Raw genomic sequence first — 128,813 nt, 5'->3', positions numbered from 1 at the left:
CACGTTTACGGTGACTTTCAGACCGCAGTCCACTCACTGGCATTAACTGTGTATCTTGTGTTCTCCACAGGGAATGCATTATTTGCTCCGCTGCTGGTCTCCTGTCACCGCTCTCCCATTGACATGTTTCATTGCTTGTACATACTATTAACATTCCCTCCCTTTGTTAATGCTACCCCCTGCCCCCTCCCTTTGGTGCTGCTGATCCTGCATAATGCATGGGCATAATATGACTTTGAAACCCCCCGCCCACCTCCTACGCATTTCCCATGAATATGCTAAATTCCTCTTGATATGCACATTATTTTAAGGCGCTCTTCTTCCACCTCCAACCCAGCTTATATATAAGCTCCAAGCTTGGCAGTGTCTCATTCTTCACCTGAAGACGGCTGCTTGCGTTGTAGCCGAAACGTCGTGAGAATTATTTTATTATGTTTTATTTTTATTATTGTATTACTTCCCTTCTACGTGACTTTACCGACTATTCTTTGGTTCTTTCGGTTAAGTCACGTCTAAAGATAAAATAATGAATTAAAATAATAGCAACGTTTCGATTGCAACACAAGCAATCATCATCAGGCATAAGAGAAATAGCAACAAAAATCTAACTAGAAAAACTATAGACAGACATACAAGCAGACAGACATCACAAGGACACACAGCGAGAGGACACATATCGGCACAGAGAGAGGGGTCGTTTCTGTGACGGTCCCTTAAATATAGGGAGGGGGGGGGGGCGGGGACGGAGAGAGGGAGAGGGCAGAGAAAATTAGCATATCAATGAGTGGACGGCAACGTGTTGCTGCTGCGCAAGTAAGATGACGACGTGGCACGGCACGCAAGCTTCAAAATTAGGAGAAAGACACACTAAAATTAAATAACCTCGCAAAATATCGAAATGTGATGTAATGCAACACAGAGAGTCGGTCAACACACAATTAACGCATAGCCTGGTTGATTACGTATTTCAAAGATTGCTAAGTTAGAATTTAAGTGTGAAAATTCCAAAGAGAGGACACAGGCAGAGAGAACAAATAGCCAGAGAGAGAAAAAAGATAAGCTTTTAACTTCCCCGTAGAAGTGGTTCAATCTTAATTTTTGGAGCTTTCGTGACTGCAGGAATTATTCTTTGGATCTTTCGGTTAAGTCACGTCTAAAGATAAAATAATGAATTAAAATAATAGCGACGTTTCGATTGTAACACAAGCAATCATCATCAGGCATAAGAGAAATAGCAACAAAAATCTAACTAGAAAAACTATAGACAGACATACAAGCAGACAGACATCACAAGGACACACAGCGAGAGGACACATATCGGCACAGAGAGAGGGGTCGTTTCTGTGACGGTCCCTTAAATATAGGGAGGGGGGGGGCGGGGACGGAGAGAGGGAGGGGGCAGAGAAAATTAGCATATCAATGAGTGGACGGCAACGTGTTGCTGCTGCGCAAGTAAGATGACGACGTGGCATGGCACGCAAGCTTGAAAATTAGGAGAAAGACACACTAAAATTAAATAACCTCGCAAAATATCGAAATGTGATGTAATGCAACACAGAGAGTCGGTCAACACACAATTAACGCATAGCCTGGTTGATTACGTATTTCAAAGATTGCTAAGTTAGAATTTAAGTGTGAAAATTCCAAAGAGAGGACACAGGCAGAGAGAACAAATAGCCAGAGAGAGAAAAAAGATAAGCTTAAAACTTCCCCGTAGAAGTGGTTCAATCTTAATTTTTGGAGCTTTCGTGACTGCAGGAATTATTCTTTGGATCTTTCGGTTAAGTCACGTCTAAAGATAAAATAATGAATTAAAATAATAGCGACGTTTCGATTGCAACACAAGCAATCAGCAATCATCATCAGGCATAAGAGAAATAGCAACAAAAATCTAACTAGAAAAACTATAGACAGACATACAAGCAGACAGACATCACAAGGACACACAGCGAGAGGACACATATCGGCACAGAGAGAGGGGTCGTTTCTGTGACGGTCCCTTAAATATAGGGAGGGGGGGCGGGGACGGAGAGAGGGAGGGGGCAGAGAAAATTAGCATATCAATGAGTGGACGGCAACGTGTTGCTGCTGCGCAAGTAAGATGACGACGTGGCATGGCACGCAAGCTTGAAAATTAGGAGAAAGACACACTAAAATTAAATAACCTCGCAAAATATCGAAATGTGATGTAATGCAACACAGAGAGTCGGTCAACACACAATTAACGCATAGCCTGGTTGATTACGTATTTCAAAGATTGCTAAGTTAGAATTTAAGTGTGAAAATTCCAAAGAGAGGACACAGGCAGAGAGAACAAATAGCCAGAGAGAGAAAAAATATAAGCTTAAAACTTCCCCGTTAAAGTGGTTCAATCTGTCTATAGTTTTTCTAGTTAGATTTTTGTTGCTATTTCTCTTATGCCTGATGATGATTGCTTGTGTTGCAATCGAAACGTCGCTATTATTTTAATTCATTATTTTATCTTTAGACGTGACTTAACCGAAAGAACCAAAGAATAATTCCTGCAGTCACGAAAGCTCCAAAAATTAAGATTCAACCACTTTAACGGGGAAGTTTTAAGCTTATATTTTTTCTCTCTCTGGCTATTTGTTCTCGCTGCCTGTGTCCTCTCTTTGGAATTTTCACACTTAAATTCTAACTTAGCAATCTTTGAAATACGTAATCAACCAGGCTATGCGTTAATTGTGTGTTGACCGACTCTCTGTGTTGCATTACATCACATTTCGATATTTTGCGAGGTTATTTAATTTTAGTGTGTCTTTCTCCTAATTTTCAAGCTTGCGTGCCATGCCACGTCGTCATCTTACTTGCGCAGCAGCAACACGTTGCCGTCCACTCATTGATATGCTAATTTTCTCTGCCCCCTCCCTCTCTCCGTCCCCGCCCCCCCCCTCCCTATATTTAAGGGACCGTCACAGAAACGACCCCTCTCTCTGTGCCGATATGTGTCCTCTCGCTGTGTGTCCTTGTGATGTCTGTCTGCTTGTATGTCTGTCTATAGTTTTTCTAGTTAGATTTTTGTTGCTATTTCTCTTATGCCTGATGATGATTGCTTGTGTTGCAATCGAAACGTCGCTATTATTTTAATTCATTATTTTATCTTTAGACGTGACTTAACCGAAAGATCCAAAGAATAATTCCTGCAGTCACGAAAGCTCCAAAAATTAAGATTGAACCACTTCTACGGGGAAGTTTTAAGCTTATCTTTTTTCTCTCTCTGGCTATTTGTTCTCTCTGCCTGTGTCCTCTCTTTGGAATTTTCACACTTAAATTCTAACTTAGCAATCTTTGAAATACGTAATCAACCAGGCTATGCGTTAATTGTGTGTTGACCGACTCTCTGTGTTGCATTACATCACATTTCGATATTTTGCGAGGTTATTTAATTTTAGTGTGTCTTTCTCCTAATTTTCAAGCTTGCGTGCCATGCCACGTCGTCATCTTACTTGCGCAGCAGCAACACGTTGCCGTCCACTCATTGATATGCTAATTTTCTCTGCCCCCTCCCTCTCTCCGTCCCCGCCCCCCCTCCCTATATTTAAGGGACCGTCACAGAAACGACCCCTCTCTCTGTGCCGATATGTGTCCTCTCGCTGTGTGTCCTTGTGATGTCTGTCTGCTTGTATGTCTGTCTATAGTTTTTCTAGTTAGATTTTTGTTGCTATTTCTCTTATGCATGATGATGATTGCTTGTGTTGCAATCGAAACGTCGCTATTATTTTAATTCATTATTTTATCTTTAGACGTGACTTAACCGAAAGATCCAAAGAATAATTCCTGCAGTCACGAAAGCTCCAAAAATTAAGATTGAACCACTTCTACGGGGAAGTTTTAAGCTTATCTTTTTTCTCTCTCTGGCTATTTGTTCTCTCTGCCTGTGTCCTCTCTTTGGAATTTTCACACTTAAATTCTAACTTAGCAATCTTTGAAATACGTAATCAACCAGGCTATGCGTTAATTGTGTGTTGACCGACTCTCTGTGTTGCATTACATCACATTTCGATATTTTGCGAGGTTATTTAATTTTAGTGTGTCTTTCTCCTAATTTTCAAGCTTGCGTGCCGTGCCACGTCGTCATCTTACTTGCGCAGCAGCAACACGTTGCCGTCCACTCATTGATATGCTAATTTTCTCTGCCCCCTCCCTCTCTCCGTCCCCGCCCCCTCTCTATATTTAAGGGATCGTCACAGAAACGAACCCTCTCTCTGTGCCGATATGTGTCCTCTCGCTGTGTGTCCTTGTGATGTCTGTCTGCTTGTATGTCTGTCTATAGTTTTTCTAGTTAGATTTTTGTTGCTATTTCTCTTATGCCTGATGATGATTGCTTGTGTTGCAATCGAAACGTCGCTATTATTTTAATTCATTATTTTATCTTTAGACGTGACTTAACCGAAAGAACCAAAGAATAATTCCTGCAGTCACGAAAGCTCCAAAAATTAAGATTGAACTACTTCTACGGGGAAGTTAAAAGCTTATTTTTTTCTCTCTCTGGCTATTTGTTCTCTCTGCCTGTGTCCTCTCTTTGGAATTTTCACACTTAAATTCTAACTTAGCAATCTTTGATATACGTAATCAACCAGGCTATGCGTTAATTGTGTGTTGACCGACTCTCTGTGTTGCATTACATCACATTTCGATATTTTGCGAGGTTATTTAATTTTAGTGTGTCTTTCTCCTAATTTTCAAGCTTGCGTGCCGTGCCACGTCGTCATCTTACTTGCGCAGCAGCAACACGTTGCCGTCCACTCATTGATATGCTAATTTTCTATGCCCCCTCCCTCTCTCCGTCCCCGCCCCCCCTCCCTATATTTAAGGGACCGTCACAGAAACGACCCCTCTCTCTGTGCCGATATGTGTCCTCTCGCTGTGTGTCCTTGTGATGTCTGTCTGCTTGTATGTCTGTCTATAGTTTTTCTAGTTAGATTTTTGTTGCTATTTCTCTTATGCCTGATGATGATTGCTTGTGTTGCAATCGAAACGTCGCTATTATTTTAATTCATTATTTTATCTTTAGACGTGACTTAACCGAAAGAACCAAAGAATAATTCCTGCAGTCACGAAAGCTCCAAAAATTAAGATTGAACCACTTCTACTGGGAAGTTTTAAGCTTATCTTTTTTCTCTCTCTGGCTATTTGTTCTCTCTGCCTGTGTCCTCTCTTTGGAATTTTCACACTTAAATTCTAACTTAGCAATCTTTGATATACGTAATCAACCAGGCTATGCGTTAATTGTGTGTTGACCGACTCTCTGTGTTGCATTACATCACATTTCGATATTCTGCGAGGTTATTTAATTTTAGTGTGTCTTTCTCCTAATTTTCAAGCTTGCGTGCCGTGCCACGTCGTCATCTTACTTGCGCAGCAGCAACACGTTGCCGTCCACTCATAGATATGCTAATTTTCTCTGCCCCCTCCCTCTCTCCGTCCCCGCCCCCCCTCCCTATATTTAAGGGACCGTCACAGAAACGACCCCTCTCTCTGTGCCGATATGTGTCCTCTCGCTGTGTGTCCTTGTGATGTCTGTCTGCTTGTATGTCTGTCTATAGTTTTTCTAGTTAGATTTTTGTTGCTATTTCTTTTATGCCTGATGATGCTTGCTTGTGTTGCAATCGAAACGTCGCTATTATTTTAATTCATTATTTTATCTTTAGACGTGACTTAACCGAAAGAACCAAAGAATAATTCCTGCAGTCACGAAAGCTCCAAAAATTAAGATTTACCGACTATTCTTTAGAACTGCTTTTTGTGTTTAGTTTTGTCGTTCCCTCGCACCTCCCATTAAGCACGGTTGGCATCGTATGGTGCGAAAGAAGTCAAACATACATTCATACCCCTTTAGACGTTTTTTTCTTTCCACTTATATCCCGAATATGCTTCTGACGTCATAGCATGAGTTTAAAAAAAAACTTTGTCAGAGAATGGCTCATGGAAGCAGATCCATTTCAGATCCCTTCAAGTGACCTCTGGTCCGCAACAGTCATGGGTGGCTCTCTCCCACCCGTGCTGCCATTAACAGCAATGTTCTTCACATGATAGTAAAACCAACATTTTTCATTCTCAAGGCTGGAATTTTTCCGCATTCACTGTATAACCAAATTTAAGGGAGCATTTTACTAGTAGGAACCTCCTGCTTACACCAGCCCACAGGGGATTATTGTGTCCGTCCGTCGTGCATCCAAAAATGGGAGGGGTGGGGCTGGGTGGAGAGGGGAGGGTGGGGAGGGAGGGGCTGGGTGGTGAGGGAGGGGCTGGTGGAGAGGGGTGGGGCTGGGTGGGGTGGGGCTGGTCACCCCGTGGTGCCCTTATAAAACTCAACGTTTAACCTACTCACGCCGGCTTGTGCCCGCCCTCACAGTCGGGTATATTTGCGGAATACACCACGCCGCCGTTGACTCTGGCCATTGACCGAGCAACCCAACGTTCCTACCAGCTCCCTCCGCAGGAATGTGTTTAAGTGCAATAATTGCTTACCAGGCTGACGCCATCAACTCACTACGCTCGACAATTCGGGTTAATCACGGGCAGCCGTTAAGATTTCAATCCCAGGGATCTGTGGGACCAGCTGTGTGCATTGACCTGGCCACCAGGTGGCTCACTCAAAGGTTGCCTGAACTCTCGTACATGTAAGGGAATAGTTTTGGACGACATGTTGCCAAGTCTATTCACCGAAATCAGTTGCACGAGTACGTACTCTCAAGCAGTTTACCTAGATAATGTAAATGTTCTGCAGTGTTTGATCGAATGGATAACCTACGCGCAATTCTGTAAAATATTTGCGTCATCTCCGGGTACTCAGTGCTTTATTTCAGCTTTAAGCCGTAGAGGTGCAGCCCTCCAATGGTTTTCTCGAGCCATTGCTGGTGGAAGGACCTTGACTCAAAGCAAGCTTAAGAGCGGTGTTCATGTGTGGCGTCCCTCACACGGATGATGTCCTATCGGCAAAAGTGCCACCCCCCTCTGCAAATGAGTGAAGAACACTGCCTCTAGAGCCTCTCTGGAGGGTATTTGGCCTATTCTTCCACACCAGCCAGACATATTGGAAGAGCTGGGAGTACCCGCACTTTATCCCACCACAATTGACCTGCCGATCGACTTAGGGATACTCATTTATGCTGTTGGGTAGACAGAGGCAAGTAGAATTAAGAAACTTGCACCATTGTTTCAAATCTGCACCGGGAGATCCAACTGGAAAGCATTGTCGAGTGTGCTAACCGTATACCCCATGACAGCATCCTCAGCTGTTTACCCTGTGATAAATTAATTTGAGTTAACAGCAGCTATTCTGCCTCCTAAAAAGCTCAGCTTTTACCGCTGAAGCAACGTTGCAAGCTGGATGGACACTATCTGGCAGACACACAGGAAACTGCTCTGTTTACTTTATTCTTGGCGTTTGTTGAAGCTGGAAAGGGGAAAAAAATGGGTTGTGCACACAGGCACATGAAGGAAGATGCTGTCTACAGGCAATATTGGAGCAAAACAAATCTGAACGATGCGATAAAACGGGAGGATATTTTGTGAAAACAAATTTGAAATGGTTTCCCAATTGGCAACGCTGTTTGGTAATGAAATTTCCCCCAGCTTCAACCAGTGTTGAAATGACAAGGCTAAACATGCCAAAATAAATGTAAACATATCGTGTACCAGCAAAACGTCCCTCTTAAAAAATATCTTTCAGCTAAACGTATGAAATTATTTTTGAGATGATTGAAAAACACTTAAATCTAATAACATATTTATCAAAATATGGAGGTGGCAAGCCACCATTTTCTATAACCACCGTGTTATGTAATGTATTGTTTACATTCATGCACAGCATATTTGTTAATTCACTTCTGGATGAGGGCCTCCCCATGCTACAAAGGTCGTGGTACATGTGATTGAACAGAACTCTTATCCACAGATATGGGGGACCATTATCGCGGATCCAATTCCTGATTTTACGCTTATCCACGGGGTCATTTTCTTCACGGATAACCCCACGAATAGGAAGAACTTGCTACGCAACTCCTTTTATCATGGAAAGAAATCGAGTATTTGGAAGCCGCTTCGCAATGTATTCAGGAAAATGGGTAACAGGAATAGGGCTGCATATGACGCAAGTTTTTTGCGGATGAGAGTTCTCATGTACTGTATAACATGAACCATTGGTCTGGAGGTTTCCAAGAATAGGAATATATACATTTCATAACATATCACAGCAATTCATATTTAATAATTGTATCCATTTAAGTGGCAATACTTTGCTTACAATATACCTCTCTCAAGATGATATATTTTTAATGTAACAATTAAAATTCATACTCTTAAGTTTTTTATTTCTATTTTTTTTTTACCTACGTGACTTTACCAAAAAAACCTAAGAGTATGAATCCTTGCTGTCACGAAAGCTTCAAATCTAGAATTAAAATTCAGTTTAACATGAAGGCAGAAACGAATTACACGGACAAGGTAAAGTGCAGCCCTGAAATGTATTTCTCATGCCACTGCTGATTGAACTTCCACTAGCAGGAGCTTCAGAGAACCCCTCAATAGGGTATTTGACCTTCTCTTTCACGCTGGCCATGCATCTTTGAAGAGTTGTGAGTACCCACACTTTACTCCACCAACACAACTTACTGCTCAACAGCAGTGTCTCCATTTATACTGGTAGGAACCTCCTTATACTAATAGGGGTTTCCCCTTTTTTTCTGGCAACAAAACTGACACCTTTTGCAAGGAATCATGCTTACATTAACCACAATACTTGCAGTCAAATGCAAACAAAAACAATACTCTGATAATTTATGTATTGTCTTTGAAACTGATTGGTCCACACCAGAGACAGCTTTCTTTGGAGCCTAGTCTCATATGGTGTTCGACCAGATGACGCCTTTTGGCCAATCAGTTTCAAAGACAATGCATAAATTATCAGAGTATTGTTTTTTGTTTGCATTTGACTGCAAGTAAGCATGATTCCTTGCAAAAGGTGTCAGTTTTGTTGCCAGAAAAAAGGGGAAAACCCCTATTAGTATATTTTGGTACTGGCAAAGGAGGTCCCATGATGATGAAGGAACCTCCTTGTTACACCAGCCCACAGGGGATTGTGTCCGTTCGTAAGTCGTGGAGGGGCTGGGTGGGGAGGGAGGGGCTGGGTGGGGAGGGAGGGGCTGGGTGGGGAGGGAAGGGTGGGGCTGGGTGGGGAGGGGAGGGTGGAGAGGGGCTGAGTGGGGAGGGTGGGGCTGGGTGGGGAGGGGCTGGTCATCCCGTGGTGCCCATAAAACTCAACGTTTAACCTACTCACGCCGGCTTGTGCCCGCCCACAGTCGGGCATATTTGCGGAATACACCACGCCGCCGTTGACCCTGGCCATTGACCGAGCAACCCAACGTTCCTACCAGCTCCCTCCGCAGGAATGTGTTACAGCAGTGTGCAGTCTCCAACTCGTATTCACGATCTCTCTGCACTCAGTGCCATGAAGAATGGTCATTGCCCAAAGCGTCACTTTTTTCTATATTTTTCTCATTTTAAGACCGTGTCATTGAAGAATGTTGCGTTTTTGTTTTATATATATGCGTGGATTTTGGGGGATTTCATAAACTTGCACCATTGTTTCAAACTTTAGTGCCCAGAGATCAAACATGCCGACCTCTACATTGCAAGTCCAGTGTGCCAACCGTGCCGTCAAAGCAGCCTCGCTGACGCCACAAGCACGTGCGGTAGCGTATTTCTGCTTTAAGTTGGCGTGCCATCAGTGTGGTGTTTAAGAAGACACCTGTAGACACTTCCTCATCGCTTCTTATCAAGTCAATCGTCAAACACAAGCATCTGCTGTTCTGAAAGGCATGCCTACCCATGCAGGGATATGGGCACACAGTATTGTCCATTACATTATTTACAGACCGAGTGATTTCAACAGTACTTGGAAAAAACATGTACAACCACAGTAAAAACGCACTACAGTAACAATCTTGAAACCACAATATTTATTTAGGAAAAAGCTCTAAAATTACAAAACCACAACCCAACAATTTACAGTACTGCTGGACAAAATACAACTCCTTACATCTTTATAAAAAATAATTTTAACATGTACGATACAAACCTGTTTGACCGCCACCTTTAACATTCTATACATACAGTATTGTACAGATACAAATGCAATCAGATGTGTAATACATAGACAAGTGGATTAATTCAGTCGTCAGATTGTAATCGAATCCTTGTGAAGAACAAATAGTGTTTTTTTGTTCTTCTGTGCCCCAATGCATTCACAAGGCCAACAACCAAACGCGTGTGCAATTTTAAAGTGTTGATGCTTACAAACAATGATACAGAGCTCATCTTATACGTGGCGATGAGGGGGGGCAATATCATGGATCCTATTATCTGCACAGGTGCAATTTGTACCCACTAATCCGTGGGATTTTTTTGGGATAATAGCAAGAATAGGTCCACGGATAATATGTGTTTCAGAAACATGTTCGGCTCCAGCGGATAATAGTAGTCGATGGTAATATTGTCACGGTTAAGAGTTCTGTAACTACGTAATCATGATCCAATTGACACTTCAATCAGTGTCAATTCTAGACACTGTAAACTACTGGTTTAAGATCATTCATATGCAAACATAGTATTTCATTATTAAAACTGCTTTATTTGTATTTTGTATTACCTCCCTGAAGTGATACAATTAGCTATTACAAAGGCAACAATTGATCTGCATATTGGCGAAATATTCACGGGCACTATTTCTTGCAAATAGATTGACAACCAATTTTGTGAAAATTGTTCACCGATCGATGCATTGCAGTATTAGGTCAGTGTGCTTGATTTCAGACTGGCTTATTAGACATGTGATGTGCCCAACCATATTAGCGCAGTTAAGGCTGATGTATTTTAGCTGTAAATCAACACCGAGCAAATGCCATTTTAATGCTCAACAGCCCAGGTAACAATTAATTCTGTGCATATTTACACGACAGTATTTACACGCGAGCTTAAATAACTGCACATGTGCTAAACAATGCGTAATTTTAAAAGGCTAATTACAATAAGCTAGTTCACAGATAGAATTTATTGAGGTGACTGCTTCACTTACTTTACATCAAATATATACAGCCATGTAAAATTTATATTTTAAAAGCTAGAATGAGTTATACAACTTGTCGGGCAGGTGGGTTAATGAAAAGACCATTATAAAATATACATTTCAATAAAATGTGGCATAGATACTTTCGTGTCATGCTGGAATTCTGTGCCTCGTTCAGGTGAAAGTGACTCAATATGAGTCGAAAATGACAAGTTCACTACAGTGCTGCGAATCAAAGATGCACCGTGTTTGAGACATCAGTTACAACAGGATTCCACTTAACTGCGGAGGGTTTACCCCACTTATCCACAGGGAGAATGCAATCACGTATAATCGCAGATAGGATGAATTTCCTGATGAACGCTTATCCGTGAAAAATCTTGCAGATAATTGGAGTTATGCCACAGAAAAATGTAAGGGTAATACCGACAGCTATTCCGTGGGTAATAGCTACATGACTCCAATTAACAGCAATAATAGAAAATAGCTTAAAACAGGAATCCATTTCACAATGCAAGACGGGAAAGGCTAAGGCTGTGGAAAAAAATGAATGGGGAGAATAAGAGCATGAATACTAGTTCTCAAATCCCTACAGCTCCCATGGGTAATGGTTTCGAGGATTTTTACAGTTTTGTTTTACAAGGTTTTCATTATCAAAGGCGACTATAATAATTGTGGGACACTTTTTTTACCTTTGAACAAAATTTTATCGCATTCAGATTTTTTATACTAAATAAAGCCTAGATAACCGGCACATATTTATCACTGAATAATTTGGCATCTAAATTAATGTATTACGTTTGCACCCATGTTACAGCATAAAAAATTGTGATCAGGAAAATGTACATCCCCTTTAAAAACCAACCTCTACCAGTGTATGCAATCAAATGTTCCCATAAGTAACCAGGTAAAGTACATGAATACACAAAGGATCATTGGTCCTGAGAATGTGCAAAATGGGAAAGACACAAAACCGCGTATGGAACAGTTTTCATTCAAAGCACAGACAGTTCAGTCTGTCGACAACAAAAATTACCGACAAACAACCTGGTCACAAAAGACAATATTATCCAGCAGAATGTTTAATCAAGCAAACTTTAGGCCAGTTTCAACCTTGTGGAACATCTTCCATAATGTTGAATCGGTCCAGAGGTTTCCTGCTTAAATAAATGCTGCTGGATAACATGTGAATGGAAAGGCAATAGGCCAATGATTAAAATATATTTGCATGTGAAGACTGTCGATATCTGTTATGCATGATACTCCACAACAAAGCAAAATTATGTCGGCCTCAGCGAACAAATGCCCTCCCCCATCAAGATTTGGCTTGCAAGACGGCATCTGCTTTGTGGGGCCCAGCGACACATTATCCCGGTGTGGGAAACTTCCACATCTGCCGGGGCCCCATGGGGGCGGTCATTGCAGTAGAAGCTCAGCGCTTCTCCATGTTTCCGCTCTACCCCCGACCCCTGTGCGTCCTTTCACACCACAGGGTTCTGGCCCCAAGGCACATCTGAGCAAAGATAAACCACTTCACAATGTTGCAATGTTTACTGTGGGCCCAAGTTCGAAACTAAAAACATGCCAACAGCGCAGATATGGAGCTCTTGGTTATAGCTTTCACGTGACGTCTCTGTTTGTGGATGCAGTTATACTTGAGCTTTTATTCCGCCTCTAAATATTAATGTCATTACAGAAAAGAGCAACAATACTCTGCAAGGCCACACATCGTTCCCCCCTCAGGCTGCTTTCGACTTCATATGTGCAGTGTTCTAAATGACAAACTGTCAAGGCCACATTGTGTCTCGAAGCAGACGTTAACTTTTACAGGAAATCTGAATGGAATATAAATGCCTTCGGTGATTATAGCTTGCTGTTCTAGAAATTAACGGAACACATTTCATAAAGAGAACGAATGCACAGGTTGTTTCAGTGATTGAATCATTATTTGATTCACAGCTCTGTATTCAAGCATTCTGACTTGGCAATCAGTGCCTGATCAGGTTCGTATGCTTCAGCCATTCATAATTCCAAGCCAACATTTAAAAGTTCCAATGTGTTTCATTACAGCCGTCCATATATCTTCAAATGCAGATGAAAGTCTCGGTTTGCTTTGGGATATTTTACTGCCTTCACGTAGATAGGCATTCAACTCATTTGTCAACCACACCTGATCCAATGTGCATACTCCCCCCGCCAGCTCTTGCTCCCATCAGACACCTGAGACTTTGCGAGGAAACTGCAAGCGTTTGCCAGTGACCACGTGGCTTGTGTTCCGGTCAACCAATGACCACTCCAAAAGTACAGGTGGAGAAGAATATGATCTTAAGAAATGGACATTGCCTCAAGGCAGAGTGGCTTGTAAACACTGTCGCCCAATATCACCAATGGGTCCGAGGTCTTGGAACAAGCACAAGTGGGAATAAAAAGACAAACTTTCATATTGAGGTCTCAGCTGTTGGCCCAGATGTGTCCGCGATGATAATAAATGGCTTTGACTCTGGACCTTTAGGTATCGCATTTTGCTCCAAGTCTTTGGCCAAGTTTTTGGTTGGTGTTCCAGGACCTTTCAGCTTGTCCAGGATGCTTTCCCGACTGCTGTAGAACACGGGAGCATTATGGTGGTGTCCGTTCGGTCCACGTTTGGGCGTTGAACAGCAGTCCAGGATGCCGCCGTTGGGTGACTTTGAGGCTCCGCAGCCCACCGTTGAAAGGTTGCAATTTTGCCGGTTTCTGAGCAGCATGTAGCAGAGGAAAATGATGACGAGGATCGCAGTGGCGAGAAACAGGGACAGAACCACCACCACCGTGCTCGTATGCTTTTCGTTGCGAGGTTCGGGCGTGAGCGGATTGTAACTACCGCCGTCGATTGTGATGTTCACGAGGTACCGTGCGGCCAGCTGAGAAGTATCACTTTCCACTGAAAAGCACTCGTACGTCCCATAGTTGTCGTACTGGGATGAAACCACAATAAGACCGTCCGGCCGCAACTCTGAGCCCTGCGCTGGGGCCAGCGCCTTGCCGTTGTGGAGCCATGTCGCCTTCGCCAATTTGGATCGCAGCTCGCAGTTCAATTTAAAGCCGCCCCCAATAGGAACGGCGACAAACACGGTGTCCATTTTTTCTGCTAAAATAAAGAATATATGCATTACACATACATATAAAATGCAGGAAACACGCTGTCGCAAAAAGATGCAGCCCTGTGGTGACTTGCTCACACTATTGGTCGCGCAAGGGCCTCCACTAGACAGAGTTCAAGAGAGTCTCTCTGGAGGGCACGAGAGTAGATCTCTCTCTCTAGCTAATGTGTTTAATGGAAAAATCTAATTACGTTTAACTGGACAAATCTAATTATGTTCAACTTATGGAGAATGCAGCAAAACAAAGGTAAACAGAAACACGTAAGAAGTAAAGGTGTAGCCCTGCAAATTCTTGCTCACACAACTAGCGGGAGTTCTATATAGACCCCCTCTAGACGGTATTTTGAATACTCTTCCATCCTGGACAGATTTCTCAAAACAAGTAGGAGTATATCATCATGGGACCTCCTTTGCCAGTACCAAAATATGAGAATAGGTTTTCCCCTTTTTTTCTGGCAACAAAACAGATGTTACGATGTTAAAACACCAAAGTGAATCCTTTTACAAGGAATCATGTCTGCATTAACCACAATACTTGTGGTCAGAATGCAAACAAAGAACACACTCTGATAATATATGCATTGTCTTGGAAACTGATTGGTCCACATCTTTTGGCGTCCTCTGGTCTAACACCGTTTGAGACGAGGCTCAAAAGAAATCTGTCTCTGGTGTGGACCAATCAGTTTTAACATCTTAACACAGCTGTTTTGTTGTCGAAGTAGGAGTACCCAAACTTTACCTCGCCACACGCAACCTGCCGATCGATTGTGGTGTTCCCATTTATACTGTTGAGTGGAAAGAGTTGGGGGGATTTAAGAAACCTGAACATTGATTCAACTGCCACACCTGGAAATTGAACCGTGACCTCTGGATTGCAAGACCAGTGTACCAACCATTATACAACGGCAGCCTCCATATATACAAATATTCATTTGAAATGCACATGGCATATATTGCCACGAAACGAAGGATTCATTTAGAGGCTGGCAATGTTTCATGCACCTTACTCTCCCCATAGCCAAGCCCAAGCCTGCGTCATTACACACATGCTTTCATTTAAGATAAAATAGGGCAGGTTTTTCATCTTTTCATTACTAAAATAAACTTCAAACATTCGTGTAGTTAAAATTGCAAATTATCATAATTAAAGAACTTCCCAAATGACTGTAAAAGTGTAACCACGGCATGATTTTGCATCTTTCCCCAAAAAATAAATACAGGTCTGTCCACATACATATTTAAGACCAGATAAAAACGTAGTTTAAATATAGTGGTGTGTTTTTCGGCACGTACCATTTTGAGCAGAGCAACGTGCAGCAATATTGTTGACATTAAACTCTTGCAGAAAACCGCTTCTGTAAAAATGCAAAAGCAAAAAAGAATCAACATTACGCCTGTCTGGCCACCTTTTCATACTAAACAAGACATTTACGGAGACCTCCTGGGGAAACAAAATGACATCACAAGAAATTAATTTAACCACAACTTACAGTAAAACAATATGACCTTCTTACATTACCATACGAATGACAATGCAGACTTTTAATATTATACAGTATCTACTTGCGCATGCAACCCTTTGCAATAGTTACGTTATTTGCTTTATTCTGCAGTAGTAGCACAACCAGTGAACAATTTTGTAAAACAACACCTCTCTATCAGATACAAGCCCAACTATCAACAACTAGTCATTTTGCAGTCTTATCTAGTTGGCAAGATAAATGATAACATGGCATAAGCAAACTCTCTAAATATTTATAGAAGTGCCCGTCTTTTTTCATGTTAACAATACAAACAAACAATTTCTGCTCATTTGGAGGGACCTTTACTGAAGTAAACATACAGTAAAGCAATTTCAAGCCCTTGCCTGGGGTCCCCATGTCAAAATCAAGAGGGGCAGGATATACAAATGAACTCATTTTTCCTGCAATTTAAACAAAGGCTGGAAATGCGCATTTGACATTACCTTTACTAACCGCCCCCTTCTCCCTTCTTGCCCCCACACCCTACAACCCTGCCCCTTCCATGGATGGCAGGAAGTGACCTGGACAATGCCATGTGGGCCCATGTGCGTGTGCGTGAGGAAGCTGCAGGCCGTTATCTGCCGTCGTTACATTTTGCGTGTGCTCGTGTGCGCTTCCGGAGTGTCCAGAATTTTTCTGTTAGCACAAACAGTTGGCACTAGGGAAATGCAAGGGAACGCCTTATCTCAAAGGCAATTTCATCATCAAGTTCACGAGAACAAAAAAAAGGTACCGATAAAGTATATTTTCAGAATGTATCGCGTTTCGTCAATCTACTGCTGGATGAAGGCCTCTCTCACACCCTGTATCCATCATAGGAATTGTTTGACCATACGTCAGTTCGTGTGAGTTGAGATGAACGATCCTGGAATGGTTCAGACATCAATTAGCCGTGGAAGATAATCAAACTCGAGTCGCCAGGTTCACAGTGCAGTGTGCAAAATACTACGTATTGTCCATATTTTTCGAAATATCCCCTAGAAATGAAATATCTGTTGTAGACATTAAGCAGTTTGTAAAAATTGTCTCATTATAATGTGTATGTTTGTAGGTTTTTATGTTATGCCTGTTCTTTATAATTATAATTGAAAACAACTTGTGCTTATGCTTTAAATACTGTTTTTTTCCGGTAAAGTCACGTAGATAAAAAAATAAAATAAAATAAATGAAAACTAAATTAAATCACGACATTTCGGGCGCAACACAAGCGTCCTTCAGGTGGGGACAACGTAGCGAAAGCACAACCGCTTGGAAGAAAAAAAACAAAGAGTATGAATCCTTGCAGTCACGAAAGCTTCAAATCTAGAACTTATGCTTTAACTTCAATTAAATTGCATGTAATGAGTCAGCAATTAAAAATAATTACTTCAACCATGATACATCTAACAAACGATGGATGTATGAATCTAGTATTAGGATTAATGCAGAATACATGTAAAATGTCCTATAGGCTAATTAACCAAACAAATGGGGGGGGGGGAAATTATTGATTCTTCAAATATAGTGACAGCCTATTGATACAACATACATTTATTTATTTTACAAGGCATATTCGGCAGTATTACTAGTAACACTACCAAAGGGCCATTCTTAAAATTATTATTTACGAAGCATCTAAGTATGTTTTACGATGAGATTGTGGATATTTATACTCAAGTTGAAATAAGGTGTATTGTTTTGATATAACAAAGAGTCAATGCAATTGTTTTAATTGGAAATAGCAATTTCAACTTTAATTCATGCAAAATTGCTTAAATATTCTTAAATCTCTGTAATAATAGTAATAATGAGTTGGGATAAAGCTTGCAGAATCTTAAAATACAAATCTTACATATCTGCTAAATTTAATGGCCATTAGCTTATTGCCTAAAATCAAGAAAGTTATCATCAACATTTAATACTTCCTTTTCCCGTTGCAGGGTCTCTGTGTGCATTGACGTCATTACACACACTCTGGCCAAATTGTGAAAAATAAGAGAGAAAAAAACCGAACAAGGCCATGGGAATAGGGAAAACGGGTGGGAGGGGTGGGAGGCCAGTAGCGAGGTCAGCCGAGAGATTTTCCAGAAGTCCCAGGGCGGCTGTTTATACACACTGGCAGGGGAAGGGGAAGGGAGATGGAGGGGAAAGGGCGGAGGAAGAGGAGGGCTGGACCGCGTTCGAGTTTTTGTTGTTGTGCTGAAGGAGGAGATGGGAGGAGCTGGCTATTGCAATCATTCAGTGCAAACGCACGCGACGCTCAAATCCGTTCCCACACTGGACATCCCAGCAGCTGAGGTGTTTGAACCCCAAATGTGTTTTTCTCTCTCAAGATGCGCTTTTCCCCCTTTGCCCCCAACCCCCCCCCCTTGCGTGTGGGTACGGTTCAGCTTATTGGCTGTCAGTAGTGAATCTAAGTCTGGGGAAAGCAAGCCCCTGAACCACACATGGGCCCCATTTTTTCCTCTGAGATGAAGCACGCCACATAACCTCACAGGCGAATACTTTCATGCACCTGCCTTGATTTATTGCCATGCCTATGAACACCAACTTACGCCTTACTGTCATTGTGTGCTATGAACGAAGCAGTTCATTAAAAATACCACTTTTGCACTGACGTGTCTACAATAATATTTAATAAATGTACAGACCAGAAATTATCTTGCAATGTTGCACAGATTGGGAAAATGTGCATTTCCCAGCTACATTTCACATGAAATAGTAAGGAAGTGAAAACTCCTTGGATGCATAAATGTATCTTAAAATGTATTTCATTATTCATGCCACTTGCTATTATATTTACATACAGCTAAGGGGTTAGGGTGAGACCCATCGAGCACCTATTAAGGCTGGCAAAGCACACTCCCCTCAAGTGCCGAAACGCCTCTCCAGTTCTGATGTTTACACACCGCACGAGGAACTACTCATTTAAGGATATCACTTGCCACTATGCTATCCGTGGCTGTGAATTGAAGCAAGCAAATCAGGATTGCAGGCTCAATGCGTGAACCACTGCACCCCTGGCTGCCATGCATGTATGTTACGTACAAAGATGCACCCACAGTTTTAAAAAAAATTGAAAAATCGCCCAATGGCTACTAGTATGCGACAGAAAGATACTAAAACTCGACTAAAAGAGCGGCCAAATAACTTGGAACATTTATAAATGTGCACCAGAGGTCGCAAACTGGTTTTGATTCCTTACCCGTACCCGGCCGCACCAGGGTCGCAAACGGGTACCCGTACCCCGCCGGGTACGGGTAGCCGGGTATTGGGTAGGGTACGGGTATTGGGTACCCGATTGCGACCTTTGATGTGCACCGATAATGAGCACAATAAGTTTCTCACAAAAATAACATATGACCAAAGACCAATGTTCCATACATCTTTCTGCTCAACAAAACAATGCTTCTCAAAGCACTTATCATCACGAACATGCGGCACCAAAGGCGACTGCACTGCACCTGGCCACTAATTAATCGATGGAAAAGCTTTTAATGAGGGTTTAATGAATCTTTAATGTTAGTAACCAGCAAAGCTGACCTCATTCCATACTAAGCCGTGTGACTGCTGTGCAGGGGTCCGCAGTTGCGTTCATAGCTCTCCGATGTGTTTTTAGATTGTATCGCATGCATCGTTCAGCACGATGTTTCTCTCTTTGTGCTGGGAGCCTCTAGTCAGTTCCTCAAGAAGCTCCCAACCTTGTAAGGTGAAATGTTGGGCACCATGCCGAATAACATGCGGCACAACTCGAAAACACATTGCAAAGTTATGCCTGTGTTGACCCGCACATAGCCTCACAATGGTGTTACTGTTATTTTTAATAATGGCAGTGTCGAGTCAGACCGACGTCCACTGTGACGCAGCATGCTAGCTGTGGTGCTGTACGTAAAAATAGCGGATCGTCTCCGAACGTCAACAACTTTAAAAACCATTAGCCTCGTGACATGAAAAATTCTGAACCCACGGATGCAGAAATGCTATCATAACGAGGCACTGCGATTCTACGAGCACAGGAAACAGCACACACACCCACATTAAATTACATCTACATTGGCGTATTGCGTAGATTCTCTGAATAATGGACCTGACCTTCCTCTTTGTACAAAAAACATTTTTTTTCAAAAGTTTAAAACAATATAGCATCAGTGCATGCTAACATTGAACAAGCAATTGTGAACACAATGTGTTATAAAAATACATATTTCTTAAAAAATGGTGATAAAAAAGCAGTTTCATACATGTCAAAAATGCTGAATGAAATTTTTTTTCCTGCTTACTCATCAACATTGAGACAATAGAATGCAAGGGAACATTATATATGAACTGGCGGTCATTATGTGTGGTATTTACACGTCACTTGACACCTGGAACAAGATTACAAATGAGGTATTTAATAGCAGGTGATATTCCAGGTAATAGATTTTCATTAATAAATGTAAATAAATTGCAGTACTTTGGACAGAGACTGATAAATGGTAACCGGTGAACTAGTAACCGTTTTGAGATTGATAACAGACTCCGAATGGCAGGAACCGGTAACATTTCAGTGGAATTTTAGTGATACGTTGTGGGAAATATTCACACTTTAGTCCACCACGTGTGACCTACTGTTAGAAACTTGCCCTGTTGTTTCAACTGCTACGCCGCAAGATGGAATGAACCGGCATCTTATAGATTGCGAGCCCAGTGTGAAACCATTACACTTCGGCAACAGTTTCTCTGTTACAAAGGTAGAAATTTAGTATTTTTAACGCCAGGCATGTCTATGAGGGTGCAACCTAGGAATGGGTTATTTTCACCATACAATTTACGTGGTTACCAGCAATGCCAAAAAAGCTAACGATTTTAACGACTCTACGCTTGACCCAACAGCAGTGTATATGAGACCAGGTGGCACATGTCAGCTGTATGTTAATGTGCCCTTACTGGTGCTGACTGGCTTGAGGCACTTTGGAGCAGGCACCAGCTGCTTTGTTCCAGCCACAGAAGGGGTCTCGGGCGAGCAAGCAGTCCAGGCAGGACCGGTAACGGCTACAGTTTGCGAGCGGCAATTGTAGCACGGAGCTAATGGAGCCCACATACAATAGATTCTGGAAGGAAAAAGAGAATAGTGAATACACAGACAATAATACACTATATATAACAGAAATTTATATTAATACAAAATTACTCTTTGGTTCTTTCGGTCAAGTCACGTAGGTGGATTCCTGCAGTCACGAAAGCTTCAAATCAATACAAAATTACATACAAATTACAGCTCTGTAGATCCACTGTTGAATAAGTGCCTCCCCCACACCATGCTGGTCGTGCGCAGTTTCTGGATGATAGTTCACCACGCGGAGTAGTGCGGGTTGGTGAAGGGGAGCCAAGGACCGGTTCGGATATCCCTCACAACTAATGTTTGCCATGGTCATTGTTATGCCAGCACTCCAATAGTACATTACAGCAAATCAAAGACTCCCTATACATAGCCTACACAGGCTGTTGGGGCAAGGGCTCTTCGTGAGCACCTATGAATGCTGGTAAGATATTGCTGTTTACTCACAACACCAGGTCCTCCATTAAGGCGGAGTTGACCTAGAAAAGGCCAAGGACAGATTCACATATAATACGCCCGGAATGTTAGCCATTGCAGGAAATTGAGCCCAGGGTTCATAGTGCAGTGCACTAACCACTACGGCACTGCTCGACCCAAAAACAATAATATATTAAAGCTAACACAATTACACAGACATACTGTGTACGCACACTCAACAACACACTTTACTGTACCCACATACACACACATGGTGGTAAACCATGAACAAGTAATGCCGTTAACATTTTGTTATAAACAAAATTACAATCTGGCTCTCTGTAGAGGCAGGTGAAATTTGTTATCATAACTCAAACAAACGATCAAACAGATGCAAGCAGAGCTATGTCAAGTCAACCACGTGGATGATGACTGAACTTGGAAACTCAAAGGCATACACGTTTCAAATTACAGTGTGGGCAATGCCTCTGACCAACGTAGAATTTGGCTTCAGTTTTTGTCCACACACATGCACGCAACACACACACCACAAAAAGGCCATTAATGTGTTTGGCAACAAGTTTCTACCTTCTCCTTGGACAGCAGCAGGTTCTGCACTGGCTCGGCCCTCGGGAAAATCTGCAGCTCCTCGATTATGTGCGTGTCCATCTTTCCGAAGCTGACAGCCTTGTGCAGCCTGCCATTGCCTACAAACATCGCACAATACCGACTCACTCCGCTGTAGCCAACACCGACCGTAAGGCTTACAGACAAGAATAAAAAATCAACACGGTTCGGAAGAAAGTCCTGCATTGAAGGCCGGCACACAGGAGGACCTTGTTTGCAGACTCGAGTGCACATGTATGTTTGGTTTTAGAAGATGCACTTTCATAGGAGCCATGGCAAAAAAAGCAATGTTTATCTAGTCTACATCACAGCCACCCTTGTTCCAGGTGAAGGTAACTTTCTTTAAATTGATGCTCTACAACATTGGTGCCTCAACACGAAAAATAAACTAAAGCTTGTTTTGATTGTTGCATTTTGTGAACATGTTGAAAGGCTTTCAACACGTACAAAGAGCTACTGTGCTCTATGTAGTTCACCATCCGCTTTGAAGAAATGGACATTGAAAACATGTTGAGAACAGCTCACTTGAAAACCTCCGTTGGACTTATACAACTGCGTTGATATTTTGTAGTTCTGCCTTCATAGCTCTCCGATGTAGTTTTTGGTTGTATTGTGGGTGCATGTTTTGTGCGATGTTCGACGTTTTGCTCCACATCCTGGGAGCCATTTCTAGAAGAAGCTCCCAGGACTTGGAGCAACAGGTCAGATGCCATGTGGAATAACATGTGACGGAACTCCAAAAAAACTAAACGGAGCACTTTATAATTAGACTTTAAACATCATATTATTGCAGGATACGTATCCAGCAGTAAATTGCCAAGACGGCTGTACGTGTACATAGACACTTTAAATTTACAATGCGCGTAATATCTTCTCACTTTTATTATCTTAATTTTTACACATCATCGGCTGCCCATTACAACAACATTTATATATCGTTTTTGGAATGGACAAAAGCAAACGATTTATTTGCAAATTACAAAAAAAAACAATTCACTCGAAAAGCAGTTAACAGTGGCTCACACTGGGTGGCCCGAAATATTCAACAGTCGAAAGTTGGATACAATTTAACGCGCAGACAGTTAGAGCGGACAAGCGAGTGAATAAGCGAGTGAGCGAATGCGTGTGTGGCCCAGCAGCTCGTCCTTACCAGTGCCGAGGAAGAAGACGTCATGGTCCCCGGAGGCGGTGCTCACGCGCACCACTGCCAGCTGCGTGTAGTTGATGCCACGCTTGAAGAAGAGAGGACGGACGCCCAGGGGCTGCAGCAGCTCGTCCATGAGGTGATGCTCGCGAGCAAATGTCAGTGTCTGGTCGGGCAGATCCAGCGTGCTGTTGTAGCCAGCTTGCCGGTGCTGCGCCGTGATGCACTGAGACAAACAGCAAGAAACAAACCAACTTCAGTTTACATAGCGGCTGCATGCAACCACATCTCAAAAAGCTATACATGAGGGCTTTATTGGAAGATTAAATGGGATGGGGGGGGGGGACAAACAATATGGTTTTATATGATCACATATCCCCTTATTCTTTTGTATGGCGAGCAGATCAGAAAAGTATGTATTTATGCATTAGCCTGATTAATCACCGAGATGCTGCCAGCAAATGACCAAACCAGGCAGTGGTGGTACCATGTGATCCATGGTTTGAGAATGGCAACTGCAGTTGCATTGGAAAAGTCTCACATGCAAGCATGAGAAATGGTACAGTGATCACTAAACAAATTTTCTCATTTAATGATCAAGCAATCATCATCCACAATCAATCCCCTGCTGCAAGAAGGTTTCCCCGAGATGTCACCATCTCTCACCCGTCCTGCAATGCAACAATCCATGTACAAACTGCTAAATGAACTGATTTCATCGCTCCATCTCTGCAACAGGCATCCTCTCAGGCATGATCCATCCTTTGGCTGCCTTTTCTGTTCATAGTCTCAATCACTGGCCATCATCACTTCCAGTGTGACACGTTCTGCCCAAGCCCACTTACTTTTCTTCATAGTCAACTATTAATCCACTGGTGTCTATCCACTTGGTGATGATACACTGTCAAACATGTGCAAGACATGCCAACAGGCAGAGCGAGGTGAACGTGCATGGAGAATGTTAGTAATTTCACATCTTGCCTATGCCTATATGAACAACGACGTACAGTATAATTCTATGCCCACATTAGTTAGCTAGTGAATGGCTTCAGTTGATGTGGTGCATTGCTTAAATGCCGGAGTTCATTTTCAGCGCTTAGTGGTTCACCACTATGTGGTCTCTAATCTGGTAGATTGTTTTACAATGGCAAAAAGGCAGTGGGCGGAAGTGCCACAAGATGTGAACATTTATAAAACATGACAGTTACACCATGCAAAAATAGGTTACTGGACATAGATAAAACACAAACTGCTTTAAACGAAGGAAAATACTACCATACTTTAGCAGTCAGTGAATGTACGTGAGATTAATAACATATTACTGCATGTGACAAGCTCTGATTTGTGAACGTCTGCAGAAGACTTCAATAACTCCTCGCACAAATCCTGCACTGGCTGTTGGCAGTTAATTGGTCAGGGTGGATGTGCTGGTCAGAGATTCCGCATTGCGCCACATTATATACGTGAACATCCCCTCTGCAGTACCTCTCCGGGGCGGGGGGAGGGTAGGGACCCGGTGTGAGTGCCCCACTTCTGCGTGGCCTCGTTGAACTCCTTGAAGGGGCCCATGAAGACCTTCTGGGCATCTTTAATGCTGTAGCTGCAAACGGCTGATCCAGCAGACTCGCTCCTAAAGGATCCAGACAACAACACAGGAAAGCACACAGTCACACAACCTGGTTCCTTAAAATGAAACGAGGTTTTATTTTACCAGGTAAGGCCCACTGAGCTATATATTTTTCAGAAGCGACCTGGCCACAAATGATAACTCAACTTAGTGGTGTATCATGTGGAAATGTATTGCAGCCAAATACTCTAAACACGTTTCTAAATGTGGAGGGAAAAACAGGAGGACCCAGAGAAAAATCTATGCGACCACGGGGAGAACATGCAAACTCCAAATATACAGCAGGCGTCAGGGTCGGGATAAAACCCACAACCTCCTCCATACCAGACGAGGCACTTAACATCTCGTCACCGCCGCATCCCTAAGTGTGCACAGTCACAGCTAAACATTACGGAGGGCATCTGAGAAAGCCGGGGTGGGTGGGTCGGTGTGCCAGCCAAAGAACCAGTGGACAAAAGGATGAAGGTCATATGTACTTTGAGCTTAACGTCATTGTTTAAAAAGTATTTTGACAATATTAAGTGCGTAAATAAGAGTTGCAGGATATGGACGAGAGGGCGAGGCGACTCAAATTGGAGGACAGTCATGAACAGCAGCGACGAAGGAAAGGAATGAATGGAAGAAAATGGGGGGGGTCGGTTAGGCCTTTGCCCATCATTGTGACGTTAATGGCTGGCAGTAACAGCATTCACACACGCACCACTGTGAGGTGAACACCCCAAAGAACACGGTGTCCTCCCAAGAGTCTGCTGGCTGCAGAACGAATATGTCCCGGATGACATTGAAGTGGAACTGTATCTCCGGCTGGGCACAGACGATCTGCGCTTTCAGGTAAGTGGTCCAGCGCTTCTGCAGAATTCGCTTCCCACCAGCATCGTCCTGAAAGTTCACAGAACGATGAATCACCCCGTCCCAAAAAACAACAGTGTTCGGTGCATTCGCAGTCATTGTATACATGTAAGCAGAATCACATTTCCGTGTCTCCAAATGTATATGAAATTACATTTGAAAAATCCAAGTGGGATAATGGCTTTGCAGACCAATGTTGTCAAACAACAATTTTTCAGCAAGCACACATTGGACCGGTTTTTGATTTTCTAATTCTCATCAGCCAACAGGCCGACAAATAAAAAAATGTATCAAAATATTTGTATGTATGTGGAGATACAGAATGGAGTTCTACTTATGTACCATATGGTGTTACCCACAATGCTCTACAACAATGCATGAGTTTGTAGAAATATATATTCAGGTCCAAGATTGTAATATTCTTATGCAAGGCAGCTATCGAGAGACCAGAAAGTGAAATAGCCTCATCAAAACTGTGGACTGATCTACAATCACCAATCATAATTCCACATGTCATAACAGTTTATGGATCAGGTTTTTGAAGGAGCAAAATTATTCAGTGCAAGTTAATTTGCAGTACATACTAAGAATGACATTTTGACACCCAACAGGTTTAAAGCGGCTCATGTGGCATTTGCTGAGGGCCGAACCTTGCAGACTCGAGCAATCCTAGACACGATGGGCTTGCTGTAGAATTCATATTCCTTTGCCGTCTCGGTGAAAAAAAAGTATATCTTGTCATCGTCACCAAATGTACTGTTCACACTCTCTTGGATGAATGAGGATCCCACAAAAATGGGTTCTGGTGTTTGGAAATAAAGGAACAGCAGCACAAGACCGTTAACCGTTGAAGAAAATGATATTCATCTCAATGCAAGGGAAAATAAGAGTACAAGCTTTTAATTTAATTATTGCAGGCAATGTGCAGTAAATCGCAAGCGATTTCAAATTACTTCTTTCGAGGGCAAATCTTTACCTGAGGGTTTCCACAAAATGCATCTGGTAGTCACCAACCATGGGGGGGTCATGTAGATTTGTAACAAAAGGACTTCATGCAAATGCTTACCGTTGAGCCAGGTGGAAACATAATCTGACTTAAGAGCTTGCCGAGAACCCAGGTTCCGAGAAATCACCATTTCTGTTCCCAAGAAGTTATTTGTGGTTGCAGCATAAAAGTCCCCATCTGTAAAATAAGAGAAATTATTAGCTATATATGTATACACATGCACACACAAGTTAGACATTTGGTCTCATCATTAAGCAATAATCTCACTTTTACAGAGGTTATAGGAGCCTACAAAAGTGCACTCCCAGCATTTGCCATGTATAAAAAGTTGGAGATTTTATCTGTAGTTCTTAATCATTAATGTTATACGATTTAAAACTGTCACTGTAACGCAATGCCAGTTTATAAATCAGTGCCATGAAGAGTATATTTATTAAAGTTTATTTATTGAACACAAAAAATTCCACATATAAAAATCTCATAAACGCTTAAATGTGTATAGAAAGTGCTATAAAAATAAGCCCAAGCACATCATGGGGCCGTTTTTCAGAAGCCAAACTCAGTTCCAAAATCTGGTTATCCTTGCTGTGCACAGTATAAGCGCAATTGCACGCAGCTCTGTTTGGATTAGCACTAAGAGGCTTACCAAGTGCAGTCAGGAGGCTGCCTTAACAGCAACTCATTGTATGCAATGACCGCTTTTAGAGGCTGCTCGAACAGAGCCCTCGATGAAAACACAAGTGAAGCACATTGCATATGGAATTATCCGTGTGTGTGCTTTCAAATTCAGGTGCTCAGCCGGCAGAGCAGAACACCTGATTGTGTGCGTGTGTGTGGTGGGAAATTTTCAACCGTTATAAATGCAATACTCATTCATGATTGGCATGTTATTGTGTTTGCCTTAAACAGCAAACACAAAGTACCGTGGATGTTGCAGCATTTTAACACATTTTCTTCTGTTCATCGGTGCGCGATAGATTATTGAGCAGAGGGCTCTAACGTCTGTGATTGTCACCGCATGGCTGATCACATCAAAATACAGCTGCTAGGAGAATTGGAGAGCCCTTATATGAATCTTTTTTGAATTGTGATAAACAACAAGTATGACCCCCCCCCCACGCCTGTACTGTGGATTTTTGTTTTTATAGTTTTGGCTCATTGCCTATCACCTTTGCCTCACTCTGCCTTGGCGTTATTTCACTCCCATCTAGACCCACGCAGTGCACGTGTACGCGCACGCCCAAGTCCACAGACACACCCAGGCAGTGTTTAAACATGTGCCACATAGCAATCTTCAACCCGCATACAGTACAAGTGGTTTTGGATGAACAGGCAAGCCAAAGCAGGAACACACGAAGAGTTATTTCAGTGTGAACTTTAAGGTGTTTTTTTTTGCGACAGATATTTACATTAGACCAAATGGAAATACGTTCCGAGTGTAAACTGCTCGGGCTGTTTTATTTCTGTTTCAAGTCAATATGCACGTAAAACAATGCATCGCTTGGTTGATTAAAATCGTCTCTCACGCTCACAATAATCACATCAAATCGTGTGTGTAAGCCATGAGGTTAAAATTGACTAATTACGCAAACTTACGAAAGTGAACATGCAGCTCTGCCAAGCCGTTGCTGGCATAAGGGCCTCCATGAGAGGAAACTCAAGAAAACCTCTCGAGAGGGCATTTTCACGATGACCAAAAGAAGTGGGAGTATGCACAGTTTACCCCGCACGCGCAACCTTCCGATCAACTATGTCATAACCATTTATACTGCCGCGTGGACAGAGGGAAGAATGTAATACACTTGCCCATTATTTTAACAGCCACAATGTTTCCAGATTTAAAAAGTCCAGCATTTGCCAACCATCCCACCGTGGCAACATCCTTATGTAAATTATACTGTCACATTTAGGCGAATGGAACGAATAACAGAAGAAATTAAATAAGAAAAAATGTAAACGAGACTGTGAAAAAGAGACAAAGAATAGTATCCTGAATCTACCCATGACCCCAAATTGTGAAAAATGATCTAATTGCTCGGTAGAGAGTGTATTGTGATATGCGCAGTGAATATCATTCAATCACACTGGAAGCCACCTTGTCTCAAATTGTAGTGTTAATGTTAATCACATACATGTATTAGTGGAACCTGGTTATCATCTCAGGCTGCAAACTACCGTGACACCGTTATTCAAATGTAACAATCTTTATGCACGGCAATGGGGCAGTGTTGGAGTGGCTAGCTCATTGCACTGAGCCCCTTGCGACGATAATTCAATTCCCAGCTGCAGTTTAAGTTAGTTGAGTAATAGACATTGGAGCATAAAGTTTTCTGCACTGCTCGCTGCTGACAACGTAGCCCCGCAAGAGCCGACAGCACCTGTCTTATATGCATGGTGGTCGCCCATCCAATCACTCGCCAGGCTTAAATCAGCTTAGCTTCCAATATCGGGTGCATTCAGGGTAATTTGGTCGTCGGCCATTACAGTAGTAATGTATTGCAAATGCAAATGGGACCATTTTGTGCTCCACAAGTGTCTGGCTTCACATGTGCATCTGCTCATATAGCGCTCATACCTGTCTTAACTTTCCAAACATCAGTGCTGTCGACACGAGCCAGATCCCATAATTCAAGGGCACATGCATTCCCGCTTTGTTCAGATGATTCCCACATGCAAGAGCTAAATAAAATTGCTTCTTTGTGGAGGAGCAGCCCTAAAATACCGACATGAACCCCAATGCTTGTAGCTTTTTACAAACCCGCAGCCTTGAAGTATTCTTTTCGTAGCCTGCAGCCATGGGATATTTCTGTCTCACAGAGAGAGCACTAAAGTTGTGAATATTTCAGATGTCAGTTTATCACATTAGTGGATAATTAGCCATTTCAATTTGGCTGTACGAAATAGCACTTCACAGGTCCAAATATAAATGACTGTTGTGCGACTCCCAATTGTGTGATGACAAGCCCGCTGTGCAATGTGTGCAGTCTCTTCTTCCCACTTAGAAAATTAACACAAACACACATTAGCTGCAGCTGAGACTGCTTTGAAAAACTGCAATCCACCGCGATGCTTACAAACAGGTATTATATCACAGATATTAATTATCTGGAATGTGTTAGGAACATTACCCACAACGCCAATACTGAGCACAGCTGTGTGTGGTTGATGAGATTTCAGGTCGGTCTTGTGCACTGTGCCCTTTAGGGCAAAGACACATTATGATGATACTTAAGTCTGTGAAACCAATTACTTCTGCAATGAACTGGAATCGACGACAAGGGAAAGAACAATAACTGTATATGCACACCAACGCATCCTGCCACTGACACGAACTACAGTATTTTATAGCTTTACCTCAAAAACAGAACAATGTTATTGCCATGTCCATCCTTTAGAAATGCAAGGGATACAGAGCCCAGAATGCAAAACCCTTCACCGTGATCTTGAATGATTATGGACGCCTATAAAAACAACTTACTCGAGGTTTTTCTCCAATCTCCATACGTAAAAATAGCAATGCATGGATTATTACACAGCAGAATCGTGAGAAGTGACGGCAGGGCTTAGAGGCCTTCATCCAGCAGTGGATTAACCATGGGACATGATGACGAAGGCATGAATATTAATCGTGGGATTTTTATGTATATAATTTAACCTGACTTTTCCCTTTCACATAGAAAAAACTCAACTTCACTAAATAATGAAATAGCATCATTTTAAATATCCCTTAACTACCATATTTTATACTGTATTTTAATTGTTTTAAGTGTTGCAGACATTTTTAGTCTTCAGAAAATATGAACAAAAAATTCACACTTTGATATGTCACGTCATAATAATACAGTAACACAACGACGCTCAACTAGGAAAAATAGAAAATGCGCGCTATGAAGTGAAAAACACACAATCAGCGTTGCCCATGCACATAAGATGAGGCAGGGCTTTGGACATGAGAATGTAATTATCATTTTCAAGCGCCGAGGAGACCATGAGCCTTGAGGGTGAGCACGAGAATAAGCTGAGCATCAAACCCATCATGCTTCATCATTGTAATTGCGACCGAAAAAGCGTATACAAAAACTGCACACAACACGAAATCTACTGTGCGGAACACCAATGATTTTCAGTCGGAGTGTCTGCTGTAGCTTGACAATTATTTGCAAGGTTTACGAGTCCACACCTGTGCATATGGCACTGCCGCTCACCTACTTCTGCTCAATTTTCTATGATAAAATGCACTGCTGTATCCTCGTTAGGGCTCATAACATATAGTATCTGCATTCTTTATTGCTTTGCTTTCCCACCCTATATGCTGTGTATAGTACAATGTACTTTTGAGACAATAATAGGGGTTTTCACTTCAAAGCACTCAAAAGTTCACAGGCTAGTTATCGCATGTAACACTAATAAGCACAACCCTTCCCTCCGCAGGCATTATTCAACAAACACCATTAGCATTGAAGGAGAAATGATGTCACCTATAAACAATAACCAAGCATAGCACAAAGGGTCCCGTAACGGTATACTGTACACACATTCCGCACAGCACAAGGTCTCGTGGTGATCTCACAACTCGCGATCAGTTTTTGATGACCAATGCAAAATGACAATGAACTTACAGTTCTATGTTAATTAATGATCGTCAAGCGTTTTTGTTAAAGTATAGTACTATACTTTGTATTTCTACCACACAAATGTTGGGTCATCATAAAAGTGGTGAAAACGTGTTGCAGATAAAACCAGATTTTTCTCCCCCATCACAAAAGTGGGCATTTCGCATGATCCGAATATAAACCAGAGGGTTTATTTTATAAACTTGCAAAAAAGATATAATCTACTGGGGCTTGCTAATGTACCCAGTGTCTAAAGCAGAGCAGTTTCAGGAGATCAGAACTGATATGACTGTCCAGACCCATTACTTAGGACTTATTATTCAACCAAAATCTGGGCCACACTTGGAGAGAGAAAAAATCCGCATATACAGTTGCATATTAACACATGCAATATGGACATCGCACGCATGATTGAACCCAACTAAACCATGGGCCCCAGACCCAAGCAGCTTTGGTTCCACCAGTCGTGGCGCCGGCTGGGTAAGTGAAGGTGCTGTTAAGAATTACCGGGTACAAACAGGAGACCTTTTAGATTTAACCATGGTTACGCACGACACACGGTGAAAGTGCCAGAATCTGGTCCACTTTTGGAGGAAAATGAAATCCTCGAATAGTTTTGTGTCGATGTATGCAATATATCACAACGCATGCTGAGTTTGAATACAGTTATTCTCACATCACACCAGCCAAGGATTAATCACGTCTATTAAAGTGATCTGCCAAGAGACGTATCCCTGATGCTCTAAGAACGGTGAAATATAATGCCCTGCCAAAAGGTACGTTTTCATACTGCACGTTTCCCTCTCGCAGCTGCTGCGGAAAATGTACCAGCGCCATCTCAGGATATTAACTTTGCAGCCGATTAGGTGACAATTCAGAATAAAGGCGTATGCTCTTCATGTGTCTAGAAATGGGACAGTTGACTATTTCATCCTGCAGTGGAATGACAGAGCTGTACATTTACATAGGGGAGCGGTGGAACAATGATTGTCCTACTACACTGTGATCTCAATTGCCTAGGTTTGATTCCTAGCTATGAATAGCATCAGTGCAAAGTCGTGCTTAAATTCGTACTGGATCTCAACTTAGTGGGTTGCTACCATGGTGTATGGTTAACATAATGGATTTGCAATCCAGAAGTAACCAATTGGATTTGATGTGGAAGTTAGCAATATAAATGAATACACCAGTTAGTTGACCGGCAGGTCGTGTGTGGTGGGGTCAAGTGTGGGTACTCCGACCTCTTCCAAGATGTCTGGGCCTGTGTGTAGGATTAAGCCAAAGAGTGTGCCCTCCTGCCAGCAGTGGCGTGAGCAAGTTCTGGACTGCACATTAACTCTAAATGAGCAATGGAGGCGACGCATGCTGCTGACCAGACCACACAACCCCTTAATGCGCCATTCCAACCTCAAGAGGTACTCACATATAATCTCATTTGGGGATGGTTTTGGGGGTGTTTTTCTCCTTATACTGTGTTCATTTCTCTCAAAATTCAAATTGTATTGCTCTTAAATTTCATGTAGAACCACATACTACCGAATTATCATCATGTAACATGCATAGAAATGCACTGTCCTATAGCTCACCAAATTAAATAGATAAAGTGTTTATAAAACCTCTCCAAAAATAATTTAAACTCAGCCATAGGAAATAACATGATTGCATTTTTGAATTTGGAACCTAAAAGGTTGGTGAATGTATTTATAACAGTGTTTCATCTTAGTGAAGACTTTTTTTCAAGCCCAAATTCCAAAATCCACATGAATGCACAACTGGCCTTTTATAATGATTCGCATTTGACAGAGCAGAAGGCATCCCTTCTCATTTAAAACATGCGAAAGGGCACCCCCAGTGGCAGCTGTCCCTGTGTGGCACACACCGACTCAGCACCTAGCCTGAAAGCAGGCATCAGTCTGCCAGTAGAGGGCAATGATTGCCGTGTGTGTAATATAAAATGAGTAGTTTGTGGGTAATTTTTCAAGTTTGGCAAATTCGAACCAAGAAGCCGACACAGTGGCCCTTGTCATTTCGAATAATGCCAGGGGATCTTTAACATCCACTGTGATACAGATGGAATATATTTCACGGAAAATACACTTGCGGTAATAACCAGGGTGGCCTATGAGATTTATACCACAAACCTCAATCAGTGGAAAACGCGTCACCGCTTGGCCAGTAACGACCCCAAACAGACTGGGAAAACTACACCACCATCACACTCTTTCATTACCGTCATGTGCCACGATCCAACCACTGCATATACTGTAGTTACCATTTCCTAATCATTAACTTTTATTCTAAACTATAAAATGTGAACAAAATACATTGAGCAAAAAAATCAGCGCGATATGGTAATTGATCAAAACATTAACCTTTACATTTAAGTTTCATTTTTGAGGTAGTGTTAATGACAGGGCTCCATTATTTGTGTGTACTCGCACACAAATGGTGTTGCGGTCCTTTGAGATATGCTTAACTTTACCCTTTAAACTGTGTCAGCAGATGTCATTGGTCATTAACACCATTCTGAAACTCTCACGAGCACCTCAAAGCCACAAAATCCACTGGATGTGCTTAAAAAAGTTGTAGGATGTGATTTTTACATACATCATTCGCTTGTTTGCATGCACGTGAGGCAAGTACAAATTAGGCACTATAGCAAAGAAAAAATGTAAGCCATCCATATATAGACACAGACACAATTTCAACCGAGAGGATGGTTATAAACTCAACAATCATTGGAAAGATGTCATCAACCACTCTGGGTCATGACTTGACTTGTGTGTTCTTGTGAATCAACCTCCACTGTCAGCAGTGTGGTGTGTGGAGCGGCGTGCAGTGATTTCCTGGCGTCCCTTTGCTGCATTGCCATTGCTGCTGCATTGCCATTGCTGCTGCATTGCCATTGCTGCTGCATTGCCATTGCTGCTGCATTGCCATTGCTGCTGCATTGCCATTGCTGCTGCATTGCCATTGCTGCTGCATTGCCATTGCTGCTGCATTGCCATTGCTGCTGCATTGCCATTGCTGCCGCATTGCCATTGCTGCTGCATTGCCATTGCTGCCCCGCCCATGCTGCTGGTGATGTTGATACACTTGGGCTGCACCCATCTCCAAACCTTTAAAAACAGTGTGCCTTTAGAGGTTAACCCCTTTTCCTGATAACGACCGCTTGTGTTGCGATCGAAACGTCGTGGTATTTTTATTCACTTTATTTTTATTATTATTTTTTCTATCTACGTGACTTTGCCGAAAGAACCAAAGAATACAAACTGTAATGTGAGCAAAAAACTATGTTAACAGAGGTGGTGGCTCTTTACATTCGTATGCTTCAAAATGTAACACTGGGATAACAAGTTATTTAGTAAATCTCATAATGTAGGGCATTTATTTTCGAGTGATGGCATCTCCCGTGACAGCAGAAAAGCGTTTCTGTGTTTTAGAAATGGGTCAGTGCCTCACTTCATTTACTGCCTCTGCCTATACTTGAATGTTCTGCTTTTTTTTACAATTAGCAAGCTTTAATCAGCTAAGCTTCCAGGGGTGTGGTAGCATGATGGCCACAAAAATACAAAACACTGTCTAAAAAGATGATACTGGTAGCTCAGAATACAGAGACGACTCAGTACAACATTTATATATGTCTAGCAACATCACGTGACAGATGAGTTGGTGCTACATTAAGCATATGCCACTCAGTTGTAAAAAGAGCAAATTACTTTGCTTATTACGAATCCCTTAATGGCTCAGCCAACCGCGGCTATTCAGGAAACCATGTGAAGAAATGTAAGTTCACAGTGAGATGTATTTGTGAATAATGCAACAAAAACAAGTGAAGAGAAATGCAAACAAGTGCACATTTAATACTGTGTGTTGCCATATGCAAACCTACTGATTGATATATCCATGAATGCCATCAACAAGGTATTTAACGTCCACTCAGTTGCACACAGAATGCTTTAAAAATTGCCTGAAAAAACTTCCCGGTGGCTCGCAGCTTGCCAGGTATTGCCAGCTGTAAATGTTTTTTCATATTAAAAAAGGCAAAAAATTAGAAAAGTGCTAGGGAATTATGATTTTTTTTGGTTGCAGAGAAGGGCAATAATCGTCCCTTTAGTGAAGAACAACCAAAGCTCTTTGTTCCACTGATTTACAGGGCCCAAATTGAAGCAGCAAAATACTTATAATTACGCAGAGGAAGTTATCAGCAGGTGTTTCCGTTTTTAAATTTTCTTAACCTGAACCTTTTCAGAATTCAATTACAAAGTGCAGAAAGGTTGTACTTTGCTTTTTTTGAGCCACGAAACATCACATTGAGAATTTTTTTGCAGAATTAAAGTTTATAACACATGTAATATATAAATATATCTTATATCAATTGCACATGTTGTTTTTCTCCATACTAAATTATGTTATTTAAAATATATATTGTAATGGGAAATACACTTCTCATTATAAATGCTGCACTGTAGTTATTTTGCAGTGAACAGAATTAGGGAAACACAGGCACCACTTACTGTTAATAAGTGCATACACGTAACATACCCTAATGTTTAGGCCAGAAAATAAATGTGAATGATTCACAAGAATAGTCTCTTTTCAGTAACTGGCAAAGCTCGAACAAGCAAAATATATATTTATTTTAATATTTGATGATCTTTGCAAACATGACCTCAGTCTCTCTGTAGCAGAAGGAGTGTTGGACAAAGTATGAAATGTCTCCAATGTGCCCTTTTTGGCAAAACCACAAGCGTCATAACAGGACAAATCAAGATGAGACCGGCCCATATAGTCGCACGATTATGTATAATGAACAAAGATGCTGTAATCCATTGTCCACTTACTACAAAAAAAAACAGGAATTACAAAGCACAGCTTCTCCAGCAGCAAAGTAATTTCCCACTGACGTGAGCACGGGACAGTGCCCATCGCCCACTCGACCTGCCATATGACTAACTGTGCTATAACTGTTTATACTGTTGGGTGGACAAAGGTGGTGGTGGTGGCGATATGTAAGAAAGTTGCCAATTGTTTTAACTTCGCGCCTGAAGAGTGAACTTAAGTGAGGACCTCTGGATTGCAAATCCAGTGTGCTTACCATAACACCATGGTACAATCCGCACAGAAAAAGTGCACTGCTACGTTTCTGTTTCGGAGCTTACACCATGAACGTAACAGCTAAGTTCACATCTTGATATTCTGGAGTACGTGTGAATTGACGTAACAAAATGAAATTCCTTACCAGCTATTAGTGCCGTGTAGCCTTGCTCAGGGTCGAATGGACACTTGCCCTTGCCATTCTCCAAGATATCCACGTTATTTCCATCTTTCATTCGTACAAACTCATTTGAATTCTGTTGAGCACCATGATAATAAATTTAACGTAATATGTAAGTTAAGTAAAATTGTACATAAACGTGTAGTGCATAATACATGAGAGTGAATTTCACATTGAACTGTGCAAAGAAAAATTGTGATGAGCGAAGTACTCACGACGTATGTGCACGTGGGCTGGAAGGCATATGTTCCACAAGCATAAATGTGCGTTTCGTTCAAAAACTGAAGGAACTTAACAAAGTTGGAACATTGTGTCTGAAGAACAAATGGTCACAAAACATTATCTCTGGATGTTACTTAATGTAATCATGTGGCATGGTAGGCAGATTGATTTCACATACTAAAAACAATCTAGTTATATAATATTGCACCTGCCTTATTATTATTTGAAATATAATACAATTACTTTACCTCCTACCAGGTAGGAGCCCATTGAGAAAATAAGTCTCTTTTTCAAGGGAGACCTGGGTAAAACTAAATATAGTACATGATAACAGTACAGAGCTTCTGTTACACGAAATACAAATTTGCAATAAAACATAAGGTTTTAAAACATCGTAACAGCAAAAGGTCCTAGATCGCAAAAAATAAAAAAACAAATATAAACATAATTTTTGTAATAATTGTAACAAGAGTTTCTAAAGTTCTAGAAATTAAAACTCACAATTAAACATCATAACAGCAAACATTATACCAGTAACAAGTTCTAATGCGTAAATAATATAAATTCCGTGAGACAAATAAAGCCATATATTCATCACTGGTGATTCATAATTGAATCTTTATTTTTATCTTACATATTGCTTCCACATTTTATCGTATTGCATTATTAAATTTGAAATATATATTTCCTCTTCCCCAAATTAATCTATTACAATAATAATCCAGTACACAGTTCCATAGCCGTAGGGGCAGTTCCACAATTGCAGACGTACATCTAAGACGCTATAGAGATGTGGGTAATTGTATAATAATGAAATCCATTTTACTTGGATGTAGTATGTCGAACCAATTATGACTAATTCAGGTAAGTATTCCACGTGTCAGACATTCAGATAATCTGACTCTTTCATCCACATAGGGAGGGTGATGGTGCATTCATTTTAATGTATGTGTCAAACTAATGACTTTTTCTACAAATAAGCCATATTTTCTAAGACTATAGATAATTACCTGAAAATTGTACATGCTTATTACTATTGTAAATTAAATACATTCCACTGTGAGTTTGTTTAATTTACAGAACTGCCGAACAATGTTATACAAAATACCACGCTATAGAATGTACTGTACAAAAAGACACAAACCTCGTTCTTCCGGCCTTTTTGCTCACACTCTGAACGGCTTTCCTTAGATGCCTGCCAGCTGATCTGGAAGAAAATGTAGCAGCCAGGAAATTAAGCGACCTCGATTGCAATGCAAGGTTTCATACACAGTTCAGTGTGCTGTAAAGTTTGGCATTTTGGTTTTTATTGATATTTAAATTAAAATTTTGAACCATAGATAAAATGTGATAAAAAAACTGTTACTATATTAAAAACATTGTAAAAACACACACATGACCCTATGCTGGTACACTGGTATAATCTCCTCATATTTTATTTGGTTTCCAGCCATTGTTGTTGCTGGTTTCTGGCCATCATTGCTGATAGAATTAATATTATGAACATTGAAACATTGTTATGAATGTATTTTATTCAACAAAGCCTCACCGAGTCTGAAAAGTAATTTTCCGGAGTGTTGTGCATTAGGATATTTGGACAATTCTAACAGTGCTTTTAAGTCTCAGAGCTGGAATAAGCCAAAGTAAGTGAAAAAAATATGCCATCAAGTCACTACACTTTCAAACCCAGTTTAATCACAGATGGTTGCCTGCATCTCAAACCCAGATTTTAAGCAGTGTTCAGACCTCTGAGCCATCTGCATAACTTTTCAGTTTTCTCACACTGGGCTCGAGTTGGACTGCAGATTTCATGTATTTTGGTGTGTGTAGAGTCAGTCACTGGTGACCGGGCTGAGATGATTAACTCACGACACTTGAGAACCTGGTTTTATGAAGGGCGCCTGCTTGGATTCAAACCCAGGATTCTCAGAGGTATCAGCTCATTGCTTCGAACCTCTGAGCACCCCAGCCACAACCAACTCTTTGCTAACCTTGGGCTTCAGTTGCACGGCAACCTCGTCGGCATTGAGGGCGAAGATGGCATCTCGCGCACCCACGAAGAGCTCCTTGCCTCCCTTGTGTAGCAGCAGGGTTGACAGATTGTGCGTGTTCGACTCAGAAAAGCGTGACACACCTTTGCCACGTACATCTGTCAGGTGAGACAAGGGGTATATAGCGTGAGACACATGCGACATGATTCCCTGATGCCTTGAGCCATATTTCACCTTTAAACTGCGCTGTAAATCTATAACATTTCGAGGTATGATGGTTCCCAAAAAGCAATTCTGAAAAATAAGGTGCGTTTTAATCTACTCTGTTGTGAAAACGTGTTAAGGCGCATGTGGTGGAACATTGTCAACTAACAATGCTACCACACAATTTATGTCAATTATATTAACAAAGAATTGGCTCATCAAACACCAATGCGTTTTTATGTTTTGGATGTTAAAGACACTCGTGGTACGGGTCACTGCACATTGTCACGGGCAGGTGTCAAATAACTCATAGTTTTCCATGTCATAACAATATATCTTCCATTTTCTACTTTTGCAGATGTAACATTCCATGAGACCTCACTGTGCTCTGTGAAATGCTTTAGTCCTCAGCTCAATTTCATCTCAAGACATATACAGTGTTTAAATTTACATTCTCAAACAGTATGGGTGAATCTCTGCGGGAACATTTTCACAGAAATAATGGCAGGATGTGAAACCGTATCTATTATTTTTCAAGGTTATTATAACTATATTTAATTTATACAAGGAAGCTAAAATTCTGAAAACAGAAACATGTCTGGCAAGTCAAGAAATATTGTTAGGTTTTTTCGGTAAAGTCACGTAGGTAAACAATTAAAAATTAATACAACTAAAATAAAAATAAAATAAAAATCACGACGTTTCGGAGGCAACACAAGCTTCCGTCTTCAGTTGGAACCGTCACAGCACGATTGCTTGAAACAGCACGATTGCTTGAAACAGCAATCGTGCTGTGACGGTTACACCTGAAGACGGAAGCGTGTGTTGCCTCCGAAACGTGGTGATTTTTATTTTTATTTTATTTTACTTTTATTAATTTAAATTTTTTACCTACGTGACTTTACCGAAAAAAACTAAGAATGTGAATCCTTGCAGTCACGAAAGCTTCAAATCTAAGTCAAGAAATATCAAATAAATATATTGTTAAGAAACTAGCACTAACTGTATGACATGTCTTGCTCTTTCAAAATGTTGTTTTAATTATGAATTTTGAGGACTTCACTGTTAATAATATAGGAAAACTCATTTTATACAGAATTGTGAGGGGGGGGGGGAGCAAATATTGTGGATAGTATTATCCGTGAATTTACCCCACCGATCCACAGAGAAAATCCATGGATAATTGCAGGTAATAGCAAAAATATACCCACACATGGGTTTTCAAGAACTACAGAATCTGCAGATAGCACAGATAAGATGAGTACTTCTGTAGTACAGATCATATAGAATGAATGGAACCGTTGAACCTTCCACCCTATAATCTTCATTTAGAGTAATCCACTCTTTACTCCAACCACCAAGCCAAGTCCGGATGTGCATGTCTGACTTTTGGACACCTTCACAGATGGTCAATCACCAAAATACCGTCCTGGGCAATCTGGCTAAGTTAGGCAAAGATCATATTTACAATTTCTGAAACAGTGTTTTAAAAACGTTGTTAATTAATTTGCGGATCTTAAACTAATAAGTATTAATCCAACGGCTATAATTTGCAAAAGGGTATCATAACTTTTGTGCTCCACCAACGTACGTTCCAGGGTCAAATCCCACCGATTGCTAACGACCCTTTTACTTTCCTCTCTACATTGAACTGAATATTGTGAAAGCGGTGGTTCCATATCTCACAGAGGAACAGAGAAGCAAGGCGATATCACGTATAAGGAGACTGTTAATATACTTAATATTGTTGGTGTTTGGATATTGGTGGAAAACATGTAGAGGCTTTTATATAGTATAATAAAATGTTGATTTCTCAATAATTTGCACGTAATATTTTAGTGGGCCATCCCTAAACGGTTCAGCCTGTTTACCCACCGGCCACTGCTGTGTACAGGAATTATTTTCTTTAGCACAAAGCAAGACAGACAGTAGCTGCCTTTGGAGAACAATGGTTATACATTCAAACAGAAAGCGAGCTTTGCCCTGGACACAATGTTTGCAGAATGACAACGGCAGAGTATGCCACGTGTCCTGAGTCAGGCAAAGGTACTGGCCAGCAATGGAAACAGGGGGTAGCAGTCAAGCAGCATAAACTATCGCACTTAAGGCACAATCATCAGCATCATTATTGAAACTGGAGGAATCCGAGAAGCTATGAAGCTCTTTTTCACAGATGTCCAGTATGGATCATCATGATGAATAAAAACACACTGCGTCTACTCTTTTCCTAAACACACTGCAGGGGATTTTTTTTGTGTGCACATTTCATATATATGTACTGGCATCTAACCAATGCAAACACCCTTCCAATGCTCTCCCTGGTCGTTATTTAAGTTATGAGAATATTCAGCTTCATTGTGTGTTTTCTCATCCCATTAGAATTGTCTCACCGGTGGCCATTAATTACTTTGGAAGTCCTTTGTGTTCTTCAGTCAGCAGCACAATGCATTTCCCACTTTAGCCACAGGTAGACAGACTGCTTTGTGAGCGTTCTGTGTATTCTCACTGTTATACCACGCCCCTTAGCTCTCTGCTGAACGTTAGAGGAAAGGCAAAGGTCCCTTTGAGAGACACTGGGTAAACATGAACTGCTCTGAGCACACACCTGAGCTCGGGCGTGTACTGCAATACGGCACGTATCAGGAGGCTAACAAACAGTGTGTTTGAGCGCCACAGGACCCAAGAACCTAATTTAACTAAATATAAGCGCAGCTCTGTTGTTTTCACATATACATACTTTTTTTGGTACCTCGAACTTAACGGTATTGGTTTTCGAGACCGATATGATTCTGCAGAATTTGTTTAAGCAAGAAAACTTGATAATGTCTGGAAATCCATTAGACAGATGTAGACTGTTTACATATGCTTTTACCCACAATGCTCCACAACAACGCCCAACGAGTTACTATAAAATAGCGTACACAGTAAACATCAGGTTTCCTATTGCGACTGAGATTAATCATTTTGATATTCTTAAAGTTGGGAAAACGACCTTTTTTGCAAAAAAAAAACCGAAGAGGTTTTATAAATAGATACTACATGATTACCGTGGAACTTAAGCAAACTGTTGTACATAGCTTGAACAGAAACGTGAACTTAACAAGTTTCAAACGTGCGTGAGATGCATTGTTCGCATTTCCGTGCGGCACCTTTAACAACAACAAACACCACAACTGGGATTTTTTCACACAGCAACGATATACGGTGCTTTGTCTGGAAGACTTTCCTGGACTTTTCTGTTGCGCGTCACTTTAAGATGTTTCTTGCTCATGTTTTTGTTTGTTGCGGTTGCACCCGATTCAAGAGCCGAATGGCTCACAGGGCTATACCTAATAAATGAACTGAACGAGGTGACAATAAACATGCAGCGCTGTTGGGTGTTCAAAAGAATTCTCGAGCACAAACATAGGGTGCGCGACAGCCAAAAAGCGACGAACATCCATCGTGAGAAATACAACACAAGCATGCTTATACAACCTCTCGCGCTCACAACAATACATTGTTACGTATGCTTATTATGCTCGTGCTTCAGTTGATTTGTAAATACGACAACAAATGTGTCTCATTCGTAATATTATGGTACAATGTACCTGAAAAGCACTTCATACAGTATTACATTTCATAAACTATGCTTATGGCCGTACAGTACTGTATAAGCTTAGGAATTAATATTATTTCGGTCTTTCGGTAAAGTCACATAGATAAGTTCAAAGAAAATAACCAAAAACTACGACGTTTCGATCGCAACACAAGCGGTCGTCCCGATGACGGCCGCTTGTGTTGCGATCGAAACGTCGTAGTTTTTGGTTATTTTCTTTGAACTTATCTATGTGACTTTACCGAACGATCCAAAGAATATGAATTCCTGCAGTTACGAAAGCTTTAAGTCAAGATTTAAGCTTAGGAATGGTAAGACTATACTGTGCGTCACATCAAGGTACTGATTCATCTACTGCTGGATGAAGTTCTCCCAAGCCATCACCATCACCCATGCTCCTACGGCATAATAATGTGGATATTTTCTGAAAATATGAGGGTTGGCCAATTGTGAAGAGAGCACAGCTGAAAGTGTAACAGTAACCTCAAAAGCAATTTTTCATGAAATACTGCGGTAACAGACTATCCCTTGATGATTTCATTCAAGGCTGATGAAACTATTTTGAGGAAATTGCGGGAACAGCAATTCACACAGAGGGGTGATTATTTGTCAGTCCCTGCCTTTTCACTGCAATTCTTTTATTTAAAATGAACAAAATAAAAGTTACCAGTCAGTCAGCATTGTAAAATACTGTACCAATAAATGATATGCTGTGGTTTGGTCAAGACAATTTTTTGTTTATTTTCTTACCGCTGCATATATGCCAAGTTTTATATATATACAGTGTACATAAAAGCAAGGTTTTGAGCCTAAGCAAAAACAAGAAAAAGCTATCAGATTAACCACAGCGTTACATGACTGGCACATCCAAAACCCACAAATATTCTACATTAGCCCCAAGGTAATATCACTTATGGTGCCGAGATGTGATTTGTGGACCAGTTCCAAGGACAGTTTTGGAGATGTATGATATTTAACCCAACAAGTTCGAGAGGGGGGAACAAAAAAAACCCATACTTGTTCAAGGACACCTCGAATGGAACACACAAGTGGCCCTCCTTGATGATAACAGGAAGAAGGGAAAGCTGAAGGTCAGGCCAGCTGTGGCACGTGTTCAGTTTGAGCCGTTGTGCGTGGCGATGACCCCAGGCACCATCATCTTTTACAGCAGACATTGCCCCCCTCAAATCCCAAGATGGGCAACATCTCCACAACATCTGCCCCATTACTCTTTACTCATTTCCCACAGAGTACTTTGTCAAGCGACTTCCCAAAACACCACGTGTACAAAAAGGAATCGTGGGCAGGAAGAATGAGATAGAACAACAACAAAAATACACACACACACTGTAAAGTATTCCCTGCTGGCTCGTATTCACTGTGAAACTTCGCTTGCGTGACATCCAGCACTGCAGTGTGCTCGGGGCGGGGGGTGTACACACTAAAAGCCACCACCAGTAAACATGAATATCGCTCTGAGCTACAGCAGCAAGTTAATATACTGCACAAGTACTCCACCCACACCTATCCTACACAAGAGACGATTTACTGTACATGTCGGATCAAGTCAAGACCAGAAACTGTACTAACAAAGCAAAGCTTCAAGGCGGATCAGAATACGTGCAATGTATTATGACATTCATTTTGGAGACAGAACTGAGAAAACCTCCGTCGTCTGCGCACAATTAAAGCTGGATATTTTCCAAAGCACATATGTAGTGAATACTGTACAGTCAGAAAAAAAACCGCCTGGCATGTGTACAGACACATCGATGTGAAGGTTCACAGCCTGCCCACAGTAAGTTGGACGCAGGAACTACCACAGTGTTTACTTACCTGCTCTCTTCAGTGGGCTTGCAGTTCAAAGCTACAGTATTATACTATTTACTACTAAAGTATAGTTTTTTATGGGCTATATCTTTTTTTAGAAACGACCTGGCCACCAATGATGGCTCAATGAAGTGGCTTAACACGTGGAAATGTATAGCATGTTTCTAAACGTGGAGAGAAAAACCGAAGGACCTGGAGAAAAAGCCACGCGACCATGGGGAGGACATCATTACAGCTGGCCGATTCCTACAAGAATTGTATTTTATTGCTATGTTTACAAGGTTTAATGGTTAGCACACTGGACTCGCAGTCCAGGAGATCGTCGGTTCTCGCCCTGGCGTGGCAGTTAAAACAATGGGAAAGTTTCTTAAATGACCACCCCCGCGCACGTTTACCCAGCAAGATTTTATTGAATGGATACACCACAGTTAGTCAATGAGCAGGTTGTATGCGCTTAAAGTGTAGGTACTTCCACCTCTTCCAAGATGTCTGGACAGCATGGAAGAGTAGGTCAAATAGCCTCAAGAGAGACTCTCTAAAGCTCCCTCTAGTGGAGGCTATTTTGCCAGCTGTGGAATGAGAAAGACATTGTAGGGATGTGCCTACGATTCCAACCTGGATTATTATTTTCAGGAATTTAGATTATTTTATGGGTGAATTCCATGTTGAAATATCCATTCATTTGATAGGACGAGGAGTTGTTCGGTGGCGCCTATGGCACCCCTCACAACCATTTACGGCCTTCGGCCAGGAAAGTCATAAAAAAATGTCACACAAAAGACGCATTCACACAAGCACCCGATGCTCTGTTTTGAAGTTTTAAAATGAAATATATTTGAATTGTATTGTTTTGAATTAGATAATTGTATTTCTTCATTAAAAGCTTATATAATTTTCCATCTGGAAGACGTAATTGAAAAGGACATTTCCCGTGAATTTTCTCTCGTCCTTAAGTAGATGGCCTTGCTGGGGATTCGGTTCGATGCAGACTTTCACCTGTTTGGGATTGCAGGATCGAGATAAGGCAACATAGAGCTGGCCGTGCGAGAAGACCACCATCTGCAGATCGATTCCAACGTAATCGAACGTCTGTCCCTGCGCCTCCGTCGTTCATGCAGGGGGCGCGAAGGTTTGCAGCGCCCCCTGCATGAAAACGATGGAAAATGCAGCGTTCATCACAGATAGATAAAGTTGTGCGCTGATATAAGAGTATTCCTGGCAGAAAGAATTGCCACTAAAATGCACAGCTGACGCCGATTGCACAGACTTGGCCAGATTCTACCCCAGATGGGGAGCCTGTGGGGCCTGGACGACCTAGTGGAGGCCAGCCTGGGCATAGTCCTTTGCTCTGCCAATGCGCAACTGGTATGCACTGAGCAGCTAAGTCTATATATTTTGTCTTGCCTGAATGCCACTCTTGAATCAGGGTGAAATTAAGCCAGTCCTATGCACTAGACATCGGATCGGCCATACATTTCAATGGGGATTTTATTTGGCTGGCCAAGACCCGTTAAGAATCATATTCGATTCTAAGAATGTAGCTGCAAATTTTAGGCTATGAATCGTGAGACTAACAGCTCTACTGTACACAAAACAATTACTCCTTTAAGATACATGCTTCTTTAAAGGTCCTTTTTTAAAATGTATGAATGAGCCACTACCGTGCTCTTGTTACAATTTGAAAGTTTCTGTATTCTGATAAAATCCCTGCAATTAAACCACGATCCAAAAATGTGAGCAACAAAACAACTTTCCGCTTACTGCTCGTGGCTCAGTGTGTCAAACAAAGCTTGCACAGTTGCAGCTCAGCAGGAAAAACATTCATAGTCAATGGCACATTGTTTGGCTCAGGCTTACCCCTATAGAGCAGTTCAATGGTGCTGCACGCTTCTTGGCCAACCCAGCTAATCAGGCCATTTTGACCACTCATTCCACGTCTCTGCTCAAGAGCACGGAAGGCACACGCCCTGGCTCTCCCATCCACAAACAATGCACATTGTAATTTGTGTGTACACACGTGCCAGCTGTTAAATATGGGGACTATGTCAATGCATTGTTGCGTGATGTATTGTCTTTTTTAAAAATACGATAGAAGTAGAGCCCTGCAATTGCTTACTCACACCACTGCTTGCAGAAGAGCCTTCACTAGATGGGGCTTTAAAGAGCCCCTCTAAGATTCTATTTTGGCCTACTCTTCCACACTGGCCAGGCATCTTGGAGTTACCCAAACTTTACCCCGCCACATATGACCTGCATATAGATTGAATGTGGTGTTCCTTTAGATACTGCTGGGTGAACAGAGGTGGGGTGGGGGGGAGAGATTTAAGAAACTTGCTCATTGTTTCAACTGCCAAGTTAGGAGATATAATCTAACTGGCTTTCTCTGGATCCAGGGTAATAACCATTGCACAAAGGCAGCAATCTCTGTGTACTGTATTGTCTATTGTTTTAAAAACAAGAAACTAAGAAAAATGAACTGTGTATAAGTTAACAGATGGGCAATGTGCTTCATTGCCCTCACACTTGGTGTTTAAAAAGAAATCCAGCAGTCTCATATAAAAAAAGAGCAGCACAGAAACAACCATTCATTATGGTTATTAGACCCCCTATGGCTTTTTTAAAGCAATGTCCATCTGTGCTGCGAGACAATGAAACAAGACAAGTGACAGGTCTTTATTACTCAGAGATGGCGTGCAACATAGGTGTGGTATAGGTACAGTCTCTTCCAAAACAACTTTAAAAAGTGCATTCTACTCACGTTCTGTGGTTTTACAGTGATTCAGCTATGCCCTTCCAGAGGGTTGCATGGCTTAGCAAAATATTAAACACAACTTTCTTTTCCGCCCCCCCCAAAAAAAACACCCACACATCTCCCTACTGGAGGTAAATCCACTCGAGCATTCTTAAAACCAGTTTGACAAGCAATGGCAAATCTGAAAAACACACATCTACCAGATTTTGTATTTGTTTAAAGCATGTTTTATCAAACATATCTCTCCAACTTGAAAATATTGTTGAAATTGTAGGCCTATTTATCATCAATAAAAATGTGCTTATACAAAAACATGATTCGAAATAAACATATCTGTCTTAAAGTAAAAAAAGGTCTAAGCCACTCTTAATTAAAGCACACCTACCCCAAACAAAGCAGAGCCATACATGTAAACAGAGTGTGTTAATCCTGTAAACAATCATAAACAAAACTTATTTACCAATTAGTTTTTTATATTTATCTTTTTACTTGTGTTGTAATACCCATATACATCAGTCCGGTATGTACTTCAAATAATACGTTGTAGTAGAGTACCGATCAGTATTGCATTCGAGCCTAAATCGCCCCGAATGCGCCATATCCTGTCAATTCTCAGAAAGATAAGCAGGATGGAGAGCCTGGAGAGTTGCTTGGTCATAGGGCTATGTTGTGGGCAGCAGAGGGCACACTGTAGCAAAATTATACACTCACACGTTTCATCCTCCCCGCCTTCACCAACCCACACAGACCAGTTTGTAAAAGTACGGTCAAACAACCCACACGACCCGCATGGTGTTTGGGAGGCCCTCATTCAGCAGTGGATCGTACTGTATTTGCAAACTCTTAGATATGGTTGGTATGGAGATTGTATGCTTTAGTCTGTCACCTGTTCCAGTGGACTGGCTGTATAGTATTCGATGGTTGTGCCACGTTTTCACAACCACTGGGAGCCATGCAGTGCTGCCCAGGAATGGTCGAGTTACTGACTCAGTAACCTCCCGATGGGCCCAGGCCCACGTGTCTCCATACTTGGTACGACGTAAAAGTTTTTTTCATCTCACGTAGCAAAAATAACTGTACAAACTATTGATTAAAAAAACAAATATTCTTCATATATTATACAGCTGTAACTGAGACTGTGAATTATGACATTTCATCGAATCCCAAGACAGGGGATGATAAGGGTAGTTCACATACCTGCATGTGATTACAGTACATGCACTTACTCGACACCTTCCACTCCATCTCCTCCCACTGCCTCTTCCCTCGAGCTAACCTCTACAGCCAAGGGGTGGGGGTTGGTAAGTAATCTTGAAAGAAAGTTTGAAACAAAGATTGACACGAGTTAAGTTAGCATATAATACAATGTCCACCCCTTTATAAATTCCACTGCGGAGGGACTTTTGGTCATAGGGGTTTGTTTGACCATACTTCACCATGCTGGTGAGCATTGGTGTTAGCCGTGCCCGGGAATTAAACTCAGGTAGCCGAATTAATTTCACAATGTCCTGAGCACTGGACGGACCACTCTACTCTCGAGTTAGAACAGTCATTGCAATCTATTGTGAACTTTAAAACGAACACAACACGGAAACTAAACCAAGCGAGAGATATCACGGTGCACGTATTTTGTTACTTCGCTGACCTAATAACACCACGACTGGTTCTGAGCTCTGCCTGGCTGTACAGTACAGCATCAGATATTCATACTCACAGGGGACTGAGATACGGGCAGATTGGAACGTCTACACAAAATGACAGTCTCGTCATTCACAAACGCTGCCACTGGGGTGTGGGTGTTTAATTGGTCATGGCGGAGGATATGCGACAATTTTGTCTGTCGTTCAATGCGAGAATGGACTATGGCGACCCGGTTCTGGGATTAAGTGGGAATCCGGCTGCCTGCTGGGTGGGCTGTCATGGAAACGCAGGCTCTTGGGATCGGGCCGGTGCAAGCATCGTGCCAGCGTGGTTCCCACTGGTCATGGAAACAAGGCAAACAGGCCTTTATGGTGTTCTGTCCACAAAGCATTCATTTCTGTGGTTATTAAAACTGCCACTTGGGTGTCGGCTGTATTGTGGACTATAGGGGACGGGTGGCGCAGCAGTAGGGCAAGCGGCTCGCAATGGGAAAGATGCGAATTAAAATCCTGGTTGGGAATTTGCTAAGCCCATCATCCCTCAGAGGGCCCGTTAAATGAGTACCTACTGTGGGGGAAGTCAAACTGTTGTCGCCCCCATCACTGCAATGTGGAATTTACACAACTGGCTCAAGGCTGCAAGCAGAGGAATACCACCTCTATGCTCATTTGAACAAGAATCACTAACCTTTTGTTAAATCTTTGGACGACTGTATACGAATAACACACTAAGTTATAGGAATGCAAAAAAACATACGAAAAATAAGACTTTATTACTGTACAGTGAAAGGAGAGTTGGAGAGTGTTTACACATTCTAGACATATCCTGATAAACACCCATGTGTCTGCCTGCGATGAAACTAAATTTTAAGCTGTATAAATGATTTGACCTTTAGAAATACCAAATGTACGCCACAGCTCGGAACATGCACATACACAGCATCTGCCAGCAGTTACCATGGTTTTCGACCTTTTAGCGGTCCCAGTCGGAGCCACGGAAAATGGAAGCCCTCTTCAAGCAACATATTACCAACATATATATACACGGGGCATGCCTTGACGTTTTTAATTGGACGTCAACAATACAGTCGCATATATTATACACGACTCTTTGCACATCATTGATAAATAGTGCAGTGCTGAAAATATATGTGCACAGACCGCTCATAAAGGGCCTAAGGGAAGAACAAAAAAAATCTGACGTATCTTTTCGTTTCAACATTTATGGCCCTTTACGGAATAAGGAAGCACGTGTATATCCAAAAAAATACGTTCTGTTACGTATCTTAACACACACTACATTAAGAAGCACACAATATATTGTGTAGCAAATATTGTAATCCTGTACAGTGGAATCAAGTCGGGATTAAGGTAGAAACAGACCGCCCTTTATCAATGGAGCCTATTACTCTTGACTTCTCTTTTCCATTGGAACTCGTATTATCTGTGGTGCTATTCTAATTCTTCGTTCTTTCGGTAAAGTCACGTAGAATGGAAATAATAAAATAAAAATAAAACAATATAATTCTCACGACGTTTCGATTGCAACACAAGCAATCATCATCAGGTGTTCAAACTATTCTTTCTTATTTTCCGTGTTTTCCCCCATCGAGTTTTGTTTGCATTTTTCGTGGTTAAGGAGAGTCGTGCCGCAAATGTATCCTGTTATTTCTTGATATTGGTATGTTTTCATGCGGATAAGTGGAGTAAAAATTGCGGATAATAGGATCCACAATATTGGTCTCCCACGTGAGAATAATTCTCCCATGTGGAATGTTTTGGTAGTGGACTTAAAACGTTCTTAAATGCCATGTTATTGTAATTGGAAACATTGCTCAACATAGGCCTCGGCAAGGTAAGGTAACAGGTAAAAACAACGAGCCTATCTTTACCCTACCTTTTACCTTACCACAATACAATCACTCTACCCTTACCTTTTACCCTTTAGCAAGGTAAGGTAAAAGGTCAAAAGCAACGAGCCTACCTTTACCCTACCTTTTACCCTTACCCCATACAAATTACTCGATTACAGGGTAATTGCTGGGGTACTACACATGAAAAAGGTTTATAACAGGTAAATGCTAGGTAGAGCGCTTTATTCATCTATATATATATAAAAAAGGGAAATATGTGAATATGTGTGCCTGTTCGAAATGTTTAGCATACTTCCCAACATGCAACAAACTTGAAATTTGGCATGTGGGCAGCTTCCAGACTGTACACAATGCAAAAAGTATACAAATAGACTTTTGCATTTTGGGGGGGGGGGGGGGGGATTCGCGCAATAATGGATATATTTTGCACGGCAAGTGAGCGTTGACGTCACATCTGTGATGTCACCCGCATGCGGCAGCGTCACGCAGTGTGCCTGCTGACGTCACGCATCTCACCCTCCGCGTAGGCCGTGTATTAATCCAAGACAATAATCGAAGTCTTGGGCGAAGCCGGGTAGTAAAGCTAGTACTGTATAGAATACTCTCGATGATTCCAATTTGAAATGGAGGCCACGGACTGCGTCACGGAGCTTTTAGCGAGCGGTAAACAAGGTATTTACCAGGTAAAACTTCGCGCTATCTTTACCCTACCGGGTAATTCTTCCGCACTTCCTTTACCCTATCCTTTACCTTACCCCTTGGCATGTCGACACCTTTACCCTTTACCCTTTTACCCAGTAAAAAGGGTAAATTACCTTACCGAGGCCTAGCTCAACAGTGGAAATTCTGCTTTTAATATACTGCCGTGGGAATCGAATAGCAGATCTTATAAAACTTAAGCAAGAAATTGACCTTTGCTCTTATCGAACTCCTTCCACCACTTCTAGAAAGTAGCGTCAATGTGAATCACCGCAGGGCACATTCCATGTTTTAAAAGTGACAAGGGGGGGGGGAACTGTAAAGATTCTTTATAAAGGAATGATGATTAGGAACTTTAAGGTCACTTCAGGATTCATTGTAAAACATATTCTCTTCAAAATGTAATAACAACAATAAAAATGTATAGCCCTCTGCGAATCCACTTCTGGATGAAGACCTCCACATGACCCGTCAGTCCTGAGGGTGTTTATTTAACCATACTTCACCATTCTGGTTAGTGCAGTTTGGCGAAGGCAGTGCAATAATCACGAAGCCAGAACTCCCCCCTTCAAAAAAATTGGTAACCTACCATCATATACTGTATAGCATGACCAGCGACACGTTTATCTCATTTGAATTGGCTCTGTAGTAGGTGGAGTTACTTTCAGTAGACAGGCGTAGGAACAAAGACCGCAATGGCAGAGGGTGCAAAGGTGTGTGTGTGTGGGGGATGGGGCAGGGTGGAAGCAATGCGTGGCAGCTGGAAAACATCTTTTGGGGACGCTGAAAAATCCCGTGCCAGGAGCATGAATTAAACCTCACTCAACTCTTGTAATTTGAAACCAGCATCCAACCAAATTGGTGTAGCTGCATTACTTAGATTAGTCACCTTGCATACATACACAAACCATGCCTGGTGGAAAGTACTAATCTTGCAGGCGAGGCACCATCCTGTTTAGCATGCCAGCTACTTGTCGCTATAAATGTGGGTTTGAAAGGGCATTTCTCTCCATATCTTTTTGAAGTTAATAAAAAGCTAGATGATTTTATTTTAATGAATAACGGCCTAGTAATTATTACTACAATTCCTGTGTTGTAGTCAAAATGAATTGCAGTGTTTGGCATTTACATAAGTTGAGCCACCTGGCTTGGTTTTATACTATTCTTCATTGGTGGACAGTTAATCGCCCCTACTGGACGTCTGTAAAAAAATATCTTCCTAGCTCATCGGATTTCTCCAGGATGAATAAAGATTCTGCTTGTGAATTACCAAGGGTGCTGCAGTAGAAATGGCACAGCTCTGCAATTGATTTCCCATGCCACTGTTCATGTGAGGGCTCCGCTAGAGGCAGCTTAAGAGAACCCCTTTATCAACAATTTAACCAACCACACACAACTTGCCGATCTACTAACTTTGGCGTACAAATTCATACTGCTGGGTGGATAGAGACGAGAACATTTAAGAAACTTGTACCATTGTTTCACCTGCCATTCTGGGAGATCTAACCAAACCGGCAACTTCTAAATTGCCGGTCCTGTGTGCTGACCATTAAACCATGGCACCAATCCCATGCTGTGTAATAAGGAAACGTAATTCTGAATGCATTTGTAGCTCAGTCTTTTGTAATGAGGATTTAACTGTGCAGCACTGCAGTGTGCATCATTCACAATAAGGCACCACCCCCTCCTTGATATGTCTGCATAGAGACTAGAAGGGAGGATGTGGTTTAGTTTAAAAGCCTCGTCTAAGTCATCAAGTTTGGTCATTAAAAAAACAAACCCTGTGAAATGCAATTAACTTTTATGTGGCCTGCTTCTTAAAAGTAAACAAATCTTTTAACTTGAATGGCAGTTAGGCAAGTATATTAGGTAGTTCAGTCGTTACATTTTTTATTTATGGTATAAATCACTGTATTGTATAACGTGGTGATATTTATAACAAAACTGTGGCAGATAAAATGCTTTAATACGATTGAACAATTTACGTTTTTTAGTTTAGGATTACTAATGGGGTTTATAGTACGTCAACATTCCAATGGCACGACTGACACAATCCAATTTCCAACATCCAACTTTTCAAATCTTATGTTATAGCAATGAAAGGATTACCACTTTCAAGTTAAAAGTGATGTTCCCCAGTAAAAGGTGCAGCCCTGCAATTGCTCATGCCACCACTGCCGGAAAGGCCTCCTCTAAACGGAGCCCAAGCGAGCCCCTCTCGAGGATGTTTTGGCTTACTCTTCCACACTGGCCAGACGTCTTGAAGTCATTGGCAGCATCTACACTTTACCCCACTACACGCGACCTGTGGATCCACAAATTGTGGCGTACCCAGAATTGAAGCTTCCGTGATTGCAAGGATTCACTCTTTGGTTTTTTCGGTAAAGTCACGTAGGTAAAAAATAAAATAAATGAAAACAACTAAACTAAACTTAGGCGGATGTGCTTTCGCTACGTTGTCCCCACCTGCAGAAGGATGCTTGTTTCGATTTAAAGCTTTCGTGACTGCAGGGATTCATCTTCTTGGTTCTTTCGGCAAAGTCACGTAGAAGGGAAGTAATAAAATAATAAAAATAAAACATAATAAAACAATTCTCACGACGTTTCGGCCACAACGCAAGCAGCCGTCCTCAGGCGAAGAATGAGAACATTATCAAGCTAGGAGCTTATATAGGTGTAGCGAGGAGGAGCGCCTTAACAAAAGAATGTGCATATGAAGAGGAATTTAGCATACCAATGGACAATGCGTAGGGGGTGGGCGGAGGGGTTTCAAAGTCCCATTATGCCCATGCATTATGCAGGATCAACAGCACCACGGGGGGGCGCAAGGAACAGCGTTAATAAAGGACAGGAATGTTAGTGATATGTAGCTGCATTTACCAAACAACCACGTAGAAAACCGAAGTGAAAACTACATAAAAAAAAACTAAAAAACTAAAATATAAACTGATACTTACTATACTCTACAATAAGCTGAGTTACTAACAACAAATAATAAAATTACAATTCTACGTCGTAAGAAGTATATAATATACTTCCATCTAAACTTTATTCTCTTAGCATATACAGTACTATATACTGCCATAGATAAACCCAACATTAAATTATATACTGTATTGCTGTAAACCACCCTATACTTTATACATTTTAATATAACACTATGTATTATTCAACTCACCCTAATGTGTATCGAAATGGTTTATTACGTCCTTCCAATGATTGCTAAGCCTGAATCCATCTTCTCGGTTAAAATTGTCTCTGTGTATGTATATGTGGATCGCCTCATGAACGAATCTCTCATGATAGCCAGATGGCTTGCAGAGAACCTCCGTCTTGGAGAAGTCAATGTCATGTGAGCCCACTGAGTTGTAACAGTGGTCTGCCACGGCTGAGGTGTTTGTCCTACCGTGTTTTAGATCAGCTTTATGTTCACGAATGCGGTCTGAGACGTGTCGTTTGGTTTCCCCAATGTAACTGCTACCACAGAGGCAACTTAGTTTGTAGACGCCAGGGTACTGTATGTCTGGAATCACATCTTTTACAGATGGTACCAGATCACGGATTTTATGTACTGTGTTGAATCGGACCTGGATCTTGTGTTTAATCAGGATTTTGGAGATCTTTTTTGTGACCCCAGCAATGTAGGGTAAGGTGATGGTCTTGAAAGGCTCCTCAACAGGATCTTTCTTGATGGTTGGAGTGATGGCTTTGCGGATTGTGTAGTCGGAGTAACCATTAGCCTTAAGAGCTTGGCGTACGTGTTTGAGTTCACTGGAAATGTGTTCATGGTCGGAGATGCATTGGGCTCTATGATATAGAGTCTTGATGAGGGAATTCTTCTGGCATGGATGGTGGTGGGAATCCGGTTTTAGATAAGCATCCGTGTGGGTGGCTTTCCTGTAGACAGAGTGGCTCATTGAACCATCAGGTCTCCTTTTGATTAGGACATCCAAAAAGGGTAGCTTGCCATCATTTTCGACTTCCATAGTGAATCTGATGGCTGGGTGTATAGAATTGATGTGGTCGAGAAATTGGTCTAGAGCAGGCCGGCCATGTGGCCAGATGACAAAAGTGTCGTCTACGTACCTCTTCCATAAGGTCGGGCGTAGAGTGGCAGTCTGGATGGCGTCCGTCTCAAATTTTTCCATGAAGATGTTGGCTACAACCGGAGATAGGGGGGAGCCCATTGGGGTGCCCTCAATTTGCTTGTAGAAGGTTCCATTCCAGGTGAAGTATGTATTGGTTAAGCAGTGTCTCACCAGGGGGGGTACCCCAGCATTTAATCCTTGATGAACCAAGTCTTCAATGATTGCGATGGTGTCAGGCACAGGCACCTTGGTGAACAAGGAAACCACATCAAAACTGACAAGCAGGTCCTCTGGGGACAGGGCAATCCCCTTGATTGTCGATACCAGGTCAGTAGAGTTTAGTACTGCAGAGGTGGTTTTTCCAGTGAAAGGCCGTAGGATTTCGGACAAAAAACGAGCCAGTTTGTAAGTGGGGGAGTTGATAGTAGAGACAATGGGACGAAGAGGTGTATCTTCTTTATGTATCTTTGGCAAGCCGTACAATCTTGGTGGCCTGGCTGCAGAAGGTTTCAACGAGAACTGTTTGGTCTGATCAATTAATGCGGTTGAAGCAGAAATGATGTTGTTGGTTTTGGAGACGAGGCTGTTGGTGGGGTCTCTTTTTATTTTTGTGTAGCTGCCATCGTTGAGTAGTTCTTGAATTTTGTTGTTGTATTCTATTTTGTCCATGATGACAGTGGCATTGCCTTTGTCGGCTGAGAGGATGACAATGTCATCCCTCTTTTTTAATTGAGCTAATTCAAAACGCTCATCTTTGCTGATGTTGCTAGCTGGCATCTTAGCGTTTTTGAGGGTTACAGAGATTTCAGATCTTGCTACGTCTGCAGCGATGTGACTCAAGCCCTTGAGAGCTACATCTACTCGAGCAATTATATCATTAACTGGTATGTGTCTAGGTGTGACTGCAAAGTTTAGTCCTTTAGCTAAGACGGATTTCAAACCTTCAGAAATAGGACTGTTACTGCGATTAATTACGACTTTGTTAACATCTAGCTTTTCAATGTGTGGGTCCGGTTTCTTGTTTGAGAGGCGGTTGAATTTGGAAATCAAGTTGTCCTTACATTTAGTCGACATAGCGGCAGCTGAAGAGGCAGTCATTTTTTCCACGTGTTCCCAATCCGATGTGGACATTGTTGCACTCAAAGATAAGTGTGATTTGTAGAGTGTCTTGTCTAACTGATCTAGTTCGGTGCGCGTAAGTCTGATTTTCTCTGAGATAAGAGCTAAGCTAGTTCTAGACAGAATTCGTTTCGCATTAGAAGAAGTTACAGCAGCAGATGTTAGTGTAAATGCGTTTGGTATTACCTTAGAGTCGCGGCATCTCTTCAGAAAGGTGAGAGACTCGATTAGCTGAGCCTTCTTATCCCGGAGCTTGTTGAAGGATCTCAAAGTTATGTGGAAACCCTCCCCGTAGAGGCGGTTAAATTTCGATTTAAAGCTTTCGTGACTGCAGGGATTCATCTTCTTGGTTCTTTCGGTAAAGTCACGTAGAAGGGAAGTAATAAAATAATAAAAATAAAACATAATAAAACAATTCTCACGACGTTTCGGCCACAACGCAAGCAGCCGTCCTCAGGCGAAGAATGAGAACATTATCAAGCTAGGAGCTTATATAGGTGTAGCGAGGAGGAGCGCCTTAACAAAAGAATGTGCATATGAAGAGGAATTTAGCATACCAATGGACAATGCGTAGGGGGTGGGCGGAGGGGTTTCAAAGTCCCATTATGCCCATGCATTATGCAGGATCAACAGCACCACGGGGGGGCGCAAGGAACAGCGTTAATAAAGGACAGGAATGTTAGTGATATGTAGCTGCATTTACCAAACAACCACGTAGAAAACCGAAGTGAAAACTACATAAAAAAAAAAACTAAAAAACTAAAATATAAACTGATACTTACTATACTCTACAATAAGCTGAGTTACTAACAACAAATAATAAAATTACAATTCTACGTCGTAAGAAGTATATAATATACTTCCATCTAAACTTTATTCTCTTAGCATATACTTCTAATGCGAAACGAATTCTGTCTAGAACTAGCTTAGCTCTTATCTCAGAGAAAATCAGACTTACGCGCACCGAACTAGATCAGTTAGACAAGACACTCTACAAATCACACTTATCTTTGAGTGCAACAATGTCCACATCGGATTGGGAACACGTGGAAAAAATGACTGCCTCTTCAGCTGCCGCTATGTCGACTAAATGTAAGGACAACTTGATTTCCAAATTCAACCGCCTCTCAAACAAGAAACCGGACCCACACATTGAAAAGCTAGATGTTAACAAAGTCGTAATTAATCGCAGTAACAGTCCTATTTCTGAAGGTTTGAAATCCGTCTTAGCTAAAGGACTAAACTTTGCAGTCACACCTAGACACATACCAGTTAATGATATAATTGCTCGAGTAGATGTAGCTCTCAAGGGCTTGAGTCACATCGCTGCAGACGTAGCAAGATCTGAAATCTCTGTAACCCTCAAAAACGCTAAGATGCCAGCTAGCAACATCAGCAAAGATGAGCGTTTTGAATTAGCTCAATTAAAAAAGAGGGATGACATTGTCATCCTCTCAGCCGACAAAGGCAATGCCACTGTCATCATGGACAAAATAGAATACAACAACAAAATTCAAGAACTACTCAACGATGGCAGCTACACAAAAATAAAAAGAGACCCCACCAACAGCCTCGTCTCCAAAACCAACAACATCATTTCTGCTTCAACCGCATTAATTGATCAGACCAAACAGTTCTCGTTGAAACCTTCTGCAGCCAGGCCACCAAGATTGTACGGCTTGCCAAAGATACATAAAGAAGATACACCTCTTCGTCCCATTGTCTCTACTATCAACTCCCCCACTTACAAACTGGCTCGTTTTTTGTCCGAAATCCTACGGCCTTTCACTGGAAAAACCACCTCTGCAGTACTAAACTCTACTGACCTGGTATCGACAATCAAGGGGATTGCCCTGTCCCAAGAGGACCTGCTTGTCAGTTTTGATGTGGTTTCCTTGTTCACCAAGGTGCCTGTGCCTGACACCATCGCAATCATTGAAGACTTGGTTCATCAAGGATTAAATGCTGGGGTACCCCCCCTGGTGAGACACTGCTTAACCAATACATACTTCACCTGGAATGGAACCTTCTACAAGCAAATTGAGGGCACCCCAATGGGCTCCCCCCTATCTCCGGTTGTAGCCAACATCTTCATGGAAAAATTTGAGACGGACGCCATCCAGACTGCCACTCTACGCCCGACCTTATGGAAGAGGTACGTAGACGACACTTTTGTCATCTGGCCACATGGCCGGCCTGCTCTAGACCAATTTCTCGACCACATCAATTCTATACACCCAGCCATCAGATTCACTATGGAAGTCGAAAATGATGGCAAGCTACCCTTTTTGGATGTCCTAATCAAAAGGAGACCTGATGGTTCAATGAGCCACTCTGTCTACAGGAAAGCCACCCACACGGATGCTTATCTAAAACCGGATTCCCACCACCATCCATCCCAGAAGAATTCCCTCATCAAGACTCTATATCATAGAGCCCAATGCATCTCCGACCATGAACACATTTCCAGTGAACTCAAACACGTACGCCAAGCTCTTAAGGCTAATGGTTACTCCGACTACACAATCCGCAAAGCCATCACTCCAACCATCAAGAAAGATCCTGTTGAGGAGCCTTTCAAGACCATCACCTTACCCTACATTGCTGGGGTCACAAAAAAGATCTCCAAAATCCTGATTAAACACAAGATCCAGGTCCGATTCAACACAGTACATAAAATCCGTGATCTGGTACCATCTGTAAAAGATGTGATTCCAGACATACAGTACCCTGGCGTCTACAAACTAAGTTGCCTCTGTGGTAGCAGTTACATTGGGGAAACCAAACGACACGTCTCAGACCGCATTCGTGAACATAAAGCTGATCTAAAACACGGTAGGACAAACACCTCAGCCGTGGCAGACCACTGTTACAACTCAGTGGGCTCACATGACATTGACTTCTCCAAGACGGAGGTTCTCTGCAAGCCATCTGGCTATCATGAGAGATTCGTTCATGAGGCGATCCACATATACATACACAGAGACAATTTTAACCGAGAAGATGGATTCAGGCTTAGCAATCATTGGAAGGACGTAATAAACCATTTCGATACACATTAGGGTGAGTTAAATAATACATAGTGTTATATTAAAATGTATAAAGTATAGGGTGGTTTACAGCAATACAGTATATAATTTAATGTTGGGTTTATCTATGGCAGTATATAGTACTGTATATGCTAAGAGAATAAAGTTTAGATGGAAGTATATTATATACTTCTTACGACGTAGAATTGTAATTTTATTATTTGTTGTTAGTAACTCAGCTTATTGTAGAGTATAGTAAGTATCAGTTTATATTTTAGTTTTTTAGTTTTTTTTTTATGTAGTTTTCACTTCGGTTTTCTACGTGGTTGTTTGGTAAATGCAGCTACATATCACTAACATTCCTGTCCTTTATTAACGCTGTTCCTTGCGCCCCCCCGTGGTGCTGTTGATCCTGCATAATGCATGGGCATAATGGGACTTTGAAACCCCTCCGCCCACCCCCTACGCATTGTCCATTGGTATGCTAAATTCCTCTTCATATGCACATTCTTTTGTTAAGGCGCTCCTCCTCGCTACACCTATATAAGCTCCTAGCTTGATAATGTTCTCATTCTTCGCCTGAGGACGGCTGCTTGCGTTGTGGCCGAAACGTCGTGAGAATTGTTTTATTATGTTTTATTTTTATTATTTTATTACTTCCCTTCTACGTGACTTTACCGAAAGAACCAAGAAGAAGGATGCTTGTGTTGCGCCCAAAACGTCGTGATTTAATTGAGTTGTTTTCATTTATTTTATTTTTTTTCCTACGTGACTTTACCGAAAACACCAAAGAGTATGTGGTGTACCCATTTGTACTGCTGGGTGATAGGCGGGGGTACTTTAGAAACCTGCCCCACTGTTTCAACTGCCGCACTGGGAGGCCGAACCAGTGACCTCTGGATTACCAGACTAGTGTGCAAACCATTACACCATGGCAGCATCCCTCACTTGATCTATGATCACACCAACTTCAAGTACATAACTGTCAACCCGTTTACATTGCAGGAACAGTAGATAGAAAAAAATCTAAACTGTGCCTTTAACATTATACATTCGAGTAGCATTTACTATACACAATGGATGCACTCACCCGAAGGACTTTTATGGTAATAATTCGAATAACAATGCTCGAAAAACCACATTCACGGCAGTAATTTGCAGAACATGATCAACGGAAGACGAAAATCAACCTGCAAAGCTACCAGAAGGGTAGCTGTTCAATGTGTACCCAAGTGTGTTTATTGGTCAACAGACGTTGACTTCTGAACTTCAAAAGCTTGCACGGTTTCATAACCAATATGCGTCACCATTAAACCTTTTTCCCAGGCCTTTTTCAATGATTTTACATCTGGGTTTAAAATACCGGGCAAGATGCTGTGAACGGATGTGAAAAGTTGGGTATATTTCTGAAACACTATGAACCTCACTGCTTCCTGCTGAGCTCCTGGAGTGTATTGCTTCTCCCCATGGCACACATCAATATCCTTTGTCAAGGAGTCAAGACATAAACATGCCAGTGAGGATAAATCACTCAACACAATCACTGTGTGGGTAAAGCTTCAGTGGGGGTGATCAGGTTCCCTCAAATTAACTTAAAACACAGCTTAATTTTCAAGGTTTCTTCGAATTACAACAGCGCAGCATTTTCATTCTCTATACATGATTCCATTACATATTGAACAAATTTTCCTAATCTTACAAAGGTTGAAGTTTTAACGAACATAACTTATGAGTGGGGCAGTGGTTTTACAGTGATTAGTGTCCTGCACTACAGTACTTTGGCCAGGAATCCAACTCGAATTGCCTGGATCAGTTATATTAGTGCAAAGTGATAGATTAACCTGTCCTGGGCTCCCCCACCCCCCTCCAGTATTAACCTGCACTTACCAGTGTAAAGTATGGTCGAACAAACCACCCTAACATACAACAGGTGGAAAGGCCTTCATCTGCAAATAATAGCACACATTTAAAGTGAAGAGATATACTGTTATATTCTTGGTTATTTCGGTAAAGTCATGTAGAAGGGAAATAATAAAATATAAAAAATATAAAACAATAAAATTGTATTGTTTCATATTTTTTATATTTTATTATTTCCCTTCTACGTGCCTTTACCGAAATAACCAAGAATATGAATCCCTGCAGTCACGAAAGCTTTAAATCAACAGATATACTGTTCTCTAAAAGCCTAAAATTCACATCTAACTTCTACATACCTTTATAAAGTTGAAATATTTGTTATGATAAAATATGCGATTTAAATGTATAATAATGTATCTACAGCCCATTTTACATTATAACTCACCATTGATGTTAGCCGTGCCTCGAAATCGAACTCAAGTCGGCGGTTTTTGTAGCACACTCTGCTCATCACTCGCACCACCATTTCACCCCGCAATTTTATTTAATTTTCCTTACAACCTCAACTACAAACAGATGAAAATGAAACGTATGCATACAGATGGTTTTAAACGGCTGACCTCGGTGAAGTGACATCATCCGGTCTTGGCAGTTTGCAGAGAGACTACAACTGCAGTGCTCACATTTGGCACATACGTTGACGATGCACATTACATCACGCAGTCCCCTCTACGAGCATTCCGACATGCAAATGCTATCACAGAGTGGTACCATGTGGAAAAACAATTACATGCATGTGCATCCACTATTAGTGCTGTTGCCTTTGTGAAAATGAAACATGTGTAATTGATTCTATATTGTACACAAAGACGTATGCCTTGTTATGCAGGGAACTTTATTCCCACACTCGACTTATATATGTTTTTTTTAAATACATACTGTATGCAGGCCGGTTAAAATGTGGTAATTTGAACGAATTATTTTAATCCAATGGGTGTGCTTTTCCTGTGTTTCCATCTGGGTGTCCTCTATTATGAGTTATACTTCAAATTGCCTCTGCGCACTTCTCCAATGCAAAATTACTGTATTAACGTTAACTGGAAAATATAGCACTCGACATAGCTGCCAAAGAACATGAAATAAAACAAAGCCACAGATCACTTGCAATGTTTTCCCTTTTCAATGCAATTAGAAACAATACCACGAAGTCAATTGACAAATACCCAGCAAAGGATGCAATCTTTTTTTGGAGCAGCCAATAGCAAAACGTGACGCTTACCTTTAGACATTTTTTTTAAACACATCGGTCAATAACTCAGCACTAAAGCAATAAACAAATAATGCCATAACAGGCGAAATCTTCGTCCAATGGCCCTTAATAACATAGTGACCACTTCTGCAATGAACCGTCACCTGGTGCAGTACAATATAATAATTTCCCCCTCTTATTGATGGTGTTGAGCTTTTTTTTGTTATGTGTGGCACTGCTGCCAAAGCAGTATCACATCTGTTGTTTTAAAAAATAATCACAAAGTTATACCCATCGTTTTTAATATCACAAATACATGTGTACACCGGAGCATGTAAACACTTGAGAACCCCATGGGAAAATCTTTGCCCTGGAATACATCCGGAGGATCTCGCCGTCGAGTGAGAGCAACTCAAACATTGACACAATCGGCTCTCCAGCCAGCTGTGCCTACAGTATTAACATGTTAATGAAAGCTCGAACCAAACTGTCAGGACTGGAGCCCAATCACCACTTGCTATTGACATTCAAATGAGACCGGGAAAGACCAATCACTACTGTCTGATGGCACATAAGCCAAGCCTCTAATTTCATCATTGTTTAGGAAGCAAATTGAATTTCTCAATGCCCAAGATCTAACCACAATACTCAGAGCCAAATAAAGCGCGACTTTAAACGAATATGCAAAAGTAGCCTTGGATGCTATCCTATAACGGTGGAACGTCAGCAAGCCATCTGAGAACGTGTGGCCATGGCTTGTACGTTGATGACTTCATTAAATACAGCACTGTATACACGATACACATTACATCACCCAAGGCCAAACAGGCACCTCAAACCTCCCCCCCCTGGCATATACTGTACGACAGCAAATATAATTTACTTGCTTAAACAGATACGTTCTGTACTTTCCACCACAGGCTTTGTATAGCTGCGCATATTAGTCTAATAATAATTTACAATCCTTTGTTAATAAACTGATGGATAAAGACCTCTCCACGATGTGTCTGTCGGTCGTGGGGGTTACTTAACTATACTTCACCCCGCTGGACTGTGTGGGTTTGTGAAGACAGGAGGGCACCCAGGTCCATTTTCAAAATATCACTTTCAATTGATGCTTGCTTGTGGCCGGGAATCTAACCCTGTAAGCTTGGTTCATTGCGCAGTGTGCTAAGCACCGAGCTCACCGCTTGCATCCCCTTGGTCTAATTAGCAGGCACTATTCACATGAATGTATTATTTTTTAAACAAAGGCTCTGTAACCAAAGCACAAATATGCAATCCTAATTTCATCATGATTTGGCCCAACAGACGCCCTCATTTGGCCTTCTTACTACAATGTGTACACACTTTATAAGCGAAACCCATTTTTCATTAACAGTATACACGTGTGCAGGATCTTAAGTGTTGTTTATACTGTATATACAAGCATATTTCACTGTCCAAATGTAATTACCCTACTGTACACCTTAACCATTATTGTCAAGTTAACTCCACGTTCCATCAACTGATAAAATGCAGTACAAATCAGTCACATGACTAGCTTTAAGCCAAGTCCAGCTCTAATGCGATTTAACCTGATGGTGGTTGTGTGGCCCTTGACCGATCACCCAGAATGCTCCCAATCGCTCACCACCACCGGTCTAGCGGTGGTGGATGCCTTTAATCCAGCACTATGGAGGCGAGAGTTGGTGTATCACACAAATGGTTGCTGACACTCCCTTTCTGTTGACGTCAAGCTGCCTTATACCATGGCTTGTCAGGAGAATGGAGTACAGCAAATGTGGACTAATCTCCACCTGGGTCTATCAATGTTGGATAGAGCGTTGCCCACTCGCACACGTGGATTTTTTTACAGGTGCTCCGGTTTCCCCTCAACATGTATAGACGCTTATCGATTGGCTCAACACGTTTTAACATACAGTACATGCACCACCATGTGCTGTGAATTGTGCAATATCGTGAGAAGCAGTTCGCATGAATGATGCTATATAATAGCCTGAATAGTGCCTGGATGGGTGACCACCTTGCACAAATAGGTTTGTCATGGACCACTGCTGTGCTGCGTGGTGGTCAGGAGTGGGCAGTGCAACAGCATCCATTGTTGTAGAGTACTTATATGCTCCCACATCTATTCCCCCCATCTTAACCAACCTTCACTGCCCAACGCGGTGAAGAATGGCAAAATAACCCACATGGCCCACACATACATGTACACGGTGACGTAGTGGAGAAAGAAAGTCGACAAATCCCGCTGGGAGATAGAGGTGCTATGGTAAGCATTAACTGATTTGGTCTCTTATGCAGATTACCAAATGTGGACAGACCAGAGTTCCAGCACTGTGGATGCCGAGACTCGGTGGATGAAACATTATCAAGGCGTGAAGCTAAAAACTGAAGCATTAATTTGCCATGGTCGCAAACATAGCTCGAACAAGTACATAAAGTGTAATGTTGTGGTACTTAACTTTAAGCCTATCCACTTACATGTAAGCCTACCAATCTATGTAAACATGCGTTATCGGTGTCATTTCTCATGCAAAACTTGTGGCACATTAAAGCAGAACTTATATGGTGAGACAGCGTTAGGCAGGACGTCGTCCAAGTGTATGAACGGACAATCCGCGCAATGTGGAACACGCTGTAACCACATCCTTCAATTCTGAGTGGCGCAAAGGATAGATTACGGGCCGCATACTGTTTGGAGAAAAGACACTGCCAGCATAAGTGCCTGCTGTGTTTTTAAGTTTACAATGGGCACCGTTGCCGGATCTCCTTGTGTTTTTTAGAAACGCCCAACCCTAAACGTAGTAACCTGGTATAAAAACACACAACCCCAGCCCACAGCAGCACACTGTAATTTATCTGGGAGCATTAATGATGAGACTAGGAAGAAAATGACTTATGACCATGAAAGAGAATAACAGCTTGTGGAGGAATACTGCCAACTATCAGCGCAAAGTCATAGTACACTCCAGTATTCTCTCCCGTACGAATTACATAAACATATATACAACTGCTGCACAATTAGTTCCTAAATTACGAATATTTCAACACGAATGAATGCATCTCGGTGTGGGGTGGTGCTGCAGTGGTTGGCGCACTGTTACAAGCCCGATGACCCGAGTTTGATTATTGGCCATGGATAGTGAGAGAATAATAATTAATCAACATTGGGAAGAGATATCTAAACCAGTCCAGGGCACCCCCTTAACCAACCTACTCTAACCATGATGGTGAAGTATGGTTAAACAATCCCAATAATTATGCATGGCATGGAGAGGTCTTAATTAGCAGTGTTATAACGAATGTGTCTAAATGATTATTACAGTATCAGTATTATTATTTAATTATACATCTCCATTAAAATAACACCGGAAAATGGATGACTTTCATTAAGGCGGTTCTAAAGTAAATGAAGGGTAAAACAAAAAAACAAAGAATGGGGGGTGGGGGGGAGCAGATTGCACACACATTCAAATGTAAATGTATACACGGGTAGACACAAAGCACTCACCATCGTAGCGCACCACAATGCGGGGCGTTGGGTCCTCACTTATGGCAGCTGGGCTGAGGCACAGCAGGGTCAACAGCAAGGCTGAGGGGGAGGCCATCCCATGGGCACAACGACGTCCCTGTCTGAGGCCAGTGCTCCCCACCATCCCAGAGCACTCCTACACAGCCCTGCGAGACACACACGTACACACATGCGAGATGTTTTAGATAGTAGGTTATTGCAGGACATCTTGTTATGTGGTCACGGTGCGATGGTAAGCACACTGCAATTGCAATCCAGAGGTCCCCAGTTTGATTACATCTCCTGTTATGGGCGGTTGAAACAATGAGCGAGTTTCTTAAATCAACTCCCGCCACCAGCAGAATGTGAATGGGTACACCACTGTGCTGGGGCGGTAAAGTCTTCCAAGACGTCTGGCCAGCATGGAAGAGTAGGCCAAAAATGTCCTCTACCAGGGAGCTCTCCAGAGCCTCCACTAAAGTACCCTTAGGTTAGAGGCCCTTCCGCCAGTAATGGCGTGAGCAAGCAATTACAGTGGCACCATACCTTCATACAGGCAATATTGTTATTTCCCATGAGAAATCAACAAAATAGTACAGTAAAACTGTAGTCACATACATCATTGACTGGCCATGACTGAAATTAGTGTTTTACTTACATTGGCACATGCCAGCAATATTCGTGTGGAACTTGCTATCTCCCGGGGAGGGGTGACAGAGGACCACGCTAAAAACCTGGCACGGTTTCATTCCTGACCGTGGCTTACATCCGACATAAGGACCGATTGTTTATTCCCCCTCCTCAGCATTGTGAGCAGATCTTCATCTAACAGGACTGACAAAGAGCTGTACACATTGGCACCTCACCGATTTGCTTTGCTTTGTTGCGAGAAATGCAATTAAATAATACCGAACATATGCCCACCTCACTTTGTGTGTGGAGTATTTGTACATGCAATGTGTGCAAACAGTATGCATACGTATAAACTCTCCCTTATACGGAATAGCTGACAAAAAAGGCGAATGTCTGCATAAGGATTGCAGTGTGGTGTACAGTACTGGATTGTTTATTGTTGGCAGGGTGGTACATGAGGTAACATCTCAATATTGGAAGGAATACCATTTAAAATTGCGGTCATGATCATCATTACCATTCTTTGGTGGTAGAAAACAATGAATACAACTTTGTTCGCCATTAACTTAAGTTGTCATATGGCAAGACATGCAATGCCAAATTTTGCACTTTAAAGGACATAAACTCAATATAAAACTATAATTGATTCTGCAAACCCACACATGCACACATTATCAGGTCATGATCAATTTCGACTGCTGGATGAAGGCCCCCTCCCCAAGTCCTTGTCATCTCTTACGGACCAGCGACGTAGCGATAATAATAATCCACCTAGCACCATTCCACGAGCTGATTTCATTGCTCCATCTCCGCCACGGACGTCAACTCTAGCGGGTTCCCTCTCCCTTCGCTGCCATTCATTCCATCATTAGTCTCGACCACCGACCACCATCAATTCCTTTATAGCGACGTGTCCTGCCCAAAAGCCCCGTTTGTCTCTCCGTGTAATTGCAAGCATGTGCTTCTCACCCCCGTACCATGCTGCTGTGCACGTCCATCTCTACACCCACACATACTCAGCATTGTTTACATATAAGTAGTACTAACGCGGTCGCCTACAAAACACTGCATTACTCCAGTACACTCAACATACAGGCAAAGCATTGCAATTCAGCACACAGCAGTTCACCGTAACGCTGAACTGTGAAATAACATGACAATTGGATAGAATTTGCGGTGCTTTGTCAATCCACTGGTGGATGAGGGCCTCCCGGACGGCGTATCGTATGTTGTTTGACCATCACTCGGGCTGGTGAAGATAGTGGGGCAGGCTGGTTGGGACATCACTCGCCACTGACGTTAAGCCGTGACCGGGAGTCGAACTCGTGCCAGGCTGGGTTCATATCACAGTGCGTAAATCGATGCGGCCACCGCTCCCATCCTTACCACCACCACCACCTCTCAATAACACAATTATCAAGAGCACACAATTCTAACCGAGAAGAGAATACAAAAATATCTCTGCGTGTAATAATATATATTAGACAGCCAAACAAACCCATGACAACGCTACTCACCTGACATTAAAGTGGTCGATATTCAGGATGTTACCTAGCAAAGGTACCCAAGCTTGTGCTAACTACACAGCAGTGTACGCATGCCTAAGGAAGTACACACAAGCTATTTAAATTCACACCTTCATGGCCAACGCCTTAAGTACACCATCTATATACGTGTATGTGTTTGTTTAGTACAGCAAAGCATTCGTTTGAAAGGGTCCCTTGTACAGTAGTTTATAAACGAGTCATATCGTGCGTGTGTAAATACACACATCATGCAATGTGTGTATCTATATGTATTTACAAAGACACACACATACAATGGCATTGGCACAATGTAACAATACAGAACCACAGGCGCGTCTACGTTTCTTTCGTTATACAATAAAATAAATCACATCAACAACAAGAAAGGCGGATGGGGAGTTTAATTAAACCCAGCACGCAGTGCTCGTGAGATAAGTTTCGCGTTGTTTAACATCTTTTCCTGTAACATTGCTCCACGAAATTTGTTACCATACCTCGTCCCATTAGTTTAACCCGACCCTGAATCCTAATCATCATCTCTGTCTCGCCGTGTGCAATAATGGCTATCGGCAAACAATACAAACGTGGTTTAAGCGGTGTCCGTGAATGTGTTCACACACAAAGCAGCAGCACGTACCGAAATGACGCTGCTACCCCTCTGGTTTAGACCGAGGACGTCCCGCTCCGTGACGCTAAAATAAAGGGAGAAAGACGAACGAGTGGGTGCGTCTTGTGTTATAAAGCAAACAACTTTTATGGTCGAACGAAAACGACCAAAAGTTGCCGAGCCACGATGATAGTTTTCGACTGAGGAGGAGGGCATCGGACCCAAAGCTGCTGTGGCTTGAGACGTGGGCGGCCCTCAACACCACCAGAGGGCCTCTATCATTGGCCGCTTGTGGCTTGATGTCCACACCCACTTCGCGTCGTCTACACTGCCACACAGGCTGCCGGGTGGGATACAGGAGGACACAGTGGTGGTGGTGGGGGGCTTTTTGCTCGCTTGCCTTGTGGGCTCTGGTGTCACGGATTCATTCACCGTCAAGCTTGGCCCCACACAACTCTTGCTCCACCTTCAGCTTGCTTTCTTTCTCGTCCAGTTTTTGCAGGGTCTTTTGTATGTGTGTGTGTGTTTTTTAGAGTAGCCGCAAAATGTTTGGTGGGATTTTGGTGTCTCCTGTTTTTCCTTTTTTTTTGATCTCGTGGAAAATCTTGAGTAATGTATACGTTCTTATGATGAATGTCTATAAAGCGCAGTCACTAAAAAACTGTGCTTTTTCATATTTTATCACCTTCCTAATAAGGTTGAAAGCGCGGATACTTTAGATCTTCACGTGTGTATGTCGAGGTGGGGCACAAATCGTAACAATTACCCAATTTGAACACACTACTAAGTTACTTGATGGCCTTAGCCTATGCATTCGATTTGTTTGTATCCCGACATCATAGTAGGCAACATGTATTCTTAAAAATATACTTCTGAGGCCAAATATGAACATTTGTACATATTCATGATTTTTCGTCCTTGCTTGTATCGTCTTTGAGACATTTGTTTCTTCTGTTGCAGTCATGCTTGCTTGCTTTTCTTTCTTCAGATCTCAATTTAGCACAATTTATGGCAGAATTAAACGAAATGCATAGCTATGAAGTGCAAGGAAGTGTAGTACAGTAACAATATAGTTTGTATTCATTTGTTTATTTCTGCTATGACCAGTGTAGGTCACCATTGAAAAATACATGCTAGGCTAAATGGCCGTTACCCAAAATATCTGCCTGACTGACTATATAGTTGGTGCACATTTGCATCTGGATTAAGGTCAGACTAAACCTAACCCAAGAGCATGATCTGAAATTCTAATGGGAATAATTGCACCACTCTCTGACCAAGCAGAAACAGTTGGCACTGGCAGTTTGATGATCAGACCTTGTCGGACTGCACTCATATAGGTTATTTACTGCCCCTGACCTTTTTATGGCAATCAATGTTGATGGGGTGCTATTATAGGCCCTCCTGAGAATTCACAATTATGCCAGTCTACCTCACTTCATACCAACATCCTGGTGGAAGTAACTACAGGAACGTAATTCGTTTAATTAATACAAACCACAGGGTATGTTTAAGCTAGATATATTCGGATAAGCTTGCCATAGTTGTCTGAATGAGTAAACAACTTCACAATAATAATGCGAACAATGCCATGCAAATGTTAAAGGCAAAGCAAGGTATACTATTTTTCTAATGAAGAGCAGATATACACCAAGGCCGTAGCCATGGAGTCAACATTGGGGGGGGGGGGCAAATCTTCCAGGGGGTCTGGGGGTCCCAAACCAAAAAAATATCAAAATTTGAAAACTTATTTCCTGCCATTTCCTGCCTAAAAATATTTTAAAATTCACTAACACATGGGATGGACTTTTTATTTATTTTTTACAATAATGTCTAAAAGTGTATTGTATTATTTTGTCTGTTTTTACTTTTTTACCATTTCTTATTTCATTGTATGTAATGTTTGAGATTAGGGATTAATAAAGTGCAACCATTATGATATACACAAAAATCTATGCATTGATTTATATGAAGACAAGTCCAGATATTGTGGCCAAGGTTTAGCAAATTGTTTTTATTTACATAGCATAGCAATTATTATTACTTTTTTATATTTTTAATACCAATATATTGGGGCGGACATTTTGAGCATATTTGAATATGGGGGGGGGATGTGTGTCCTCCCCCCAATATCTATTATAATTATAGCCTTGATATACACACACTCTTATCGAAAATGTGTATAACTGTAGCATTTTTACGTACACAAATCTCCGGAAAAATGCACTTGTCCTGCAGAAAGACTAAAGGCAAAGTGAAAATTTGAAACAAAAATATTTAAGTTTACCAAGGATGTCTGGTATGTACTGGCTGGTTTTAAACAAAAAGAAACCTTAAACATGTGTTTTTTATGCCTGCCAAATATCACATACATTTTGTAGTATCTTGTTTCATTCTACTCCTCATACTTTCCTCAGATTTCACCTTACATCAGCAGCCACTTGATTAATATACCTGGAGGTGGGTTTTTTGCTATATAAAATTTGGAGGAATGAAAGTATGCATGAAATATTGTAGATGAGTTATGCTTTTGATAATGTGGCACTTCTCAAACACCTCAGATTAAGTAGAGGAATGCATTAACCGTACTTCACATTAACATTCTTTCATCATATGAAATACTAAATTGTCACCGCCTTTTACTGGAACACGTCAATCTGCTGTCAAACATGGATAAAGGTTATAGCCATACTCTAAGTTAATGCACAATGACAACGTTCAGGTTACTAAGCATTTGTACTGACAGTATTAGTTTAGTGGGACCTGACCGATATTCTTATATATATTTTTCATCAACCAGTAATTATACCTTCCATTGATCAATACCTTGTCAGGATAAGCCTCAGACACAGAAACATTATACTCGAGTATTCAGGCAGTCATTAGCAGTGTTTACTCTCAGGACAGACTCAAACAGTGTTTTGATTGTGTTTTTTCATTGATTGCTTCACGGCTTCACGAGTTATTGACTGCATGTCGATCTTTTTGACGATAATCTTTGTGTGTATTTTCTGTTGCTCATCTGCCAGATTGTTTTTCCTATACTTTTTGTGTAACATCTGACAAAGAAAGTTTATGATCAAGTATGAAAAAAAACACCTTGTGAAAATGTTTTGGGAAAAGTGTGCAAAAATGTAATGGTGCAAGCCCACTCTGCAGTCATTAATCAAAACGACATAAATGTTTGAGGCGTTTAATGAATGGCTGTAAACATGGACAACGTACACCAAAAACCCAAAATGCACATGACACTGCACCACCTCACATAACCTCAAATTGTAAATAAACACATTAAGAGCACTGCCCTAAAAGGCAAAACGTATATAATAGGCGGCGTTTTGGACAATGGATCCTCTTCAAAGCATCGAAATGCCATTCACGAATGTGTTGATTCTTTATTTGTGATATCACACAATACTAACGTACGCTGTACCTGTTTTGCAAAAGTATCACGTGTAGGTGATGTACTATAGTGTATTCGCCATTCCTACCTTTAGGTGTTGGAAATACCATTGTGAAAAAACATTAATGGTTTCATAACATATTTAAGGTAAGGTTATGTTCGTAAACAATTGTTTACCGAGGTTACGGAACGCCCTCTCTGTGTTAAAGTTTGACACGGGTTCCACCTACTGGGAAAATAAAATAGGTACATTATTTTCTTGTGTTTTTTGGATCCACGCATTAAAATGCGTAGATTCAATCAGTATGTGATGATTATTGACACATGAATTATTCTCATTATCAGCCTCGCTTACCATGCATAAATGCGGATAGATTGAAAACTAATTTCTTTTGAACTTTGAGTTTGTTCACCTTCTCCTACACCTCCGATTAGCACGGTTGGCCACGTACGGTGCGAAAAAAGTTCTACATACTTAATAGGATGAAATTGACTCCTGCGGGAGACCATTTGTAAATATATATATTTTTTTTATCACAAATTAACATATATTATTTAGGCCTCGGTTTGTCGAGAGCTTGGGTGACTGCATTCATTTACGCCGAGTCAAATGCCTTTACACATTCTCCAGCGACGAGGCATACGTGGGATTTGGTACGGTACTTATTTGCCTTTTTCTTTTCAGAATCTGCTTCATAGTTCGTGCGTGGTCAATGATGGCAATGGGATGGTATTCGTCTCCATTGGTGGCCGCTGAACTAGTGGTGGGAATATCCGCATTACAATGACAGGAAGCAGTCTGTTATAAGATGATCACTATTTAAAGCTTTCGTGACTGCAGGGATTCATCTTCTTGGTTCTTTCGGTAAAGTCACGTAGAAGGGAAGTAATAAAATAATAAAAATAAAACATAATAAAATGAAATAATTCTCACGACGTTTCGGCTACAACGCAAGCAGCCGTCTTTATTTTTATTATTTTATTACTTCCCTTCTACGTGACTTTACCGAAAGAACCAAGAAGAAGATGATCACTGTTGACTACCCACAAAGTGAAAACTAATACTGGTAGGAACCTCCTGGTTACACCAGCCCACAGGGGATTATTGTGTCCGTCCGTCCGTCGTGCATCCAAAAATGGGAGGGGTGGGGCTGGGTGGAGAGGGGAGGGTGGGGAGGGGCTGGGTGGGGAGAGTGGGGAGGGGAGGGTGTGGCTGGGTGGAGAGGGGAGGGAGGGGCTGTGTGGGGAGGGTGGGAAGGGTGGGGAGGGGAGGGTGAGGAGGGGCTGGGTGGGGAGGGTGGGGCTGGGTGGGAGGGGTGGGGCTGGGTGGGGAGGGGAAGGTGGGGAGGGGCTGGGTGGGGAGGGTGAGGAGGGGCTGGGTGGGGAGGGGCTGGGTGGGGAGGGTGGGGAGGGGCTGGGTGGGGAGGGTGAGGAGGGGTTGGGTGGGGAGGGTGGGGCTGGGTGGGGTGGGGCTGGGTGGGGAGGGGCTGGTCACCCCGTGGTGCCCTTATAAAACTCAACGTTTAACCTACTCACGCCGGCTTGTGCCCGCCCTCACAGTCGGCCATATTTGCGGAATACACCACGCCGCCGTTGACTCTGGCCATTGACCGAGCAACCCAACGTTCCTACCAGCTCCCTCCGCAGGAATTTGTTAACAATCGACCCTGAAGGTGATGATTGTCTGAGTCAATCTTTGACCAGGACTCCAACAGGCAGCCCTTCCGATAGCGTGATAGGCAATCCAAAACAACAACTCGGCTGAATATGCACAATAGCGATATGTCAAGTAGAGGCATGTAACCAAAATTTCAAAATTCGAGACTGGTAATAAAATCGCAGTGCAGTATATGCAACGGTAGATTTATATACACTATAAAACAATTATTATTTTGAAATATTGATTGAAATAATGTATTGGATTGCAGGATTGCGAAGTATGGTCGTTGCTTGAGGAGGCCTTCATCCAGCAGTAGATTGCTCAGGATGAACGGATACTCGGACCGTACAATCTGCAAAGCTGCCTCCCCAGCCATGGGGAGCCAACCTTCTGAGGAGCCAACCAAAACCATCACTTTGCCATACATAGCAGGCGTTACCAAAAAGATTTCCAAAATCTTGAACAAACACAGGATCCAGGTTCGTTCCAACACAGTACACAAAATCCGTGATTTAATCCCATCTGTAAAGGATGTGATTCCTGCCATGCTGTACCCTGGTGTCTACAAACTGAGTTGTGGTTGTGGAAGCAGTTACATTGGGGAAACGAAACGACATCTCGGACCGCGTGTGTGAACACAAGGCAGATCTGAAACACGGTAGGACCAATACATCGGCCGTTGCCGATCATTGTTTTAACGCTGTGGGCTCACACGAAATTGATTTTTCCAAGACAGAGGTACTCTGCAAACCTTCCGACTACCTTCAGAGATTTGTTCATGAAGCCATCCAGATATATAAACACAGACACAACTTCAACCGAGATGATGGGTACAAACTGAGCAATCATTGGAATGACGTTATTAACCAGGTAAAGTCTTAACTAACTGTGATGTTTCCATCCTACCTGCCTATGTCAGCTGTTATTTCATGCTATTCTCTCACATTATCATAGCTACTTCCGTGCCCAGTTATCTGCTAATTTCGCACTTTAACATCATGCTAATTTCTTACATTAACATAGCCACTTCCAGTACCCAGTTACATGCTAATTTCTTACTTTAACATCATGCTAATCTCTTACATTAACATAGCCACTTCCTGTACCCAGTTGTTGTACATGCTAATTTCTTACTTTAACGTCATGCTAATCTCTTACATTAACATAGCCACTTCCAGTACCCAGTTACATGCTAATTTCTTACTTTAACATCACTAGACCCAGCCACTCCTTTATAACCCTTGGGCTCCACCCATTTCAAACCTTTAAAACAGTCTGCATCAGCAGCAGGCCATGCTTTCCCACCTGATGACGAACACTTGTGTTGCGCCCGAAACGTCGTGATTTTATTTTCTACCTACGTGACTTTACCGAAAGAACCAAAGAGTATGGATTCCTGCAGTCACGAAAACTTCAAATCAAGATTGATACAATAAAAGGTTTAACACAAAATATTAAAAAAACCTCTAGATGGCGCTCCATGTGCATTACATGAATACAGTTGTACAGTTGAATGTTTATTCTCTTGTCAATATTTTACCATTTTTAAAAAGGCACACATTCGACTTCACTCACCTCCACCCCAGGCTCCCTATTCTACCGTTTAACTGTTTGTGATCAATCTTGGCACTTTAATAATCCCTCACGGATTGAAAGAAGCTCAATGTGCATGACATTTAGTGGCGTTTCAATAAAAGAAAATTGCAGTCGATTGAAATGAAATTTCAAAGCATTGACCAAGTTCTAACCTTTGACTCCTTGCACCAAACTGGCCAAAATGTAAGACAACACATTCATATATACAGTATGTATACAAATTCAATAACCCTGAGTCAGGAGGCCACATTGGAGCCATCTACTGTAACTTCTGATTAAGAACACAGATGCTCGGTCATAATATATTATGCCGAATTTTCCGAATCAATTTGTTCAACCATTTATCACTGATTTCCATTGAAAACAGGTTACATATCCATACTACTTAAAATGAATGAGTACCTAGCATACTTTATATCAAATGGCTTTGCTATATGTTAAGCACAATAGTGCTGTGTTGGGTAGATAACATTTTTGTGTGGTCCTCTTTTAGAGACTGTCAATTGATGTGCCCTCGCAGTCCTCATATAGCCAATTTAGGATTTGATGACATTTGATGGTACGTGATGCACTCTTCTTCAAAGGTGCACTGCTTTAATGTTGGTGAAAGAGCTTTGGAACCCTTGAAGACCTATCGAAATTATGATAGGGACACCCATATCATCTTCTTGGTTCTTTCGGTAAAGTCACGTAGAAGGGAAATAATAAAATAATAACAATAAAACAATACAATTAAAATTCTCACGACGTTTCGGCCACAACACAAGTAGCCGTCCTCAGGTGAAGAAACAGAGCTCTGTTTCTGCAGTCACGAAAGCTTTAAATCGAAATTTACACCCATATAGTCAGGTACCCAGCGAGAGGCGATACGAAATATCATTCCTTCACCAATACGCAGTCTTCGGAGTGGTGAATAATTATCTAGCAATACTCATGACTTACACATAAACCACAGGCCCCGAATCCTTAGCAGCTCTGAATTTACCAGGCAAGGCATTCACAAACATGTTGAAGAAGCAGATGATGTTAAGAACCCTCGGGTATGAATAGGATACCACCTGGGATTCACCACTGCTATGAACATCATGTTGCCTCTGTCAAGGAAATAAATCCTTCACCAGTTAGAATCGGTAAAAATAAATTGAGATGTAATTGGACTATGAGGAGAGATTCAGATGACTCTATGGATTTGAATTGTTGCAACATGTTCTACAATAGAAGGGAAGACAACAGTAAGTATGAAAGAGTGGGATTCTTTGTCTCTTATTGGAAATTAGAATCAGAGTTTTACGATTCAAAGGTACTTCAGGTCTGGTCCGCCTCTAAAGCTCATAATTTTATTGAGAAAAAAAATGTTTTTCACATAATTTGTAAGAAGTGATGTCACCAATAACATCTGGTAAACCACCAATAAAGCATTTGTGTATCATGGGTGACTGTTGATGAAGCCCAGAAGTCGAAAGCGAGCCCAAGAATGCCTAAACAAATGGTAATTCTGGTGAATGTAAGTGTACTGACATAGCGCTGACTGTTGGACAGCAGCAGTAACTGCAGGTGGGCACCGAGCGCATACGCGGCTGAGCATATACGCGGGTGTGCCGGCAAGGTGGAGGAATTGGGGCAAGGGTCATGATAGATCTCGTGTGGAAGCCCCTGGAACCCTCTGGAGGGTTCGATAAGGGAGGCGCGGCTAGGGTGGAGCCAAGCCACGCCGAGGGGAATATAAGCAGCAGGGAGCGAGAGCTCTGGGCTGCCGGTTCCGGGATTGGACTCGTCTCGCCGTCTCTGTCGTTGTCGTCGCCCTGATCGCCGCCGCCTTCGCCCGTTCATTGCGCGGCCGGACAGTGGTTGGCTGACCCGGTCGACGCCATCGGTGCAACGCGGACAGGGTCGTGTCTGGGATGGGGCGTGCGGCAGCGGGGTCGTGTGTGGGAGAGAGAGGGGGCACGAGTGGTTGCGTGAGCTCGGCACAACAACGAATAAAGAGGGCAGAGCGGGGCATCCTACGACCACCTCGTCTCTGGCTGTGTGCGTGTCGCACGCCACCCGCACGCCACCCGCACGCACAGACGACACTACATAAGGAAATAAGGGAAAATAGCTTGCTCAGCTAAAACAAGTATTTTTTTAATATGTGGAGATTTGGGATTAAAGTTAATTATTTTAATTTCCAAGAATGTTACATTTAACCATGAAATTAGTTTTTGCTTCAAACCATTTCCCCCCGATTTTTACCCAATTGTGCTCTTAGTGTCATGTGAAGAATCCATTCGGATCTCTCGCAGAGCACGGCAAACTTTCGTGTTCGAGAATGGCCCACGAAAACGGATATTACAGAGCTACCTCTGAAATCCTTTTAAACTACATCTAGTCTCCAGTAGATGGCATTACTCCCCCACCTGCTTAGCAAATGCAATTGTTGCATTTTTTGACATGGCAGTCAAACCTAAATTCCAAATTAAGTGTATTTTTTTAAAAGCAGAAATGCGTTCAGACAGTTGCCCAGCTAACTTAAATGTTCTTGATTCGATGCAATTTAAAGCTATTTTAAATACATATTTTACCAACAAACCAAGACAAAGTACAAGAGGTGACAATATATGTTGAGGTTTAGCACATTCTAAAGTGGCATTAAATCACACTACATTATCAGTGGGAGACTTCAATACACAGAAATGATAGGGTAATTGGAAAATGTCGTCTTAGACAGAGGAGAATGTCATATTTGAGTTCAAAGCTCAAATGTGAAGATTGATTATGAATACGTTTTTTTAAAGGAAGGATTATACAACATTGTTGTAGACTAGCACAAGCAGATATTTTGAAAACGGTATTGATTTAATTCTGTCGCTTAATTGCCAAACCTTCGGGGTATCTTTGTTCTCAGCAAATTTAACACAGCAGGTGATCAGTGTTAGTTTATGCCGACATTTACAAGGAGAGCACAAAGCAATGTTTTGGCCAAAACAAGACCGTTGAATGAATAGTTCATAAGGTGAAAAATGTATACTGGTTCAAAGCATCATAGTGTATTTGTATCTCTAGAGAAGCAAAGTTATGAACACGATGGTAGCACAATCGTGAAACAACAATCATTTCAATGCACTTGCACTCGAAGTTGGAGGTGATTTAAAAGACAATCCGATTAAAAACCAAACATATCAAGGGGAGCTATTACTACTATAATGAGCCAAGAATGTCTGTGTATAACGCGCGTGACGTCACTCCACATGCCGCACCCCCCCCCATCATTAATATTCATGAGCGGGTGGATTTCTACACCCACGCAGAAGAAAGTCGAGCGGGCATATATTTTTTTCCGCAAATTCGCTTTAAATTTGATGGGTTTTTTTTATTGAAAGTGAATCTAATAAATAATTATACGCAACAAAGTGTATTTGGTGTCTTTATTTCTTTCTTTCTTCAGCACTTGAGACAAAAGGTAAGTCTAATTTATGCTTCTACTTTAAGGTAAAATAGACATTTATTGGTGATTTTTCAGATATTGTATCGAATTCCAATTTATTTTAACCCCAGCGACCAAAAGCAAAAAATAATAAAGTATCAAAGCAGTGAATTTGAACAAATTGAAGGTCAGTTATATACAGTGCTGCAGTGACATGAAGTGAGGTGTTTTATGACAGTTTTGTGCCAGATTCACTGCCATTAAATTTACACAAGATACAATTACTCTGCTCAATTTTTTCGTAAATATCACAACTTCCGTCCTAGGACGGACAAACAAGCAAGTGATAACGAATTACATTTCCAAACCAAATGTGTAATACAGAAAACTCCGTACATTTATTACCAAAAAATTATGAGAACATAAATCTGACAACACCAAAGTATTTAAAAATGTAACAATAAACAATTTGATCAGAGGCAGCAAAAAGGAAGTGTATTTTTTATAAATATCAAAGCATGCTGGAACTACAATGTATAATCGAGACATTTTACAAAGATCCCTGTAAATAATAATAAACTCCGTTAAAACATTTTTTTTTAAACAACGGTTTTATTAACAACTTTGTTTAACTGACGGTCGAGAAGTACGTCAATGTCGCCTGAGACACGCGGCGCTTGCGTTTTGTGCGAGCCGATTCCACAGTTTAGGGACCGAGGCGTATTTGACCGACACAAATATATAAATAAATAAGACATCCATACAAAATGTAAATTGCTTTAAAGTAGCGAATTAATTGATGCCGATTTTTATTCATGTGTAATAAAAGACTCCGTTAGGCACTGCTGGTCTCCGTTGGTATTTTATTCAAGTTCTTTCTCCGCACCCTGCTGGTCTCCTCCGCGGACCAGCGTCGTCTCGCGCGCGCCCCCGCACGCGCTTCCTCCTCAGCTCCTCCACTCGTCCTCACACCCCGCTGGTCCTGACAAGGGACCAGCATCTCCTCTCGCATGCCCCGCACGCTCCTCTCGCGTGCCGCGCACGCTCCTCTCGCGTGCCGCGCACGCTCCTCTCGCATGCCCCGCACGCTCCTCCGTTAGCTCCTCCTCGCGCGTGCCCTGCACGTGCTCTCCCGTCAGCTCCTCTCCCGTCAGTCGCTCCACTTCTCCCCGCTCCGCACACGGCTGGCCGATGGTGTGCCGAAGCCCCATCAGCCACGTGGCTGATGGCGCGGCAGCCATCCAACGTGGTCCCGCTTCTTCACTCCATCAACTGACCCCGATCTCTTCCGGGCTCCCCTCTATATCCTCTCTCCCACGTGACCCTGACTCCTCCCCTTCCGGATTGTCCGATCCGGCCTTCCCTTACTGCCCTGCTGGCTCCACCTCCATTCACCTCGCTTCCCATTGGAGCCGAGGTGAACGGCGGCTCCTCCCACACGCCCCCCATACCGGGCTCCGCCCCCAATACCCCGGGCCGTGTGATTGGGCCAGAGCCCAGCAGCAACCCCATTTACGCTCGCATTACATGACCCCCCCCCGCCCCTGATGAAAAATCCAGCTGTCCCGGCTGCAATAGGATAAAATAATGCGAGTGACGGCATCACAATCAGGAATCACCCCAGACACAATGGAGAGTACAACGACAAACACAATTAACGAAAGGGAAGGGATCTGGATCCGGTACGGAACACCGGCCCATCCTCCGTGCAACAAGCAAGAAGAATTAAGGAATGGAAAGCAATGCACAACAACGGTAACTGACACGCAAGAACGGCAGATGCGCATTATCAGGAATGTGGTGTCTTAGAGCGTGTCCGTGTTGCTGGTCCATCCGCCTGGCTCAAGTCCAACTTCAGAGAACAATTGGTAGAGCAGGAGTGACGAACAGGCGCTCCACTCCCCCTTCAAGTCCACATCCGGTTAGCACAACCGGTGACACCCAGTGTGGCAGGCGCCGAAGATCTGTGACGAGAAGGAGAACCCAACCCCCCGAGGCACAGCACGACTAAACGCACATCCGCATGTCGTACACAACAGCCCCCCGGCCCCAGGGCAGTGGAGATGATCGAAATCCACCCCGCGTAAGGAGAAACCCAATAAATACCCAAAAATCGACGCGATGGATACCCCAATATCTACATTTTAACTAAAAAAATATTATTTACATGTGACAACAAAAATGTTCCTGCTCTTGCCCATCAGCAGTCCTTCCTTGAGGACCAGAACAGACATCTCACGTACACAGCATCTACCCACTGTCACTCTCAACACAGCCCCCGGCCGCACACCCTCGCGTGGAGAGAGCCACGCTCCCCAGCGGTAACATTTAACTTGCCTTCGCCCGCACCGTGGTCGTCCAACCACAGCAACGTCCACTGGCCATCCACTCGGCCAGTGCAATTTCGGGGACGAGACAATGGCACATCGCAACGCTCCATCCCGTACTATCCCATCACCAATGGACACACCCCAGCATTTTATAGTCTGATGCTTTACAGACAAGGGAAGGTTCATCCCTTGGCAAGGCCAGACCCCATCGACCCCCCACGGGGCAATGTTCCCTAGCCAATATCTTGACAATATGGAGTCGCACTCCCCAACATGCATTCTGAACAACATAGGCTTACTATCACCAATAGGCTGAACCCGCTGTCCAGCATGTGTCCTCACTGCCGTCCTAGCAATCACCCCGGACCCGTCGCATTCCGCTAACCTAGGCCATATTCCAATCGCTTGAACCCCCACAATATCAATATCCCCGAATAGGATCTGCAGGACTAGTTCCCCTATACATTTGTAATGTGAGGTTATATCCGGGTCATTGACGGATTACAACTCGTCACGATGATTGGCTCTGCCGGTCCTGGTCCATAGCCAATGGGGGGAAGCCTAGGGGCGTGGCCCTGATGTAATGGAAAGGTGACAGCTGTTTGTAGAGGATTGGTTCTGCTGGCTTTAGCCACAGCCAATGGAGAGACGAGTCAGGGGCGTGGTCCTGGGAGCCTACGGTGGAGTCTGGAAGATTCCATAGAGGCTAACCAGGATTGGTGGAAACGTACCACATGACCCGGGTATTAAATAGGGGTGGAGACGAACAACACGTGGTCAGAACTGGAACGAACGAAGGGGAGAGGCCACACGAGAGTGAGGGTCCAGGCTGCCACGTGGCTGCGTGCGTCTCTCTCTTGTATCCCTCTCACGCTGTCTGTCAGCAGCGTGAAGGAGTGCTGTAATGAAAGACGAATAAAAACCAGATTCCAGAAGTCGCTTCAATGACCATTATTACACATTCAATGACATCATAACCCAGAGCGGAACAAGTCCGCGGCCCTTCCCGCTGGAGGAACCACAAGGGGAATCCTCGCCCCATGCTAGCCAGGTCTCCCCGTTCGCTGCAACGTAACGGAACCTCTACTCCTGAATTCCGTGAGCCCCCGGCCCACCAGGTTAACAGTCTGCCACCGCACGACAGAACCCCGACTCCCCGAGCCATATGAGCACACGGCCCATTAGTTTGAGACATACCACGGAGTGTCTCGCCTCCGGGCTGTCAGGTCAGCCATCGGCCATAGGCCGATGTGACCACAACTTGTGCATCACCAACTCAACAATGGCAGGCGTATACTGGTGAAATATTTGCCCCAGAATAGAACCCAGCCAGCATCTCAGTCCCAAAATGCTGGTGCAATGATACGCCCCCCCTTAGTCAGACACGGGCCACTATGCTCCTGTTACCCCGATGGGCGCCAACACGCCAGCATTGCGCACAACACGCAATGCACGCACACAAGTTAGAGCGCAACACGAGAGTCAAGGGATGATATTCATAACCGCATCCCCGCGGCTCGACATGTATACTTAAAATGGCGGCGGCACGCGCGAAGCGCCCCACCGAGGTTTTCCCCGCACGCTCAAAATGGCGGCTCCATGCGCCGAGCGCATCCCCGCGATTTCCCGCGCTAGCCAAAATGGCGGCCCAACGTGCGACCACTTCGGCAGTTTTTCCCGTGCGTGCACCCCAGCTCGCTGCGCACAGCAGTCGTATCGGGGGAATTTTTAACCCATAGTTGACCAAGATACATTGCTTATACACACCAACTCGCAATGCAACCCCTCGCCGCACGCAATCAATGGAAAGAGCGACGCCACTTGGCAGCAATTTACGGCCCCATCACCCTTGACGGCAGAGCCACCAACAACGCCCTCAATCCCTCATTCGCAATTTCCTATGAACACACATGCAATCTCGTGTGCACGAACACCCATACAACCAAAAATTAGGGTCCCCCACAAATTGACCAATTTCCGAACAGGTACGCACAACTAATAACAATCCCGAACCCAATGGTCAAAACAATGCACCGCACTCCGTATCCATACAGAAAGACAGTCTATACACTACGTGCAGTCAGCATATCGCGATTACAAGCAGCAAAGTTCCACACAGGTCGTACATTATGCACAATGGCAAGCAGAGCTGCAGGCAGACAACACACCGTTAACCCTGTCGTACCGTGCAGCAAAAAAATAAATCAAAATAACCACGTCGCACACGGCAACCCACGGGATGGTAACAGCGCGGGACACTCGACGCAACCGAATTAATAAATAACTTTGCCATCAAGATAACATCCCCATGCCGCAACGCATAACCAGTATTTGACAAAGAGCAAACACAAGCAAACAGCGCGTCCATCCTCACACACACACACAGCTCGACCCGCGCTCCGCACGCTCGAGACATAACAACAATCGCACCCCGGCACAAGCAAGATGGGTGAGGTGTGTGTTAGGGCCGGGTGCATATCGTCATGACTCGCCCGGGGCTGCAGCGAGCAGAGGACGGCAGGGTGGTGACTTGAGACGCCTCGAAGAACTCGGTCGGTGAGCGCGGTGTCCTCCCACGACTGCTCCGGTGTCTCGCACACGAGCCAGGACGGGGGTGCTCCCGCCCCGGCAGCAGCAGCGTCGGCGTCCTCTCCTTGCGGCTCCTTCCCGCAAAACAGCTACTCAGCAGCAGGATGCCCACCACGCGGTGCCTCCGAGATGGCAGCGCACGGCCGCCTCTCCGCCGCGATGTTCAAGATGGCGGCGGCCTGCCACGTGGTCGCTGGAGGACGTGCGCCGGTGGCCGTCTCTAACGTCGTCGGAAGACGTAACAAGTGGGTTACGCTTTTTCAAGTTCTCGGCCATCTTCCTCGATGTTATTTTGCCTTGAAAAAGTCCACTTCTGACTCCCTCCAGTGTAATAAAAGACTCCGTCAGGCACTGCTGGTCTCTGTTGGTCTTTTATACAAGTGCTTTCTCCGCACCCCGCTGGTCTCCTCCGCGGACCAGCGTCGTCTCGCGCGCGCCCACGCACGTGCTTCCTCCTCAGCTCCTCCACTCGTCCTCACACCCCGCTGGTCCTGACAAGGGACCAGCGTCTCCTCTCGCGTGCCCCGCACGCTCCTCTCGCGTGCCGCGCACGCTCCTCTCGCGTGCCCCGCACACTCCTCCGTTAGCTCCTCCTCGCACGCGCTCTCCCGTCAGCTCCTCTCCCGTCAGTCGCTCCGCTCCTCCCCGTTCCGCACACCGCTGGCCGACGGTGTGCCGAAGCCCCATCAGCCACGTGGCTGATGGCGCGGCAGCCACCCAACGTGGTCCCGCTTCTTCACTCCATCAACTGACCCCGATCTCTTCCGGGCTCCCCTCTATATCTTCTCTCCCACGTGACCCTGACTCCTCCCCTTCCGGATCGTCCGATCCGGCCTTCCCATACTGCCCTGCTGGCTCCACCTCCATTCACCTCGCTTCCCATTGGAGCCGAGGTGAACGGCGGCCCCTCCCACACGCCCCACATACCGGGCTCCGCCTCCAATACCCCGGGCCGTGTGATTGGGCCAACGCCCAGCAGCAACCCCATTTACGCTCGCATTACACATGCATGCATTGTCAACGGATCTGAGTACGTGTGCAAAATGTGGATATGATTGGACAACAGGAAGTGGACGAAATTTTGATTACAAGATTTGACCACGACAAACAGAGGAATCAAGTTAAGTAAAACCGTTGAAAATGAGAATGTGCCAGAAGTGAAAGATTTCATCAGATGATTTTCAACAATGTCTCTCCCCTTAAGTGAATATAACGTGACACATGTTTTACTGATTGGCCGTGTCGGGTGGTGGAGGGTTGCGACACATTTATACTTACGCGATCTAACCCAACGCCTTTATTATGAGTATTATGAATATCACTGTTTGCGTTTAGAACAAAGTGAAAGGTTCTAGACCAGACAAGAAAACCGCAGACATCACCAAAGAAGTAGGATGAGCTGTTGAAACCACATTAGCTGACTGACGAGTTCAAAAGAACTCTTAAACAAACAACTTGTCAAAGACCCAATGCAGAAGATCCCTGGGTTTGACCTTCCACGAAGCTCATGGTCCACACTAAACCACATCCGCACAAATCATGGCAGATGCGGATACCTGATGCATAATTGGAAAATGTAAAACTGTCCAGTGTGCGACTGTGGTCCTTCAGAACAGCATTGTCAACCTTCCTGATCCATATGTCACAACAGAGAATATTCACTGATTCAAACGCTTTCTTCTTCAGATCCATTGTTATGTTGTTTTGCATTGTTAAAAAGCTCTCGTTTGCCTATTTTATTACGTAACTTTGATCCCAGTCCACCTTCAATGACTGCCCCCTAGGTATACATACTTAACTAATTTAAAGATGTCTGTGGAACACAACTGTGCAACACAACTCCAGGTATGTATGTATGTTGAACTCTATCCAAAACGTTAAGCTTTACAAACCCACTTCTTTAAAACATGTGCTCTAGGATTGCCCACACTCAACTACTACTGAACTCCAGGCTAAAATAGCATTTATCTAGAACACAAATAAAAATGGAATGCTATCATTTAATAACTACCCTGAAACTTAGACCTCCCATTATATCCCGTGTATTTTTCATAACATACATGCACCTCTGCTTACAAAGCACTTCTCTACGTCTGAAAAAAAAACAAAGAAAAACTGTATTGAATATTTAACAGACATATTCTTTGCTCTTACGTTATTAGACTTTAGTTGCAGCGTAGATTATCTTACCTCCATTTTGTCCTTAGACAGGTCAACCTGCAATAAAAGCCCAGCTACCCTACTGGTAAAAGATCTTCCCACCCTTTGTGTATATACATTTGTCTGCAACACTAAAGTGTATATATGTCCATTCATTCCCATATTTATATTCTACCAGGGAAAGCCCACTGAGCTATTAGCTCTTTTTCAGAAGCGACTGGCCACAAATGATAGCTCAACGAAGTGGATTATTTTGCGGAAATGTATTGCAACCAAATGATCTAAATGTGCATGGAAAAATCAGAGAAACCGGAAAAAAATCCACACGACGATCGGGAAAACATGCATACTCCAAAAACATCTCACCACCGCGGCACCATTGTTTCTGTATTTTTGGTTCTTTCGGTAAAGTCACGTAGAAGGGAAACAATAAAATAATAAAAAATAAAACACAGAAAGAAAAAACACAGCAAGAAAATTTCAAATGTTCTTGCTGTGTTTTTCACACCTGATGATGATTGCTTGTGTTGCAGTCGAAACATTGTGAGAATTGTATTGTTTTATATTTTTATTTTATTTTATTGTTTCCCTTCTACGTGACTTTACCGAAAGAACCAAGAATATGAATCCCTGCAGTCACGAAAGCTTTAAATCACCATTGTTTCTAATACAACACTAGACGTGAAGAAACAAGTCTTTCAAAGAGGTATTTTTTTCAGTGGGTACAGATGCATTCATTCAAGGTCTCACATACCAATACCACTGCATGAGATTTCATTAAAAATGCAGAAAAATACAATAAAAGAGGTGATAGACAACATACATTTTCACCAGGGTTTATCTCAGCAACATTAGAACACATTTAACGGAAATGATATTGGATAGATAAACAGCATGTTGTTTAACCATTTCACATTATCTGATGATTCATAAACACTAATTTAAACTTACAAGATATAATTTTGAAACTTAACAAATAAGGACACCAAGAATCACTCAAGATAAACATAAGCTAAATAAAAAAAGGGCATATACAACATAAGCTGCTAAATAATATTGTGAGAGAACGTTTTTAAAACCTACAGAATATGCATAGCTAGGCAATTTCTAAAGGAAGATCAGGTTTAAACTGTTGATATAAACAGGACAACAAGAAAGATGAACATGATAATGATGTGGATGTTTTAATTAATTACAAACTGTCAGTAACAATGGGTGGAAAATAAACATCCACGGTTCAAGCTCAGGGTTACGTTAACAAAAAGAGGAGCACAGCACTAGAAATGAAACATAGAAATCAGGGCTACCATATCAATCATTGAAAAAGTAGTCTCGGATAGACGATATATCTCATTCAAAGGGATGATGGCCAACGGGCAAGGCTCGTAACAAAATGGAAAACCAAAGAAGAGAATGTTGCCAAGAGGATGACCACCTCCGATGTGGCGTGATGAGATCAGCGATCCGCACATACAAAACGGATTGTTGCATCGCAAGACCGCAAGGGATGATCACGGCGTGCGTAAGCCATCATCCAGAAGTGGATAGACACTGATAGATGATGATGAGACTATACAATACCATGGCATCAAACAATTAAAAAATATCTTCCAATATCAAAGTATTCTCAAACTTAGCAATATCAGTTTTCAGTATTTTAAGGAGGTTTCTTTTGGATTATGCAGACTTTTGTCAAGAAAACTATTTTTTAAATAATTCCTTTTCTGGAATAGTTTAGCGATTCAATAAAACAATTCACGTTTGCCAAAAAGATACAATATTTCAAAAGACAACATATAATTTTTAGGAATAGCTGTTGTATTTATGAGAACTATATATCGTGCAATTAAATATTATTTTAATAATACTGTACCTTAGGCCACGTATATCGTGCCTCTATTCAGGGATGGTAGTGTATACTCTCAATTCAGAAAGGATCAGACAGTAATTTCCATATATAAGTGTGAGCAAATTGGAGATGGAGGATGGTGTGGTGGATGCTGAAGCAACTGAGGAAAGCCGATGTTATTGAAAAATGCACGTTTGGTGACTCTGGAGGGGAATGCTCTGTCAGAGCAATGGGCCGGCACAGCCGACATCCTGGATTGGGAATACAGGCAGTGAAACCGGATTCTCAAGTGTAGTTTATGACCTCAGGACCGGTTACCAATAACTGCGCGCCAACAAACATCATTAATTTTGGTTTATGGATGAATTGAGTTTATTCCAGCTCAAAAAATAAAATAGAAAATCGGTTTCAATGGATTGCAGTGCACAAAGAATGTGCGCCCATATTGTGAAGAGAGGTCGATTGAAGTGACAGTATAAAGCAATTGTGACCTTATCATCTGGGGTTAACAGACACATAGTGATGCACTGCTAGCTGCCAGTTACCTATATGGAAGAAGTATGTGTCTCATGACTGACATGACACTGATAGTACAGTTGTAATACAAATGGGGGGGGGGGTTAATTTTGAGATATGTCCGTGAAAATATCACTTATTCACATTTGTGATTAATAAATAGCGATACTTTGAATACCATATTGCATAATACTCTGCTAAACGCTGCATATATTCAAAATACAGAATAAACCGTTCATATAAAAGCGTTTGTGTTGCACGTTACACATTATCATAAAATACGCCAACAAAGGCACCTTCGGTATGCCATTTACATTCCAATTTACCCCGTTTGCGCTTGTCAACTATATGCGTTAAGCATGGGGGAGGGGGGAGTGTAAATCGCTGGGGACGGGAGGAAGTGGGTGGGTGTATGGTCTAGTGTCGGAATATGTCGACCTGAAAGCATACAAAATCGGAGACTGAATGTCAGCAGGCGTCAGAGGGTGGGCTTGCCAGCCACTATTCAGACGCCTCTTTAAGCTGCTTGTAAGGGACCATTCATTCTGCACAAAACGTAAGTGCATAATACATCCTACCGACACGTCTCCAACGTGCATGCATATTCGATGCAAACTGCTGTACCCGGGTGCGTGTTTTGCAACAACAAAAACAAGTGCACGCGCATATAGGAATGCGATCATTCATTGCTGCTTGTGAAGTTTGCACGTGTAAATTAATCACACCGTTCGCTGCGTCCGTGTGAAAGTTATGCATTCTGAGAGCAGCGTTAACGACCGTTTCCGGTGAAAGAACGAAGCAGACTCATTCGAACACAAAAGCTCAATGTTAAAATATTTTTTTTACAGAGCAGCCAGCGTTTTTGTTGATGCACAAGCCGAATCAGCTTAGACAATGTATTCACGTGTTATTTAAATGTCACTTTCCCAGGCTCTGCCCTTCAAGCAAAACACATCAATTTAGCTGGACCTCTGGGGAAGCCTCGATTAGGCACTAGATTCTTAACAGGAACGTGCGCGGCTAATTTAATAAAGTAGCTGTCCCCGGTGCTGAACGGGTGCCGCGCGTTCGTCGCACGCGATGGAGCTCAGCACGTTCACCATGGACGAGTGGGGTGACAGGAACGTGTCGCTTCACGCGATGATGCTCGACCACGCGGCCACCACCGCCTCCTCGGCCACCACGAATGCGTCGACCCCCTTCAAGGGCGTGCAGCTCATCCGCACCTTGAAGCCATTCGTTGTGCTCTTCTACACAGCGGTGGTGGTCGTGGGCGTCGTAGGAAACTTCCTGCTCGTCTACGTGATCTGCCGCGTCAAGAAGATGCACAACGTGACCAACCTGCTCATCGGAAACCTGGCTTTCTCCGATCTCCTCATGTGCGCCATGTGCGTGCCGCTCACTCTGGCGTACGTGTTCGACGCGCGCGGGTGGGTGTTCGGCAGCTTCATGTGCTACTTCGTGTTTCTCATGCAGCCCGTGTCCGTGTACGTGTCGGTATTCACGCTCACGGTCATCGCTGTGGACCGGTACATCGTCACCGTGTACCCGCTGCGCCGCCGCATCACCATCCCCACATGCAGCTATCTGCTGGCCGCGATCTGGGTGACCGCGTGCGCGCTCGCCGCCCCGGCGTTGGCTCACACCTACTACTGCGAGTTCCCGGAGCAGCACATGACCATCTGCGAGGAGTTCTGGATCGGCGCGGAGAGGGAGCGCCTCGCGTACGCTTACAGCACCCTGGTGCTCACCTATGGACTGCCGTTGCTCGTCATCTCGCTGTCCTATTTCAAGATCTCGGTGAAGCTGAAGAACCGCGTGGTGCCAGGCACGGTGACCCAGAACCAGGCGGAAATGGATCGCGCCCGGCGTCGCAAGACCTTTCGACTCCTGGTTCTCGTGGTCACTGCGTTCAGCGTCTGCTGGATGCCGCTGCACATATTCAACTTTCTGCGCGACGTGGACATCCGCCTGATCGACAAGTACTACTTCAATCTGGTGCAGCTGCTGTGCCACTGGTTCGCCATGAGCTCGGCCTGCTACAACCCGTTCATCTACGCGTGGCTGCACGACAGATTTCGAAGCGAGCTCAAGAAGATGTTCACGGTGAAACGGAGGGTGGCTCCCAGTAACAACACCGGCATCGCCAGTATGGTGTTGTGAAGGAAGTGAGAGGAAGGGAGAGAGAGAGAGGGAGAGAAAGAGAGAATGCGCTGGAAGTTAAACAAATAAATACGTGACACCGAAACGACTAATTAAGTATTATATGTGGTGAAGTATTGTCAATAAACGGCTGTAAATTTTATACAAATTTTAATTTTTACTTGGTAAAGAAGTTACCTAAACCATGTCTTAATCTCAGCACTAGCATATCAAATTACCCCAAGTCGTAGATGTTTGTGTAACAGTAATTCTCGCTTTTATTTTATTCCCGAGATTAATTTTAACGAACCAACCAAAGTCCGAATCGCAAACATGCGTTTATTTGGCTCGGTCGTTTGAGTTCCAGTACGCTCTCTAAAGGTTAAACGCATTCGCTATCGTACTGAGCAATAGCAGTAAGGCAACTTAACCCCCGGGTTTTCAAAACTCCGGTCGGCACGATGATTTAATATTCCTCACCGCTTGCTACATTGGAGTGTTTATGCTTAAGTAACATGCGACGATGTAACGTACGTTTTCAAGTCCAGTCGTGTTTGTTGTAGCTTCATTTAAGAGTAATATAAGGAGGGCTTAATTTCACACTATTTTCTAGAACAATGATAGTCTGACTTGGGGTATGGATTATTATCAGCACTCAAATGCAAGGTATGCCCACCAATAATATTCCTAGGTTATTGTACCTTTTATGCCTATACAGTAATCTGATGAACAAGTTTGTACAAATCAGGACATAATATTGTGAGATATTTATGGCGTGCAAATAAATAATGGAGCACCATTGCAGACTGCTTCTGCTGAAATGAAGCCCTGATTATCATTCGTAATTTTGCACAATTACTGCAAATGCCTCTAAGCATGTTCTTGATATTGTGTGCAATTAGTGTTTGGTGTGCTTATAATACAACCAGTTGAATGAGGTGATGTAAAAGTATGTATTGCATATCATATTTTGCATTTGAAAAAACGTGTGCATCGCAACCAATGTGTCATAACTACACAGTATTGTGCAACTGTATTGCATGGCAAATGAAAATATACCCACCTTTACAGTATGTAAGTCTCAAATCTGTTATCATTTCATTTTAAATAAAACACTGCTTGTTTAAACTATCTGTATTGTACTTGACTCATAAATCAAAAACATATTAATTTACAATATTGATTTGAAGCTTTCGTGACTGCAGGAATCCATACTCTTTGGTTCTTTCGGTAAAGTCACGTACAGTGAGAGAAAAAAAGTATTTGATCCCCTACTGATTTTGTACGTTTGCCCACTGACAAATAAATGATCAGTCTATAATTTTAATGGTAGGTTTATTTGAACAGTGAGAGACAGAATAACAACAACAAAATCCAGAAAAACGCATGTCAAAAATGTTATTAATTGATTTGCATTTTAATGAGGGAAATAAGTATTTGACCCCTCTGCAAAACATGACTTAGTACTTGGTGGCAAAACCCTTGTTGGCAATCACAGCGGTCAGACGTTTCTTGTAGTTGGCCACCAGGTTTGCACACATCTTAGGAGGGATTTTGTCCCACTTCTCTTTGCAGATCTTCTCCAAGTCATTAAAGTTTCGAGGCTGATGTTTGGCAACTCGAACCTTCAGCTCCCTCCACAGATTTTCTATGGGATTAAGGTCTGGAGACTGGCTAGGCCACTCCAGGACCTTAATGTGCTTCTTCTTGAGCCACTCCTTTGTTGCCTTGGCCGTGTGTTTTGGGTCATTGTCATGCTGGAATACCCATCCACGACCCATTTTCAATGCCCTGGCTGAGGGAAGGAGGTTCTCACCCAAGATTTGATGGTACATGGCCCCGTCCATCGTCCCTTTGATGCGGTTAAGTTGTCCTGTCCACTTAGCAGAAAAACACCCCCAAAGCATAATGTTTCCACCTCCATGTTTGACGGTGGGGATGGTGTTCTTGGGGTCATAGGCAGTATTCCTCCTCCTCCAAACACGGCGAGTTGAGTTGATGCCAAAGAGCTCCATTTTGGTCTCATCTGACCACAACACTTTCACCCAGTTGTCCTCTGAATCATTCAGATGTTCATTGGCAAACTTCAGACGGGCATGTATATGTGCTTTCTTGAGCAGGGGGACCTTGCGGGCACTGCAGGATTTCAGTCCTTCACGGCGTAGTGTGTTACCAACTGTTTTCTTGGTGACTATGGTCCCAGCTGCTTTGAGATCATTGACAAGATCCTCCCGTGTAGTTCTGGGCTGATTACTCACCGTTCTCATGATCATTGCAACTCCACGAGGTGAGATCTTGCATGGAGCCCCAGGCCGAGGGAGATTGACAGTTCTTTTGTGTTTCTTCCATTTGCGAATAATCGCACCAACTGTTGTCACCTTCTCACCAAGCTGCTTGGCGATTGTCTTGTAGCCCATTCCAGCCTTGTGTCCCTGACATCCTTGGAGAGCTCTTTGGTCTTTGCCATGGTGGAGAGTTTGGAATCTGATTGATTGATTTCTTCTGTGAACAGGTGTCTTTTATACAGGTAACAAGCTGATATCAGGAGCACTCCCTTTAAGAGTGTGCTCCTAATCGCAGCTCGTTACCTGTATAAAAGACACCTGGGAGCCAGAAATCATTCTGATTGAGAGGGGGTCAAATACTTATTTCCCTCATTAAAATGCAAATCAATTTATAACATTTTTGACATGCGTTTTTCTGGATTTTGTTGTTGTTATTCTGTCTCTCACTGTTCAAATAAACCTACCATTAAAATTATAGACTGATCATTTATATGTCAGTGGGGGATCAAATACTTTTTTCCCTCACTGTAGGTATAAGATAAAATAAATCACGACGTTTCGGGTGCAACACAAGCGTCCATCATCAGGTGGGGAAGCTTTCCCGTGATTTATTTTATTTTATACCTACGTGACTTTACCGAAAGAACCAAAGAGTATATTTATTTACACTTCAAATAAAATATGTTGAATTCACTACAGCGAAACAGTTATTAGCGTAACAATACAAGCTTTTAATAACGTTTCAGATTGATCATAACCTTCGTTCTCCGATCCTTTCATAGTAGGGCAGTACACAGTAATGCATACACAATGTCCCACGTGCTTTTTGAGTCACGTCTCAGGTTGTCGAAGAGAAAGGTGCTCAGCCTGTGTCGTTTAATGTTGGTTATTAAAGACCTCTGCACCATCAGCACACTTTGTGCTGGTAGTGCTTCCAAATAGTGGCATATGTTTAGCATTATTTATAGCCATTCTTCTTGAAAAAATAGTGGCATATGTTTAGCATTATTTATAGCCATTCTTCTTGAAAGAAATGGCCATTAAATAAGCCTCCGTGTAGATTGTAATGAAGCCACACACTGGGCTGATACGCAGCTATGAGTATATAATTGAGTATCATTTTAAATACAACTTTTATTGTAATAAAGCAAATTTCATGACAACCGGATGCATATGAATAAAAAAAACTCATACACTTGTTGTATTGACAACTATTCTGGTCACTGTTATTGTTTATTATTTGGAACATGACACATTTTTTGTGTTTTTTATGCTCTTGGCAACAACCGTTTTTATACACAGGACTATAACAAACATCTCTTACCATCTTTTAAACGTAGTTTTTGGTGGAACTTTTCAGGAGCAATTCACACTGCATTAGTCTTACGAAAAGAATGCATTGCATGAGCAACATCATTTCAGTTGCAAGTCGTGTCATTACAATATTCACAACGCTGTTAAAATACAACTCCATGAGAATACTAAATTGTTAATGTGAAAAAAATGTATTGGTCTAATGCACAAAGCATTTCATGATGGATATTGCATTATCGTTCATATATTTGATTGTTGTTGATAGAAAAACCATATTTTCCTTGTCACGGGTACAATAGAAGTTGTCCCCAGTTGTGATTTAAACGGTTACAATCGCATACTGGAAGTTCCACAATACTGCAACGGCTCTACTAAAGATCACTGTTGACCTCGACAAGATCATGGATGACCTCTACAAGTTCATGCATGACCGGCGTGCTGCAGCATTGGTTGGCCTCGATCAGACCATGAGATTCTCATCGGTGTATCGGGTATGGCACTCGAGTGAATTGAGTCATACCTATGTAATAAAGGACTCTTCAGACAGCGTAGGTCTCTATTGTCCTTTATTCGGGTTCTTGTCTCTCTCGCCCCTGCGGCGTCCTCGCTCAGACCCGCACCTCCTCCACCGTGCACCTTGCAGCCACACCGCTGCTCCGCTCCGCACACTCTGCACGCCCAGCTAGCTTCCCACACTCCACTAGCTCTCCTCCGCTAGCTCTACTCCACTCACTCTATCCCACTAGCTCTGCTGTGCCCCACGTACACCGCTGGCCGACGGTGCCGTGGCCTCCCACCACGTGGCAAATGGCGCCACCCTCTCGCCACTGCCCAGCGTGACCTCCCCCTGTTTCCACTCCTTCTCAACTCCCCAATCCCTTCCGGTTCTCCCCCTAAATCCTCTCTCTCACGTGACCCTGACTCCTCCTTCTCCTCACGTGACCCAGACTCCGCCCTCTCTTTCCTTGCTCGCATTACACCTACACCGTCGATCTCAGTTCGTGAAGCCGTGAACAAGTTGGCGTACCACAGGGGTCCGTCCTCGGGCCCTTAATATTTTAGACATAGTCTCTCTGTTCGCCAATGTCATCTCATCGCAAGATATCAAATTCCATCAATATGCTAATGAAACGGAGTAAAGTAGAAGTTAGATATGGAGAGCCTCGGTAACGTCGACGATTGCACGCGAGTAGTGCTTAGTTCTGCTGGTTGGCACTCGGGCTCAGACGATAACATTTGTGGGGATCAGGTGTGGCGGTCGTAGACTCCAGGATTCAGTTTTCTACTCGACGAACGAGCCTCGATACCATACTCCACCAGAAAGTCGTTTTATCACCACATTCGGCCACTATTGAATCCCGAGATAGCCAATACGGTGGCGTATAGCATTGTATCGACAAGGCTTGATTATTGCAACTCACTACTCTACGGGACGTTTGCCAAAAACATTAGCAAGCTGCAGTGTTTACAACATTCTTTGGCATATGTCGTGACGGTAACTGCAAGATCCAACCACGTCCGTCCGGTGCTCGCTGAGGTACATTGGCTTCCAGTTGCTGAACGAATACGTTAAGGTCGCACTCATCACACACAAAGTGCTTGCCACAAATGAACCACAATACCTTGCTGATCACATCAAGGAGCATAAATCATCATGCAAACTCATTCTTGCAGCAGCTTTTGGATAACTAGCTATCGAACAAAGACGGTTACTGCATCGCGCGCTTTCAGATGCGCTTCTGCGGCCATCTGGAATGCTCTTCCGATATTAGGAAGCCACTGGGGATATGCACTTTTAAATCTAGATTGGAAACGAATTTATTTAGAACTGCTTTTTGTGTTAGTTTTTTGTCCTTCCCCGCACCTCCGATTAGCATGGTTGGCTCTGTACTGTGTGAAAAGAAGTTCAACATACACATACATACAAGCGCAGCACATTTTCTTTGTGTGTGTTTTTGGGAGAGGAAGCTCTGTAATAATGAAGGTTGTCTTTTGCTGGACCGGTTGGTAGACCAGTTTTTAATGCTCAACAAAGGCATCAGCTGGTTTGAATCAGACTCCTTTAAATTGAGGAAAACAAAAGGGATGATTAAGCGAGGTGGGGGGTAATTGAAACCCACAGGTGGCTACAGGTGACCCACCCCAAATAATGAGGCTGATGAGCCAATACCAAGGCAGCAGAGGGGGGGGGGGTCGATAGATAAAAGGCTAAGCGAGAAAACAGAAATTGTACTGATAGGAACCACCTGGTTCCACCAGCCTACAGGGGATTATTGTGTCCGTCCGTCCGTCGTGCATCCAAAAATGGGAGGGGTGGGGCTGGGTGGAGAGGGGAGGGTGGGGTGGGGAGGGGCTGGGTGGGGAGGGGAGGGTGGGGAGGGGCTGGGTGGGGAGGGGTAGGGTGGGGAGGGGAGGGTGGGGAGGGGCTGGGTGGGGAGGGGAGGGGCTGGGTGGGGAGGGGCTGGGTGGGGAGGGGAGGGGCTGGGTGGGGAGGGGAGGGACTGGGTGGGGAGGGGAGGGACTGGGTGGGGAGGGGAGGGGAGGGGCTGGGTGGGGAGGGGCTGGGTGGGGAGGGGAGGGGCTGGGTGGGGAGGGGTGGGGAGGGTGGGGCTGGGTGGGGAGGGTGGGGCTGGGTGGGGAGGGTGGGGCTGGGTGGGGGGTGGGAGGGGTGGGGCTTGGTGGGGAGGGGCTGGTCACCCCGTGGCGCCCTTATAAAACTCAAAGATTAACCTACTCACGCCGGCTTGTGCCCGCCCTCACAGTCGGCCATATTTGCGGAATACACCACGCCGCCGTTGACCCTGGCCATTGACCGAGCAACCCAACGTTCCTACCAGCTCCCTCCGCAGGAATGTGTTGGGCTAGGGAAGGGTTGAAGTGTAGAGGAGCGCAACATAAAACCAGCAGCATCAGGCGACAGTAGGTCCTTTGGCAAAAAAAAAAAACAGTCTTCAAGGTCGTACATTAAAACCTTACGCTCACTACATAATATTCCATGATAGTTTATTTATGGTTTGAGGAGTGTCTGTCACGAAGCTATGCTTACAGGAGGCCTGGTGGGATTGCAAGCTGAAGGGTTAGAAGTTGTGGGGGTCGCTAGCCCCCGAGATCCCTCCCTCGATAATACTAACGGCCGGACTAACATCATCAATCGCCCCCCCGCTGCTAAGCGAACCGCCGCTAGGCTCCTCACCCAGGGTGTGGGAGCCGTCACCCGAGGATTCCCCTCCACCGCGGGTCCGCGTAGCAGGCATGGTTAACCACGTACGCGCACACCCACACACAGCTCTGCACGGCACTCACCCAACACTGACCACTCACGTTAGGATCGCGCACCTGTGTTACACACGTCGTGAACGTGCGCGCACACCCATACAGCTCCACACGCGATGCCCACTCTTGCGCCGCTCTGCGCCGCGCTGGCCGCTCACGTTACGATAGCGCACCTGGGGTACGCCGATTACGCACGCCGAGAGCTTACGCAAGTAACGAGCGCACGCAAGCGGGGCACACGCCGACACAACGACTCAAGCCGCCGCCGCCGTGCGCGCGAGACAAACCGTACAACAATGCGCAGCTGATTACGCGCTCGAGCCGCGGGGTCGGGGGTCAGGGGTCCACCACCGCGCCGCACTTTACGCGAGTAACGAGCACACGCAAGCGGGGCACACGCCGACACGACGACTCGTCCCCTCCCCCACTCGCGCGTGCACGTCAACACAAATATCGTACAAGGACGATTCTCCTCTCACACGGCTGCGTAGTCACGCCAACACACAAAAGTGCTCTCCCCGGGCGTTAACGCACACACCTCCGTACCCGCACAATCGTACAGAGACCACGGCCTTTATGCATACAACGACCACACACTCGCGAATGCAGTGCACGCTAATACCACGTTCCAAAAACACCCAACAACACGGTTTTGTTACTACGCTCGAGATTTTATTAGCCCTTGCTAACCAACCGAGCCACCCGTGTGTGTGTGCGGGCCAGCAAGGCGCTTCTAACCCACACTCTGGTGCCGTGTAGCCCTATTCTATGCTGCGCTCTCTGCTAAACCGCTTTCCTACTCGTCCTTACCCCGAACTAACCCTCTCCTATGGATCCTACTCTCCGCTCTGAGGTGTTGTAAGGCGCGCAACACGATACCGTCTGTAGTCCTTGGTGACCTTGCGGCGCTCAGATCGTCCTGCAGACAATCTAGCGGCTCGCCCGATGACTCCTTCGTCGCTGACCCCGTGTCCAAACTCCAGAAGAAGAGACTTCCCTACTGCCCCTGCGTTTTCTTTTAAACTATTCACATCAAAGGCTAGGCGCCCCCGTCCCGACCGCCTTGGTCTCTCGACCAATCCTGAGCCTAGGATTTCCCGCTCTTTTGCGATCCCGCCGGCCTTTGAACTTTCGACCAATCAGTCGTCCCGGGTCCTGATCCCAGCTATCTGCCTTGCTGACCCGTGTTTGTGTTTGTATGCGTTTCTAACTGCGGGGCTCTCTGAGCTCGCCGTGGTCGTGCGATCTCAAATCCGCCCACGGCGCCGCAGTGTTACTTGGCCTGGGAAGGGTCCTGTCCAATTCCCTGGCCCTGAGAAACCGTGGGGTAACCCCCCCTAGGGGGCCCTCGGGTGAAAACTCAGGGTAGGTGACCCGACCACGAGGCCCTACGTGGGTGCGTGTTTATGTGGGGGGGGTGATGGGGGGCAGTGCGGCGGTGGAAGCCGGGCGGCTCCCTGGCTCGGCCGAGCGGCCCCGTCGCTGTGGCACCACAAAGTGAACAAAAGGCGAGGAAGCCACGGATGGGAGAGTGTGCGAAGGCAGGAGATTCTGCAGAGAGAAAGCCGGCATATTTCCAGCAGGCCCAAAAGGTCAGACGATGCAGCGACCGGTGATGCTCTGGTGATATCCAGTCTTGAAGCTTGTTGGGGGATTCTGCAGCAACCGTGCTGGACTTTCAGATGAAGCTTCTTGTAGCAGATGGGCTGCAAAGCCATGCAGGGACTCCGTGGACTGTTGGGTTAGCATAGGGCCATAGCCGAAGGTTCTGACTTGTGCACTTTAGGCATAGGGCTTTGGGATTATGTTTCTTGGATGTGTGGCACAGTTTGAGGTGCTGCCCACATCTTACTTCAGAATCTGAATATACATTTTTCAGAATCAGAATATGTATTCGTACTGGAGGATTTTGATGGGCTTTAACGTTTTTCTTTTGACAGATATCCAGTAAAGTGTGTGTGACCTGGTGGGAGTAACACTTAAGATTGTCCCAAATTGGGTCGGTGTCCATGCTGCTAAGCCCGTTGGCACCCACCCACTCGGGTGGAGCACGTTAAAGTTTGCTCGGGGATTCACGTTCTGGGTGAATCACCCTAGGGAATGCGTCGGCCCATTCTGAGATGTGAGTAACTACTTGTAAAATGCAGAATGCCAATGCTTCACTTTAATGCGTATGTTAATTTTAAAGAGTTGGCTCCATGGCAGATGTAGCACTTTGCATTTAGTTTAAGTGATATGTCCCCACTTTCGTGGGTGTATTGTTTGAAATGTCCAAACTTCAGCTACTTATTACTGCAACTACAGAAGAAAATTGCAAGAATGCAATGTATAATTTTTGTTTTATTTTAAACTTGACATTAACATTTTTCCAGAGGCTTTGTGAATGTAAAAAGATTTAACGTCCTTTAAATATTGTAATAACTTTCGGCAAGAAGGAATGTTTCACAAGATGGTTTAATTATAAGAAACATTGCTTCCATAGTAATTAAAATCTTGCTTAAAAGGGGCATAAAATCTTTACTCTGGCAAACTGTTTCCAAAAATGTCTTTGTGGAATATTGTATCTAGTACCCACGACATGATGGCAAAATCAAAGAGCTTTGCGGAATAGCTTTTTTTGCAACTGCCCTCTCAAATGGACTTCCAATGGTATTGTATCGGTCCATAAATGTTCATGCTCTAGATGAAAGGGTTGGACAAGGGAAGTTTGGAGGTTGATTTTTTCTGCACGCCTGCCCCAGAGATCTTACAATGTCAAGATGTTAAGACTCTGAACCGTGGAAAGGCTTTGAAGAAAAATGCTTCAAATAAAACACTGCTTCAGCCTGTATACTATGGTGCACAAATACTATATAGAAGTTCCTACTGGTGGTGTATCTTTTGAGTTCTGGCACAACCAAAATGACAGCTGTACAAAGTATACCCAATACCACAACAACTATCTTGATTTTTGTTCAGATGTGGGGGAAATACCCAGCCAACAATTTTTATGACTAACAAAATTCTGATATCTGTAAAAACTAAATTTTTTGAAGAGGTGGTGGACCTTTTAGTTGACTTTAATGCCATCGATAAACTGATCAGGTGGATGAAAAATGAAGGCTGCATAATTTGTTGCATAGCTTCACTCTACAACATGCATCAATATAATGGTGCGTGTAGAGTATAACCGGTGTGATGGCTTTAAGTAAACGTCTCGTACGTATGAAATCGGACCCAAAGACTAATTCATTACACCAACAAAACAATTATTCCTGGGTAGTAACTAGTAAGTGTTATTTCCTAATTGCTTATGCCTCAAAAGTACAGAAAATGGCCATTATTCCCCACAAACTTTACTTTAGTGACCAGGACAGTGATATTTTGAAATGTACTCTATTTTCAATGAGAAAACATGTGCATTTGTGTCATTCCTTCACGTAAAGTCCTGGTCACAAAAGCAAAGTTTGTGGCGAATAATAGCCATTTTATATACTTTTAGGCATAAGCAATAAACAAATTACACTTACGAAATAGAAATAATGCTGTGCAATTTCGAATTAGGAAATCGTCTCCCCGCGATCACTGGTCTGAGGTGAATAACCTGATCTGCAACGAGACAGCCAAGAGCAATATTACCATTATAATATGCGTATGTGATGCGTGAGATGTTATGCATGCTTATAGGTAAATGCAATAATGTGTTTGGGTCCAAGCGACTTTTCTTTTGAAATGAGCCACTGTGAACAGTCAAAGCAGCTCTTTGCTCAAATGAGCAAATGGGACAACGCAAATTTTTGCTGGTGGCCCCAAACCACTGTTGGAAATGTCACATTCCCATGACAGCCAGTCTATTGAATAACAAATGTAGGCTCCACACCGAGTGGTACTCAAATCAAGAACACGATGAGTTTATTCCCCCCTGACTCGCATTTGAAATTACACCCCTTTGATTGCGAATTGAGCATTCTTTTACAGGAAGATATAATTTATATAATGTACGGCGTTACATGTCCGTTTTTCCATCCGCTTGTAATTCAAGTGTGTTTTTCTGGGTCGTGCTGCACGTAACCCAGAAAACCAACACTTGGACAATGTACGGCGCTTTGTCAATCCACTGTTGGGATGGTCAACCATCCTATCAGGCCAGATGTTTATCGAAAGCACCCCCCAATGACAAATGAAAAAAAGATCTGCTGCCTATCCTTGGTAAAACAACAACGACCATTGCTAATTATGGCTGTAACACATTTCTGGACAGGAAGACCTCACCGAACGCGTTTTATCAAATGGATGTTTTGGCGATACACGGTTTATTTCATGAGGTCTGTTTTCCAGAACACAGGGGTGATGTTTATGCTATATGCGGTTAGCGTTGGTTACATTGTTGCTAAAATTGTGGTTCGATAGACTTTCGAGAGGGCAAGCGTTGCATCCGTTGGAAGGTACTCTGGTGTGAACGAATCGACCCGAATGGCTTATTTACCCTGTGTTTGTGGTAGTAGTAACCAGGTACAGTACTCAACACGCTCATGCATAATTGAAATGTTCGTACACGTTGCTGCATGCATCTAGCCGGCCACTTGTTGAGGCCATCAGCCATACGGACACCTAGATGGTGAATCATGAATGTTCAAGTGACAGTGTTAGGGGGCGAGTGTGGGGCTGGGAAATCGGTGTGGGGGCGAGTGAGCGATGGGCGTGAGTGCCGCTGCGCTGAAAGAGTAATGGAGATGGGGGTTTTTTGTGGTCGGGTGAAATTGAAGAGTTAAGTGCGGTCACACAGAATGAATAGAGAGTGACTCTTGGCACCTTTTGGTACAAAAAAAACGGTGTAAATCGTGTATAATTCGTTAAACAACGGGAGTTCGGGGGGGGGGGGTAATTTTAGACCCAGGAACACAACCCTAGTTTTACCATAAGGTATATTAGTTGTTGAACGCGATTTTGCCCAACACTGCATTTTCCAGGTACGTAACCTCCGTGCTTAGTCGTTCCTCTATCTATACTGTATCCAAATTTGCAAATATTTACATTTCAGTATCACGTTTAAACCTCCAATACATTCCTTGAGATTCTGTAGGCAAACTATGTCACCTTGTGCTACGGTTGTTTTGATATCTTACACGGATGGTCCTGTTTCGCCAGTTATCTGGTTATTGTACAAGGGAGATATGTGGTGTGGGCACAGCAACAACAAAACACACACATGTACGGATGTTAAACTTATTTTGACCGTACATAGCCTACCATACTAATCGGAGGTGGGAGGGATGGACAACAAACTAAACGCAAAAAACAGTTCTAAAGAAAATAGTTTTCCGTTTAGATTTAAAAGTGCATAGCTCCAGGGGCTTCCTAATATCGGAAGGAAGAGTGTTGCAGACGGTCGCAGAAATGCATTTGAAAGTACGCGATGCAGTGACCATCTTTGTTCAATAATGCCGGAGTACAGGATCCTTAAGGAATATTGCAGGAAAAAATATTTTTTAAACATCATATTTTTGCAGGATTAAAGTTAGTATTGATGCCCACTGTTTCGACATGTAGATGGACAGGTGACGCTTGGCAAGGTTCAAGTAATTTCAAACGACCTATTTCAAATTCTTTGGGTCTTTCGGTAAAGTCACGTAGATAGAACAATACAATAATAAGAATAAATAAAAATGAAAATAAAGTTATAAAAAAAAATATCACGACGTTTCGATCGCAACACAAGCAATCGTCATCAGGAGAAATTAAATAAAACCGTTGACAAATGGGGGGAAAGCTGCTGAGGCAGGCTGTTTAAAAAGTTTGAAATGGGTGTAGCCCAAGGGTCATATACAAAGTGGGTGGGGCTAGTGATGTTAAAGCGAGAGAGATTAGCATGTCAATGTAAGAAATTAGCATGTCAATGTAAGAGATTAGCATGTCAATGTAAACGGCGGCTGTGTTAGTGTGAACCTGTTAATGTAAAATCAGAGTGGAAAATAACTGCTAACATCGGAAGGTAGGATGGAAACATCACAGCCAGTTATGACTTAAACTGGTTAATAACATCCTTCCAATGATTGCTCAGTTTGTACCCATTTTCTCGGTTGAAATTGTGCCCATGTCTATATATCTGGATGGCTTCATGAACGAATCTTTGTCGATAGCCAGTGGGTTTGCAGAGTACCTTCGTCTTGGAGAAATCTATTTCGTGTGAGCCCACCGCATTAAAACAATGATCAGCCACGGCTGAGGTATTGGTCCTACCGTGTTTCAGATCTTCCTTATGTTCACGAACACGGTCCAAGACATGTCACTTAGTTTCCCCAATGTAACTAACTACTGCCGCAGGCACAGCTTAGTTTGTAGACGCCGGGGTATTGCATGTCAGGGATCACATCCTTCACAGATGGGATCCGATCACAAATAGTATGTACTGTGTTATATCAAACTTGGATCTTGTGTTTGCTCATGATTTTGGAAATATTTTTGGTGACCCCTGCTATGTATGTAAGCCATACATAGCAGGGGTCACCAGGGGTCACCAAAAAAAGATTTCTAAAATCATGAACAAACACAAGAGACAGGTTCGATTTAACACAGTACATAAAATTCGTGATCTGATTCCATCTCTGAAGGATGTGATCCCTGACATGCAATATCCTGGCGTCTACAAAAAACAGCCTGCTTGTGTTGCGATCGAAACGTCGTGATATTTTTATAAAAAAAATTTCACTTCATTTGTATTTATTTTTATGATTTTATTGTTCTATCTACGTGACTTTACCGAAAGACCCAAAGAATATGAATTCCTGCAGTCCCAAAAGCTTTAAGTCAAGACCTATTTCAAAGTGTCCAGATTCTGTTCTGCACAGCTTTTTATGCGTCTAGTTTATTTGGCTGGCGATGTTGCCATGGTGTAATGGTGCGTATACTGAAGTTGCAATCCAGAGGTCAGTGATTCGACCTCTCGCTGTGGCAGTTAAAACCATGTCCAAGTTTCTTAAATGCCCCCAGCACAGTCCACCCAGCAGCATAAATTGTTAGGTCACAATTAGTTGATCAGCAGGTCACATATGGTGAGGTAAAGTATGGGTACTCTTCTATTTCATGTTGATCAGCAGGTCACATATGGTGAGGTAAAGTATGGGTACTCTTCTATTTCATGTCTGGCCAGCATGCAAGAGTTGGGGTTCTCTTGAACTCTCCATGGTAGAGGCCTATCCACCAGCAGTGTAATGAGCAAGCAATTTCAGGGCTGTACCTTTTACCTTTTGCTTCGTTGATTGACATGGCAGCCACTTCCAGGTTGCATAACGGTTCTTGATCGTGCGCAAAGGTTGCATTTAAAATGTAATAAACTAGCATTCAAATGCATTGGAGCATTTGTGGATTTTTACAGATTAATATTTTGATAAATTAACATGAGAAAGAATACTTAAATTATATCATGAGACCTCCTTTGCCACTACCAAAATATGATAATAGGTTTTTCCCCTTTTTTCTGGCAACAAAACAGGTGTAAAGATGTTAAAACACCAAACTGAAACCTTTTACAAGGAATCATGTCTGCTTTCTTTCATGTCTGCTTTCTTTTGAGCTCAAAAGAAAGCTGTCTGGTGTTTTAACATCTTAACACCTGTTTTGTTGCCAGAAAAAAAGGGGGAAAACCTATAATCAATAGTTAAATTAGATTGCACAGGTCCAATTTTAATAACTGGATGGGTTTTCTTTTTACAACAATGAAAACGGATTGCAAAATATAAAAATTAAATAGCTATTTTTTTACAATCGTTACCGTTGCTGTCTGGGTTGAAAATGTAGGTGGATTAACTTCTTAACAGGGTGTGTATATACAATTATTTAGTACCGCCCCCCACCCCCCGTAAATAAGTGGTGTAAAATGTTAAATCGTGCATATATTTAACACTTAATTACATGTGCTACATAGTGGCTGCTGTCGGTGTCCTGTTGGGAGATTATCAACTCCAGCCACACTTTTGTGGATTAAAAAGTTGAACGACAGAGCACTCGTAAGAACACTTAGCAGAAACCATGTTTTTATACTCTATACAGAGTTTAGGAGCTAATTCATGAAAACGTTAATCTTACTAAAGGGTAAGGACTTAGTTTGCATATTTTAAAACATATTATTAAAGATACGTTTCAGTCTACAGTTTCCTCTCAGGATTTTTTTAAAGAAAATGTTAACGGGCATTTTAAACAGAAGCTCCAATAAGACATTTTCTTGAGAAATACCACGTATTTAAATGTAGCATATTTGTACTTTTATAGAAGTAAAATGCATTTTTGGTGCAATTTGATGGATAGCAGAGAGCATCGCAGGTAACATAAATTGTTGTACTGTATTTGTATACGCCCACAACTATGCTCCCCAGCACCCTCGCCTGCCTGGCATGATGAAGTATGGTCAAATGACCCACTGGGTTGGGCTCACTCCAATCCTGCTCTCCTTCACCAATCGCTTTGATAATTTGACCCTGATTCACCTTCGGTTATTTCCATATATTTACACACACACATCTTGTAGTGTGTTACAGATGTACATCCGACCTGAGTCATATCTGGCGATTTTAACTGGCTTCAGTTTTATTCTCTTGTACTGTATTTGTATTGTTTTGCACCTCCGATTAGCACGGTTGGCTACGTACAGTGTGAAAGAAGTTCAACATATACACATTACACACATTTTGATGATGATGCTCCCGGATATTTTTAGTTGATTTGGCAATTATATAATAATTTATATCTACATCTTGGGACCTCCTTTGCCAGTACCAAAATATGAGAATAGGTTTTTCCCCTATTATCTGGCAACAAAACAGGTGTTAAGTTGTTAAAACACCAAACTGAAACCTTTTAACACCGTTTGAGACGAGGCTCAAAAGAAAGCTGTCTCTGGTGTGGACCAATCAGTTTAAAAGACAATGCATATATTATCAGAGTATGTTTTTGTTTGCATTTTAACCACAAATATAGTGGTTAATGCAGACATGATTCCTTGTAAAAGGTTTCAGTTTGGTGTTTTAACAACTTAACACCTGTCTTGTTGCCAGATACAAGGGGAAAAACCTATTCTCAATCATTAATATACTCCACATATCATTTAAGTACAAAAGTATATACATTTTAAATTATGCAAATAGGGCCATGTATTAATTACAGCACATGGCCAAATATGCAATGGGGAAAAAAATAAGTAAAAATTTGTTTTTAATCATGTGCACAACTTCTTTTCCATTTTAATTTAAACTTTGAAAGGTGGCTTATGAATTACATATAATAGGTCAGGTGGCTCTGAGGCAATGAGCAGTTTGCATTCATTAGGTGGTGAGTTCAAAGCCTGGTTGGGGGTTCACTCAGCTCATTTCTCCAAGGTCTGAAATGAGTACCACCTTGGGGACGTTCACAGTGGTTGTCTCATATAAACTTACCTCCTGCCGTAGGAAATGTGGAATTTCCACGAATAGAGAAAATGTCACCACCATTCAAAACTATTGATTTCTATCCTTTTATCATTTTCGCTCCTCACCCCTCAACGGTCCCAATTTAATTTATTGCAGTTCCGTCTCGCTCAATATTTGATTCGCCAAACAGAGTTTGCATGTTTGGTAGAAATGTCTGAAGTTGGCATTTTGTTTGTACACAGTGATTGTTAATCTGGAGCACCTCCTGCTCCTTCATCTTACCAGCTGACACTGGTGGCTGCATACACACCAACCTTCACAAACTTTTACCTTCAACTAACATTTCTTGGGTTAGCAAATATGTTTAACACGTAGGCTTTCACGACCAACATGATTAATAATAAAGGGTTTTTTGCACGATAAAGTCCAGCTATGTGAGTGTTTCGAGGTCATGCCTAACAGCAGTGGCTGAGAGTGGCATTGTCACCCAACACTCGACTGCTGCCTTCACCAATTTTAAGTATAGTCAAACAACACACATGAATGAATGGAGTGGGGATGTCTTCATCGGCACATCATTCTCTGAATATACAATAGTCATTGGTATATTCATATATACATATGTTGGAAATTATATATTGTGTTGGTGAATAAATATTAAATACACTAACATTGCAGTGCAGAGTCTGTTCTCTGACATTTGCACTCCCCTGGTTACTCGCAAATAGCACTATGTACTCTGAGCCAGATGCTCGAAAAGCCCAACTCGTCACAAACAAGCTTTCTGTGTTGATTTGAAGCTTTCGTGACTGCAGGAATCTATACTCTTTGGTTCTTTCGGTAAAGTCACGTAGGTATAAAATAAAGTAAATCACGACGTGGTCATCAGATGATGACGGACGCTTGTGTTGCGCCCGAAACGTCGTAATTTATTTTATTTCATGCCTACGTGACTTTACCGAAAAAAACAAAAAGTAAGGCTTTCTGTGGAAAAAAATGCATTTAAAGAAATACATATGTTGTGTAGTTTATTCAATTCTGCTTTAATATTTCATACTAAAAGATGCCTAAACCGTAAAACATAATGCTTCAAGATATTGCACTTGCATATGAAAATAAATGGATGGAGTAGTGGTTCGGCATAAAAACGGCGTTTTATTTCCGGACATGGCGAACCAGTGGCAAGTGTTATCTGAACTGGCCAAAGTAGACTGCATGGTCAACAGAATCAAAAGGTAATGGAGTCAATGGATGCAGAATCGAGCAACAGCATGCACACAAGCACGTAGCGTAGCGTCCCGTCAATTCTTATGTTTTCCTGGGTGATTATAAATTGCGTTTAATCAAATTCAAGTGATATCCCAGCATGGAAGCATCTCTCAGACCTTCAAATTCGCATTTCCTGAAGGACATTGCATCAATTCACACAATGTCACAAAGGATTCACACATAATCAAAATAGTGCTGTGGACACATGACATATGTACTGTCCATATTATATACAGTTGACAATCCAAGTTGCTTCTGGTCTTTATAGATACGGCGACAGCTCTTATAAGATTCTTTGGTAAGTGCAGCTGATGCTTATGCATGTATACTTTATACGTAAAAATACACCTAAAATGTGTTTTTTAAATCATTGCCATTATTTTCAATGGCTGACAAAGATATTACTTGTGTAGTGGGGACAAATGGAGAGATATTTCTCTGGAGGCAACACGTTTATTGTAACAATAACAAAAGCCCTAACACAGAAGTATCTGCCCTTTCCACCAGGTAACCTAAGGAGGTAGTCCCTCCGGGCTAATCGAGGCCCTAACACAACTGGGGAGATTATCAGAGACCGGACCCCGACTCGGGTCCAGATCTTGTCTTTGGGGCTTCTCTTCAGGATGACGGCTTCAGGTCTTCAGGTGTACAACAGCAGCCGGATCGTTCAGGGGTCCGGCTTATACTGATAGGAACCACCTGGTTCCACCAGCCCACAGGGGATTGTGTCCGTCCGTTCGTTGTGCATCCAAAAATGGGAGGTGTGGGGCTGGGTGGAGAGGGGAGGGTGGGGAGGGGCTGGGTGGGGAGAGGTGGGTGCGGAGGGGCTGGGTGGGGAGGGTGGGGCTGGGTGGGGAGGGGCTGGTCACCCCGTGGTGCCCTTATACAACATTTAACCTACTCACGCCGGCTTGTGCCCGCTCTCACAGTCGGCCATATTTGCGGAATACACCACGCCGCCGTTGACCCTGGCCATTGACCGAGCAACCCAACGTTCCTACCAGCTCCCTCCGCAGGAATGTGTTATTGTCAGCCCCGGGGCTTACTTCGCCCCTAGCCACGCCTCCCTTCTCGAGCCTTCGCGAGGGCCCTGGTCCTGGTCCCGTGGTCCCCCAGCCCCCTCTTTTGGTGCCCCTTGGCCGGTACCTCCGGTCACCAGGCCTCCGGGTTCATACGGAATGCCATGGCTCCCTGTGAACCCCTGCACCCTCCCTGGCACTCTCGCCCCCTAACCACCAGAGGCTGGCACTGCACGTGGAGTGCCTCACACAGGCTGGCTTCACACGACATGCAGTGACACCCACCGATGCCACTACACTTGTGTTATACAAGCTTTACATATAAATACATACATTATACATGTGTGAATTTAGTAACGAGAAACAAACGTCCCATTTAAAATATTTAAATATATTGTTTTGTAAAAGATAAAGACAATAAATTGTAACCAAAGGCATAATGATGTTTTAAGAGCACATTTTTTTGGTGGAAAACATCCATTACAAGTCCATTACATGTAACGCCTCTTGAGTAGGTCCACCTTTAGAAATATTCTCATAAGCCAGGAAAGCCGAAATCACTACATAAAGACAAAGAGACCGACAACTGCATTAGCCATGAAGAAAATTGTGATATTGCATTTAGCCAAGCATTTTCAAGGTCTAATGGTCCTTGTATTTTGTTTCTATAATTCCAATCATAACACAAAGGGCACCCTGCTTTAATGGCACCAAGGTTGTTTTAAAATATATAATTTTTTATAACATCTTCTAAACGGCACCAATATTCATCATCAGTAGCCAGTCAGTCTACTGCTGGATAATGGTCGCCACCAGCACTTATCACGATCCTGTGACACAACAATATTATTCGTAACATTTTTGTAACAATGAAATATTACAAAGTTCAATCGGTGAATGTACTTTTTTTTTCAAAACAATGATAATATGAATCTTGATGAGACGTGAACATTCTGTCAAACCACTTGGAATACTAAAATAATTGGGACGTAAGTAACCATGGTGCCTGTACCCAATCTGTTGCTATCAGGGATGTGATTTGGTCAGTGAGAGGACAATAGCTCCCCTTCACAATTGCAACGTGCAGTTCAATACAGCAAAAATGCTAGGTGCACGTCACATGCTTGTCATTTATTTTCAAAAGCAAATTAGACAAATAAAACTGCACGTTCTGTCAACTTGTATTCCTCATATAAAGAATTTAATGGTCATTCACAATTTTGCATTGTTCCATGTCGACTGCTATGATATATATATGACTACTGTGAAATTACTATACTGTATATATAAAAATACGTCCACACATTTACAAAAAAATGTGGTATGCTTTTAATGTCGAGCTTGAGGGTTAGTGTCCTCCGAGATGTTGTGCGATATGTATACGTTGCTCATGGATGCTGAATCGTATTGTATAACCCCCTCACGGTGACTTGTTCAACTGTTTCATCATTAGAGTAAGTTTATTTCAATTCTACATTTCTTGGCGAAATTGTAATGCATGTGAAAACAAAATCAATGCACTTTTTCAAAACCCACCACATATTTGCCCTTATGCGTTTTTCGCAACTGTTCAATCAGTTGAAGATACTCAGTCATCTCAAACATGATCAGAGATAATTTATGGTTAGTTACAGTATGTAACAAAAGTTTACACACTGTTTGTGATTCAGCTTTTAAAGCTAGCTGCCTTGCACTTTTCTTGTACAATTTTAACTGTTTCCTGTGTAGTGTTGTAAATATGACGAATAAACTTCTTTATGAGGCACACGTTGTTTATTGTCTTTTACTACAGGGTCCCTAGCATGAAGAGTATATCGGTCCCTTCACCCGCTACTTAGGGAGCTATGGCCTCCGAACTATACGGGACCTACTCTGGTGACCCGTTCCCTATCGTCCTCCGGCTGGGACCTAGGGGAGGCTAACTGACCCTGACCTCCTGGTCCGTGGGTCCTGACCACTGGCCTCTCTGAGCTCCAGCCCTTAGAAGGGCTGCAGAGCTTGGGGTCCAGGGTCCTATTCTCCATCCCGGGCTTCAGTCTTCGGCGTGTGGATAACTGAGCCAGAGCTCCCTGAGCCCTGGCTTGTATACCAGTTCATGGCTGGCTCCGCCCTGGCCACACCTTCCTTCTGGAACACTCTCAGGTGACATCATTCCCCCAGTTCCCCCCCCCCCACCCGGGGGCCCGGGGAATGTGTCCCAGGATCCGTTTACTGGGATCCACCGTTGGCCTCTCTCTGGCCCATGGCATGTGCCCTAGCGAGGTAACGCCTTTGCACTCTATTAACGGTAAGTGGAACTACAGGCTGTTGAATGGTGAGTGACATTCTAGATTTGAAGTTTTCGTTACTGCAAGGATCCATACTCTTGGTTCTTTCGGTAAAAGTCATGTAGGTAAAGAAAAAAAATAAGATGAATTTTTTTTTTATCACGACGTTTTGATTGCAACACAAGCAATCATCATCAGGTGTGAACACCACAGCAACAAAAGTTATACTGAAGTGGGAGAGATGCCAGGAGGCTATATAAGTCGAAGAGGGGAGGGGGAAACGGTGGGGGGGGGGGTAGGGAGCGAGGGAGGGTGCCTCGTGGACGCCGGGGATTGGGAACGCGAAGCTGGGCGGGTGGGGGGCAGTAGGCGGGGCCAGAAGCGAGAGGCCGAGTGAGCTAGTCCTGCCGTGTTTCAAATCTGCCTTGTGCTCGTGAAAATCTTAAACAAGCACAAGATCCAGGTCCGATTCAGTACAGTACACAAAATCCGTGATCTAATCCCATCTGTAAAGGATGTCATTCCTGGCGTGCAATACCCTGGAGTCTACAAACTGAGTTGAATTCGTGGTGATTGTTACATTGGGGAAAGAAATGACATGTATCAGACCGTATTCGCGAGCGCAAGGCAGATTTGAAACACAGCAAGACTAACTCTTCCGCCGTGGCTGATCACTGCTACAACGCTGCGGGCTCTCATTATATTGTTTTCTCCGAGACCAAAGTGCTCTGCAAGCCGTCTGGCTACTATCAAAGGTTTGTTCATGAAGCCATCCAGATATGCAAACATAGACATAACTTCAACCGAGAAGAAGGATACAAATTGAGCAATCATTGGAAAGATGTTATTAACCAGGTGAAAATGTTTTATTGTTCATAGTTGTCCCATCTTATTTATCGGATACCAGTCTATTTTACCGAGTTAGTTGCATCCCCAGCGTTTAGCAGTGCTGCTATTTCGCTTTGGGTGCCCTCATTGGTTTTGGCTGCAGTTATAGCTGCTGCGTCGCTCTCTTTTTTCCTCCCCGCGCATCTCTAGCTCACTCGGCCTCTCACTTCTGGCCCCGTCTACTTCCCCCCCCCACCCGCCCAGCTTCGCGTTCCCAATCTCTGGCGTCCACGAGGCACCCTCTCTCGCTCTCTACCCCCCCCCCTCCGTTTCCCCCCCCACCCCCCCCCTCTTTGACTTATATAGCCTCCTGGCATCTCTCCCACTTTAGTATAAATTTTCTTGCTGTGGTGTTCACACCTGATGATGATTGCTTGTGTTGCAATCGAAACGTCGTGATTAAATTTTATTGATTTGTATCTTTTTATTTTATTTTTATTTATTATTTTCTTTACCTACGTGACTTTACCAAAATAACCAAGAGTATGGTGAATGACAATCACCCCTACACCTGTACAAGTGTAGTAGGTTCAAGGAGACTTGGACGACGTAGTCGGAGGCACACTTATTTATTAACCACAGTTGTATATTACAGGCCGAGATATACAACACTCGAAGGGGTATCGGCCCCTTCACCCGTCTAACAGGGAGATCCCACAATCTCTGTCCCGGCTAGCCTACTCCTAGGTCCTCCACTACAGGGCTAGGGGAGGCTAGCTGACCCAGCTCTGGTTAAGCTGGGATTATGGCACCCTGAGTCCCCAGACCGGCTCTTAGAAGAACATCGGCTCTGGGCTCTCGGGGCCATGCCACTGGCTTGCCCTGGTCGGTCCTGAGAAGGACAGCGATCCAGGGGAGTCCCAGGGCCTATCTAGCCGGTCTTCTTGCTTCGCTGGTTTAAGCTGAACACTGAACCCCGAGCCCTCCGGCTCACCGCCTTATATAGCAACTCCCCCACCGAGGGGTGGGGCCGTGGGGGATCCCAGCGCCGTATTAGCCCCCCAGGCTAAACGGTGCGGACGTGGATGTAAGCATCTCTTCGTGTACGGGCATAACCACGCCCGGTGTGTTTGTTTGCCATCCCGTAACACCTCTACATCACCCCCCCCTGTACAGCCCGCAGCCGTCCCGGCTGCAACAAAATTCACAATAAAGATGCATCCCCCCAAACCCGTGTGTGCCTCGCGTAACTAATAAGAACAGCAACAACAGCAACAAGAGAGAAAATAACCCGATGCACCCCCCCCCCCCGAATAAATACCCCATCCCGTAAAAAACAACATATATACAATTTCCAGGACACCCCCCCACTCCGCGACCCCCCGCAAGGGCCGCAACAAGCGGCCGATCTCACAAAAGTCTGCGCGTTTTGGCGCGCGTTCTTGCAGCGGGACCGTCACAAGGGGCAGCCCCGGTTGGCCCAGTGGTGGGTGTCAACAGTCCGGGTGCGAGAGTGTCTGGCTTTGCCGATGAGCGACCCCCGACCCCCCCGGGAGGGGTTGGCGGTCGTGAGCACGTCAATCCTGGTGCACCTGGAGGTGGAACAGTCGATGACAAGTCAGGCGAAAGCAGCGAAGTCGGACTCCGGGAGTCGGTGGACCCCTCACATGTTTGGCCATGCGTGTGTGTGGTAGGAACATGGGGCGCAACGAACGGTTTCAACCTGGAGGGGTGCACGAACCAGCGACGCTTCTCCCATCGGACACGTACACATTGTGGCCGCAAACCTGCACCACTTCCACGGGCCCCCGCCACGGCCGCACCAGCTTAGACGAGGTCGCCAGTGGTACTTGGGGACAGTGCAACCACGCTTTGTCCCCCGGTTTCCACTGGAGCACATGTGCCCGACCCAGCCGGAGCCTTTCATTCGCCATCTGGCGGAGTTCAGAATTTTGGATGGCCGCCTCCCGCGCCTCTGTCAATTTAGCGATGTTGAATTTGACATGGTCGGTCAATTTTGATTTAGCATGCGGCGTGGAGATCTGCAGCTGAGTCGCGACAGGTGGGTTAGCCTCGCGGCCGTACATTAGGAAGAAGGGCGAAAAATCCGGTCGCCGCATGAGGAGCCATTCTGTAGGCCGCCAAAACCCCCGGAATATGAAGGTCCCAATCAGTCTGGGATTCAGAGACCTGTTGGGACAGCATGGACGTGATAGTCCGATGCAGACGCTCCACCATCCCGTCAGTTTGCGGATGATATGGGGAGGTACGAATTTTTTTCGTGCCCAGGAGCTCGCACACTTCGTGTAGAAGTTTACCCGAAAATTTTTTTTGAGGACCGCGATGAAGGGGTCCCCTTTCCGATCCCCAATCCCCTTAGCAAATGGTCGACTCAGCCTAAGAGGCACGAGCATCTGAGCTCCCGGCGGTACGCGTACCGTCCTCGCAACCAGCGCCTGTACCGTCGTAAATGCCGTACGGACAGTAGCGGGGGAGGACAAGAACATCATACGTCGGCCCGACGGGAGTTCGATGCAACCCTGGTCGATCAAGATACGAATTGGCATTTTGGCCAAGAAATCAGTCCCCAACAGGCACGGAACTGCCAGCGAGGAGGAGACCAATATCGGGCCGGATAATTTGATGTCCCCAATACAAATTTGCGCGCGGATCTGTCCGATAATGCCCAGCGAGCCCCCATTAGCAGCAAAGCATGGAACATCAACGGGGAGCAAAGGACGGCTTTGAACGGGGAGAATGTTATAAATTAAATCGGACACAATAGTTGCCGATGCTCCCGTATCAACTAAGACCCGCACCTCAACCCCATCAATATGCGCCACAATGACCGATGACCCCGCCGACGGGGCAACAACGCGATGGGCCAACTCAGACCACTGGCCTGGTTGGAACGCCCTCCCCATCGTGGAACATTTCGATGCAACGACAGGCGATTTTTGACCCCCGTTCGTTGCAGTGAGTGAGTGTGTCACAGGTGTGTGCGTAGGCCAAACATGTGGGGTGCCACGACTCGCTGGACTTTGCTGGTGAGGCTTGGGTAGAGGCGCGACGTCCGGCCGAGGCGTCGCACCGAGCTGTCGAGGAGCCCGGCATCCCGAAGCAACATGGCCCCAGAGGCCACAGTTGTAGCAGCGCATGAGCGCCCCAGACGGCTTGGGCTGATCCTGGCGGCTCGGTCCGTCCCGAGCTGGTCGTCCCCCGGATCTCCACTCCATCGGGCGACCCACAGCGCAGACCTCTTCCGATGGGAGGGTGGTTGCAGCCACGGTATGCCTGGCCGCCGCCTTGCTGGCCTTGCGACGCTGGGACAGCAAGTTTGCGTGGATGTGCCGCGCGGCCCGCAGGGAACACATCTCCGTGTCGTCTTGCGCCAAGACGACAATGTCTAAATCGTCTGCCAACAGCAATATCTTCTCTGCCACCATGGCGTCTACCCCTTCCTCGTCCATCCGAGGGAAAGCCGCCTTCGCCAGGGCCAGGAAAGCTGTGCGGTATGTCAGGGGCGATTCCTTGGCGCCCCGCTGGCGATCGTAGAACAGCTGTCTGCAGTCAGAAGGTGGTCCGTAGACTGCAGACAGGAGTTGAAGCGCCATTTGCAGTGTGGCGCGCGCCGTTCTTGGCGCCGAGGTGAGGGTAGCGAGGGCGTCACTGTCGAGCATCGCCGGTATCGGCGGGAAGGGCGGGTGCCATCGGCGGTCGCTCTGCTGGTGACGCGCTGGCCGCTATTGACGACGTGGTGGCTTCTGGTTGGCGAATGTCGGTCACCTGACATAGCCCGGCCCCGCCCTCAGCACCCACTGTACTGATGGCGGCAAATCCGACTTCCAGCCCCGTTGAAATGGCGGGAACCGGCGTCGCGTGTCGTCCGTCGTCGCCCCGTGCAGCTCCTCCAGCCCCCAGGCGAGTGATTTCCTCCAACGTGGCGGCTGCCGCGTAGAGTAGCTCCGCCAGGCGGGAGTGAGCCAGCCGTAGTCCATCAGCCGACGGTCCCCACCCGTCCTGCCGTTGCGGTGTGGGTGGACTCGGCCCCGGTTGCTCGGATTCGCCTTCAGCAATCTTGGGCTCTGAGTCGGCCGAGGTTTCCTCCTCCCCCGTTCCCTGGTACGAGCCGTCCGTCTCGTATCCATCCTTAGAAGACCACTTCTGACGCCAGTTGTAGTAGGTTCAAGGAGACTTGGACGACGTAGTCAGAGGCACACTTATTTATTAACCACAGTTGTATATTACAGGCCGAGATATACAACACTCGAAGGGGTATCGGCCCCTTCACCCGTCTAACAGGGAGATCCCACAATCTCTGCCCCTGCTAGCCTACTCCTAGGTCCTCCACTACAGGGCTAGGGGAGGCTAGCTAACCCAGCTCTGGTTAAGCTGGGATTACGGCACCCTGAGTCCCCAGAACGGCTCTTAGAAGAACATCTGCTCTGGGCTCTCGGGGCCACGGCACTGGATTGCCCTGGTCGGTCCTGAGAAGGACAGCGATCCAGGGGAGTCCCAGGGCCTATCTAGCCGGTCTTCTTGCTTCGCTGGTTTAAGCTGAACACTGAACCCCGAGCCCTCCGGCTCACCGCCTTATATAGCAACTCCCCCACTGAGGGGTGGGGCCATGGGGGATCCCAGCGCCGTATTAGCCCCCCAGACTAAACGGTGCGGACGTGGATGTAAGCTTTTCTTCGCGTACGGACATAACCACGCCCGGTGTGTTTGTTTGCCCTCCCGTAACACCTCTACACAAGTGTAGGGTCAACGATTCAGAGACAGAGTTTCTAAGAGGCACTTTCTTTATGAACAACTTTCACAGTCTCGTCCGCACACTCCATAGTAGCTCAGCCTATCCTGTACACAACACTTGCCGTCTAACACTCATGGCGCTGATTGAGATAGCTGACGACTATCCTTCATAGCGCAACATCTCGCGGAGACGTTTAGCGACGATGGTGACGAGACGACATCAACGATGAGACGAGTCCATTCCCAGAACCGGTAGCCTCGAGCTCCCGCTCTCGGCTCCTTTTATGCTCCCAGCACGGCCTGGCTCTGCCCTGAACACGCCTCCCTTCTCGAACCTGCTAGCAGGTTCCAGGGGCCTCCAGATGGGGTTCTCCATGACCCTTACCCCAGTTCCTCCCTCTGCCTACACCCCGCGCACACCCTCACCGGCATGTGTACTGTCTGTCCACCACAGTTGCCGCTGCTGTCCACCAGCTGGCGCTATTACACTACACAAGTACAGTTTTGGTATAAATTGTCTGACGGATGTAGCAATGGACAATTGTCACACTGAAGGTAGCGTTTATATATTCCTCATTTATACAAAAAAACACTGTGGGTGGGTAAACTATGCAGCACAAACTGACATGCGATCAGCTTGCAGGGAGTTCTTGCATCCAAGGCAAACGCAGCATTAAATGTTCTTGCTTGTTTGGTGATATTGCAGTGCAGACAATAAACACCAACACTTGTGCTGTGCTTACATCCACAATTTTCGGATATTTAATTCTGATGGTTGCTATTTAATCAATACATATTAAACCAATGCCTTGTATAATTGTCCCACTGATAAAGTATCCATCACTTGGCGTTTTTACTCCATGGAAAAGCCCATCTTAAAATGCTGTAGAAATTGTAATGCGCACAGATTTCCCAAAGGTGCAAAAAACCCCCACAAGCGAGAAAACAGACGGAAGCGGTTCCAAGAATTGCTCACGTCCTATAATGAGTTTATATGCAACTGTCGAATACATTATTTCCACAATTACCCTGAGAGACAAAAATAATAAGGATAGTAATGCATAGTCGTATCAACTCACTGCTCAATGAAGACCTATTCATGTAGTGTCAGCTATGGGAGTTGTTTTGCGAAACTTTACATTCTTTAGTGCAGCGGCGCTTATGGCAGAGTCCCCATGGGTTACAGGAACTGGCAGATAGTTGATAGAATAATTAGGAAGCATAGGCTACCAATAACGCCGCGGTGGCGAGATGTTAACTCCCTCAGCTGGTATGCAGGAGGTTGTGGATTTGATCCCGACTCTGACGCCTGTATTTGGAGTTTGCATGTTCTCCCCGTGGTCGTGTAGATTTTCTCCTGGTCCTCTGGATTTTCCCTCCACATTTAGAAACGTACGTTTAGACTGTTTGGCTGCTATACATTTCCACATGATAAGCCACTTAATTGAGCTATAATTTGTGACCATGTCTCTTCTGAAAAAAAAACTAGAAAGCTGAGTGGACCTTACCTGGTAAATAAAACTATTTTAGTTTAATACTGAGAATGGACACTGCCCTTTGATTCCTCATTTGCGTTGTGCTAGATTGAACTTTCCATATGCGACACCTGGATACCAAAAAAGGGTACCATCCGAAGAATGGGATGTTTGGTATGCAGACGAATGTTGAGAATGCGATGGAAATTCAAAAGTTATGAATGAAGTTAAAAACCATGGAATGCCAAAGAATGTTGCTGGATTTAGTCAGAGGAAGTAATATGGAAAACTGACGATGTGTAGTGCCAGGCTCGCAGGGAACCCGACTGCCGTAGTGACTCTTCAGCGTAATTGAACACAAGGGCAAGAGGAAGACAAAGCCACACTCGTTTCAATGCTAATAAGGGGAGTCGACCCTATCTAGCACGAATATCACGCGAGCTTTTGTGAGAGGAAGTGCTGGCACAAGTTGAGCTGATACGGATGGATGAACTGTTAGTTGAGCCTGGTTATCAAACCTGAGGTCACCGAGTTCATCGCACGACATGCTAACCACTGCACCACGACTCCACTCCTCAGAGGCAATACTGTATTGAAGAGCAATCTCTGTGTTTTGGCTCTGTATTAATGTAGGACTCGTACTCTTGTTGTCTTTCTCGTCTCGTTTATTCACGCGCAGAGTTCACACCTCCTCCTCATCATCGCTCCGTGTCTCTCCGTTCGCTCCGATGCACAACCCGCCATTAACAACACTCCATGTCTCCCCGTTCCTACCGTACACTGTGTTCTCTCTATCCACTGCTACCGTACACTGTGTTCTCTCTATCCACTGCTAACCGTACACTGTGTTCTCTCTATCCTTATCGTATCTATTCCTGCTCACTGCTGCTCCATCTCTCTCCCGGGCACCAACCACTCCAGCTCAAATCCCAACCAAGTCTCCCGTCTCTCCGTTACGCTGTGCCCTTTATCCCCGCACCAATCAGTCCCAATCAATTATCTCGTCCCCCGCTTTGCTACTCGCCCCCAGGCCCCCAGCCTCACGTGACCATGTTATTGCCGCCAGGCCGGCGCCGGTCATTAGCCACTCACCCTCCTGACCAATCACCGGCCTGCGTCCTCAGTCACCCCTAACACCTGTCGCATCTCTTAACGACCCCCCCCCCTTAATGCCACGACAACAACAACCGTGTCCTCAGATGCTCCCACTGTACTCTGCTCGCTTGCTTAGCAACAGAACGCGTGGCGCGTGATATTTCAAGTCCTACATTAACACTGTGCTTCGCGTGGCTCCGACACGGATATTCGTGTTGCACCATGTATTGTCTGGCACGTTTTGCATCACTTGCTGGAAGATTCATTAAGTGAATACTAAATTTGGTTTAATCCCCAAAAAATAAACATCAGAGCTATACAGCAAAAGCACAAACCTATGCAGTGCTGTGAGTTGAGCTTTTGAACATCAGGAAAATCTTCCGATTACCTTTTTTTCCTGAACATTGTGCCGTAATTATCACATTGCAGACAGGAGCGGGCCGTGTTTATTTAATCAGGGAGACACTTTGTTTTCTGTTTGTTAAACACGTATTTTCCCCTATGAACAGTGACAATCGAAAAACTGCTAAATAGGTAAGCTATTCTGTAATGGTGGTGTTGGCATGTGGAGCCCTTTAAAATCTTGACATATAGGACCCTTATTTCCTTGCATCCTTACCAAGGGGTTGTATGCAGGATCACAATTTGCTAGCAATTGGAGCTTTATCATTTATTTAGCTATTTCCAAAATAAGCCAAATATGAGCAAAAGGTAATTTTTTTCCACAATTCTAATGAGCATAAGTGTAAAGGACACAATTTATAATTTTATACATTTCATCATTGCCAGATTATTATTTGCAGTCATGTATTTGTACACGTGTTTTAGGACACAGACTAGTTAATATAATTAATATCACTTTGGTTCCAATGTTTGAACGATTTAGTTGTTAAACTGAATCACACGATTGAATATTGTGAAAAATATGGCTCAGTACCTCAAGAATTAAGATGTAGGAAGTGTACTTAGATTTGTTAGAGACATGTGTAGTTTTTTAATTAAATTGCAGTTTTGTAATTTCTCTATTTAAGTGAAATATCTTGAAATGGATGCTCCTACACACTGCATTTAGCACAAGTAGAAATCTAATCTTCAATAGAAAATAAGTTGTGGTGTTAATAAAATAAGTAATATATGTTTTAACATTAATATATTATGTGATTTTATTATTGTATTATTATAAAATTTAAATTTTATTAAATTATGATTTTATAATTGTATTGTTTTATTCAACAATAAAATAAGTTGTGGTGTTAATACATTTTATTGGATATGGTTTTACAGGTCTCCAAACAGAGCTAACAATCCTTTGAGCTGTCGTTAATGTAGTTCCCATGATGCATTTGAGTCCTCCATGGAAACTTGAACATAAAAAAAACAATTACTATCCATGGCCTCTGACAAGTTTGCCACAATAAACAAGCAAACATATATGAGTAGGCCATAACACATCGTATCGCAAAATAAATCAATTTGAGAACTTATAAATGAAGTACATTGGTAAAGCTGTATGAACGAACTCGATATATGCTGTGAACATGTATTTAAATGTCTGAGGTGTGTAATGTTGCATTGATTCATCAATTGAAATGGATTGGTATATTCCTTATTTGCCCTTTATTGAAATTTAAATCTGACATGACTTTGATTCAAGGGCATAGCTAACATCAGTGGCAAAATGATATCGGTATTGGTCTCGGTTTCCCCTCCTCCTTCAATAACTCAACACTTACAAAGTTTGGTGAAGTGTGGTAGAAAAAACATGACCGGCACGGCATGGGGAGGCCTTCATCCGTTGGATTGAGAATGGCTGGAATGTGTTCATTACAATAAATGAGAGTGGAAACGAGATGAGACGACAAACCTTGAAGATTAATTTCAGCTTTAGCGCCACTTGGGGTTTAACTTGTTCTTACACTTTTAAATAATATAACCACTTAACATGTAAATGTAACCATGTTCAAGGCCCGCTTCGGCATGAATGTTTTTGAGCAAGTATTTTTAAGACACAAATGCATCTCCCTATGTGATCATGGTAAAGGTACTTTAGTGATCAAATCAAATGTAAAGGTTTTGTTTTGCGATTGCTGACTTGCATAACATATTTTAATACACGGGGATCATAAGCATGTTGTGCAGACAGATTTTGAATTACAATTGCATTGATGGAAATCTTAAACAAATGTAAATTTTATTTATATTGTCAACATGATACAAAGACACTGATCCGAGGGGCTGTCCTCCACATGACTGACAACAACCGCTATTCGCCACTGTAGCAGCGACGTCACCACGACGATTGTGCCAGGCTATGTGCACGTTAAGGCCACGTGAAGTGTCGAACGCCCGCTGGCAGGTCACGGGGCAGACCCAGGTGCCATGCGTCGACTGACTGAGGTGACTGGCCGATGCACCACCTGTGCTCCCTACTGTTGGCACATGACTGACGCGCACACATGACCTGAAGAGCTGGTGCGGACAAGAAAGAGGGAGAAGGGACGGGATAACTTTTTAAATATGTAAATTTAAGGATGTGTGTTTTTTTGCAAGCGAGTAAAACCAAAATGAATCAGATTACTTCTTTGAAGAGACGTGTTGCAATTTGAACAGCCTCCCTCAATAATCATGAAGAGGTGACGTCTTCCAAATGGACACCCCCCCCCCCCTCCCATTAATAATAATTAGCGGCTGACGTTACTCCACATGGAGGCGGGGGGGGGTGAGGCGCCTCCTCCCCCCTCCTCAGCGTCAACTCACAACCCTCACTATGAAGGCAGAACCCTCACGTCACTCGATCTCCGTAACGCTGTTGAGACATCGAAGTAAAAAGGACGTCATGATGAACAATGGATTATAACCTTTAAATGAAATAAGTCTGTGTCACCGCGGCCTTACAAATTGCACACGAATTGATGCAATGAATATCACGTCGCGGTCTGCTTTTCGCTTGCAAGTTTCAGATTTACTGAAATACACCCGTCGTCCTTGGACGGGCAAAAGGCTCGGAGTGTGATAAATGCCTAGACGAGCGTCCTAGCAGTCTCCATGGTCAGAGCACGACGGACTGCTCGCAGTTGTCGAAGCTGGTTAGAAGCACCGTCCAGTCAGGCGCCTGATGTCTATGGCGAATATTAGTTCGCTGTCGACAAGGACACCAAGTCATGTTACCTTATCCGACGCTGGGATGTCAGTGTGGATAAACTCACAGTTGACCCAGAAGCTGATGGCGGGTGACCAAGTACGATGAAGGGTCTTTGCCACGAAACCTTTTGCACATGCAAGGCAATTTTCGAATTTGCATTTCCTTGAAGACCTAGGCAAATATTCAAATTGTACACATTTATGTGCAAGTATCTTAGGGTATTTCAAATCAACAAAACACACTATTTGGTTTAAATCGATAATGAACAAGAATCTACAAAAAACTGTAGTGGAGAAAAAATACCACTGCAAATGGCAAACACGGTACACTGCTCAATTTTACTGCAATGCTAATTACCATAATATTATTTAGCTTTTATCAAAAACTAAATTTGGCCAAGCAAGCATTCCACGCATTCAGTTTAATAACAACTCTCTTTTATTTCTGACTATTCAACAACTCCTAAGAAGCTAACGCCAACATGCTATGAGATATAACTCGATGCCAAACAACTATCTGTCATGTATGCACAAAATGATGAAGGAAAAATCCTCCATTTAAGGTTGTATTTATTCCATTTAATTATGATTTAACATCTGTAAAATTTACTTCTGAAGACTCATGGAAAAGATAGAGAAAGCGGTAAAGGTTTACACGCTATGCATACAAATGTTCCAGTACGTGACATATTCACAAATTAAGCTATTACATTTTCTGGGAAGCTGGCTACAAATGCCAGCGGCTCTTGGCTTTTAAAGCATTCATACTTGTATAATTGATCTCGCGGATGTATTTAGCTGCATAGGGCTTATGTCAAACTCCAATATCCATATTAAACGAATTTTTTGTGATGCATTGGTATTGGTGCAAAAGGACAAATAACAAAAATACTAAACTAATTTATCAATAACACTGCGCCCTTAAAATGAGACAATAGGTGACGTTCTAGGCAATGGCCCTTTATAACACATCATTTGCGCCCTTGTGCCAAGAAGGTTTATTACCTTATGCTTCCTTTAAAGGCCACATTGTGATTTATGAACGTTTTTTTGCTTATATATCCAGATGCAGTTGTTACATTGTGGGTTTAACAAAGGGCTGTTTGATTTGGATGCAAGGCATTGAGAGCACGGTAACTGCCACTATGTAAATCATTTAGAAATGCTAATTTAAGATTCATTGGGTCCTATAGTCACGATTCAACTCCGGTGGTAAAGAAAACCATACATTGGGTGTGATCCTGTGAAATATATAGGTCACGCCTAATGTGCTAAATAATAAAAAAACAGACTAGCCGTTCTCATTCTCAATTCCTCACGCTTTCATGCTCAGAGTTGCCCATCTGTACATTTTCCAATGTACTCTTTCCCAATATAATTCAGGTTACATTGGATTTGACTTTCTGATTGGGAAAAAATGGAAATCAAGAACTTGGGGGAGGGTAGGTGTGAGAAATTGAGTTTTATTTATAGAGTTGTAGGCTTTTATTTTTGCAGTGTTACTTGCCTAACGAGCATCGAAAATAAAATCGATAACATTTTCAAAAACTACAATGGCAGCCTGGCTCTCAGGGCTGCCAATACTTAACACTTATTTTGTTTAAGTTTAACACCCTGCATATATAAATCTACTCACTTTGCATATCGAATTACAGGTGACTATAACATTTTTAATGATAACTTATTCTTTATCAATCAACAGTTTAATTCAATGGAACATCTAAATATCGACTTGTGCACATGGTGGATAACCAGGCAAGTCTACTTTGATTTTCAACGAAATATCCATTAATCTACCAATATTAATCATGACAGCCTCCAAAATGGTCATGCCTACTCCGAGTACATTACGTCAATAGAGACCAAAATAACATTGAGAAATTGATTAATAGGTATAAACAAGGACATGCATACGCACATAGGGCCATTAAGCCACAGCATGTTCAACAGCCATAACCACACCTAAAGAGGCACTTGACAAAATCAGAGAAATTGGCTTTAGTGTCCCTTTGCAGCGTGACCAAAATTTACGGAATAACCAATTAATTGTAAGAGGTACTTGACATTGTGAAGAACAACACAAGTTGAGCAACAGTATACATAATGCTAATTAACTTTAATCTTATGTCGGAGGCAGCCCATTTTTTAGATGATATTAATTTGTTTTATTTACAGAAGGATTTTAGGGAACAGTAAAAAAGTATTCTAACCTTTCATATGTTCCTTTTTGGAGACCTATATATATAAATAGATACCTTAATGCGTCTTAAACCTTAGGACAGAAACAGAAAAATACGAGATTTTTATTATTATTTTAAGACCCCCAAACCGTTTACACCATTGGAACCTCATTTGCCAGTAAAAAATATGATAATTGTTTTTTTACCCTTTTATCTGGCAACAAAACTGACACATTTTTTTCTTCTTGGTTCTTTCGGTAAAGTCACGTAGAAGGGAAATAATAAAATAATAAAAATACAACATAACAATTATTATTAATATTATTTTATTATTTTAATATGTTTTATTATTATATTATTTCCCTTCTACGTGACTTTACCGAAAGAACCAAGAAGATGAATCCCTGCAGTCACGAAAGCTTTAAATCGAAATATGACACCTTTTTTTTTACAAGGAGTCATGTTTGCATAGACCACAATACCTGCAGTCATAATGCAAACAAAAACATAACTCTGATAATGTATGCACTGTCCTTGAAGTTGATTGGTCCACACCCGAGACAGCTTTCCTTAGAGCCTAGTCTCACATGGTGTTGGACCAGATGACGCCAAAAGGCGCACAACTCAAAGACAATGCACCATCAGAGTATGAGAGCACGGGGTAAGCATTTACACCATTGGAACCTCATTTGCCAGTAAAATATGATAATTTTTTCTTTACCCTTTTATCTGGCAACAAAACTGACACCTTTTTTACAAGGAGTCATGTTTGCATAGACCACAATACCTGCAGTCATAATGCAAACAAAAAGGACAGTGCATACATTATCATAGTTATGTTTTTCGTTTGCATTATGACTGCAGGTATTGTGGTCTATGCAAACATGACTCCTTGTAAAAAAAAAAGTGTCAGTTTTGTTGCCAGATAAAAGGGTAAAAAACCAATGATCACCCCCAAACCGTTCAAAATATAAGATTGCAGTTTGTTTTTCGTTTGATAGAGCGTAAAAAACAAATTTAAAGCGATAACCAATGTTCTATCTTGTATTGCTTTTGATATATTTCGGATTCAAGCGGTTTTGAACGAAAAATTACGCATTTTCTGATGTTCACATCTGAATAATTCGAAAACGGTAAAAGATAGGAGCTTCCCTCATAGAGTATTAAGTTATTGTTTGTTCTTTCTAATAAAAAAATAATTTGGAGTTGTAATTAGCGTCTAATCGTAGATAAAATTGTATTATTATATTTATTTAAAACTTTTGCCTGGCGAAGACAGGCTTTATAAAAAACCTTTTAGTTTGGCTTCTTTAAGGTCTCGAAATAAAAGTAATGCAGCCTGTGCTTCTAATACATAATATTTATTTGTAATGTTATTTCAGTTACGTAAAAAATGCTGTGCAAATCTAAATTAGGTAAGGATACGGAAAACAATTATTAATTCCATTTGAAAACAAATGAGCAAAAATGTTCCATTGAACCTTCTTGTGAGAGATTATAATAATCTTCTTGGTTCTTTCGGTAAAGTCACGTAGAAGGGAAATAATAAAATAATTAAAATAAAACATAATAAAATAATTCTCACGACGTTTCGGCCACAACGCAAGCAGTCGTCCTCAGGTGAAGAACAGGTCTATCGGAAAGACACCTGAGGACGGCTGCTTGCGTTGTGGCCGAAACGTCGTGAGAATTATTTTATTATGTTTTATTTTTATTATTTATTATTTCCCTTCTACGTGACTTTACCGAAAGAACCAAGAAGATGAATCCCTGCAGTCACGAAAGCTTTAAATCGAGATTATAATAACTTCCTGCAAAAACTTGGAGGTGTGAGTAAAAAACAACTTTGCTTCAAAAGATGAAGCTGAAGTGGGAGAACTTGTTACTCTGTAGAAGTGGGTTAATCTGATGAAAGACAAGTTCAATCTATTTCACGGTAACTATTTCATGCAATTTGGGCCCAAGAAGTAGTTTCCAGAAGGTGTTTCATCATGTCGCGTTCAATACATCAATAACCATCGCAGAGCGCATGGGAGTCACGGAGCCACACTGCTCACTAGAAAATTATTGTATCCTGCAGGCTATACGTTCTGTTTTTTTTAGGCAAACCTGTCCTTGCATTGCACAAGCTACACTATGGCGATTCCTTTTTAACAGTGAGTTGAACTTACGTTAAGATTAGAACTCGGAAGCAGAAACAACACAATGTACACATTAAAATGTTTTTAATGCTTCTTTACATTAGCAATAATTAAAAAAACATAAGTATGTATTTTCCACAGAACATGATCCTATTAAGCTAACACCGCAATTTTAAGTGACCATATCTCCTGCAGGATACAATAATTAATGCTGATGATTGTGCATGTGCTGAGCTCATGGCTATGCCACATTTATGTTGCCCAATTTCAATGACATGTAGGAGACAGACAAACAAAAATTGTGACTATGATATGAAAAGTATATACACTGTTTTACGCTCGCAGTACTTTTATTTAAATGAACTCTTATCATCAATTATGTTACATGATTAGTCCAATAAAAAAACAATCCTGTAAAGTATTAATTATGATTAGATTTGGTTTAATATTACTTTATACTTTTACCGTCCTGGTACTTAAATATTTGTGCCACTTAAATATGCCTGCCATCAAGTGTGACACCTAATCGGATTTAAAAGGATTGTTTCAATTTAAATAGCAAAAGTTTCATTTCATTGGAGGCACTTCAATAAAATGCTTACAATTTTAAATCAGGATGATAAATATTGAGAGCGATCCAAGGCCACTGAACAATGTTGCATTGCCATTGAAAATAGAACGATAGCTGCACAAATTAGTTTTTTAACACTTTATTTGGCAAAATCCCTCTGAACATTAAAACGTTTGCTTTGATTTTTTCAAGCTACACTATCCAAAGATTAGAAGAATAATTATTTAGAAGTGATTTCAAAAGTGGTTGTGTGACCTCATCATCTGGGGGAGTTCTATGATACAATGTGGTGCAATGTGTGTTTTGAAATAGAGATGTCTTCATCTTATACCACCATGATGCCAATACAACAATTGGAATATAAACACATTATAATTAAGTACTTTGAATAATTCACAGAAAACATTTCTAGAGTTTACAAGTGAATAATATTTTCGCATAATTCATATAGATATCTGGCCGGCATAGAAGAGCAGATCAAATATCTTCGAAAATAAAGGTTTTCTGTATATCCCTCTCATGGAGCAGTGCTATTAGGAAGAAATTGGATGGCTGCACCTTTACCTTTTATATTGTAGTATTTATCGCCTTGCATAAAAGGGATCTGAATCCACTGGTTAATGTTAGCACCCGGACAAAAACACGTTCATTTAAACGATTAAAGTCCATTTCACTCACTTCGATTGCAAAATGACATGGCGCAGTGCCTTACACAATGGCCTTTTTGTTCAGCAATTAGGCTTTGCTTTGACTCATGAAAACACTCAATGGTGGAAGGGTAACTGAGGTCAAGTAAAGCAGGAAGGGGAGAGCTTTAATTTGGGCCATTGAGCGTTTTCCAACTATGAGGTCAACAACTGCAGAGACGGAGTGATGATATCCGCAAAGGTGCTGGGTGGATTGTGGCATTGTTAAGAGTGTGGGAGATGGCGACGGCTTCGAGAAGCCTCCATCCAGCATGGTATTGATCACGGGTGATGATGATGATCAAAAAACAATCCTTAAAAGAGTATTGCCATGTCAGATTATCGATTTGTTCTCTCATATATGATTCCAAATCATTGAAACGTTTAAATATCTTCAGTTTCAGTTTGTTCTGGCTGAATGTCTACCACCATCTGGTGGCTGGCCATCGAACAGACACAACAGACAATTGCAAAGTACTATTTACAATTTGACACATTCAAAAACCGCAGTGATGTCATAATCGACTGATCAAATGGCATTGATTGTGTACATTTAATTCCGTGTTTACAACAGTGGTTCCACAGGCTCGCCCCACCATAGGAACGTGGAACTTCCTCAACTGACTCAAGAGATGAGTGGCTGACCCGTCATTAC

General features: G+C 43.1%; 2 protein-coding genes across 3 annotated transcripts; one reads left to right on the top strand and one right to left on the bottom strand.

Annotated features, from left to right (window-relative positions):
- Positions 1 to 9,974: 9,974 nt before the first annotated feature.
- Positions 9,975 to 69,135, bottom strand: LOC144935092 (semaphorin-4C-like). 2 transcript variants are annotated; one of them, XM_078861462.1, is made up of 15 exons: positions 68,862 to 69,135; positions 66,066 to 66,232; positions 38,607 to 38,764; positions 37,760 to 37,822; positions 36,609 to 36,707; positions 36,358 to 36,469; positions 26,563 to 26,679; positions 26,147 to 26,298; positions 25,348 to 25,526; positions 24,506 to 24,650; positions 23,027 to 23,246; positions 21,838 to 21,956; positions 20,661 to 20,824; positions 15,523 to 15,584; positions 9,975 to 14,216 (listed from the first exon to the last, which is right to left on the bottom strand). In XM_078861462.1, exons 2-15 carry the CDS (start codon positions 66,208 to 66,210, stop codon positions 13,528 to 13,530), a joined length of 2,424 nt encoding a protein of 807 aa, XP_078717588.1. In that variant the 5' UTR covers positions 66,211 to 66,232; positions 68,862 to 69,135; the 3' UTR covers positions 9,975 to 13,527. The 2 variants fall into 2 exon arrangements, with proteins under 2 accessions (XP_078717588.1, XP_078717590.1); XM_078861464.1 differs by having other exon boundaries at positions 9,975 to 14,213.
- Positions 69,136 to 89,353: 20,218 nt separating this feature from the next.
- PRLHR (prolactin releasing hormone receptor) lies at positions 89,354 to 90,527 on the top strand. The gene has a single exon (XM_078861197.1). The coding sequence runs from the start codon at positions 89,421 to 89,423 to the stop codon at positions 90,501 to 90,503; it is 1,083 nt and encodes a 360-aa protein (XP_078717323.1). The 5' UTR covers positions 89,354 to 89,420; the 3' UTR covers positions 90,504 to 90,527.
- The last annotated feature ends 38,286 nt before the right edge of the window (positions 90,528 to 128,813 follow it).

This window comes from Lampetra fluviatilis, chromosome 12 (genome assembly GCF_964198595.1).
Source record: "Lampetra fluviatilis chromosome 12, kcLamFluv1.1, whole genome shotgun sequence".
NCBI lineage: Eukaryota > Metazoa > Chordata > Hyperoartia > Petromyzontiformes > Petromyzontidae > Lampetra > Lampetra fluviatilis.
Note: the sequence above shows the minus strand (reverse complement) of the source record. Positions and strands in the feature narration are given on the sequence as shown.

Bases quoted from the DNA above. Each gene is read 5' to 3' on its own strand.
- LOC144935092 (XM_078861462.1), bottom strand. From the start codon at position 66,210: ATGGTGGGGAGCACTGGCCTCAGACAGGGACGTCGTTGTGCCCATGGG. The intron at 36,470-36,608 runs GTGAGTACTTCG...GGTGCTCAACAG, and splicing joins AGCCCACGTGCACATACGTC to AATTCAAATGAGTTTGTACG. The intron at 26,680-36,357 runs GTAAGGAATTTC...CTTATTTTACAG, and splicing joins CTACACGGCACTAATAGCTG to ATGGGGACTTTTATGCTGCA.
- PRLHR (XM_078861197.1), top strand. From the start codon at position 89,421: ATGGAGCTCAGCACGTTCACCATGGACGAGTGGGGTGACAGGAACGTG.